Source organism: Rana temporaria, chromosome 2 (assembly GCF_905171775.1).
Source record: "Rana temporaria chromosome 2, aRanTem1.1, whole genome shotgun sequence".
In the NCBI taxonomy this organism is placed as follows: Eukaryota; Metazoa; Chordata; class Amphibia; order Anura; family Ranidae; genus Rana; species Rana temporaria.
The window spans coordinates 254215721-254339538 of NC_053490.1; the positions used below are offsets into that span (position 1 = coordinate 254215721).

Genomic DNA, 123818 nt, shown 5'->3' on the forward strand with positions numbered 1-123818 from the left:
TGTTTTTATTAAAAATAGAGAGTTTGCTAGTGAGTAGGCAGGGACATTTCAAAAACACATTTTCTAATTAACAAGGGAAACTAACCTCCTTGTGGGTAAATAATACTAAATAATAATGTTGTTGTGGTAACTTGACACACTCCAAAATAAATGAAAAGCAGTCTAAAATAATAACCAAAAAAGATCATCTCCATCAAGAGATTTAAAATACGATGACATTTTTTTAGAGGGAGATCTGGCTTCCAAAAAATCAATAATATTCATAAGATAACCATAAATAATAAAGAAACAAGCTTGTCATAACTATGTGAGAATATCAGCAGCAAAAGATTTGGATTAGTGTAGCATTAAAAAGAAGAAAAGAATGCGCTGCATTACACAATGCAATAATTTACAACATAACAAATGTGCTATATCTCCATTACGAACAGTAGTTTTACCAGAACCAGCGCTCCCGTCTCATAACTTGCTTCTGAGCATGCACTTTTTTTCACGTCGTTAAAGCGTACACACGACTAACGAATAACGCAAAAATTTTGAGCATGTTCTAAAGTTTTAATGGCAATTTTTCACATCACGAAAAATGCTCTGGAGTCCACACACGATCGTTTTTAATGACATTAAAAAAAAATAAAAAATTCACATTGTGAAAAACGGTCGTGTGTACATGGCATTAGGGTTCAGAAATTAAACAAATCCATCAGAGAGATAGAAGTGGCCAAATAAACAGTTTGGTACATTCTGAGAAAAGAAGAATATCCATTTTCATTGGATATCTGATGAAGCTGACTTTCATCAGTCTTGCCTACACACCATCGGTGAGCTCAGCAATATAAAAAGGCCACAAGGTACAAACCACTCATAAGCCTGAATAATAGAAAAGCCAGATTAGACTTTGCCAAAAAAACATCTAAAAAGCCAGACCAGTTCTGGAAAAGCATTTTTTGGACGGATGAAATAATCTGTACCAGAATGACGCTAAGAAAAAAGTGTGGAGAAGGCTTGGAACAGCTCATGATCCAAAGCGCACATCATCTGTAAAACATGGTGGAGGCAGTGTGATGGCATGGGCATGCATGACTTCCAGTTTAAAGCAGGGTTAGGCTATAAAAAAATATCCCAAGCTTTGAACATCTCAAGGAGCATTGTTCAATCCATCATCCAAAAATTGAAAGATTACGTCACAACTGCAAACCTACCAAGACATGGCTGCCCTACTAAACTGACAGGCTGCGCAAGGAGAGCATTAATTTAGAGAAGCAGCTAAGAGGCTCTTGGTAACTCTGGAGGAGCTGCAGAGATCCACAGGTGGGAGAATCTATTAGTCGTGCACTCCACAAATGTGGCCTTTATGGAAGAGTGGCAAGAAGAAAGCCATTGTTGAAAGAAAGCCATAAGAAGTCCAGTTTACAGATTGCGAGAAGCCATGTGGGGGATACAGCAAAAATGTGGAAGATGTGCTGGTCAGATGAGACCAAAATGTAACTTTTTGGCCTATAAAAAAAACTAATACTGCACATCACCCTGAACACACCATCCCCAACGTGGTGGCAGAATCATGTTTTGGGATTCTTTTCTTCAGCAGGGACAGGGAAGCTGGTCATAATTGATAAGAAGATGGATGGAGGGGAGCTGCGGTGGCTCAACGCGATTGGCACTGCGCTGACAAGCCATTCACCTCTGCAGCTAGAGGTTCGGATCCCGGTCTCGGCTACATGTGAATTGAGTTTGGTGGTCTCAGCCCAGCTCCCGGTGGGTGTGCTATGCGAGGTAAGCTTGCGCTTAGTACGCCCACCCCCCTCCCGCAAAAACCACCACACTTACACGCACTCGAAATTGGGTTAACATGCACGCACTTTGACCGATCAAAGCATCTCTCTAAAAAAAGAGAGGCGAAGGACTAACTGGGCGGGCTAGATCCTCTCACTCCCTTATAGGGAGTCCCTCTGCCCCGTTGGGCTTCAAAGCGGAGCAGGTAGGGTGGGCTGTGTGGGGAGGACCCCCTCACACCCACCATTGCCACCCGGGGCATGGAGAGGACCCCCTCACACACCCACCATTGCCACCCGGAGCATGGAGAAAGGTGGCAGATTGCCTCTGGGGGAGGCCTGCCTACTCCCAAATCCTGCAGTCCGGCTCCTCTCTCGAGTACACGCACAAAATACACTTTAAAAAAAAAAAAGAAGATGGATGGAGCCAAATACAGGACAATCTTAGAAAAAAAACTGTGATGCCCTGTACACACGATCGGATATCTGATGGAATCTAATCCGATGGATTTTTTCATTGGATATCCGATGAAGCTGACTCATCAGTCTTGCCTACACACCATCAGTCAAAAATCTGACCGTGTCCAACGCGGTGACGTAAAACACAACGTGTTGAGAAAAATAAGTTCAATGCTTCCGAGCATGCTTCGACTTGATTCTGAGCATGCATGGATTTTTCTCCGATGAACTTCCACACAGACGATCGTTTTTTTTCTATCGTTTTTTTATCCATAGGAAAATTTTAAAACATATTCTATTTTTTTCACCGATGGAAAACAAACCGATGGGGCCCACACACGATCGGTTTGTCCGATAAAAATGGTCCATCTGTCTGTTTTCATCAGACAAACCAACAGGGCTTGAGAGTCTGAAAAAGACTTGAGGCTGGGGTGGAGGTTCACTTTGGAGCAGAACAACGACCCTAAACATACAGCCAGAGCTACAATGGAATGTTTTAGATCAAAGCATATTCATGTGTTAGGATGGTTCAGTCAATGTCCAGACCTAAATCCAATTAAGATTCTGTGGCAAGACTTGAAAATTGCTGTTCACAGACGCTCTCCATCCAATCTGACAGAGGTTGAGCTATTTTGCAAAGTAGAATGGCCAACAATGTCACTCTAGATGTGCAAAGCTGGTAGAGACATATGCAAAAAGACTTGCAGCTGTAATTGCAGCGAATTGTGGTTCTACGAAGTATTGACTCAAAGGGGCTGAATACAAATACACACCACACTTTTCAGGTATTTATTTGTAAAAAAGTCTGAAAAACATTTATCATTTTCCTTTCACTTCACAGCTATGTGCCACTTTGTGTTGGTCTATCACATAAAATCCCAATAAAATACATTTACGTTTTGGTTGTAACGTGACAAAATATGAAAAATTTCAAGGGGTATGAATATTTTTTTTAAGGCACTGTAAATACCCCAATTGTAGCTAGTTTTATAAATGTCTCTATTATTCTGCATTAGACATGTGCACAGAAAAATTTTTGTTTTTTTTGTTCTGTTTCGTATCGTTCCGTAGGTTCGTTTCCGTTCGTTTTTCGTAAGACGCCCGTTTTCCTGTTCGTTCCTGTTCGTTTTTCGAACGACGATATATCATGCGGGATGGTTCGTTATTCTGTTTAATTCATGTTCGTTACTTGTTAGACAATAATTTTCGTGAATTTTCGTCAATGATTTGCATTCTGTGTTTTGGATTCCTTTTTCTGTTCGTGTTTTCGGTCGTGTGTTCGTGTGACATCTATGACAATTTGTTGTGGATGTCATGTGGGCATGCGACTGAAGATACGAACAGAAAAAGGATTTTCGTCATTTTGTACTTTCGTAAATATATCGCGGGATTCGCGGCACTTTCAACACGCGGCTCATCCATATTAACGATTGTTAAGCCCCATACACTTGGTCAGACTTTTTTAACAAAAAACATAAAAACGATCGTTTTCCGTTCGTTCTCAGAAAATGTGTTCGTTTTTAAACTCCATCAGAAAACCATTTTTTCGTTCAAAAGTCTGGCCAACTGATCTCCCTTCAGATGAAAATCCACAGAAAAGTTTATTTGGCTTTACTGTACTACTGCACAAAAGAGAAGCTGCTTCACTAACTACACTCACTGCCCATTCAAAAAAACGAAAATTGCATCTATAACAAAAGATTTGCATTCTGTATTTTGGGTCCTTTTTCTTTTGGTGTTTTCGGTCGTGTGTTCATGTGACATCTGTGGCAAAAGATTTGCATTATGTTGAATCCAAAATACAAACAGAAAAAAGGAATTCAAAATACAGGGTGCGGGTCTTTTGTTGTGGATGTCGTGTGAGCATACGACTGAGGGTGCGAACAGAGAAGGGATTCAAACAAGATACAGAGTGCAAATCTTTTGTTGTGGATGGTCGTGTGAGCATACGACTGAGGGTGCGAACAGAGAAGGGATTCAAACAAGATACAGAGTGCAAATCTTTTGTTGTGGATGTCGTGTGAACATACGGCTGAGGATACGAGCAGAGAGGGGATTCAAACAGGATACAGAATGCAAATCTTTTGTTATAGATGTAATTTTCATTCTTTTGCCGTTTTCGTTTTGTCGTATTTTCGTCAGATCGTTCGTTCGTATTTGCGGTTGTTAGTTATGCGGCTCATTCGTAATCCCGTCGTTTTCGTATTTTGGTGCTTTAATTTTTTCGGGTACGAAAATGAACATTCGTACGAATGGGAATGCACATATCTATTCTGCATTGTTTTATATTCCAGGCTTCACAATATTCCCTAAAACCACCTACATAGCATATATAATACTGTTAAATTTTTTCACAATTTTTTTTTTTTTTTTTTATATACTATCTTGAGGAATAAATAATTTTGAACGTTAATGATGGTGTTTTGTCACTTTATAAAAAGCACCAATATGCTTACTTTGTAACCCTTTTTTTAATCTAAGAATGCCTTATTAAGAAAAAAATATATCCCAAAATATATTTCAGTTTATATGCCAAACCATGTTGTGGTGGGCTTTAAATCTGAATTGCTAACTAGCAGCTGGTGCTTTGAGGAATGTAAAGCATGCATCAGTTGAATCACTCTATGGAATGTTATGAAAATAGTCCATGCTCAGACAAGCAACTGCAAAGAGATTTGTGAGAAAGACAAAAGTCATAATTATTTGAGCTTCGTTATCAAAACACTGTAAATTGAAAGAGGCCATGCCTTGAGCTGTATTTAACACTGTATGCATGTGAATGCTTGTGCTAATATATTCATGTGTACCAGCGTACAGTGCTAATGCAGCCTGTTGGCCACGGCCCGGTGACATTTAAATATCAAAAAAGTGTAATCAGCGGAGCCTGTGCCTTTGACACATTTGATGGTTTCGTGTTGGTCCTTAGTAGCCATCCGCTTCACAGCAATCAAGGATACTAAGTGGCAGGAGCTGTCTGCATCCTAGCAACCAAGGACACTAGGCGGCAATGGTCATTTGCATGCTAGCAGCTTAGGATGTTATATGGCAAAGGTAGCCTGCATCCCAGCAACCAGGGACACTAGGCGGCAATGGTCATTTGCATGCTAGCAGCTTAGGATGTTATATGGCAAAGGTAGCCTGCATCCCAGCAACCAGGGACACTAGGCGGCAATGGTCATTTGCATGCTAGCAGCTTAGGATGTTAGATGGCAAAGGTAGCCTGCATCCCAGCAACCAGGGACACTAGGCGGCAATGGTCATTTGCATGCTAGCAGCTTAGGATGCTAGATGGCAAAGGTAGCCTGCATCTCAGCAACCAGCAACACTAGGCGGCAGGGGCTGCCTGTTTCCTAGCAAACTATAATGCTAGCTGGCAATAGCAGCCTGCATCCAAGCAACCAAGAACGCTAGGTGTCAGGAGCTGACTGTGATCCAGTAACATAGGTCACTAGGTAGCAACGGTCACCTGTATTCTAACAACAAAGACTGCTGGGTGGCAGAAGCCACCTGCGTCCCAGCAGCCAATATGTTTTAATAACACTGCATACTTCTACACATATAAATATTACACTACCAGGAAGATCCTGCATTTTATGTTATAAAACTCAGCATGCCAATGAGTATCAGACCTTAAACAGACCTTGCACTACCTGCTGTTTATCTTTTCTGACATTACACATGTAAGATGTTATACTTGCCTTTCCTCTGGCTGGGTGATACCAAAATATTCCAACAGTCCTGGGGAATACTGAGTACTCGTTTTTTCTCTTACAGGTGTGTTCCTTTTTTCTGTAAACAGTGGACTTTGCTTTTTATGTGCAAGGTCCACTTTAAAGCGGAGTTCCAGTCATTGTTAAGAATTGCCTACATTGTAATGTACACGGCTAGTGAATTAACTGGTTCCCAACCGACTCATGCCGATATACGTCGACAGAATGGCACGGGTGCGCAAAACCACATACCAATGCGTTACTCGCCCCTGCCGTGCTCGCAGCGATCGGATTTGTTGCAGAACCAATCAGTCTTCAGGTCCAGGCCAATGCTTTCTGGCCTGGACATGCTGATCAGTTCTGACCAATGAAATGCTTCTCCTGCCTGTAAGTGTAAAAACAGCCAGTGGAAGTGATGTCGTCTCCCTTCTCCCCTCATAGAGCGAGGACATCTAACTGCAAGTTGCACCAACACTACACTAACACCAGTACACATTCACACGCATTTCACCCCAGTTAACCCCTTCACTCTGTCACCAATTGCAGTTTTCGGATTTTTCCTGATCACTGCATTGGTGTCACTTGTGACACTAATCAGTGTTGGGGCAGTTAGTAGAAGATCCCTGTAGGTCTAGGGCATGGGTCTTCAAACTACGGCCCTCCAGTTGTTCAGGAACTATAATTCCCATCATGCCTAGTCATGTCTGTGAATGTCAGTGTGTTACAATGCCTCATGGGATGTGTAGTTCCGCAACAGCTGGAGGGCCGTAGTTTGAGGATCCCTGGTCTAGGGTAACCCCTAAGCAAAGTTTTATTTACACCCAATTAACCCTTTCACCCCCTGTCACCAGTGTCACTAGTAGATCTATTTTCTGATCGCTGTATTAGTGTCCCGGGTGACACTGGTTAGTTATTTTTTTTATAGCGTCAGGGTACACACTGTATATTACCTAATAATAAATGTTTAACCCCCTGATCACCCAGTGGATGACATCAGTTAGGTTTTAGCATCAGTTAGGGTCTGCATCGCCCCAGGCAGCGTCAGATTAGTGCCAGTAGCGCTAACACCCACGCATGCATCATACACCTCCCTTAGTAGTATAGTGTCTGAACGGATTGATATCTGATTTGACCAGATCTATACTAGCATTCCCAAAAACGCAGCGTTAGCGGGATCAGTCCAGATACCTGCTCCTACCTGCGTTTAGCCCCTCTGCCCAGCCAAGCCCACCCAAGTGCAGTATCAATCGAGCACTGTCACTTAGAAAACACAACACACGTAACTTCAGCATTCGCAAAGTCAGGCCTCATCCTCACAGACTTGGGCTAGTGTACAGAGTGAAAACATGGCAGCTTCCATCCCTTTAAAGCTAGATTAACACACAAGACTAGAGTTTTTTGCCTCCTGCTTCTACTATCACTATTGATACATTTGTGTGTCCCTTTCTACCACCTTTCCCCTGTTTAATAGCTTCATGAGCAATGTCTACCTGTGATTTAATGCAAGCATTTATCTGGTCTAGTAAGCAGAGAGGAATCTTAAGACTAGCATAATGAGGTTTGCTCAAGGTTACTTATACAGTATCTACCAGGAGCTAGAGAACAGATTCTCCTCAGGCGTATGGGGTCATGGCTGTTTGCAGTATGTAAAGAATGCCAGAGAAAAACACTATCAGGTTATGATAAAAAGCAATCTTGTGGGAGCTAGACCAAAATGCTGTGTTCTAAATGTAACCTGCGAATAATACCTGTCATGAGACAAATACTTAGTTTGCCATTGTTGAACCCCTTCCAAAAAATGCAAATTTCTTGGCTAATTTATCTATTTTTAATAGCAATTTATTGGTTTTATGCTAGTGTAGCCATCTTTTGGGGGGTAATGAGAAATGGCCCTCCCCTAACAGGATATTGCACTAAATCTGTAGGTAAATAAAAAAATAAAATAAAAAAACGTAATCTTCACTAAAGGGAAGAGTGAGCTTTAATATACAGTTGGCAGTGCCTCCACCTAGGACTGAGGGGATTCTCTTTCTGGGAAATTAACCAGTAATCTATTCAGAGTAATTGGGAGCAGAGTAACTACTGCAATCAGCATATAACATTAACCATAAGCATATAGATGCATACCAGTATAGAAATAAAACAATCTTTTTATAAGAAAAGATTAATAATATTACATAAATCTGATGTACAAAAAGGTATAATCCGAAAAGGGCCCAATAGGAGTTCTGGTGGAATTGTGCACATATACCCGGGTACATATAGTTATTATTACAGATGCGTCCAGGTGAATGTTGCAGTTAAGCCCAGTAGCAGCACCCCCTTAGGATGATGTGGCCTCTGTTTTTGTGCCGGAGACCTGAAGATAAGATCAGAGGTTATGGGGGTATCCTCCAACTTTTGTCTGTTCAGCCTGGAATGGGACTTCTCACTGCCAGAAACTGTGGTATGGCACTGGAACTCAGAGTGAGCCTATCTACTCAGGACCTATTAGTGTATATTAGTCTTTTTTGAGATTTAGTAGCATGGACAGGACATGTGGCTGAGACTTTCACTCTCTCTCCACTTCCTCCTTCTGGGGCTTGCAAGCCAACAGCCTGGGGCAGGAAGTGCATAGTATATTTACAGGGTTTTGCAGGTTTAGACAGTAGAGGGCAGACGATCCCTACACTAGTTCTTTGTGAGTGACTCAATATGGCAAAGGATAACACTCTAGCATTTGCATAAAGTTGCCAGCAATAGTGACCCACATATTTCTCTAATGACATGTTTCCTTTAACGTAATCAGTGTTGTATAATTGCACTTCATCACATAGTAGCCAATATGACAAAGCATCTTTTATTGTAGGAAAACAAAAGAGTTTTACTGTCTTTTACTTTGGTACTGTGCACCGTTCTTAGAATTATACATCTCTTTTACACAATCTAACAAACGACTTCCAGCTACCTTAACATGACACTGCTGCCTGCTAAGCACAGTCTGACATTATTAGGCACTGACTTTTTCTGCCACTACCATCACAGTTTTTTAGTTTTTCATTTGCATTTAAAGACCTGATAGCTTCTTATTTCTGGCAGTTTCACCCCAGATCTTACCAAAGAAAAGTACACATACAGTGTTCACAAGCACGCTTGAGGATTGAATGATACCATTTTTCTTTATTTCACATTAACTCCCATCCTAGGTTATATTTAATGCAGTAACGTTTTTAATCAGCCTGCATTCCCTATTCTGTTTAGAAGCGTTTAAAAAAAATTCTGCCTCCAAGCTCCAATTAGAAACGCGAACCAGAATTTTTTTTTTCTGCCTCTAAACATTAAACTCAAAATATGCCTCCTAACGTCCTAATGAGCATGGACACATAGGATAACATTGAGTTGCTTACACAGGCAGAACACAAAACTCCTGTAGAAGCAACGTTTTTTAAGCTAACATGCATGGAGCCTACAGGTCATTTTCAAAGGTCAAAAATGCAGTTCCTGTTGTGTTGATGGCAGGGCAGCCATCACAAATTTTGGGGCCCCTTACACAGCTTTAGGCAGGGCCCCCCTGGAGCAGAGCCCCTCTCTCCTGCTGCCACGAGATAACCGGGGGAAGGGTTGTGGTAATGACAGGGGGGGGGGGGGTTCGTTGGTGCTGACGAACAAAACAAAGTCAAGTCTTCTCTCTCTCTTGCCGCGAGTTGCTAAAGGTAAACAAAAAAAATAAAATAAATTAATATAAAACGCCCCCCCCCTCCACCTTTAGCGAGTTGCTAAAGGTGGGGGGTCAGACAAAAAAAAAAAAAACGGGGGAGGGGGCGTCCGGGCCCCTGGGGATCATTGGGCTTCTTACAAGTGTAATGTCTGTACCCCCCTGATGGCGGCCCTGGTCAATGGCATTTCTGCCTTCTTTAAAACAGCACAAACAGAAAAAAATTCCAGTGTCTGGCTTTTGTATGAAGGATAGGGATTTTTTAGACTAAATTAAACTTTAACCAGATCCTTACTGTAAGTCAGTGCCCACAAAAATTCTCATATAGTAAACCAGAGATGTGTTCCTTATAGTGAACCTCCACATTTCAAATGAACCAAGAACTAAGACTCAAGTCTTCAGACTTTAGATGCACCAGATAGGGCCTCTTTATGCCTGACATGGGCTCATTATATTTATAGCATTAGTGCATACATCTTTCAAAGTCCAAGAACCGCCTGCATCCTGGAAGAACTGTAGCACATTTTCAACAGTATGGGCCCTTCACATGGATGTTCCCATAAATTCAAGCAAAAATTCAGACCTGATTCGCCCCTGAACAGGGACACGCCAGACCCCAGGCATTAACCCATGGGTGCATAAGTGTGAACCTAGCCTTACCATCTAGTCACAGGCTGGGGGAGCGACAAGATCTATTAAAGGGGTTGTAAAGGTAATTTTTTTTTTTCATAAATAGCTTCCTTTACCTTAGTGCAGTCCTCCTTCACTTACCTCATCTTTCGATTTTGCTTTAAAAATGTCCTTATTTCTTCTGAGAAATCCTCACTTCCTGTTCTTCTGTCTGTAACTCCACACAGTTATGCGAGGCTTTCTCCCTGGTGTGGAGTGTCGTGCTCACCCCCTCCCTTGGACTACAGGAGAGTCAGGACGCTCTCTACATTGCAGATAGAGAAAGGAGCTGTGTGTTAGTGGGCATCCTGCGATGACCTTCCCCCTCTCTCCTCCTTCAGTTCATACAATACACAAACTGTTAGCCAATTCCAAAACCTCCTTATCAGATCCTTGAGGGGACAGATGCAGACCCTGTCACGCCTATTAGCCTGAATCCACACTTTAGGCTAGAATCCCTAATAAAACCATCAAATTCACAAGTGTGAGCAACCTGGAAAACAAACGGGGATCTGCCAGACCATCTCATCATAAATTGCTTAGCTGAAGTCTGTAGAATACACATATCTGTCTCTTGGTAGAATCCATAATCCCAGCATATTTTATAACTTCTAAAATAATGACAGTAAAGCCAGAATAAGAACATATTTACCTACATAAGTAAATTAGTAACATTTTAAGTCCAAACATCCCCATATTGGACAATATGGAGAACCAACATGAGACACATTAACCCTGCGTTAAAGTAGACATCCAAAACCTGTCATATTTATATCCATTTTGAAGCTAATTTCGGACAATAAAATGCAGGTTAGCAGACTGTAACTTGTAGATAATCATAGATATTAATACTAAAACTGTACCTGGGATACAGTTATAAACACAGAAACATCCCAAGGCCACGCCTCAGCCACTTAGTTTGTTAGATGGTCTCTGTCAACACCCCCATTGATATCAAAGAGAAGTGGACTGCAACAACATTTGGTCAGCTCCCATATGCCATCAAACCAAGGAACACCTGTCAAATCATATGAGAGCCAATCAGGGCCGTTTGAAGGAATTTGGGGGCCCCAAGCAAAATGGACATGAGGCCCCCCCAGCACGCAAAGCCCCCCATGTTCTTTTTACGCCCCCGGGCCCCCTCCCTACCGGGTCCATACCGCGCGGCAGGAGATTTAGTTTCCTGTTCCCGGCCAGACTGAAAGGAAGTGAGCACTCAGTTTGCACTTCCTGTCAGTCCGGCCAGAACAGGAAACTGAATCTCCTGTACCGTGCGGTACCCGGCCAGAGTCCGGACTGACAGGAGGAAGGAAGAGGAGCTCGGCCACGCTACAGAGAAGGGGAAGTGACGACTCAATGCAGCAGTGCTGCAGGCTCTCTATAGAGCACTCATGTGGCTGCAGCATATAGGAAGCCCGGCAAGGGCCCTGCTTGGGGCCCCAAGCAATTGCTTGGTTTGCCTGCCTTGTAGCGACAGGCCTGGAGCCAATGTACCAGCTTGCTTGATTGATTGGACTCAGGACTTGAAGTCTTTTCATCTCTCACCTCTTTGTCTTGCTGTTGCTCATTATCTCTTTGTTTCTTTGTAATACCCCTTTTCTGTAAATATTTTATTTGCACCATTTTTTACCTTTTCAACATTAATCCATATTTTGAAATGTTAAAATTGTCTCTAATGCCATAATGCAAACTAAAAGAATCCCTGTCTCTTTGAAGAGCATTACACTAGTATAACTCTCTGGATATACAGTATCTCTCAAATATGAGTACACCCCTCACATTTTTGTAAATATTTTATTACATCTTTTCATGTGACAACGCTGAAGAAATGATACTTTGCTACAATATAAAGTAGTGCGTGTACAGCTTGTATAACAATGTTAATTTGCTGTCCCCTCGAAATAACAACACGCAGCCATTGATGTCTAAACCACTGGCTACAAAAGTGAGTACACCCCTGAAAATGTCCAAATTGGGCCTAAGTGTCAATATTTTGTGTGGCCACCATTATTTTCCAGCAGTGCCTTAACACTCTTGGGCATGGAGTTCACCAGAGCTTCACAGGTTGCCACTGGACCTTGCGTTCCTCCACTTTCCGTTTGAGCATGCCCCACAGACACAGGGTTTGGGTCTGGAGTGGAGACATGCTTTGCCAGTACATCACCTTTACCCTCAGTTTCTTTAGCAAGGTAGTGGTCGTCTTCGAGGTGTGTTTTGGATCATGTTAGAATACTGCCCTCTGACCCAGTCTCCGAAGGGAGGGGATCATGCTCTGCTTCAGTATGTCACAGTACATGTTGTCATTTATGGTTCCCTCAATAAACTGTAGCTTCCTAGTTCCGGCAGCACTCGTGCAGCCCCAGACCATGACACTTCCACCACCATGCATGCTTGATTGTAGGCAAGACACACTTGTCTTTGTACTCCTCACATAGATGCCGCGACACACGCTTGACACAATCTGAACCAAATAATTTTATCTTGGTCTCTTCAGGCCACAGTAATCCATGTTCTTAGTCTGCTTGTCTTCAGCAAACTGTTTGTGGGTTTTCTTGTGCATCATATTTAGAAGAGGCTTCCTTCTGGGATGACAGCCATGCAGACCAATTTTTTTTTTTAATTCCTTTATTTAACAAATTAAGTTACAAGTCACAGTCGAAAATAACAGAATATACAATATCTCAAACAGGTAACAGATAGATACACGGAGGTCAAGTCAGAATACAGCAAGCCCAGCATTGCACAAAATTTGCGGCCATAACAACCAATATGTTTGTGATAATAGTGCCCAGTGCATCTAGCTAGGATGTCCATCATGCATTAATAGAGAAGAGCATGGTGCATACACTTTATTGCATAAAGCAGTGAAATAAACTAAGACAAATGCATAGCAAGACCAGGTAACTTAGGTTGGAACTTTTGAATTACCGTATTTATCAGCGTTTAACACGCATAGAGGGAAGTCTCAGAAAAAAAAACTTTCCACAGCCCCCTACATGGTACACAGGGCCCCCCGCATTGTACACAGATCCCCGCATTGTACACAGATCCCCGCATTATACACAGACCCCCACATTATACACAGACCCCCGCATAGTACACTGACCTCTCATTATAAAGCCCTCCTCCTCCTCTGTACTCCCAGGAGACCCCCAGTCTGGATTGCCAGCATGCTCTGGAGTATAAAGGGCATCGCTGCCAGCCCCTTCTCATGCGCCGCTCCTCCTGTGGATCAGAGCTTCGGAATACCTCCATTGGCGCCGTGGACCCGGTCATGTGACTGCTCTCCTCTCTTTCATTGACGGTCACATGACCACCAATTAAAAGCTACACTCGAGGATGGGCCGGAGCGGGAGGAGAGCAGACAGAACGTGCAGCGTTGGTGGAGGGATTTGGGGGCTTAGATTTACTGATCGTGGCACGGGGCGAGCGGTGTGTAGGAGGGGCTGGCAATTGTGTTTTTTAGAGTTTGGAGTGTGCTGGCCGTGCTGTCCGAGGGCCAGAAGAGGCGGGGCAGCCGCCCTGATTCCCTCCCAATGGGTGGCACCCGGGGCGGACCACCTGATCCCCGCCCCCTGTTGGTAAAAAAAAAAAAACATGATATCGGTGTATAACATGCAGGCACGGTTTACCCTCTGTTTTCAGGGTAAAAAAAGTGCGTGTTATACACCGATAAATACGGTAACTTAGTGGGAGATAAAACCAGGCCTGGTAAACCCAGAGATGGGGCAACCTAAAACCCCAAAATCATGCAGACCAATTTGACGCAGTGTGTGGCGTATGATCTGAGCACTGACAGGCTGAGCCCTCACCCCTTCAACCTCTGCAGCAATGCTGGCAGCACTCATATGTCTATTTCCCAAAGACAACCTCTGGAAATGACGCTGAGCATGTGCACTCAACTTCTTTGGTCGACCATGGCGAGGCCTGCTCTGAGTAGAACCTGTCCTGTTAAACTGCTGTATGGCCTTGGCCACCGTGCTGCAGATCAATTTCAGGGTCTTGGAAATCTTCTTATAGCCTAGGCCATCTTTATGTAGAGCAACAATTCTTTTTTTCAGATCCTTGGAGAGTTTTTTTGCCATGAGGTGCCATGTTGAACTTCCAGTGACCAGTATGAGAGTGTGAGCGATAACACCAAATTTAACACACCTGCTCCCCATTCACACCTGAGACCTTGTAACACTAACTAGGGAAAATGGCTAAATGTACCCAATTTGGACATTTTCACTTAGGGGTGTACTTTCTCTTGTTGCCAGCGGTTTAGACATTAATGGATGTGTGTTGCATTATTTTGAGGGGACAGCAAGTTTACACTGTTATACAAGCTGTACACTCACTACTTTACATTGTTGCAAAGAGTCATTTCTTCAGTGTTGTCACATGAAAAGATATAATTGAATATTTACAAAAATGTGAGGGGTGTACTTACTTTTGTTAGATACCGTACCTGTCTGTGGTGATAACGTGTATACAGACATTTATTTCGATTCATAATTGTCATTGCTGATATTGTGAAGGGTTGTTAGCCCCAAAGCTATCTGGTGGCAGTTTGGGGTGTAAAAGGTTAATTGCATTTTTAACTACACCCAGTGACAATAGCGCTCATTCTGGTGGCACTTAGATTGTGGTCCTGCAAGCCAGGGACGTGCGGTGAGGTCAGTGGCTGGTGAGGCACTGGCTAGTATCAGAGCCAGATAGATACACACAGGTTATTAGAACGAGAACAATAATTCTAGCACTAGACCTCCTGTGTAACTCTACTGTAAACACGTAACCTGTAAAGAAAAATTAAAGCGTCGCCTTTGGAGATTTTTAGGTACTAATGTTTGGCGCCATTCCACAAATGTGCGTAATTTTAAAGCATGACATGTTAGGTATCTATTTATTCAGTGTAACATCTTTCACATTATACAAAAACTCAGGCTAACTTTAGTGTTTTTGTTTTTTGTTTTTTGTTTTTCATGAAACAAAAAAAATGCATTTGAAAAATTTCTGCGCAAATACTGTGTAACATAAAAAGTTGCAAAAACCACCTAGGGCAGGTGTGTCCAAACTTTTTTCAAAGAGGGCCAGATTTGATTAAGTGAACATGCGGGAGGGCCGACCATTTTGCCTGACATTTTTTGAACCATTAAAATTTGGTCTAAGTGTGTTTGTCCGAGCACTAATACACCACCCAACAAGAATTCTCCTGCCTTTGTGGCTGTGTGTGGTGAAGAGTTGAGCTTGGTCGTGTTATTTGTATCTATCTATATAGATATATATCTTTTGTGGCCCCAATGAATCCCCAAGCGCCGCTCAACACTAAGGATGAGCTCAGGAGTGTTATTTTATGTATACCTTATTTATCGGCATATAACACGCACTTTAAGAGGGAAGTTTCAGGGGGGAAAAAAACTATTTTAAATAAAGAACTGTGAAGCAAAATAAGGGTCAGTGCCCATCAATGCAGCCTCCCCATTGCCATGAATGCAGCCTCCCCATTGCCATGGATGCAGCCTCGCAATTGCCATGAATGCAGCCTGATCCATGCCCATTTGCAGCCTCGGAGGGGACAGGGAGGGAGCGGGACGAGCGCCAACAGATTACATGCAGGAGAATATCCTGTTTTCTCGGCGTCCTCTTTAATACCAAGTCCTGCCTTCTATGATAGAGAGAACAGTCATACAATGACAGCCCAGGAGACAGACTTTCCTAGTACAGATGCCGCTAAGTAAGCGCTCGTTATGCCCCCACCCTGTCCCCTCTGAGGTAGCGTCAATAAATACAGTATATATCTTTAGTAGCCCAGGGGCCGCAAAAGATATATATATCCAGAGCTTTTTTTCTCAGAAAATAGGTGCAGGAACTCAACCACAACCCCGTTCAGATTTCACAAACAGTAGAAGGGTCTTAAAGGGGCATTAAATACCAGGATTGCATTACATACAGAGTGCAGAGTTCAGGGGGTTACACACAGAGTGCAGAGCTGTCACTTGTAAACACAGAAATCAGACTTCTGTGTTTACAAGTGATTGTGGTGAGCAGGCACCAAAGGATCTGAGCCAAAGGTGGTGGAACTGAGTTCCCCCAAGTTCCCCCTGAAAAAAAGCCCTGTATATATCCAAATTACCAGGGGGGCCACATTTAACCGGAACAAGGGCCGCATTCGGCCCTCGGGTCGAACTTTGGACATTCCTGACCTAGGGTGTCTGCTAAAACAATATATATAAAGTTTGGGGGTTCTGAGTAATTTTCCAGTAAACAAATTATGATTATTACATGTAGGCGAGGATTGTCAGAATTGGCCTAGGTGGCAAGGGGTTAAGTAATATACAAATAATTATTAAATATTGTTTTTAAGGTAATTTTACTATATTTTCAAAAACTGTACTCAAGCAGGTGGCTTAATGGACAAATTATTGAAGTTTGACAGATGATATTGGTGACAGGACAGGCGACTTTCCAGTGGCCAATCAAACAACAATCAGCTCTGTAGGAGGGAGGAGTTTGCCTGAGAAAACAATTTTCTCTTCCCGTATTGTTGCTTCAGTTAAGACAGTGATTCGACTTGGAGGCGACTTCCATTGAAATCAATGGGTACAAGTCGCTTAGAAGTCGGATTGAAGTAATAGAGGAACCTTTTCTGAAGTCGGAGCGACTTCAGTAGTGTACATTAAGACGGCTCCATTCACTTCCATTCATTTTCTCAACAGCGCGACTTGGGGTGACTTCAAGTCGGATCCCAGGTTGCCCCTGTGTGAACCGGCTCTGATATACAACGTTTTAGCAGAATGCTGAAGTAAGACAATCTCTGAAGGTAAAAAAAAGCACACACAAATGTATACAGCAAGGGTCTCCAAACTTTCTAAACAAAGGGCTGGTTTACTGTCCTTCAGACTTCAGGGAGGCCGGACTGAGTGGAAATTTTCCTAGCGCCAGTGGCAGTAAACAGTATTATAATATTAGGGGGAGGAATAGCACCCCATCGTTGGTGTCAGTGGGAAAAATAGCACCCCATTTTTGGTATTTGTGGGAGGAATAGTGTCCCATTTTTTGTATCAGTAGAGGGAATAGTGTCCCATTATTGGTGTCAGTAGGAGAAATGGTACCCCATCATTTATATCAATAGGGGGAATAGTGCGCCATAATTAACATTAGTCGAAGGAATAGTGCCTCATTGTTGGTGTCAGTGGGAGAAATAGTACCCCATTGTTGGTGTCACCACCAGGAATTATGTCCCATCGTTTGTGTCAGTGGGAGGAATAGTGCTTCATTGTTCATGTCAGTAGGAGGAATAGTGCCACAATCATTGGTATCAGTGGGAGGAATAGTGCGCCATAATTGATATAAGTGGAAACAATAGTGCCCAATTATTGGTGCCAGTGATAAAAATAGTACCCCGTTGTTGGTATCACACCAGGTATTATGCCCTATTGTTGGTGTCAGTGGGAGGAATAATGCTCCAAGGGCCAGATAAATGTGAGCAAAGTGGTTTGGAGACCACTGGTATACAGCATTGATAATTAAACTAGGATAGTTAGTGGGATCAGACAGAGAAAGCTATAGACTGGGGTGGGGGAGTAACAGGCCCAAAGGGGGTCATATAACTGTTGGATAATGAGTAACAAAATCCATATCTAAATTCAGGCCCTTATCTTTTGCGTCAACTAGAGTTATCATTCTTAGTTCAAATGTTTTCCTTTCCTGAGTGGTTTTGAAATGCCCTTTAAAGTGGAGTTTCCATCCCCAAAATTATTTTTCATTATTGTGCACATTAGACCTAAAAAAGAACAAAAAAAAAATGTTTTACTCATCTGGAAATGCCTGTTGCTATGCAGTCCCACAAAATCTGCCTTTGGAATCGCCTAGGATTCTGTCATCATCTCCCTCTAATGCTCCTGGGAAATGTGTGTCATCATTTCCCAGGATGCAGTGCGCTACTCAATTATCACTCCCCATCCAAGACTTCCAGGAAGTAAGTACTTCACAATGCCCACAAGCAAAATGACAACGGTGTGGACATAGTTTTTAGACATGTGCATTCGTTTTCGTTAGAATGCATTTTCGTCCGAAAATCAGTTTTTTTCGTTATCGTTTTAACAAACGATAACGAAAGTGCAAGAAGTGAAAACCGAAAGATCCGACATAAAAAATGCTTTATTTTCGTTTTCGTTGCGGTAAAAATTCGATATTGAGAGATTCGACATTATAGGGAAAAGATTCGACACTATAGAGAAAAGATTCGACACTATAGAAATAATAGATTCGACATTACAGAGAATAGATTTCGATTTATGAAAAAATAGATTCGACATTATTACTAGTCATACAACATTCGAATTCTTGTAGGCGGAATATTCGAACAGAAATGTACGATTCGGCGTACATTTCGTCGAATATTTTTTTGACCATTAGACAGGAACAAACAAAGATTCGACGTTCCGGCGAATATTCTTTTGGCCATTCGGCAGAAACCAAGTATTATTGGATTTTCGGACGAAAGCTATTCCCCAACGAAAAACGAAATAAATCAAAACGATTTTCGGGAGTAACTAAATAAATGTATTTTCCAAACGAAAATGAAAAAACGAAACAAAATATTCCAGTCTGCACATGTCAATAGTTTTATAAACTATCTTTTTTGAATAACTATGCAGAGCGGCGGCGGATTGTAAAATAGTAAGTAACCGAATTTATATTATAAAAACGCAGGATGAAAGGACATTTAAAAAATGCATATTGTGGTTGGAACCCCGCTTTCAGAACTTAAACAGACCACACTGAAGACCTCAATGTCTTAGGTCCCTTTAACACATGCGTATTGGTTTGTTTCATCAGTTCACTCACTTTTTTCAAAGGAAAAAACTGATGACGTTTATATCAGTTTGTCATCCGTTTATCGTCCGTTTTTACATCAGATTTTTACATCCTCCATCTATAGTCCTTAAAGCGAAAAAACATTTTTAACATTAGATTGAGGCTCATTTTGTCTAGGGGAATCGGCTAGTTTTTTTTAAGACGAAGCAGTACTTACCGTTTTAGAGAGCGATCTTCTCCGCCGCTTCCGGGTATGGTCTTCGGCACTGGGCGTTCTTATTTGATTGACAGGCTTCCGATGGTCGCATACATCGCGTCACGAGTAGCCGAAAGAAGCCGAACGTTTGTGCGGCTCTATACGGCGCCTGCGCACCGACGTTCGGCTACTTTCGGAAAATCGTGACGCGATGTATGGGACCGTCGGAAGACTGTCAATCAAATAGGAACGCCCAGTCCCGCAGCCCATACCCGGAAGCGGCGGAGAAGATCGCTCTCTAAAACGGTAAGTACTACTTCGATTTGAAAAAAAACACCCGATTCCCCTTGACAAAACGAGCATCAATCTAATGTTAAAAATTTAATTTTCGGGTGAACCTCCACTTTAACCACTTGAGTCCCGGAGCCATTCTTTCATGCAAAAATTAACCATTTGTCAGATTACATCCATTTTACGTCTGATCTGCTTTTTTCTTCAATTTGTCAGTTTTTCATCCGTCAACAGAATTGATGGAAAACGGACAAACGGTCCGCATGTGTGAACCGGGCATAAGTTCTTAAAGGGGATTTCAAAACCACTCAGAAAAGGAAAACTTTTGAACATATGCCCCTTTCACACCAGTGGATTGATTGGGTCCGTCTGTCAGTTTTTCTGGCGGACCGTATCGGATCACCCATTGTTCTCTATGGGGCGGCGGATGTCAGCAGAAACTTGCTGGGGAATCCAATAAAATCCGCTGAAAATAGACGTATGGTCAGGGCCGATCCACCCTATAGGCTCACTATGCAAGCCACTTAGGGCCCTGCAAAGCTGCAGGGGGGCCCCCCAAATTACTTAGTAATTTTTGGCCCCTCACCCCGCTTTTCAACTCGCTGGCTGCATGGGAGAAGAGGTAAGAAGTCAACACCCCCGGCTTCTCACTTTAATGTAAGATGCATTGAACCCTTTCTCTCTTACTCTCTGTATTACACACGCCTGACCCCTGTACTCTGTATATTACACATGCCTGACCCCTTTACTCTATATATTACACACGCCTTACCCCTCCACTCTGTATATTACATACTCCTGACCCCTGTACTCTGTATATTACACACGCCTGACCCCCTGTACTCTGTATATTACACACGCCTGACCCCCTGTACTCTGTATATTACACACGCCTGACCCCCTGTACTCTGTATATTACACACGCCTGACCCCCTGTACTCTGTATATTACACACTCCTGACCCCTTTACTCCCTGACGCAGACAGAGAGGGATGAGGCAGAGAGAGAGGATAGTGTCATAGTGGACAAAGAGGGGTGCTGACAGAGAGAGGGAGTGGCTGTGAGATCCCTAGCCCTGTCTGTATCTAAAGATAGGTCCATCTGTGTCCGTGTATGGTGCCAAGTACCTTATTGATCCGGGAGGTGCTCTCCTCTGCTGCTTCTTCCAGCAGCTCCCTGGCAGATCGTCCTTATCCTCCAGGCCTCACTGACTGCTGCTGGGGCACAGAGGAGGCTGGAGGAGACTGTGTGCAGCGACATCAGATCGTGTCACTGGTCTGGCTGCTTTGAAATCTCCCGCCCACACCCCTTTCCAGGCACAGATTGGCGGCACAAGGGGTTGTGGGCGGGCACATGGGGAGGAGGTTAGTCCTGGTACGGATACAGCGGGCGCCGTGCGGGGGATGTGGACAGTGCTGCGAGCGGGTCAGTGGGCGGCAGAGGTAGGGGGCAATGAACGTGATCACGAGTTCAGATGCGGCACCTGCCTTCCCCACTAGCCGGGACAAGTCCCGGCAGGCTAAATAGCCGGGACTAGGTCCTATTTGACGGGACTGTCCCGTTAAAAACGGGACAGTTGGCAAGTATGACTGACCTCCATGCCTTCTAAACAATTTCTGTTCTGATTAAACTTATGTGTAAATACAAGACAAATAGAGGAGAAATAAGACAGCAATGATGAACAGTGGCCCTAATGGTGGTTTGATCAAGTTTATTTTTAAGGTCTTAGGAACATCTGTACCTTTGAAGCTGGCATTGCTCCCCCTTTCTTTGTGCTGAAATTATCCTAATGAAAAAATATGGCAAACATTTTCTTCACAAAAAAAGCAAAACAGATGACAGTCTCCCACTCCCTTCCTACCTCCTGTCCAGACTCCAGATCCTCCTCATGTGCCGAAAACAATGTCCCTTCACAGGCACGCTCAAGCGTTCTGCCCCGCCCACTCTGCTCCTGCGTGTGTCTGGACATGGCCGGACTCGCGGGGCCCAGGAGGCTTAAAGCGGTCCTCCACCCTAAAGTGGAGTCCCGCTGATCGGAACCCTCCCCCCCTCCGGTGTCACATTTGACACCTTTCAGGGGGGAGGGGGGTGCAGACACCTGTCTAAAGACAGGTATTTGCACCCACTTCCGGCCACACGATACGGGCGAAAGACGGGCATTCCGTCACATCCCGTCTGTCGCCCGTTGTGTGCTGGGAACACTCGGCTCCCAGCACACAGCGTGTGAGCCAATCGGCGGGCGCAGCGCGACTCGCGCATGCGCCGTAGGGAACCGGGCAGTGAAGCCGCAGCGCTTCACTTCCTGGTTCCCTGAGCGTGGATGGCGGGGGGAGCAGCAGAGTGACGAGCGATCGCTCGTGCTCTGCTGCGATCGGCGCTGGACTCCAGGACAGGTAAGTGTCCTAATATTAAAAGTCAGCAGCTGCAGTATTTGTAGCTGCTGACTTTTAATATTTTGTTCCCATGGCACATCCGCTTTAACAGTGAATTTACATTCCTCACCGGGCCCCACTCGGCTGCGGGCCCCATAGCGCCCGCGTGGGTCGCTATGGCGGTAGTTCCGCCACTGTCCTGACCCCTGTACTCTGTATCTTACACACTCATGACCCCTACTCTCTGTATTACACAATCTTGCCCCCCTACTCTCTGTATATTACACTCTTGCCCCCTGTGCATTACACACTTCTGACCCTTGTGCACTATGCATTTATTTAAGCCTTTCCTGCTGTCTGCACACTTTTGCCTCATCTGTAATCTGCCATGGCATAGCCTATTTATTTTCTCTGGGTCCCATACCCCCCACCCAGGAAACAAAATCTATGGCTCTCTGAATAGCATGACAATGTGTATCAATGCATGTCTCATGAGTTGCAGTAACCTGCACATACCATAACCTATAGATTGCCAATACTGATGACTATTTGTCATGATTTTGTTTTATTTAGCAATAACAGCTGAAAATGTCACCTGACTGATAACAAGATGGGAAATCACATGCCCAGTGTACCCTTCTAGCTTTAGATGGGTGTGAAAATCCATATAATGCTCTGGCACATACACTGTGTGCTGTGACCCTGAATAGAGCAGATGTGACTTGTACTCAGCCCACAATACATGGACCGGCTGCGATCACCATTCTGCATCCGCCGGTGTTATAACACCGGGCACCCCATCCAGTAGGCGTGGCCGGACGAGTGAGCCGAGATTGACAGGCGGTAGGCGTGGCCGTATCATTGCTGCGGCGGCGGTGGGCTGGATTAGAGGGTCCCTGACGTCAGGGTGGGCGGGCTGCGGTGTTGGCAGGCTGCTCCCGGACTTGGGCACCGGCCGGATCGTTAGCGGGCACGATGTTGCATGTATTGGCTGCCGGATGTCTCTTCTTCCCGGGGCTCTACCTACTGTGTAGCCGCTTTGCCCGCCTGGCCCTGCCTGCATGGTCGGAGGCGGACTGCTCGCTCATCAGCGCCAGGTAAGAGATTGCATCTGTCTCCTCCTCCCTGACAACATCTGGAGCTTGGACTGTACATACCACAGGGGGACAGGGATGGAGGGCACCCCATCACACTCCTCTCATACACACAACTTGTCTACTGAGTTATAGGCACAGCACCGACCTATCATTCAGGATCTGATACATCCTCCTCCTATCATCTACCCCCTAATATCTCCTGTATGTATAGATAACATTATATACTACTAGGATCTGATATATCATCTACCACCTAATATCCCCTGTATGTATAGATAGAACATTATATACTACTAGGATCTGATATATCCTCCTCCTATCATCTACCCCCTAATATCTCCTGTATGTATAGATAACATTATATACTACTAGGATCTGATATATCATCTACCACCTAATATCCCCTGTATGTATAGATAGAACATTATATACTACTAGGATCTGATATATCATCTACCACCTAATATCTCCTGTATGTATAGAGAACATTATATACTACTAGGATCTGATATATCATCTACCCCCTAATATCTCCTGTATGTATAGATAGAACATTATATACTACTAGGATCTGATATATCCTCCTCCTATCATCTACCCCCTAATATCTCCTGTATGTATAGAGAACATTATATACTACTAGGATCTGATATATCCTCCTCCTATCATATCTCCTGTATGTATAGAGACCGTTATATACTACAAGGATCTGATACATCACCTTCCCATAATATCTCCTGTATGTATAGATAGAACATTATATACTACTACGATCCGATACATCACCTTCCCATCATATCTCCTGTATGTATAGATAGAACATTTGATACTACTAGGATCTGATACATCACCTTCCCATAATATCTCCTGTATGTATAGATAGAACATTATATACTACTAGGATCCGATACATCACCTTCCCATCATATCTCCTGTATGTATAGATAGAACATTTGATACTACTAGGATCTGATACATCACCTTCCCATAATATCTCCTGTATGTATAGAGATCATTATATACTACTAGGATCTGATATATCATCTACCCCCTAATATCTCCTGTATGTATAGAGATCATTATATACTACTAGGATCTGATACATCACCTTCCCATAATATCTCCTGTATGTATAGATAGAACATTATATACTACTAGGATCCGATACATCACCTTCCCATAATATCTCCTGTATGTATAGAGATCATTATATACTACTAGGATCTGATACATCACCTTCCCATAATATCTCCTGTATGTATAGAGATCATTATATACTACTAGGATCTGATACATCACCTTCCCATAATATCTCCTGTATGTATAGAGATCATTATATACTACTAGGATCCGATACATCACCTTCCCATAATATCTCCTGTATGTATAGATAGAACGTTATATACTACTAGGATCTGATACATCACCTTCCCATAATATCTCCTGTATGTATAGAGATCATTATATACTACTAGGATCCGATACATCACCTTCCCATCATATCTCCTGTATGTATAGATAGAACATTATATACTACTACGATCCGATACATCACCTTCCCATAATATCTCCTGTATGTATAGAGATCATTATATACTACAAGGATCTGATACATCACCTTCCCATAATATCTCCTGTATGTATAGAGATCATTATATACTACTAGGATCTGATACATCACCTTCCCATAATATCTCCTGTATGTATAGAGATCATTATATACTACTAGGATCCGATACATCACCTTCCCATAATATCTCCTGTATGTATAGAGATCATTATATACTACTAGGATCCGATACATCACCTTCCCATCATATCTCCTGTATGTATAGATAGAACATTATATACTACTACGATCCGATACATCACCTTCCCATAATATCTCCTGTATGTATAGAGATCATTATATACTACAAGGATCTGATACATCACCTTCCCATAATATCTCCTGTATGTATAGAGATCATTATATACTACTAGGATCTGATACATCACCTTCCCATAATATCTCCTGTATGTATAGAGATCATTATATACTACTAGGATCTGATACATCACCTTCCCATAATATCTCCTGTATGTATAGAGATCATTATATACTACTAGGATCTCTCCTGTATGTATAGAGATCATTATATACTACTACGATCCGATACATCACCTTCCCATAATATCTCCTGTATGTATAGAGAACATTTCATACCTGCATGTTAGTGCGAGTTTGACAGCAATTTCAGAGACATCTCTGTGGGTTGCTGCACAGATGTCTATGGAAATCGCACCCAGAAGTCGCCAAAAGTTGTACAGAAACTACTTTTGGGAATCGGTGTGGCGCCACAAATGGGGCATCGCACCGATTCGGGTAGTGCCATTGCCATATGATTTGACATGTCTAATCGCATGGCAAATTGCTCCAATGTGAACCAGGGCTAAGTGTTATTCCCTATATATAACACTGATATCTATACACTGAGTGGCATTCAGTGTACCAGATATCAGTGTGCACTAGTAAATAGCACCTGACCTGCCACCTGGTAAATAGGCACACAGCACAGGGCAAGAAGGAAGGAACTTCAGGAAGTAACACTCAGCATGGCTCTTATAACAACACAGACACAGTAACGGCAGTGCTTTCATTATCACACTGACCTGCTGATGCACACAAGGCAGGTCAGTGTGGTTGCTGTTGGGAAAGTCCAAGTTGACTCAGTCCGCTTCGCTTTGTGTGCAGTACACTCTGCCTCCAGCTCCTTCACAGACGGTCCCCCGCGGCAGTGACTTATGGCCCCGACCCCTCCGCTGAATTCCCCAGGGGAAGAGGTGGCCAGAGCGCCTGTCACTGAACATAACGTATGGCTCACGGCTCTGATGATCCATCCATCCCAGCCAGCTCACACCTCCGAGCCTCTCATACAGCCACATCAACCAGGCAGGATTTAATAGTTCGATAGGACTGCTTCCTCGGGGGTACAGTTTTTTTATTCTGTGTATGATAAGCTGCGCTGCTGCGGGCACCTCCAGGGGCGGACTGAGCCGGCCCGGGCCCTCGGGCAGTGCCTGATTGCCCAAATGATCAGTCCGCCCCTGATATAGAACATTGTATAACTAGATTCCAATGGATCACCTTCCTATCATGCATCTCCTATATAGGAGGTACATGCTAAGAAGGAAGCTCTATCACATGCAGACAATATTATACAGGGGATGTAAGGGGTAGATGATAGAAAGGAGTTCTGTGGCATCCAGGCAGTGTTTAATTCCCTCTATACACACTACTTATGGAGTTCTATCAGATTAAGGTACTTAAGTGACCACTGTATACATACAGCACTACCAGCATCTGATACACTAAAAGCACCTTCCTATTCTCTACCCCTTACATCCTCTGTGTGTGTGTGTGTGTATATATATATATATATATATATATATATATATATATATATATATATATATATATATATATATATATATATATATATATATATATATATATATATATATATATATATATATATATATATATACTGAGGGGAAAAAAGTATTTGAACCCCTGCTGATTTTTTATATTTGTCCACTGACAACAAATGATCAGTCTATAGGTTTATTTTAACAGTGAGAATAACAACAAAGAAATCCAGAAAAATGCATTTCAAAAACCTTATAAATTGATTTGCATTTTAATGAGTGAAAGTAGTATTTGGCCCCTTCGCAAAACATGACTTAGTACTTGGTGGCAAAATCCTTGTTGGCAATCACAGAGGTCAGACTTTTATTTTAGTTGTTTGAAAAGGTTGAGTTTAACGTGTATCCTCACAGGGTGACACTGTGGATACAGCAATAACAGTTTGCCAGCGTCCCGATAATGTGTATGGACTATCTAAAGACTAAGAAAGATGGACTTTGAAGGCACACAGGTAGATAATGTAAAAAAATAAATACATTTTATTATAAGAAATTATTAAAATGGTTATACATATAAATATATGTACATTTTTAAATTTTCCAGACACAGGTTTCAATCACATTTCCAACAGTATACAAACATATTACTAGACCCAATAAAGATAATGGTACAGTTTCCAAAGATAATTGCCGGATAGAAATATGGATATGAAGTGGTTGAACCACGGTGTGAGTCCAAGTGCAAAAGAGGATTCGCTCTACATGTTACGCGTAAGAGCCGGTTCACACTGGGGCGACTCGTCAGGCGACTCAGCCGCCTTACAAGTCGCTTCCCATTCTATTCAATAGAACCGTTCTAATAGGACGACGCAAGATTTTGTCCCACTGCTCTTTGCAGATCCTCTCCAAGTAATTAAGATTTTGAGGCTGATGTTTGGTAACTCGAACCTTCAGCTCCTGCCACATATTTTCTATGAGATTATGGTCTGGGGAGTGGCTAGGACACTCCGGGACCTTAATTTGCTTCTGTTTGAGCCACTCCTTTGTTGCCTTGGCTGTCTGTGTTGGGTCTTTGTCATGCTGGAATACCCATCCACAACCCATTTTCAATGCTGGGGCTGAGGGAAGGAGGTTCTAACCCAAGATTTGACGGTACATGGCCCTGTCCATCGTCCCTTTGATGCGGTAAAGTTGTCATGTCCCCTTTCAGCAGAAAAACTCCTCCAAAGCATAATGTTTCTGCCTCCATGTTTGACAGTGGGGATGATGTTCTTGGGGTCATAGGCAGCTGTCCTCCTCCTCCAAACACAGCGAGTTGAATTGATGCCAAAGAGCTTGATTTTGGTCTCTTCTGACCACAAAACCTTCACCCAGTTCTCCTCTGAATCATTCAGATGTTCATTGGCGAACTTCAGACATTGATTATGTCTCTCACAGTGGACATGCACCTACGATAACAATTTCAGACCCCTCCATGATTTCCAAGTGGGAGAACTTGCAAAATAGCAGGGTGTTCAAATACTTATTTTCATCACTGTATATAGGGATACACTGTCACCTGATTACGGTTTATTTTTAAGGGAGACCTTTTGTATGAGAAATATAGAAGCAGCCATTGTTGAAAATTCGTGTTGCTTGGCTGATTACTGACCTGGAATTCTAATCAGGGTGTTTGTTTCATATCAGTGACCTCCCAGGAACACACAGTGACAAGCATTAACATAGAATGAACTCTCTACAACCAGCACATGGATTTCTCTCAGTACAGATTTCCTTTAAAGTTGAGGTTGCAAGCAAGAAGAGCAAAGTGTCCATCAGTGGTCTGCATGCTGCATTTTGAAGCATGGCTATGCATTTCTCTGTGGTCACAGGAGCCAGTTTGATAGTGTTTATAGAGCCCAACAATTGTTATTCTCATTTCATCATATTGTAGATCTGGAAATCTAATAACAGTCGGGTATCCCCCACACACATATGTCTCTGGTAGACAAGTCCAGATTGCTGTGTTGTGGAGAGACCATACAGAGCTCCTCACAGTTATGTCAATCTTGTACTCAAACATTGTTCCTGTGTGCTTACTGGTTTGTAAACATAGCGAGAGATGGCTAGAAATGCTGACTTTGGAAATGTTCCCATGCTACTACTACTTCTCTCCTCTGGACTGTCAGTGGGATCAAAGACATTTTGATGTCACAGTGTAACAATATTGAATGTAACAATATCGGGAGTAATTTCTCAATTTAACGATATCGGGAGTAATTTTTCAATGTAACAATATCAGGAGTCATTTTTCAATGTAACGCAGGCCTCGACAAAATCCGAGCCCCAGGTCGCAATTACAACAAGAAAATGTGACCTGGTGCCTGGGGAAGCTTAGGGCTGCAGAAGGCCGCAAAGCTGCGGCCTCAATTACCGCCGATAATTGAGGCCGCGGCTTTGCGGCCTTCACAGAAGGAAGCTGAGGCCTGCAGAAGGCCGCAAAGCCACGGACTCAATTACTGGCCGGTGCGGGCCAGCCGGTAATTGAGGCCGCAGCTTTGCGGCCTTCACAGAAGGAAGCTGAGGCCTGCAGATCTTGTGGTGGCCGTTGGCATTACAGGTTACATTACAAGTAGCAAAAAACAGCAGTTCTAATGTGTTTTTTCACTGCCATCTCCTTCCTTTTAATTAGAACCCCCAAACATTATATATATATATATATTTTTATTTTAACACCCTAGAGAATAAAATGGCGGTCGTTGCAATACTTTCTGTCACACCGTATTTGTCATTTTTCCATGTAATCATATCGGGAATCATTTCTCAATGTAACAATATCGGGAGTCATTTTTCAATGTAACGTTATTGGGAGTCATTTCTCAATGTAACAATATTGGGAGTCATTTCTCATTGTAACAATATCGGGAGTCATTTTTCCATGTAATCATATCGGGAGTCATTTTTCCATGTAATCATATCGGGAGTCATTTTTCAATGTAACAATATCGGGAGTCATTTTTCCATGTAATCATATCGGGAGTCATATTGGGAGTCATTTTTTTAATGTAACGATATCAGGAGTCATTTTTCAATGTAACGTTATTGGGAGTCATTTCTCAATGTAACAATATTGGGAGTCATTTCTCATTTTACCTTGCTGGGATCTCTGATTTATTATGTAGACTTTAATGTTCAGTTATGAATACAGGCTTATAATTATATACATTGAACACAGATTGGTGATGCAATTTACTATTTAATAATTTAAAGATGAACTCCAGGAATTTGCTTTTTTTCCATACTTATAGTTTGGCTTGATGTAAGTATGACTACCTGATATCCAGAGAGCTGGCTGGGGATGTTGGCAATGTCATTCAAACATACATATAATTTCTTATGTTTTCAGCATTTGATTTTGTAATAATTATAATTTCCATAATGAAAAATCCCATACACTGCGGGAAATTCATTTGCTGGAGAACATTTTTCCATCCGGCTCCTTCCATTTTTAGCATTACTGTGGTTGAAAACGAACTTCAGTTTGACCCCTCTAGCAACTATAAACTCGAACAATGTTCCTGAAACAAACAAACAAAAAAGTTTTTAGGAATCCCCCTGATGAATCACGACACCCTGTGATGTAACACGTAGGGGAGGGGCAGATTTGGTTGGCAAGATGTTTTCTTGTGTCCTGATTGGATAGATTGAAAGCAGCGCAGCCATTGGCTCTCACTGCTGTCAATCAAACCCAGGGGCTGGGCCAAGTCTGACTTTCTGTGTCTATGGACGCATAAGCCGGACTCCGGAGCGCACCTGCATGGGTACTCCTACATGGTTTCCCGATGTGGGGAGAAGCTACCAGCGCAGATGAGGGACCCCAGAATAGGAGGATCGGGGGCCATTCTGTGCAAAACAAGCTGCACAGTGGAGGCAACTATGACATATTTGTTATTTAAAAAACAAACAAACACAAGGGTTTAGTAACCCTTTAAAGTGGAGGTTCACCCAAAAACTTAATTTTTAACATTAGATCAAGGCTTATTTTGTCAAGGGGAATCAGGTGTTTTTTTTTTTAAATCGAAGCAGTACTTACCGTTTTCAAGAGCGATCTTCTACGCCGCTTCCGGGTATGGGCTGCGGGACTGGGCGTTCCTATTTGATTGACAGGCTTCCGACGGTCGCATCTATCGCGTCACGATTTTCCGAAAGTAGCCGAACGTCGGTGCGCAGGCGCCTTATAGAGCCGCGCCGACGTTCGGCTTCTTTCGGCTACTCGTGATGCGATGTATGCGACCGTCGGAAGCCTGTCGGAAGCCTGTCAATCAAATAGGAACGCCCAGTCCCGAAGACCATACCCGGAAGCGGCGGAGAAGATCTATCTCTAAAACGGTAAGTACAGCTTCGATTTTAAAAAAAAACACCCGATTCCCCTTGACAAAATGAGCCTCAATCTAATGTTAAAACATTTTTTTCGGGTGAACTCCCACTTTAAAGTGATTCTAAAATCCAGGCTGTTTTTACCTTAATGCATTCTTTAAATTAAGATAAAAAATACCCTACTAACTATTCCCCCCTCCCCCAAACTCTTAAGCCCTGTACACACAATCGGATATCTGATGGAATCTAATCCGATGGATTTTTTCATTGGATATCCGATGAAGCTGACTTTCATCAGTCTTGCCTACCCACCATCAGTCAAAAATCAGACCGTGTCCAACGCGGTGACGTAAAACACTACGAAGTGCTGAGAAAAATAAAGTTCAATGCTTCCATGCATGCGTCGACTTGATTCTGAGCATGTGTGGATTTTTCTCCGATGGACTTCCACACAGACGATCGTTTTTTTCTATCGTTTTTTTATCCATAGGAACATTTTAAAACATGTTTTTTTTTTTTTTCACCGATGGAAAACAAACCGATGGGGCCCACACACGATCGGTTTGTCTGATGAAAACGGTCCATCGTTCCGTTTTCATCAGACAAACCGATGGTGTGTACAGGGCTTTACTTGAGTTATTCATTGATCCTGCATTGTGTCTGGCTTCAGCTTTTCTGTCTCCTCCTTCTGGTCTCACAGGCTACAGTGTGAACAGCGGGAGCCATTGGAACAGGTTAAAAACGTGCATGCAGAAATGCATCCAGAACGGATCTGGAGTACGTTTTTGTGGTGTAAACCAGCCCTTAAAAGGCATTCTACTGCTTCTTAAACGGATAGTAGATATTCTCCCACTGGAATCTGGGTACCCCCTGTCACATGAGCAGTGCCAAGACACTGAAGAAGTGGTCTTTATAAAGGGACACAGAGTGATACGTTAATGGCTGCAATGCCCATACAGGCACCCTATTACATATGTTTTGGGGAATGTCCTGTGTTGCAACATGATACTTAAATCAAATCACAACTTACTGATGTCTCTCCTTCTAACAACCCTCCGGCTATCCTCTTAAACTTGACATGGCTATCATGGAAATCACTACAGATCCTTCAACTAAGCTCCGTTCACACGTGCGTGACTCCAAAGTCATGAGATTTTGAGTGTGACTTTCATGGAGCTTTTACTGCACTCGTGTGGCTAGAAAGTTGCATCAAAGCACTGAAGAAAACTTTTCAAAGTTGCTATGACTTCAAGTCGCATAGATTTAAATGAGTTCCCTTGAAATCAGTGGGCTTTTTGTCCAAAGTCGCATGACAAGTCATTCAAGTGTGAATGGAGCCTTAAATGCTGCCAGAAAGAGTATCCCCAGCACTTGAGACCACCGGCATTAAGCCAATGGTTTGCCAGTGGTGATTGATATATAGACTATGGAGAACTTTACCTCCTCTGCCATCATAAATAATCTGGAAGAACACATGGCCAGATGCTTCTATTGGCAACATTTCTGATATTACACTGAATATCTGCAATTCATACAAGAAAGTTTTTGTCTCAGAGGCTTGCCTTGGGTACTCTTCGTCTGGTCCCTTGACAGCAAACTCCCACTCCTTTTTTTTTTCCTTTACCTTGACTCTTCCGTCTTTGCCCTTACCTCCAGTGACTTATCGTCAACACTTGCTAGTACCTCATCCAAATGTTCGCTAGGTAACTGTTTGTTTATTAAGCAGACCTTCAATCTCCCCTTTGCTTGCTCTTATGCCGCGTACACACACTCAGAATTTCCGATGACAAATGTTCGGTGGGAGCTTGTTGTCGGAAATTCCGACCGTGTGTATGCTCCATTGGACATTTCTGTCGGAATTTTCGACAACAAAAATTTGAGAGCTGGTTCTCAAATTTTCCAAAATCAAAATCCGTTCTCTCAAATTCCGATCGTGTGTGGACAATTCCGACGCACAAAATTCCACGCTCTGAATCAAGTACGAGACTGAAGCGCTCGGTCTGGTAAAACTAGCGTTCGTAATATAGATAGCACATTCATCACGCTGTAACGGACTGAAAAGCACGAGGCTGAAAAGCACAAATCGTCTCTCGCCAAACTTCTACTAACCCGACTGGTATTGAATTTCCCTTTAAAAGTGCCACCGTACGTCTTGTACGTCACCGCGTTCTTGCCGTTTGGAATTTCCAACAACATTTGTGTATGCAAGACAAGTTTGAGCCAACATCCTGGTTTTGTTTTCGGGAATGTCTGATCTTCTGTACACGGCATAAGAGCTTACCCTGCCCCATATAAATAGGTTTCCACTAAGCTCTTTATCACACATAATGATGTGGAACCCTAGGGGTGGTAGTGGTCTTGGCAAATTATGTAACATGTAAGGTGTCTTCACTTGACATCTTTTCATATATTTGTATATCAGTGTATGTAAACAAAGTTATCTACATGGGTTCTGGCTGTTTAACCACTTGCTTACTGGGCACATATACCCCCCTCCTGCCCAGGTGAAATTTCAGCTTCCGGCACTGCGTCGCTTTAACTGACAATTGCGCGGTCGTGCGAGGTGGCTCCCAAACAAAATTGACGTCCTTTTTTCCCCACAAGTAGAGCTTTCTTTTGGTGGTATTTCATCACCTCTGCGGTTTTTATTTTTTGCGTTATAAACAAAAAAGAACGACAATTTTGAAAAAAAAATACAATATTTTTTACTTGTTTCTATAATAAATAGGCCAATTTGAAAAAAAATTCAGTCTAGGCCGATACGTATTCTTCTACATATTTTTGGTAAAAAAAAACAAAAAACGCAATAAGCGACTGGTTTGCGCAAAAGTTATAGGGCCAAATCCTCAGCCAGCGGCGCAAAATACGTTTTTAAAAACTTATGTCATTTAAGTTACGGCGCCCTAAGTTGGTGTCGTAAGTGCCGTATCCACAGCGCATTTGCACACAAAATTGCGCCTGCCGTAACCTAAATTCGGAGGCGTAAGGCGGGGTTATGGCAAGTGGGAAGGAAGTGGGCGTGCTTCATTGTAATGAGCCGTGACCCCATGCAAATGAAGGTCCGGCCGTACTGCGCATGCGCGCAGGAATCTGCTGCTCACTGCGCATGTGCAGAACTTTGCTTGGCGCAATCAGTGAGATAGGTAAAAGGCGAAGTGTACTTAGTTTGAGGATCGCCCTGTGCTTAACTAGCTCCATTCAAACACACTTCATTTGCAAAAGTATTTCCCTGTGTTCCCTTCCATGAGCAATTTGCTTCTGCTCTTAGTTTGTCAGTGTTTGTTGGTAAGTTGTGTGTGATAGAGAAGTGTTGGAGGAGTAGTAGATAGTAGTTGTTGTTTGTTTGTGATAAGTGTATTTTTTGTTTGATTGTTTCTGCTAATTTTTTTATTTTTTTTTCTGCTTGGATTTTGTGTTTGGTTTTTGTGTGTTTGTATTTGACTTTGTAGTAGCTGTCTGCTTGTGTGTGTATTTTTGTGTGTTTGTCCTGTTTGTTTTCTTGTTGCTGTGTGGTGTTTGTGATGGCTCCCAAACGCAGGAAGCTGAATTTTTCCCATGTTGAAAAGCAAATCCTTGCCAGGTATATCATCCAATATGGAAGATATTTACATGGGCCTGATAGCCGGAACACCTCCCCGGCCCAAAGGAAGAGGATATATGCAAAAATTACAGATCACATAAATGCGGCGGGGGGAGGGGAGACGAGGACCCCCGCTGGCATTAAGAAAAAATCAATGATCTGAGGAGCGTGGTCCGCAATAAGGTGGCCAAGCTCACTGCGCATAGGAGGGGCACTGGAGGAGGGGGACCATGCCCCATCCGGCTGACTGAGGAGGAATGGGCAGTGGCCCGGTGTTTCGAGCCAGAGCAGGTGGTGGGCCTGCCTGGTTATCAGTCTGATGTTCCTGTGAGGCCAGGTAAGGTTTTTGTTTTTCTATTTGGTGATTAGCATGTGTGGGTGGGGGAAGGGAACATGTGCCAAGTGTGTGGATCCTCAAACCTGTGATTGTTTGGTGTCTTCCACAGATGATCAGGAGATTGCTGGGCCATCAGGCCAGGCTGCTGCACCACCCCAAAGACAGGAGGCTGCTGAGGAGTCCCCAGGGGAGGGGAGTGGCCAAACCTCCCCTCATGAGGAGGCTGAGGGGGAGGAGGATGAGGGGGAGGAGGAAGAAGATCTCCAGATTGGCCGGGCAATCATTATTGCCACTGATCTCATGACATTTGACGATACCCTTGAGGCTAGCCTTGAGGCTCCCCCAGAGGCTACCCCAGAGGCTGGCACCAGTCAGGCCACCATCAGGGGTAGCCCCTCCCACTCCTCCCACAACATGCCGCAACCCACAAGGGTCACTCTATCCCCTCCTACCTGGCCACAAGCCTCAGGGGCAGGCAGGATGGCGACCCAGGAGACCAGGGGGGGGTCTGAGCATCTGCCGGCCAGTCTGCTGAGGGACAATGCCCAGCAGACCCGCAGTCTGGGTGACATCAAAAAAACTATGGCCAAGATGGAGCACAGCCTGGATGTAATGAGGGAGTCACTCAGTGATGTGGCCACCAATTCATTGGGTGTCATCACCTGTTTGTGGTCCCTGCATACCGCCACAACAGGCGTGGGCCAGGAGGTGACTGCCCTCACCCGGGCTGTGCAGGACAACACCCGGTCTGTGCAGGACAACACCTGGGCTGGCCAGGCCAATACGGCTGCCATCACTGTCTGCCTGAACAGGATAGCAGTGGCCTTGGAGGGCAGGCCAGCCGGAGGTCAGACACCAGGGGAGGCTCCTCCCTCCCCTGCTCCCCCCCCATGAAGATACTCCCTCCCCTGCTCCCCCCCCATGAAGATACTCCCTCCCCTGCTCCCCCCCAATGAAGATACTCCCTCCCCTGCTCCCCCCCCCGTTAAGATCCTCCAGGTGCCCGTGCCCCTGCCCGTGCCCCTGCCCGTGGGCAGCCCAGACGGAGCACTCGCCGCCGGACTTAAATACCAGGGGTACTTTTTTTTTTTTGTTTTTTGGTTTTATAATTTTGTTTATTATACTGTACTTATGATTTGGTTTATGTGTGTGAATGATGTGTGAATGTGGGGGGGTGGCATTCCTGACAAAATAAGGGTGTCACCCTCAGTTTTGGTGGAGAAGGGATCCCCAGGACCAGGGAGAAGTGATCCTAGGTTCCTGAATGGTGTATGAATGCACAGTGACATAATTGGAGCCGTGGCGTGGCGTTACTGCTCCCAAGTACCAAAGGGGGGGGTACTTGGATCTAATCCAATTCGATGTGCATGTGATGTGTCTGTGCTAGGGACCACAGTGGTGTGCATTCATGCATTCTCATTGTGACATAAATCATGTGCGTTTCCAGAGACAAAAACATTCTCAATGTGTCATTATTCATGTGCGTTTACTGTGCAAAGCAACATTCTCATTGTCACATAATTCATGTGCGTTTGCAGTGAAAACAAATAATATCATTGTGACATAATTCATGTGCGTTTGCAGTGAAAACAAATATCATTGTGACATGATTTATGGCCATTTACTGTGAAAAGATGCCTTCTGCGAGGCGTCTCCTGGCTACTGTGCCCTCAGTAGACTGGGTAGAGTGGGCTAGGGGGGGATTGCCTGGGTGGGGGGTCAGGTCAGCACGTAAGTTAATCTCCAGTCCCCTTCTCATTGCAAAGTTGTGAAGAATGCAACAAGCCCCTATTATTTGGCACACAAAGTCTGGGGAATACAACAGTGTACCCCCAGTCTTGTCCAGGCATCTGAAGCGGGACTTCAGCAGCCCAAATGTGCGCTCCACTACTGCCCGGGTGCGAATATGAGCCTCGTTGTAGCGTTGCTCTCCTGGGGTTTGGGGGTTCCTGAAGGGGGTCATCATGTGAGGTCCCAGGGCATATCCAGAGTCACCTGGAAGGGAAAAGACAGGAGGATATTAGTCATGCATGTGCCCCTTGTGATGTCTGCATCATGGGGGGGGGACAGTCATACCTGACACCCATGTCACTCACCAACCAGCCAGCTGTCTCCATACACGTTCTGCTCCAATTCACGTGATATGTTGGTCTGCCTGAAGATGTAGCTGTCATGGCACGAACCCGGAAATTTGGCATAGACATGCCAGATGAGGCCATGGGCATCTACGATTACCTGCACATTTATGGAATGCCAGTTTTTGCGATTCCTGAACAGGTGCTCTGTATCATGGGGGGGCTGTAGTGCCACATGGGTACAGTCAATTGTCCGTGGGAATCGGGCAATCTGATAAAAGTCGGCCATGCTCTTCATTCGCTGGTCCTCCTGGGTGGGCTTTTCAAATTGACTGCCCATGCGTCTCAGTATTGCAGGGACAACCTGGTGCACACACCTGCTCATCGAGGACTGTACCATCCCAGCCAGACCTCCACATGTTCTTTGAAAAGACCCAGTGGCCAGAAAATGCAGGGTGGCCATAACTTTAATGTGAGCTGGCAGGGCATGGGATCGTTGGGTTGGGGTGTTCAGATCATCCTGCAGGATCCTGGTTAATTCCAGGATGGCTTCCTGGTTAAATCTGAAGTTGCCAAAGACCTCAGACGCAGTCATGCCAAAGAGATCTTGGCGTGGGCGGTATACCCTCTCCTGTGCCCTCCTCCTCCTCCTCTGTGCCCTCCTCCTTCTCTGCGCCTGTAAAGTTGCGAGTGCCGTTATAATCATGAATGGCCCGGGCATTTTGGCAGTCACAATGAAGTCCAGCAAAGAAGTGTTGGCAGCTCTTCCTCAATGGTGTTGCTTCAGCAGACCTTTACAGGGCTGGTGTAAAATTAGGGCTGCTTTTATAAAGTCTAATTTTGCTCCAGAAAACTAACAGGTGCGTACAGGGCGTTATCTACGGCGCACAGGGCGTAATCTACGGCGCACACACTTAATTTTGAGGATCGCCCTATCTCCCTCATTTGCATCTTTGCCTATCAAATAAAGCGGCGTGACTAGCGTAATTTGCGTCAGAGGATGCGCCGGAGTAATTATTTTAGGTAGGACGGAAAAACCGGATTTTTCGTTTTGAGGATCGGGCGCAAAGATACGCGCGGAGTAAAATTAGAAATCTCGAGTTAAGTCGGCGCATCTGCTTTGTGGATTTGGACCATAGTGCCTACAAAATAGGGGACAGAATAATTTTTTTTTATTATTTTTTTTTTACTAGTAATGACGGTGATCTGCGATTTTTATTGGGACTGCGACATTATGGCGGACACATCGGACACTTTTGACACCATTCACATTTATACTGCGATCAGTGCTATAAATATGCACTAATTACTGTATAAATGTGACTGGCATTGAAGGGGTTAACACTAGGGGGTGAGGAAGGGGTTAAATGTATTCCCTATATAGTGTTCTAACTGTGGGGGAAGGGGGGTGACTGGGGGAGGTGACCGATCTGTGTCCCTATGTACAAGAGACACAGATCGGTCTCCTCTCTCCCTGACAGGACGCTGTCATTGTGAGAGCAGGCAATGAGAAATGATCTCATATGTTTACATATGAGATCATCTCTCATTGGCCGCACAGATCGCCTACCAAACGGCCACTCCGATTGGCCGTTCACGGCGATCTGTGATTGGCTGTGTCCAAGGGACACGGCCAGCACAGAAGTTCCCCGCTGCGCGCTCGAGAGCGCGCGCGGGGAACGAGGAAAGGGGCGGCCGTAAAAAGACGGCGTCCCAGAGCCACCCTGCGGCCGTATATAGTCGTACGGGCGTCGGGAAGTGGTTAAGGTCATTTTATTATCTGTACGTTTTGGTGGAACCCTTTAAAAAGGGATTAAAAAAGGATAACAGCTGCAAATCTGATCAGAGACATACACCAACCTACATTCTGCATACAGTATATGGCAAATACAGAGAGGGATGATGAACAAAATATATTAGGGCTGAGAATTAGGGCAGATGTTATCATAGTAGAGACTCAACACAGATAATAGGCACATCATGCATAGGCTTGAAAAAATCACTTTATAAATGGATAGAAAACTGTCGAAAAGACCAAATTCTGAGAATAGTGGTTAATAATTTATACTCTGAATGGTCTAGGGTTGTTGTAGATGTACCCCAAGGTTCAGTGTTGGGAACCTTACTTTTTAATATATTTATAAATGTACTATTTCAGACTTTGCAGATGACACCAAGCTATGCAGTGGAATAACGTCCTTACAGGATGTCTCCAATTTACAAGCCGACCTCAATGCTCTGTTTAATTGGGCAACTAAGTGGCAAATGAGGTTTAATGTTGATAAATGTAAAGTTACACAGGACCCCCTCCTCGCCCCCCAGTCCCACTGACTTGGATGCGGCAATCTCCCATTCTAAGCCCTGGTATAGCCGCGTCAGGAGCCCGGAGCTTAGAAATCCCCTTGACATCCACATGTCTTCTTCATAGCTGACAGGATGGACTATGCAGCTGCTGATTGGCTAATTAGAATGCTCCCAAACATCCCTCATAACGAGGTACGTTTTGGACATTCAGCTCAGGGGATTTCTAAGCCCCGGACTCCTGACGAGGATATACCGGGGCTCAGAAGAAGGAGATTGCCACAGTCCAGGTCAGCGGGATCGGGGGGTGGCGCCATTGGCTCCCGCTGCTGTCAATCAAAGTCAGTTAGTCAATGAGGAAAGAAAGGGGGCGGGCCATGGCTCCATGTCTGAATGGACACATGGAGCTGTGTCTTGGCTCAGGTGCAACCATAACAAGCTGCTTGCTGTGGGGGCACTCGAATGGAGGGTGGGGCCAGGAGCACAGAAGAGGGACCCAAGAAAACAAAAAAATTTACTTTACAATAGCTTTAAGACGATGTGCAGCGGAGTGCATCACGTTGAACAAACATCTTCAAAGTGTGACTTTAAGAATTTTTATTGGAATTACCCATTGCATCACTGGTGGAGTGGATTGCGCTTTACTTTGGACTATTTGAGTGACACTTTTGATTTGTGTGGAACATTCACTTCATGTTATCGTCATGGCGCTGCCTCATTTCATTATACTTTGGCATCAGATGTGATTGGTTTTAATACTAGTGACTAGTAATTTGCCTTCTGTCTGGCTTTTTGGGGCAAACCTTCCAGAGCTCAGAGAAAGCAAAACATCTATGAATATATTGTACATTGACAAAGATGAGATATATACTATGAAAAATACTCTGTAAAAAAGTAATACACTTAAAAAGTATGGTGCGAAAACAAACAAACCCACAGATACAGCGAAAGAAATGGCTTTGTTGTGTTGCCTTCTATTGTCCATGATTATTGTACTTCCTTTCCCACAGTTGATGACCCTGAGGGCAGGAAAAAGGAGGAAAAGGATGGTTATTTTAATGTGTCTTTGAAATCACTCTGAGACCTGTCACCTCCTACACTACTTGAAGAATTTGGTTGCTTATTATTAAAACTCAAAAGTGGTTTATTGACACTACATGTGCACCTATAGTGTAATATCAAGAAACCTTTTTCTTTTGCTATGGCTGTGATTAATTTGGGTGTCATGGAGAGCTCAAGCAGAGATGAAATTTGCCTAAAGTGGAGGGGGGTGCAACAAAGGTTTATATAATGAATATAAGTGGGTTTTGGGGCGGCCTTTCAAGAGATAGTATCACATTGCCCTGAATAAAACAGGCTTTGTTGCAGATTGGCTCACAGGGTATAATGAACACCCAAACAACAATCACTCAGTTCTCATCTTGGTGTAGGCTCCAGCCTCTAGTGAGAGGGATAAAGTACATACTCAAGAAGGTATCTGAAAGAAAATATATGTGTTTATCATAACGGTTAACAATAATTCTCTTTTTTCTTTCAAGCATTTTTTTTTATTTTACATCGGACAAAGAAGAAAGAGTGAACAAAATACAATACAGCATAGTAGTACCAAAAAGAGAAAAAAAAATGGGAATCCCACCTAGTAAAAAAATATAGTATACTCACCCTATATATAAGGGGAGGGTGTAATCAGGGGTGGACGGACAACTTATGGGGCCCCCCGGCAATAGAAGATTATGGGGCCCCCAGGGCTTACAGATAGCCACCATGCCAGGAGGCTGTGCAGAGGCAGGGCAGCTAAAATCTCAGGATTTTCACATCAACAGCATGTCGGTTTCTGACCATATCAGGGACAGATGTAAAAAAAACACAGATTTTTACATACTGTCACTGGTTTTATTGAGCCTGGCAACCCTAATGGGTCCCCCTAGTGGCATGGGGCCCTCGGGCAGTGCCCAAGAGCCCCAATGATTAGTCCGCCCCTGGGTGTAATCGATATATATTATAGATCAAGATCAAAACAACAAACATAAATACTCCACACTCCCAACTGAGTCAACTACAAATTTAATTTGTAGTTAACTCAGTTGGAAATATAGAGTGTTTTTGTTGGTTTTGTTTTTGCTCTACAACACTACAGTTATATTCTTAGATTCTTGCGGCATAACATCATCTTTCACATTAAAACAAAAAAAAAAAATGGGCTAACTTTACAGTTTTTTTTAATTCATTGGAGTGTATTTTTTCCCAAAAAAATGCATTTGAAAGACCACTGGGCAAACACAGTGTGACATAAAATATTGCAGCAATTGCCATTTTATTCCCTAGGATCTCTGATAAAATATATATAATGTTTGGGGGTTCCAAGTAATTTTCTAACAAAAAATATTGATTTTAACTTAAGAAACAAGAGTCAGAAAAAGATTTAGGCCCAGGATTCAGATAGAATTGTCTATCTATTGGCGGGCGTAACGTATCGCAGATACGTTACGCCGCCGTAAATTAGAGCGCAAGTTCCGTATTCAGAAAGGACTTGTGCTCTTAGTTATGTATGTTGTCCGGCGTAAGGCCGCCTAATTCCAATCGGGATGATGTGGGCGTGTTTTATTTAAATGAATGGTGACTCTGCGTATTTGACGTATTTTACGAATGGCGCATGCGCCGTTCGTGAAAAAATCCCAGTGCGCATGCTCGAAATTACGCCGCAAATCGTCATTGCTTTAGACGTGAACGTAACTTATGTACAGCCCTATTCGCGAATGATTTATGCAAACGACGTAACATTTTCAAAACTCCACGCGGGAACGACGTCCATACTTAACATTGGCTACGCCTCATATAACAGGGGTAACTTTACGCCGTAAAAAGCCTAGCGTAAACGACGTAAAAAATGCACCGGCCGGACATACGTTTCTGAATCGGCGTATCTACCTAATTAGCATATTCATCGCGTAACTATACAGAAGCGCCACCTAGCAGCCAGCGTAAATATGCAGCCTAAGATACGACGGTGTAAGACACTTACGACGGTCGGATCTTAGGGAAATCTAGGCGTAACTGATTCTCTGAATCAGTCGCATAGTTACGACCACGCACACTCAGAGATACGACGGCGTATCCGGAGATACGCTGTCGTATCTCCTTTCTGAATCCGGGCCTTAGACTTTAAGTAGTTAAACTTCCTGCATTTACACACAGAGGTTTGATCTAAGAAGGAAGCATTAGTTACAATGTTTCATTTTGTTAAAAACTTGGCAGACTGCCTGCATTTTTTCTTTACATACACAGAAGTTTATCCCTTTGATCTAAGAAGGAAGCGTTAGTTACAATGTTTCTTGTTAAAAACTTGGCAGACTGCCCGGATATATTCTTTTGACAGCTGAGTGAGCAGATAAGTCTCTCCACCTGTTATATGAAAGAATTGCCAGACTCTGCATTGGAGATCGTCAGGGGGGTTGAATCGAGATCACAATTTTTTAACGATTAATTGTGCAGCTCTAGCAGTAAGGCCTCATACACACGACCGAGAAACTCGTCGTAAAAGAAACATCGTTTTCCTAGATGAGGTTCTTGTCAGGCTTGTCGAGAATCTTGTCAAGCTTTCTTTGCGTACACACTGTCAAGACTAAATCTCGTCGTTCTCAAACGCGGTGAAGTACAACATGTACGACGGCACTTTAAAGGGGAAGTTTGATTCCACTTGCGCCACCCTTGGGGCTGCTTTTACTAATCTCATGTCTGCGTGTTAAGTAAAAGTTTGGTGAGAGACGATTCACGCTTTTCAGTCTGTTACAGCGTGAAGAATGTGCTATCTCCATTACAAACGCTACTTTCACCGAAGGTGCGCTCCCGTCTCATACTTTATTCTGAGCATGCGCGGGTTTCTAAGCATACACACAAACGTGTTTCTCGTCGTAAACCAGCCCGACGAGAAACACGATGAGGAAATTGAGACTCCCGACGAGAAAAAAGTTAACTTTTCAACTTTTTCATTCTTTTTCTCGTCGAGATCCACAACAGTTTTCTCGACGAAAAACATACACAAGACCATTTTCCTCTGCAATAAAGCTCTGCCACCAAGTTTCTTGATGGATTTTGTCGAGGAAAACGGTTGTGTGTACGACTACTTCATAATTCTCAGGTAGATTAGGAAAAAAGGACCTCATACATGCCGTGAGTGTGAACCCTTTGTATTACTTCTGCTATCCCAGGAGATTTTGGTTCTTTCCAGTGCCTTAGGCCCAGATTCACAAAAGAGATACGACGGCGTATCTCCTGATACGCCGTTGTATCTCTGTTTTAGGGTCTTCCTAACTAGAATCAGTTACGCATAGTTGGCCCTAAGATCCGACAGGTGTAATTGAATTACACTGTCGGATCTTAGGATGCAATACCTCGGCCGCCGCTGGGGGGAGTTCGCATCGTAAACCAGCGTCGGGTATGCAAATTAGTAGTTACGGCGATCCACAACGGTTTTTCGCGTTCGCTACGTCGCTGCTAGTCTAGTTTCCCGTCGCAAAGTTAGTCGTCGTTTTTGCTGCCCTAACTTTACACAGCCCACGTATGTGCTGTATAAAGTATTGCCGTCGTTCCCGCGCCGAAATTTGAAAATGTTTTGTTCTTGCGTAAGACATCCGGGAATACGAAAGTACGCTACGCACGTGGCCGTTCGAAAAAATGACGTCACTTCGCGCAAAGCACGGCGGGAATTTCAAAACGGAGCATGCGCAGTAGGTCCAGCGCGGGAGCGCGCCTAATTTAAATGGCACACGCCCCTTTGAATTACGCGGGCTTACGCCGGAGGCCGCCAGCGTAAGTTTTCATGCAAGTGCTTTGAGAATCAGGCACTTGCGATGAAAACTTGCGGCGGTGTAACGTATCTACGATACATTACGCCGCCGCGATTCTATGTGAATCTGGGCCTTAGTATATAGTTAGACGTGCTGCCAATAGTACATGAGAAATTATAGTTCTGTGGGATATCGGAATAGATCCTAATTCTAGGGATAGAATCGCCATTTCTGAAGATCCAGGTTCAGAACTGTGATTTTGATTATAATGTTTGCTACTTGGGTCCAAAGTAAGTGTAATCTTGGACAAGTTTACAAGATATTAATTAGAGTACCTAGTGATCCGCAGCTCCTCCAACACTCTGGGGAAGCGGAACGTGCCTAAATGATTTATTTAGTTATTTGGAACTGTTCATAACTCCCTCTACCTTGACTAAGACCCCTGTTTCAGTTGAAGAAAACAGCCCCAAAGCATGATGCTGCCACCACCATGCTTCGCTGTGGGTATGGTGTTCTTTTGGTGATGTGCAGTGTTGTTTTTGCGCCAAACATATCTTTTTAAATTATGGCTGAAAAGTTCAACCTTGGTTTCATCAGACTATAACACATTTTTTTTCCGACATGCTTTTGGGAAACTTCAGATGTGTTTTTGGATGTTTTTCTTCATAAGAAAAGGCTTCCTTCCGTCTTGCCACTCTACCCCATAGCTCAGACATATGAAGAATAAGCTCTAATGAGCAGGGCCCTCTGATCCTTCCTGTATTGAATTGTATTGTAACTGTACTGTCTTCCCTGATGTTGTAAAAAACGCTGCGCAAACTGTTGCCACTATATAAATCCTGTATTATAATAATAATAATAATAATAATAATACGGAAGATTGTTGTCACATGTACAACACAGCCAGTACTTGCCAGATATTCCTGAAGCTCCTTTAATGTTGCTGTAGGCCTCTTGGCAGCCTCCCTGACCAGTTTTCTTCTCGTCTTTTCATCAATTTTGGAGGGATGTTCAGTTCTTGGTAATATCCCTGTTGTGCCATATTTTCTCCACTTGATGATGACTGTCTTCACTGTGATCCATGTTATATCTAATGTCTTGGAAATTCTTTTGTACCCTTCTCCTGACTAATACCTTTTAACAATGAGATCCCTCTGATGCTTTGGAAGATCTCTGTAGACCATGGCTTTTGCTGTAGGATGTAACTAAGAAAATATCAGGAAAGACCTACTAGAACAGCTATACTTTATTTGGGGTTAGTCAGAGGCACTTTAATGATGGCAGGTGTGTACTGACTCTTATTTAGCATGAGTTTGAATGTGCTTAATTCTGAACACAGCTACACCCCAGTTATAAGAGGGTGTGCACACTTATGCAAGGACATAATTTTTTTAATTTTTTTACCCCCTCCCCCCGAAAGTTTCAATTTGAGTTGTACAGTTTAGAGGTCACATTAAAAGGTGGAAAAAGTTCTGAAATGATTTATCTTTGTCTCATTTTTTTACATCACAGAAACCTGACATTTTATATCCAATGTATTTCCATAAGTCTGAGAATAGAGTAAGACCCTTTTCACACTGAGGTGGTTCTCTGGCATTTTAGCGCTAGAAATAGCACCTGTAAAGCACCTGAAAACTGCCTCCCATTTGTTTCAGTGTGACTTTTCACATTGGGGCGGTGCAATTGTGGGACGTTAGGAAAAGTCCTGCAAGGAGCATCTTTGGGGTGGTTTGGGAGCGCTGTATATAGTGCTCCTAAAACACCTTGCCTATTGAAATGATTGGACAGTGCTTCCAAACCACCTGAAAAGCGATTCAGAAGTGCCACGACACAGACGCTTTTAACACCTTCTTTGGCCGCTAGCGGGGGTTAAAAGCACCCCGCTAGCGGCTGAAAAGCGCTGCTTAAACAGCGCTAAAGTGCCACTAAATTGCTAACGGACGGGTGGCCCCAGTGTGAAAGTGAATAGTAGGAAGGGCAAAACTAGACACCCCAGCTTCCAGATTTCTCCATTATTTTCTCCTGGATATATAAACATTTTTTCTTTGAACCTCTGGTGTTAACAAACATGTCATAAATGTCAAAAATATTTTTATTTGAATAAAAAAAAAATACTAATAAGTTAGTATGTGAACTGCCGGATTGTTGTGCAGAATCTTTTGCTTGCTGTAGAATTGTGGCAGCTATAAAGTTGCACCAGTGATTCTGAGCTAGGTCTGAATCCCCCCTAATACATTGTATACGTGAGAACCATAGGGTTGATTTACTAAAGGAAAATAGTCTGTGCACTGCAATTGCAGTTTCTCCAGATCTGAAAGGAACATGCAAGGAAAATAAAAAACTGCATTTTTGCTGGCACAGCATTGGATAATAGAAACCAGCAGAGCTTCCTCTCATTTCAGATCTTCCCTCCAGATCTGGAGCAACTGCACTTCTAGTGTACAGTATATTTGCCTTTAGTAAATCAACCCCAATGACTTTATCGTGGGCTTTTAGTAGTGCAGTCTGTGTAGGTGAAACTTATCAACCTTTCTAATGTTAAAAGCACTGAAGTGTCAATAAAGGGGAAATAGGGATAGTACAGGCTGATTACACAGGCTGGTGTAAATGGAGCGTGCAGAAAAAGTCTGTGAGCAGCAATTTTGTTTCACGGACAATGTTTACACATGCAGGTAGAAGGACTCCACGTCTTAGACAAATTAACTTCTTCCTATGTAGTGTTGTGTAACTGAAATGGCATAACACAATCCGGAACCCTTTTACCAGGCTATGACATGTGGGCCTTGAGAGGTACAGTACTAGGCCTGTAATTGAACTGCACCAAATGCTGTTGGGAATATGAACCAGGGTCAAGAAATGCATTTAAAGTAAAGCTGTTTGGGCCAGATTCAGGTACAATCCTGGCGGCGTAACGTATTGCATTTACGTTACACCGCCGCAAGTTTTATGGGCAAGTGCTTGATTCACAAAGCACTTGCTTGTAAACTTGCGGCGGCGTAGCATAAATCCCTAATTCAAATGGGGCGTGGATCATTTAAATTAGGCGCGTTCCCGCGCCGAACGTACTGCGCATGCTCCGTTTTGAAATTTCCCGCCGTGCTTTGCGCGAAATGACGTCGCACCGACGTGATTTTTTTGAACGTCGACGTGAGTTACGTCCTTTCCTATTCACGGACGACTTACGCAAAAAAATTTTTTTTTAAATTCGACGCGGGAACGACGGCCATACTTTAACATGGCAAGTCTAAAGATAGACCAAGAAATAGCAGCTTTAACTATACGCCGGGAAAAGCCGACGTAAGAGAATGCGACGGCCGCGCGTACCTTCGTGAATCGCCGTAGCGGGCGTCAAAGCATTACATCTACGATCCGAAGGCATACAAAGCCGTACGCCTGTCGGATCGAAGCCAAAAGCCGTCGTATCTTGGTTTGAGGATTCAAACTAAAGATACGACGCGGCAAATTTGAAAATACGCCAGAGTATCAGTAGATACTCCGGCATATTTCTTCTGTGAATCTGGCCCTTTGTGTCTAAGTTCAGGAGGTTTCTTTTCACTTCCTGTCTCAGTGACCAGAGCGAGAGAATGAAATGAAAAATTATTTGACTGAAATTGTAATTGCAATTTGATGAGAGGGGAACAAGGGAAGGTACATTACGATTAAAGTGGTTGTAAACCCACGAAAAAAAACAAAACAAAAAAAACCTGCAAGACAAAGGCATAATGATCTTGAATGCATAGCATACGAGCTCATTATGAAATACTTACCTTAAATCGAAGAAGGGTGGATTTGATTTAAATCAAGTCAATTTAAATCACGATTGAAATCACTAGTAAAATAGCTTGATTTAAATCAACTCCAAAGCATAATTTTTAAAGAGCAACTGTCATCTCTATCCCGCAGCGGTGGCTCCTTTTCTGACCCGCTGTTGACTCACCGACAGTCCCATTCACTTTAATTGGACGGCTGGTGATGCGGCAGTGTCGCAACAAGGTGAGGGACGTTAGAATCTTTAAAATTTGCAAACAAAATGAAGGTTTCCTATTTAGAATAATAAGCTGTCAGGTTAGTAAAACAGCGATATCAGAACCGATTCAATCATACAGTTTGTAGTGTACATAGATTTGCAAAACAATGGCATAAAGGAATACTCCTGATTTTAAAACAACTAGCCGATTCCCTTAGACAAAATAAGCATCAATCTAAGGGTAAAAATGTTAGTTCCGGGTGAACCTCCACTTTAAAGGGTCACTAAAGGAATTTTTTTTTTAGCTAAATAGCTTCCTTTACCTTACTGCAGTCCTGGTTTCATGTCCTCATTGTTCGTTTTTGCTTTCATGTTTCTGTAATTCTGCTCTGTTCTGGACACTTCCTGGTTGTCTGTTTCCTGTTGACCACAGTACTGGGAAATTCTAGTTTAATTTTCCAAACCAATACTGCTCTATGGGTCTGTCCAGCACAGAGGCATCAAATAACATGCAAAAACTAAGCTAGATGCGAAAACAAAACTGAAACTAGGAGGTACATTATATGATTGATTTTTATCTATTTTTAATCGTTTTTAAAAGGAATCGGTTAACTATTATGTCTCTATACCCTGTAAACAGTCATTTCAGCAAATAGAAAACCATCTTTATATAGATTTTTACCCCAAAAGCATTTTATTAAAGTACATTTATATCCTAAATCGAAGCCCCTGCATCGGTCCTGGCACGCCGCTGTGTCCGCGACATGGCTCCTGGTGTTATTTCCGGGTATCGTGCTCTCTGGCGCTGTGATTGGTCGGAGCCGCGATGAAGTCACTCCTACGCATGTGCGCAAGAGCCACGGTAACGGCACAGCAGCTGAAGAAAAGGCACGAGCAAGCCGTTTCTTCAGTTCACATGCTGATACTGTGCAAGGTAAGCCTTATAGGTGTGTAAGGGTTTACAACCACTTTAAGCATTTAAGCAGATGTCCCCTGAAAAAAATAATATTAAAAGCCAGCAGCTACAAATACTGCAGCTGCTGACTTTTAATATTAGGACACTTACCTGTCCTAGAGTCCAGTGGCGTCCGCAGCAGAGGACGAGCGATCACTCGTCACTCTGCTGCCCCCACCTCCATCCTCAGTGAGGGAACCAGGAAGTGAAGCGCTCCGGCTTCACTGCCCAGTTCCCTACGGCGCATGCGCGAGTCGCGCTGCGCCGTGCTGACTGGTTCCCGCTGTGTTCTGGGAGCTGTGTGTTTCCCAGAACACAACGGGGGGGGACGGAACGGAACGGATCTGACGTCCTGCCCGCAGTCTACCCGCAGACTGTGTGTCCGGAAGTGGGTGCAAATACCTGTCTTTAGACAGGTATCTGTACCCCCCTCCCCCCTGAAAGGTGTCAAATGTGACATGGGAGGGGGGGAGGGTTCCGATGAGCGGGAGTGGAGGTGGAGGGTGGAGCTCCGCTTTAAGCTCTTTTATGCTCACCTAACTCTGCCATTTGATTCCCTTGCTGACAAAGCATTTAGGAGGGACTACTGGTGGTTCAGCACTGCAGCCTATGCCTATGTTGGACCAGTGACCTCTTTATGACTACATCACGCTTTCCAGTTATCTGTGGCCTAATAGGACTCTGCCACTGGACAACCAGTAAGAAGTGTCTGTCAGGCCCCGTACACACGACAGAGTTTCTCGGCAGAATTCACAGAGAAACTCGGTCAAAACCCGGATTCTGCCGAGAAACTCTGTCGTCTGTACAGTTTTGGCTCGATGGAGCCGCCGAGGAGCTCGACGAGAAAATAGAGAACATGTTCTCTATTTTCTCGTTGTTCTATGGGAGAAGGCGGGCCGCCGAGCTCCTCGGCGGCTTCATCCCAGAACTCGACGAGGAACTCGACGTGCTTGGCACGTCGAGTTCCTCGGCCGTGTGTACGGGGCCTCAGAGGACACTGTGATTGGTTAGAAGAGAGGGGAAAAGGGTGCGGGACTTCAGCTTGGACCGATTGGTGCTACTTCAAGCAGGACTTGCTTGATCATGGATGGGTTTAAAGAATCAGAATAATTATTACTTTCAGCTTAGGTATTGAGGTTAATTTGTAGCCCAGATAACTGTTTCATTTACCGCATTCCTTTGTGTTTCTCCACAAAGTTCCTTGCTTAAGCACATTTTTAATTTTTAATTAAAGAAAAAGATTGCTGGTAAAAAAATGTCACTTTATGATATAGGTATTTCATTAGTGCAGACACCTAGATCAAACGGTACCTAGAGACAAATCCTCAGTTATATGCAGTATGCAAATCACTCCTTATTATCATTACTAGGTTTTCTTCTGCTTTACCGTTTTATAAAATATATTTTATAAGTGTTGTAAAGAGAGTACTTACAGAACTCCCTGGCCTGTGAAAACCCTAGGTGGAATACTGCTGGGATTCTTCTGTGTGAAATGTAATTACACGTATTTCGTAGAACACAATGGATTCAGAGCGCCTGAATTTTATCTTTTTTTTTCACGTGATAGGTTACTGTTATGCCTTGATAACAAATACAAATAGGGTCAGTCATTTTAAGGTCAATTTCTACCTAAACAAACATCACTGGAACACTTTGTTGTAGCAAAATGACTTTCTGAATGACTGCCTTGGGTGCAGACCATCTCACATTACTCATTTATATTCATTGTGGTGTGAAGATTTATCAGTAGATTGACAAGTTAGATACATTGTATAGACTCAAGCTGTGCTATAGCTAAGGTCATAACCGTTAAGGGGCCCATAGTCCTTAAAGCGGTTCTCCACCCTAAAGTGGAGTCCCGCTGATCGGAACCCGCCCCCCCTCCGGTGTCACATTTGACACCTTTCAGGGGGGAGGGGGGTGCAGATACCTGTCTAAAGACAGGTATCTGCACCCACTTCCGGCCCGGCATTCTCGGGCAAAAGACGGGCATTCCGTCATATCCCGTCGCCCCCCCCGTTGTGTGCTGGGAACACTCGGCTCCCAGCACACAGCGGGAGCCAATCGGCGGGCGCGGCGCGACTCGCGCATGCGCCGTAGGGAACCGGGCAGTGAAGCCGCAGCGCTTCACTTCCTGGTTCCCTCAGCGTGGATGGCGGGGGAGCAGCAGAGAGACGAGCGATCGTTCGTCCTCTGCTGCGATCGGCGCTGGACTCCAGGACAGGTAAGTGTCCTAATATTAAAAGTCAGCAGCTGCAGTATTTGTAGCTGCTGGCTTTTAATATTGTTTTCCCATGGCACATCCGCTTTAATAGTGGCCAGCTCTGAGCCTGATTCAGGAATGACCAAGGCCGGCCATACACGGTTCGAATGTAGTCAAGAACCAGCTGAGATTCAAACCGTTAATGGGCAGGCTTAATGTACCAAGTTGACTGATCTATCAACTTGGGTACAAACAGCCTGCCGGATTTGCTTGCGATGTTTGCAATTTGCTACTATAGCGTATAGCGATAATCACTGTAAACACCCTCCCCCCCCCCCCGCTGGGAGAAGACAATGGCACGACAGGACGGATTCCAGCATCAACTGTGTCGGTGTCGATGGGGGGAATCAAGCAAATTTGCTCCATGTATGCCTGGTTGCACCACAAGTGATTTGGACAGGAATCTCACCGCACTCCTGTTCAAAGAACATGGAATTCTGCAGCAGTGCGGTTTGAGACATTCATTTTGTATGGCTCAAAACGCACCGCATCTGCACCAAAATCATACATGACCCTTTTTTTTGCCGCACCAGAATTGGATCGCATGGGTATGAACACCCATGCAAACTGATTTTTAAAATCGCTCTGCAGTTTGCGAACTGATTTTTGGGTGTTGTTAACTTAACATACACACCCGCAGCGGTTCGCATGAACGGGGTGCAATTTTGATGCATCGCGGAAAACGCACAGAAATCATTGCAAATTCGGCACCGCACCAATGTGAACCAAGCCTGAGAAGAATCCTCCACAGACTTATTGGTTCCACCCAATGGCTTTGGTCATTACAAAAAAGATGGCTGACTGCTCCCTAAAGTGGTTGTAAATCCCTGACATGAAATATGAACAAAGCATATGCTTCCATAGTGTGTACTTGTCTCAGTTCAAAGCACTGAGTGTGATTTCTGTCTGCAGTGTTCCTCTGCTATCTGCATGAGTCATTTCTGACAGGCTGTGCTGCCTAGTCTAAAGCCTCGTACACACGATCGGATATCTGATGGAATCTAATGCGATGTATTTTTTCGTCGGATATCCGATAAAGCTGACTTTCATCAGTCTTGCCTACACACCATCAGTCAAAATCTGACCGTGTCAAAACGCAGTGACGTAAAACACTACGACGTGCTGAGAAAAATGAAGTTCAATGCTTCCGAGCATGCGTCGACTTGATTCTGAGCATGCGTGGATTTTTGACTGATGGACTTCCACACAGACGATCGTTTTTTTCTATCGTTTTTTTTATCCATAGGAAAAATTTAAAACATGTTCTATTTTTTTTCACCGATGGAAAACAAACCGATGGGACCCACACACGATCGGTTTGTCCGATGAAAACAGTCCATAGGTCTGTTTTCATCGGACAAACCGATCGTGTGTACAGGGCTTAAAAAATGGAGGTGGACAGGGAAGGGAGCTCCAGCACACAGCCAGTCTGTGCAAGCTCCCCTATGAAATTGTGTATGGGTGTGTGTGTCCCTTCCTGCCACTTAGGTCTCAGAATACACTCAGCTCTCCTCTCTGAGCAGTGCATTATGTGACAACAGAGCCCCGCCCCTGCCGCTTGAAGCTCAGGAAAGCTGTGTAAATTCTGCACTTTAATTGGATTCAGAGGAGAGAGGGCTTCAGATAAAATTGGTAAAGCCTATGTAGGAAGATTTATTTAATCTATGTGTATCACTTCAGGCTAGTTACTTCTGTGGGTATATTGTAAGGGTTTACAACCACTTTAAAAAAAATGACACTTTTGCAGCCAAATTGGGTTTCCATTTCATAGCATAACCTAAAAAAATATAAAAAATGCTGGTTACCCTTTTAAAGTGGTCCTAAAGGGTAGCAAGCAGCTACCCCCCAGCCCCTCCCCTTATATTTTCCTGAAACCAATGTCGATCCAGCGATGTGCACAAGAGCAGAAGCTCTCCTATCTCTCTCTCTCTCTCTCTCTCCTCATTGGACAGAGAGGCAGCAGTGGGAGCCATTGGTTTCTGTTGCTGTCAGTCACAGCCAGTGAGGAGGGAGTTGGGAGCAGGGATGAGCCATGCTCTGTGTTTCAGTAGATGCACAGATCTGGCTCAGGAGCAAGCCTGCACAAAGGCCCTCATAGTAAGCAGCTTGTTATGGGGGCACTTGGCAGGCAGGAGGAGCCAGGAGCGCTGGCGGGAGACCCGAAAAGAGGGGGATTGTGGCTGCTCTGTGCAAAATCATTGCACAGTGCAGGTAAGTATAACATGTTTGTTATTTTGATCCCTTCCCGACCAGCCGCCACAGTTATACTGCGGCCGGTTGGCTCCCCTGGGCAAGCAGTCGTAGCTGTATGTCAGCTCTTTAAGATGCTGTAGCAGGCACCCGCATGCCCGCAGCATGTCTCTGGACCCGAAGCACGTGCCCGGCGGACACCCACAATTGCTCCTGACAGAGCGAGAAGCGGGATCTGTGTCTGCCGGGGGAGAGGAGACAGATCCTGTGTTCATAGTAAGTAGGATCAACGATTCCTATTTAACATGGGTTTGAATGTGATTGCTTAATTCTGAACACAGCTACAACCCCAGTTATAAGAGGGTGTGCACACTTATGCAACCACATAGTTTTATTTTTACTTCCCCTCCCTAAAACATTTTAGTTTGTATTTTAATTGAGTTGTACAGTTTATAGGTCACATTAAAGGTGGAAAAAGTTCTGAAATTATTAATCTTTGTCGTTTTTTTTATATCACAGAAACCTGAAATTTAGACTTTTTATATCCACTGTATATGTAAGCATCTCTCTTTGTTCTGCTTTTTCTGAATAGATAAATAATAAGATATTATTGGTTGAAGTGGGTTAGTACATTTTACTCATCTTCACTGCTCTTATACAACCTCAAGCTATTATTTTTTTCTTGTTTGATATGGTAATGACTGTGATACTTATGCGTATTATTCAGAATTCCATAACTAATTTCTTGGTGTAAAATGATGTAGATTATCCCTTTGTAATGTAAACAGGACTTTAATAGTTATGTCATACAAGAGCTTTCCTTCAGTTAATTCAGTTTGGCTAAGTGGTCAGGGAAGACTATCTTCCCCATAAACAATTTGACATATGTGATGGGGGGGTCAAAGCACTGCCCATGAAGTTTTACACTGACATGGTGGAAAGTAAATGCAGTGTCCAGTGTAGATTTTTACGAAGTGCTTATCTAATCTGCACACAACTGATTCAGGTTTGTGGGCCATCATCAGTGCATAGAATACAATGGCTTCTATGGAGTAGGGCAGGGGTGATTATCGGACCCTGGTTGGTAAATCTGTTGCGTAGTATTGCTGTGTAGGAAACAAACAAAAATACATTTCCACTACTTAAAGCGGATCTCCACCCTAAAGTGAAGTCGCGCTGATCGGCACCCTCCCCCCCTCCGGTGTCACATTTGACACCTTTCAGGGGGGAGGGGTGTGCAGATACCTGTCTAAAGACAGATATTTGCACCCACTTCCGGCCACACGTCACGGGCAAAAGACGTTTTTTTTCTGACATCCCGTCCGTCCCCCATTGTGTGCTGGGAACACTCGGCTCCCAGCACACAGCGGGAGCCAATCGGCGGGCGCAGCGCGACTCGCGCATGCGCCGTAGGGAACCGGGCAGTGAAGCCGGAGCGCTTCACTTCCTGGTTCCCTCACCGAGGATGGAGGGGGGGAGCAGCAGGGTGACGAGCGATCGCTCGTCCTCTGCTGCGGACGCCGCTGGACTCCAGGACAGGTAAGTGTCCTAATATTAAAAGTCAGCAGCTGCAGTATTTGTAGCTGCTGGCTTTTAATATTTTTTTTTGAGCGGACATCCGCTTTAGCTACTTAAAATCAAGGAATTGTGTTGCTTGACTTACCATGCAAAATGTAAAAATGACATGTATGGGTTTCCTCAAGGTCCAGTTCTCTACAACAGTCTCAATTTTTTTTAGTTTAGATGGCTTACACTTAAGGTGGTCATAGATATGAGAAGGCCAACTAATGTCTAAGGAACCATTTTGCCACAAGAGCACTTGTTTAAATCAGTCCAGCATGCATGGTTACAATATTTACTGTGTAGGTACTCCTGACGCAATTTACTTATGGAAGTGGTCAACCAAGAGACAGCTACCTACGTTTTTCAATTCAACTGGAATCGACTGAATAGTGCAATGATACTATCATGTGTTGGGTACCTTAAAGGAGTTGTAAAGTATAAAATGTTTTCACCCTAATGCAATCTATGCATTAAGGTGAAAAAACATCTGATGCTGTCGCCACCCCCTCCCCCCCACGAGCCCCCGTTATACTTACCTGACCCCTTTGAAAGTCCCGCGCTCGGTCCCGAGATCCACTTCGCCGCTCAGCCTGGCCGCTGATTGGCTAGAGCGGATGGATTGAGAGCAGCGCAGCCATTGGCTGGCGCTGCTGTCAATCACATCCAGTGACGCTATGGCCGCTCGCTGTATCACGGGAGCGTGCCCGCAATTACTCACCACCATGCAAGCTCTCTCGCATGACTGTGGTCAGTACTTGCGGGGAGGACCAGAGACAGCCGCAGAGGGACCCCAGAAGATGTGTATCGGGGCCACTCTGTGCAAAACGAACTGCACAGTGGAGGTAAGTATGACATGTTTGTTATTTGAAAGGAAAAAAAAATTCCTTTAATAACCCTGAAACTGAATGAAAGTAAAAATGTAGTCCTTTATTTCACTAACTTTTGTCCTTTCTTTACATTTCAGAATAGTTTCCTCGGTCCAAGGGATTCTTGCTGCTGTCTCTGGCATCATTGTTATTACATCCTGCAAAGATGTGAAATTTGGCAGGTAATTGAGTAAACTATGGTAATATTAATTGATACTTAATATAATGAAATTAGTCTTTAGGAATAACATAAATACAGGTCCATTTAAAAAAAAAATAGAATATCATCAAAAAATCTATTTATAAGTTGAGTAATTCAATTCAAAACAGGAAACTCATGTATTATATATATTCATTACACACAAAGTGATATATTTCAGGCATTTCTTTCTTTTAATTTTGATGATTCTAGCTTACAGCTAGAGAAAACCCAAAATTCTGTATCTCAGAAAATTTGAATATTGTGCTCAATATTGTAGACTCATGGGGCCAGATTCACAGAAGAGATACGATGGAGTATCTCAGATACACCATCGTATCTCTGATTTTTACTAGTCCTATCTATGCACCTGATTCATAGAATCAGATACGCATAGATAGGGCTGAGATCCGACAGTGTCACACTGTGTTACACTGTCGGATCTTTTTTTTGATTTAAAAATGGCGCCGATTTACACTGAATAATATGTAAATCAGCGAGATACGCGAAATTCACTAACGTACGCGGACCCGACGCTGTGTTCTTACGTCGTTTCCGTAGCGCGGTACCCGTCGTATACTTACCCCTGCTAAAAGCAGGGGTAAGTATTGTTAAGTATGGCCGTCGTTCCCGCGTCGATTTTGAAATTTCCTACGTCGTTTGCGTACCCTGATTCACGAACACGCGCGTCGCAAGTCCCGCTCACGTCGCAACCACTGACGTCCTATTGACGTCAGTGGGAGCAATGCACGCCGGGAAATTCCCCGGACGACGCATGCGTATTTAAATCGGCGCGGGAACGCGCCTGATTTAAATATGACACTCCCCTAGCCGCAGAATTTGAATTCCGCTGGGGGAGTTAGGATCCGCCGTCGCAAGTTTGGAGGTAATGTGTAGTGTGTTGTGAATTTGACACTTTCCTCACAAACTTGCGAGGGCGGATCTTAAAACACATAGGTTACACGGATCTAAAGATCCGCTAACCTTTGTGAATCTGGCCCATGGTGTCACACTCAAATCAGCTAATTTACTTAAAACACCCGTAAAGGTTTCCTGAGCCTTTAAATGGTCCCTCAGTCTGGTTCAGTAGGTTACTGTCATGGGGAAGACAGTCCATAAGGAGGGTAAGTCACAAAGGGTCATTGCTAAAGAATGTGACTGTTCACAGAGGGCTGTATCCAAGCATATTAATGGAAAGTTGAGTGGAAGAAAAAAGTGTGGCACAAGCAACAGGGATAACCACAGCCTTGAGAGGATTGTGAAGCAAAAGCCATGAAAGAATTTGGGGGAGATTCTCAAGGAGTGGACTACGGCTGGTGTCAGTGCTTCAAGAGCACAACACACCATGTATCCAGGACATGGACTACAACTGCCACATTCCTTGTGTAATGTCACTCCTTGAACCAGAGACGTCAGAAGTGTCTTACCTGGGCCAAGGAGAAAAATGCATGGACTGTTGCACAGCGGTCCAAAGTCCTCTTTTCAGGTAAAAGTAAATTGTGCATTTCATTTAAAAATCAAGGTCCCAGAGTCTGGAAAAAGAGTGGCGAGGCACAGAATCCAAGTTGTATGAGGTCCAGTGTGAAGTTTCCACAGTCAGTAATGATTTGGGGAGCCATGTCATCTGCTGGTGATGGTCCACTGTTTTAACAAGTTCAGGGTCAGCACAGCCCTTTACCAGGAAATTCTAGTGGGCTTCATACTTCACTCTGCTGTCCAGCTTTATGAAGATGCTGATTTAATTTTCCAGTAAGACTTGGCACCTGCCCGCACTGTCAAAAGTACCAATACCTAGTTTAATGATCATGGTTTCACTGTGCTTGATTGGCCGGCAAACTCGCCTGACCTAAACCCCATAGAGAATCTGTGGGGTATTGCCAAGAGGAAGATGAGAGACACCAGACCCAACAATGCAGATGAGCTGAAGGCCGCTATCAAAGCAACCTGGGCTTCCATAACACTTCAGCAGTGCCACAGGCTGATCGCCTCCATGCCACGCCGCATTGATGCAGTAATTCATGCAAAAGGAGCCCCGACCAAGTATTGAGTGCATACTGTACTGTACATGGACATACTTTTTAGTAAGCCAACATTTTTGTATTAAAAATCCTTTTGTAATTATGTCTTATGTAATGTCTTATGTAATATTCAAATTTTCTGAGATACTGAATTTTGGGTTTACACTAGCTGTAAGCCATAATCATCAAAAGTAAAATAAAGAAATGCTTGATGTATTTCACCCTGTGTGTAACTAATCTATACAATATATGTTTCACTTTTTAAATTGAATTACTGAAATTAATGAACTTTTTGATATTCAAATTTTTTGAGATGTACTTGTAATTACTGATGATTGATGGAGCCTGGCCTCAGAAATCCATTGCATGTCATGACTCTGCCACCTGATAGGGGATTGCACCCTACTCCGATCTCTCAAGAACAAAGCATAGGATAAATGATACAGTGTGATTAAACCCACTGGGTTGAAAACATTTTTAGAAATTAAAGAGAGTGAGATCGGGAGACTTTTTTAGTTTATGACCCTTCGACAGAAGCTGGCCTGAATCTAAAGGGAATTGAATAAGAAAGTTGTATAATGTATTGCCAGCTTAACATTCGTTTGTTGCAAAAAAAAAATTATGCCGTATGTATGTGATTCTTTGTATGTCCATGTGAGTGCAAATCATCGTTCACATACTGCATTGTAACAAAATGAATACAATAGCAGATGCTAATCAGCATCATGCATTCTTGTGTTACATGTTGTTGTTGTTGTTTTGTAGGTCCCACTTAAATTATATTGGCGGTATTCATTCTGGAAATTGGATCAGCATAAAAAGATATGCATTTCAAGATTACATTCCATTGAAATGATTCTTAACCACTTAAGGACCGGACCAATATGCTGCTAAATGACCCAAGGGGTTTTTACAATTCGGCACTGCGTCGCTTTCACAGACAATTGCGCGGTCGTGCGACGTGGCTCCCAAACAAAATTGGCGTCCTTTTTTCCCCACAAATAGAGCTTTCTTTTGGTGGTATTTGATCACCTCTGCGGTTTTTATTTTTTGCGCTATAAACAAAAATAGAGCGACAATTTTGAAAAAAATGCAATATTTTTTACTTTGCTATAATAAATATCCCCCAAAAACATATATAAAAAAATTTCCTCAGTTTAGGCCGATACGTATTCTTCTTCTACCTATTTTTGGTAAAAAAAATCGCAATAGGCGTTTATCGATTGGTTTGCGCAAAATTTATAGCGTTTACAAAATAGGGGATAGTTTTATTTATTTATTTATTTTTTACTACTAATGGCGGCGATCAGCGATTTTTTTCGTGACTGCGACATTATGGCGGACACTTCGGACAATTTTGACACATTTTTGGGACCATTTTCACAGCAAAAAATGCATTTAAATTGCATTGTTTATTGTGAAAATGACAGTTGCAGTTTGGGAGTTAACCACAGGGGGCGCTGTAGGAGTTAGGGTTCACCTAGTGTGTGTTTACAACTGTAGGGGGGTGTGGCTGTAGGTCTGACGTTATCGATCGAGTCTCCCTATAAAAAGGATCACTCGATCGATGCAGCCGCCACAGTGAAGCACGGGGAAGCCGTGTTTACATACGGCTCTCCCCGTTCTTCAGCTCCGGGGAGCGATCGCGACGGGGCGGCTATAAACGAATAGCCGCGCCGTCGTCCCGGATCGCTCCCCGCAGGAATCCAAACCGCCAAATGTAGCGGGGGGGGGGGGGGGGGGTCCCGATCGGACCCTCGACCCACGTCTAGGGAGGGACGTACAGGTACACCAATGTGCCTGTACGTGCCATTCTGCCGACGTATATGTACATGCGGCGGTCGGGAAGTGGTTAAGGTATTGACATAGTTTACATCAGCTTGATCTTGCTTATAAATCATGTCAACAAGTATGTAATTACTGACATGTATGTTATGTCAAACATCAGCATGGCGATTCTAAAATACATTTTCAGGTGTTGTTTGCACGTTAATTATACTTTCAGTATACACCAGAGTAAATGACAGCAAAGTAGTGACATCACAAGGGATTTCTGTATATATAAAGGGTGGAGACCATAATGTCCCTGGTGCCAGTATGTAGGGCACAGTCATGTATTACTTTATTACTGGATTATATAGCGCTGCCAATTTTCAGAGAGAGAGAGAGACATATATACAGTGGAGAAAACAATTATTTGATCCCCTGCAGATTTTGTAAGTTGGCCCACTTACAAAGAAATGAAGGGTCTATAATTTTAATCATAGGTGTATTTTATATGATAACGACAGAATAACAATCAAAAACCCAGGAAAAAAACATGATACAAATGGTATACATTGAATTGCAGTTCAGTGAGTAAAATAAGTGTTTGATCCCCAAGCAAAACATGACATAGTACTGGGTGGAGAAACCCTTGTTAGCAAGCACAGAGGTAAGACGCTTCTTGTAGTTGGTAACCAGGTTTGCACACATCTTGGGGGGGATTTTGATCCACTCTTCTTTACAGATCTTCTCTAAATCCTTAAGGTCTCTTGGCAACTCAAAGTTTCAGCTCCCCCCATACATTTTCTATAGGTTTAAGGTCTGGAGACTGGCTAGGCCACTCCTTTACCCTAATTTACTTCTTCTTGAGCCTTTCCTTTGTTGCCTTGGTGGCATGTTTTGGGTCATTTTCATGCTGGAAGACCCATCCATGAGCCATCTTCAGTGTTCCGGCTGAGGAAAGAAGATTCTCATCCAAGATTTTACAATACATGTCCCCGTCCATTGGCCCCTCAATGAGCCAAGTCGGCCTGTACCTTTAGCAGAGAAACGGCCCCAAAGCATAATGTTTCTACCTCCGTGCTTGACCTTAGGGATGGTGTTCTTAGGGTCAGTGTAAGCATTTTCCTTCTTGCACACATGGCGAGTCCCCCCTCCTCCAGAAGGCACATGTACAGTCATGCCAATAAACATCTAAAAGAATCAGAGAAGGATTGGGAGAAAGCGTTGTGGTTAGATGAGACCAAAATTTAGTTTTTAGGCATTAACTCGACTCGCAATGCTTGGAGGAAGAAAAATGTACGCCAAGATGGCAGCTTCCTTAGCTAAAAATTATAGTAGGGCTTAGTCCCGCTTTAAGCTGGCAATAGATGGATCGAAATATGAACAGTTCAGCAGGGACCAGCCAAATTTTGATCCATGTGCTGGCATCCCCGTTGAACATGAGTTGATTGTTAGATCGACCTGCTGTCAGAATACAAAGGCGTTGATTTACTAAAGGCAAATAGACTGTGCACTTTGAAAGTACAGTTGCACTCCCTTTCCCCATTGCTTACTGAATGTGGTGAAGCTTCACTTTGTAAAGAATTCCCAATCAGGTGCAAGGAAAAAAAAACATATTTGCTTGCACATGATTGGATGATGGAAATCAGGAGAGCGTCACCACATACACTAAGCTCTGGGGAAAACGAGTGCAACTGCCCTTGCTTAGTGGGCAGTCTATTTGTCGTTAGTAAATCAACCCAATGTCTCAGCATGGTAGATTCCATCATTCACCTTTTGTTTGTATGGATAGAGAAATCTGTTCATCTTTTTTTTTTCATTCATCTCGCTTGTTAAATTAAAAAAAAAACTTCTATGTCCAGCTTCAGAGTGCCATGACAGGTTCACAGGAGTGCGCAGAGAATTCCCTAAGTGTCTGCTTCCTATACTAAAGCATTTTGTGTAAAGCTTTCTTTTATTGTGACTGTTGATGGTAGAATATGGATATACTAACATTACATATTTCTCATTAGGCATTGGCTGGCTACATCTTATATATGGTTCATAATCCCTTACATGATATATGATACCTACACAATGTATCTTCGTCACTGGTACAAATGTCAAGACAAAGGCACATCAAATGGGAAAGATCACTTTTCTGCTGCAATAAACAGCTTACTACGGAAAGATTTCCTCATGCTGGTTCATCACACAGCTATCTTGACCATCCTCATTCCTATAGGACTGGTAAAATATTTTCTTATTCATATATTGCGTTATACTATACTTATACTTCTGGCCATACAAAGACAGATGTTGTTTAGATGTGCTTAAAGCTGAAGTTTATGGATTTGTAGTTTTCAAATAGTTACATTGGTCCAGCTTGGACCAATGTAACTAGATACAATATATGCCATAACTGTGGGTTCCCTGTGGAAGTTGGAAATCACTGTAGTAGGCACTGCTGTAACAGCGATTGCCGCTAGATTCTGGGTCCCGTGCCGAGCGGCTGCCTTGCTGCACAGTGAACACAGGAGGGTTCTTTTTCCGCACCGGTGTCATTCAGAGAACATTTCTCAATGCAGAAGTGGTGGTGGAGGTGGGGAGCTGGCCTGGTTGGACGAGGTGGAAGGGCGGGGCGGTTACATCATGATCTCCACTTCATCCAATCACGGAACACTTTGCATTCATTGAGAAAATGCAAGGTGTTCTTTGAATGGTGCCACTGCTGAGTGGGGGGACTCCTATGTACAATAAGCAGCAGGATAGCCGATCAGTATGGAACCTAGTGGCAATCACTGTAGTAGTAGAAGTAGTGCCTACTACAATGTTTTCCAGCTTCCACAGGGAGCTCACAGGTATGGCACATACTGTACATACTTCAATTGGTCCAATTAAGACCAAAAAAATTGCCATTCCTAAACTTCAGTTTTAAATAAATTATGTAGGTGAGATCAGAGAACTGCTTATTATTCATAAACGTAGTTAATCTGATTAATTAATCTAACTGTGTGTGTGTGTGGTCATATTAAAGGATCATCTTTACAAAAAAAAAAATAATAATAATAATAAATACACATTTTTTGCAGGTAACAAAATGTGCATTTATAATTTTTGGGGTTAGGAGCCTGTAAAACATTGCACCCATTGATCAGCAGACCGCGGGTATAATGCAAGGCTCCTGCAGACTGTCTGTGCAGCTGTCTGCCCATACCTCTGATGCAGTTACAGAATGACAGGAAACTTAATGAACTTATCAGCACCCTGGTAGTTCATTGGTGGATGATGGAAGTTGTAGTTCATTGACTCACAGGGATCTGTGAATCAATGACACAACTGTGTGTGCAGAGCTCCGCACGGCCGCACTTTTTTTGATTACTGACAGTGGTTGCGGAGAGACGATCCCTGGCCTGCTGTCACAAGGAGGAGGGGGGAGAGGGGACAGATGCTGAACATGTTACACCCATATCTACGGTGTAACATGTTCAGAAAGGGGAACTTAACCTTTAAAGGGGTTGTAAAGGTTCGTTTTTATTTTTATTTTCTAAATAGGTTACTTTAAGCTAGTGCATTGTTGGTTCACTTACCTTTTCCTTCAATTTCCCTTCTAAATGTTTTTGTTCTTTGTTTTCTTTGTCTGAATTTCTCACTTCCTGTTCCTCCTCAGTAAGCTGTTCTGAATGACTTTCCACCGCTCGGATGATGGTGGAAAGCTTACTGAGGAGAAACAGGAAGTGAGAAATTCAGACAAAGAAAACAAAGAACAAAAACATTTAGAAGGGAAATCGAAGGAAAAGGTAAGTGAACCAACAATGCAACCAATTTAGAAAATAAAAGACGTACCTTTACAACCTCTTTAAGGCCTTTACTTTTTCCTGAGGTCATATTGTGATCACATGATCTTACAATTTAACTTCTTGTTTCAAATCAGTTAAAGTAAATACATTGCTATAGCTGCCAGTTTGCCATCGAAAAACTTGTTTGCACACCGTATTTTATGGGTTGTCCTAAGTAACTCTGTCTTTCCTGTATGCCACATATCTGAAAATCAAATCCCATAGGACACAAATAGGGATTCTGGGATTTCGAGTATCCTGCCATGTTTGCATACTTCAGTTTTGTTTTTTCTTTGTTCAAGGACAATGAAGATAATGGTTCAACATTAGAGCTGAGCACCACACCTCTCATAAAAGATTAGCACTAGCAGGTAGTAAGGAGGTAGCCTGCAATAAAAGAAAATTAATAAAGGGAATCTGTAATGGTTTGGGGTCAGTAAATGCTCTATTCTGCAATCTATTATAGCTTGCCAGTCCTTAGACGAGGTGGCTGCATTAGTTCTATTTTTCAAACTTATTTTTTCCTTATGTTTTCCTTTGTTAACACATGTCCTGCCCTAGGATGAAAATACTCACTTGCCCTTCTGGATTAGGACAAAAACACACATATATATATATATATATATATATATATATATATATATATATATATATATATATATATATATATATATCAAACACATAGACCCAAATAGAAGTCCAATTGATAAAACAGCGTTAATATTGGATGATGACTCCACATAGGTAAATAAAATAAGTAAAAATACAGTCCAAAAGTGGTTTATCAGGAGCACATTTCTAAAGTGGTAAGTGCTTCTAGGGTTGGATCAGTAGTGCACCCTACACCAACTCCCAATCTTCACCACACAAGTGAGACACACTCCCCCTCTGGGGTTTACACTCACCAGAATAACAAATAAACTGAGCATTGAATACAAATTCCTCTTAGACAGACCTCCATCATCACCTCAGAATCAGCAAGGGTTAATTTCCATTCATGGTACATATAAAACACAAAGGCACTGTAATGACGTGTAATCCTGCTTTAATAAATAAAACCCTGTGTACCAACAACCCCGCTTCCGATATACGTACAATTCATATACTTGTAAAGAGCATAAAGAAAAAGAGTAATCACCGCTTTCCTCCGAACACAGGGGCTGTGCTTGTGCTGAATGCACAGTGCTGAAGAGACCTTTCCTTGATATATATATATATATATATAACAATAGGAGAATAGGAGGGATATATATATATATATATATATATATATATATATATATATGACTTGAGAAACCCCCCACCCCTCCTATTGTCTAAACAGTGGTAGTCAACTTTAAAATTATAGAGGTACTCTAAATGTGGCCGCTGACATAGCAATGCACATTCAAGCTTCGAAACGCAAGATCTCAGTGCTACATTTTTTTGCAATGGTATCACCAGGAGTTGCTGTCAGCGAGTGCAATAATAACCCACAGCATTGGTGTCAGTTGATACAATGATAACGTCCTCCTATTGCTATCAGTGAGTACAGTAATAACCCTCAACATTGGTGTCAGTGGTCGCAATGGCAGTTATATTAACTCCTCCCCCCATTGGGGTCAGTAAATACAATAAGAACTCTTAACATTGGTGTCAGCGGACTCATTAATAACCCCCTATTATTGTTGTAAGTGGACATAACAATAACCCTCAACATTGGTGTCAGTGGGATCAATAATAACCCTAAACATTAAAGTCAGTGGTGCAATAATAACTCCCCAACATTGGTGTCAGTGAGTGCAATGATAACCCCAACAATGATGTTGGTGGACACAATAATAAGCCCTAACATTGGTGACAGTGGACACAATAATAAGCCCCAGTATTGCTGTCAAGGAGTGCAATAATAACCCTCAACATTGGTGTCAGTGGATGCAATATCAAACCCTGCAGCAATAATAACCCTTAAAATGAATGGCAGTGGATGTAATAAAAAAAAACACCATTGGTGTCAGAGGATGCAGCAATATCCACCAGCACTGAGGTAAGCGAGTGCAATAATAGCCCCCAACAGTGATGTCAGTAGATGCAATGATAACCCCCCAAATTTGAGTCATTTGCCACAATAAAAATCATAAAATCCCCCAGCACTGGTGACAGTATTGTACAGCCTGCATGTTGGGCACCAGGGGTCTATAACAGATTTGTGTGGCTCTGTGGTCCTTAGAGAAAAATGTAATTGAAAATTGTCAACAGCTCAAGCTAGCCCAAACTATTTGCATTACTAAACAATGCAGCTGGTGTGTGTGCTGTAATATACTGTAGTAGTATCAGTTCCATGCAATAAGTGGTGCTGTGTTCTGGCAGCAGTATAAGTGACTTTCCATCTGCTACTGGAATTAAAGTTGGTGTCACGGTCTGGAGTCATGCTCAGAGGCCAGTAGCTATAGCAGTAGAGCAGCACCCACGACAAGCGGGGCAGGTATACAAGCAGGTCACCCTGGCTGATGACATGGGTTTACCTGAGGTGCGGAGCCTAAATACTAACCAGTGTTCACCAGAGCTCCTGATGGTGGAAATGGGTTTTGCTGCGTGTTGGTACCAGCTCACGGGCCTCAGGATCACCTCACCAGGAGGTGAGCAACCTGGGGACTAGTAGCAGATAAGAAGGTAGGGATCAAGCAGAAGCATAGTCAATAAACAAGACGGTAACGAATGGTTGCAGGTAGAGATTGAGCAGAAGTGTAGTATAGGAGCAAGTCAAAGGTCGGTAACGAATGGCAGCGAACATACAGATGGCAGCAGGAGAGACAAGAGCGAGACATTGGCTAGAGAGAGCAAAATAATCTGACACATAGGAAGTGCAGAGACATGGCTTAAATCAGGAGGTTAATGGGAGGAGCAAAGAGTTCAAGGTTCAAGACAAACAAAATTCAAGGCAGGATCATTCAGAGAATTGTCCAGGGAACTGTCCAGCAATCCAGGCAGCTCAGCAAGCAAAATCATTGCCAGACACAGAAAAGGTCCTAGGTTTGAGTCCAGGACCCAACAGTCAGGTTGAGTGCTTCTTTATAATTTTGAATAAATACAAGGCTCTCTTCTGATTGGCTGAGGTGGAAATCATGCAGTCAGCCACTTGCCTCTCTTCCTCATCCAACTAAAGGAAGCCTTAGGTTCAATAATAAAAATACAAGGCTTCTCTTGATTGGCAGAGTTGAGTGTACAGAGATTGTACAGTCGGGTTGCAGTGCTATCATTTACCCTTGGGAGCACACCAGGGTTTCGATTTCATTCTAGATCAGCATATTTAGCGTCTCAGGTTTGGGAAATTAGAGCACACATAAACATAAAAAAAGGTATGTGAAGAATACATTCATTCCTGCTTTTTACTGGTCATGTTCTTTTATCATTAAAATATGTGACAGGCACTTTTTTAAGTGGATTCAGTGTCCTGACACACACAATAGCTGAAATGTTGGATTTGGGTGTCATTATCAGTCAATTATCTTTAACAATCATCCTAACTCATTATAAGTCTAATTACTTATTATATTTTACAGTTTTTAAGGAGAGACATTGGAGATTTCTTTGTAGGCTGCCTCTTTGTGGCAGAAATGAGTACTCCATTTGTATCACTTGGAAAAGTTTTAATACAGGTATGATTCTTTTTTTGTTACATAATTATAGCTATTATCATTTTTAAATGTGTAGAGTTTAGCTGATGTAAACATTTTTACATATTTTTTTTTTTTTGTATGCAAATGCAGAATGGAATTTTCATGTTATTGTTGGCACTCTCTGATCCTTATGATACTTGATTTGAAAACATACCAATTCCAATGTAATAATTGTTACTGGAAAAAAAACGCTATTCCCTTATTTAAAAAGGAACTAAACTCTGGAAAATACTCACATCCACTTTCTAGCGACCACTGTTATCTTCCCATGCTACTACCAGATGTTGGGTTTTCAGTCAGCTGGTGGGGAATGACGTAGGCCCACGCATGCACATGGGAGTCAGTCATTCTGACACAACCCACACATGTGCACAGGGCCACTGATAGAAATCATGGGGCCCCGTACAGCCTACCTAACGGGGCCCCCTTCAGCTCCACCCCTGGTCCCGCCTTTAGCTCCACCCCTGGCCCCGCCTTGAAACTGTCTCTGCAGCACGTTACGGATTGGCGGCATTGGTAGGCACCTGGAGCAGAGAACCGGGGGGGGGGTTCTGCCGTCTGAAATTGAAATTGAGAAGCGGGAGGGGGGGGGCTGCCACGAATTGAGAAGCGGAGGGGGGCCCTTTACAAATTATTAATAAAAATTTAAAAATAAAAAAATATATAAAATAAATAAATAAACATTTATAAAAAAAAAAAAGGGGGGGGGTTGCCATTCAGGGCCCTGGGGACCTCTGGGCCCTTTAATTTAAAAAAAAAAAATATTTATAAAAAAAAAAAAAAAAGGGGGGGTTTGCCACATGGAGACCTCATGAGCCCTTTAATAATATATATATATATATATGAAATAAAAAAATATATAAAAATGTATTAATTTTTTTTATAAAAAAAAGGGGTGTTTTCATCCCGGGCCCCTGGGGATCCCCGTACCCCTAAGAAAAAAAAATTGTCCCTTTAATAAAAAATAAAAAAATATATATATTAGAAAAAATATATTTTTTTTTATAAAAAATAAATAAAAAAAGGGGGGTTGCCATCCGGGGGCCATGGGGGCCTTCGGACCCCTGGGGACCCCCGGACCTCTAAAAAAATAAATAAATAAAAAAAAATGGCCCTTTAATAAAAATTAAAATAAAAATATATTAAAAAAATATATATATTTTTTATAAAAAATAAATAAAAAAAAGGGGAGTTGTCATCTGTGGGCCTCCGGGCGCCTGGGGACCTCCGGACCCCTAAAAAAAAAGGGGGCCCCTGCTGGCCCGGGGCCCCCTACAACAGGGCCAGTTGTACTGGCTTATCAGCGGCCCTGCATGTGCAGCTCAGTGCACATTCAATAGAAGACTGCGAGCAGACAAGTAAGTTTCTCTTATTGCAGAAAAGACATAACATGTCTCTTCACAAATATAGAGCTACCTATCTGCTTGTATTTTTTTTTACAATAATTCAAAAGTAAATGTCGCACTAATCCACACACTCTAGGCCTTATCTCCTTAGTACAGGCTCCCATTTAATTTTCTAAATTATACCCAAAACACATTACGAGGCGATATCAAAAAGTTTTGAGACTAGTTTTGTAACACTCCAAGAGGTGGCAGCACAAGGCTGCAAGCATGACCAGAGGGAGCACCAACTTTCATAAGTCAAATGTGCCAAAAGACATCGCCCTGTGTACATTGGGAGCTGTACAACTGGTGCTATTCTGACCATGTGCGTTGCCATGTCTGCTATTTCATCATAGACAGCAAGTTAGAACAAAGAGCAAATGTGAAATTCTGCGTGAAACTGAGACATGATTCGGAAAGGTTGTGGCGATGCTGCAATTAGTCGTTCGAGGTGTTTTGAGTGGCACGTTGAAGGTTTGAGCTTCCTGATCTCTCCTCTTCCAGTGAAATGTTTCCGTTCCTGAAGTGCGCATGCCACTCAAAACACCTTGAACAACTCATTGCAGCATTGCCGCAAACTTGCCGAATCATGTCGAATGTCTCTGTGGCAGATTTTACGCAGAATTTCACGTTTTCTCTTTGTTCTAACTTGCTGTCCATGATTAAATAGCAGACGTGGTAACGCATGTGGCCAGAATAGCTCCAGTTGCACAGCTCCCGATGTACACAGGATGATGTCTTTTGGCACACTGACTTATGAAGATCGGTGCTCCCAGTGACTGTGTTACAAAACTAGTCTCAAAACTTTTGATGGGCAGGGGAAAATAGTAAATACTGTATCTACCAGGGGAGAATTCATATGAAGTCCTTTTCTGCTGGTATCGGCTAAAATCTCTAAATATATACTGCAGTACTCTTCATTGTGCTAACAAACTTGTGGATAGGAAGGCACAATGTTGCACTTGGTGTTCATGTCCAACTGTAATGCCCTGTACACACGATCGGTTCGTCTGATGAAAACAGACCGATGAAAAAATAGAACTTGTTTTAAATTTTTCTTATGGTTAAAAAAACGATCGTCTGCGGGGAAATCCATCGGTCAAAAATCCACGCATGCTCAGAATCAAGTCGACGCATGCTCGAAAGCATTGAACTTCATTTTTCTCAGCACGTCGTAGTGTTTTACAGTAGGTGAACCCGATATTGTGTCAATCTCGCTCTCTTTCTCGGCGAGATTGAGCACCTACGAGCCCCATCGCGGGAGCCAGCGCCGAGCGCCCCCCCCCCTCCTGAGCCGTACCAGGCTGCATGCCCTCAACATTGGGGGGTTGGGTGCTCTGGGGCAGGGGGGCGCACTGCGGCCCCCCCACCTCAGAGCACCCTGTCCCCATGTTGATGAGGACAGGGCCCCTTCCCGACAACCCTGGCCGTTGGTTGTCGGGGTATGCGGACGGGAGGCTTATCGGAATCTGGGAGCCCATTTAATAAGGGGGCCCCCAGATACCGGCCCCCCACCCTAAGTGAATGGATATGGGGTACATCGTACCCCTACCCATTCACCTGTAGGAAAAATGTAAAAGTTAATAAACACACCACACAAGGGTTTTTAAAATAATTTATTTTTCTGCTCCGGAGGCCCCCCCTGTCTTCTTTATTAGCTCTGTTTACCAGGGGGGGGCTTCTTCTTTGACGTCTTCGGGTGGGTGGGGGCCGCCGTCTTGTTCTCTTCCACCGCCGGGGGGGGTCGCTTTTAAAAAAGCCCCCACCCCCCAGCGGGTTTCCTCCGGCGTCTTCGGCGGGGGGGCTTCTTCTTCCGCTATCCCGACGGGTCTTCTCCGCTATCCGGGGGGCCTTCTCAACTCTCCGGGGGTCTCCTTCTATGTTCGCCGCTCTCCGCTGTGAGTTCTTCTTCCGTGCTGTGACGTCATGTTCTTCACTTCTCTTCTTCTCCCGATGTTGACACGTCGCCTCTCCTCGCTGCAATGACGGGTGCGCGGGTGCATCGGACCTATATAGGCCTCACAATCCCATCATGCTCTGTACCTACCCATGTGATACCTACCCACGTGGAAAAAAGTTATTTTTGTTTTTATCGCAAAAAAAAACCCCCAAAAAACAGTAATGATTAAATACCATCAAAATAAAGCTCTATTTGTGTGATTTTTTTTTATAAAAATTGAATTTGAATACAGTGTTGTCTGAATACAGTGTTGAATAGCAAACAATGCCCTAGTCATGAAGCAGGTAAAACCTTCTGGAAGTCAAGTGGTCAAAATAGAAACTAAAAGGCAAACTACGTATGTCTAGTAAAAATACAAAGACAAGCGTTTTTCAATATAGATAGGTACCAATATACTGTCAGGCCCCGTACACACGTAAAACACATCGTTTTGCTCGTCAAGTTCCTTGTGAAGCCGCCGAGGATCTCCGATCGAGTTTCTGGCTGAATTCTGCCGAGAAACTTGGTCGTGTGTACGGGGCCTTAGGCAATATGCATAATTTTACAGAAAAAGATTTGTCAATACTTTAAAGTCCATAACATATAGCATGACGAAAACAGTCCCAATTCAATGAAAAAAGCGTGTGTGGTAACCTTTTTATGAGCAGCCTACAAGCCTCATGGGGTTTTCCCTGTGGCCATTTTTCCTCTCAGTTCTTCTCCATTAGGATGCCAATATCTCCCATCTTCAAGGTCTCTCTAATACAAACTGTCATTCATTCAAAGAGCAAATAAGAGACCCAGAGATAGATCATAGTGTAATATATTTATTATAAAAATGATGCAAAGTTTAAAAATGCTACTCACATTATGTGGGTACCTGAATGGCAACAACACATCTAGCTGTCCCTGGAGCCGACGTGTGTTCCAAAGTCCTGATGTGATGCAATAAGCAATCCAGACATGGCTTGGTGGGTCAGCCTCTATGCTTTTTGTGCACTGCGCGTCTTCTTCTCATTACTTATTTTTGTTCTTTGCATATTGTCTCCTCCTTTCCCTTCACTTCTTCCTGCATTTTTTTCTTACCCTTAATGATACAATTGTTCTAGAAAGTAATGCTGACAAATACTCTATCCACCGATGTTAGATTTAATCTTCAACCGTTGTTCTATCTTCAATATTATTATTTTTTTTAATCCTTATGTAAGAATGTACAGCTTAATAGTATATACAGTATATATATATATATATATATATATATATATATATATATAACATCTGCTTTTGGAAAAACCACAATGCCGTCACTGTTGGTGGCGTAATAAAAAATGTGTAATGGTCTTGGGATATATATCATGTTGTGATATTTTTTCTACATGTACTTTGGAAATCTTTAATAAAAACAAGATCTAGTCATATTGACCCAAGGGAGAGTTATATTGTTTTATTGGCTCAGAGCTGATCCCCAATCAAATAGCTAAGTACACAATTGAAGTGTATACTTGGCAGCTCTTTTAGCTGGCAAAACGATTGTAATTTGTGTTTGGCTAGTCCTGAGTTGTACAGTATACAGCTCAGCCAAATTGATGTCTTTACTTTCCTCAGTGCAGGCTGGCCATAGCTGAATTCTGATGAAGAACATACCTTTGAAACGCATCAGCCAGCAGGGACCCTGGGAAGGTCCTCCTTAAACTAGAGGCTTTGGCAAAGCTGAGACAATGTGCTTGTACTACCTACGTTTTGGAGTAGTTATATTTACTCTACGATAAATTTGTTGTTGGATAATGCACTAGGCCAGTGCGCTGTCTGTTTCTATCTATTATCCTGATGATTCTCAGGTTTTGTTACAGGATATAAATCCCGAAATCTGTCATTTTTACTTCATACACAGAATATAGCTATGTTACAGTATTCCATGATTTATCCTAAGGGACTCTGTCACTAGATTTAAAATGAAAAAACAAAAAAACACTCCTTGTATAGGAAAAATGAATACCTGTCTTGCTGCTGGCAACCTCAGTATTAACTATCTTGGAGAACTTAGCCTGCTGAAGAATCTTTTGCATCCATCACACTTTCCGGTGCCTAATCCCCTCAATGTGCACTCTTATTACCAACTGGTTTCTACATGACTACAGAACAGTTTCCTAAAGTGTTACTAAACCCAGGACCCTGCATTTATTATATCTGGTCTCCCACAGTACACAGAACATGGAAATGCAATTATATAAACTGATAAAGCTTGTGACTTCTATAAGTGTCCGGCCAAGCACTGCTTAATGCTTGTATGCGTTTTCATTCTTCTCTGACTGTCCTATGAGACTGCATGACCCCTGACTTTCTGTCAGGACAGTGCTGATTGGTCCTGTGTTGATCCCATGCACCCCCTGGATTGGGGACAGTAAAAGAAGGGGAGGATCAGAGAAGACAGGATTAAACAGCCTCATTACACAATGCATGGGATTAACCCCTTAGGTTCCAAAGAGTATAACAAACATGCTTTAATGCATATACAGACAGATTTTTTTCTGTTCTGGGCATAGTAACACTTTAAGACAATGTAGCTATTCAATAAAACTAAGATGGCGAAGCACGCAGGGGGTATTAACCCTTTTTTTTTTACAGAGAGGGCTTTTTTATTTTTAATATATTGACAGATTCACTTTGTTATGTGGTTTCTTTTTTTACTTTAGAACTGGTACATAATGTAATGTATTGAAAGACACTAATTTATTTTCCTTTTTTTTTTTTACAGTTGAATTTGCAGAACTCCTTCTTGCATAAAGTAAATGGCGCATTTGTGCTCTTAACGTTTTTCATCTGCCGCATCCTGCTCTTTCCTTTTATGTACAATGCCTACGGAAAGCAGTATGGGATTCCACTGTATAAAGTACCTTTCAACATTCCCCTGCACTGCAACATTATAAATGCCTCCATTATGGCTCCACAGATATACTGGTTTTGGCTCATTTGCAGAAAAGCCTTAAGACTTTATACCAGTCCTAGCTCCAGCAAAGACAGATAACAGTCACCTGTATGACCAAGTCATGGCACATAGCAGTCTTTTTTTTTTTTTGGCAATGCGGTCCCTTGTAAGGGATAGAGACTGACGGTACTGCAACTAACTGTCATACTAGCCCTGTGAGGCCTTGCAGACTACTTGATATGTGTAGAAACAATTATGGAAATTTGTTACAAACTTATACGTTAATGTAAAACACTATTTTGTCAGATCTAAAAAAAAAAAATTTGTAAGTCACAATTTCTACATCAGTATTGCACTATATTTTTTATAGCTAATTTGTCAAGTGTTTGAGGTGTAGCTTTCGGAATTACAATTGCATACAGTAACTGATTATTAAGTAAATTAAAGATTTATTTTATTAGTAGATTGCATCATTTGAACCGATATTAGCAAGTAAGTTATGTTAATTACCATCTTTAGCCTCGGAAGATTTTACTCCCTTCCTGAGCAGAGCACATTTAACAATTTGGCACTGCGTCGCTTTAACTGACAATTACGTGGTCACACAAGCAAAACATTTTCCACAAATAGAGCTTTCTTTTGGTGGTATTTTATCACCTCTGCGGTTTTTATTTTTTGCGCTATAAACAAAAAAAGAGCGACAATTTTGAAAAAAAAAAACTATTTTTTACTATAATAAATAACCCAATTTTTTTTTTTAAAAACACATTTCTTCATCAGTTTAGGCCAAGATATGAAAAAAGGGGGGAACAATGGGGACTAAAGGAAAATGGGACTTTAAATGAAACAAAACTTTAGGGCAGAACGAATCAGTAGGTAAGGTAGATTACCTGTTTATTAATGGCGTATAAGGATATATTGCACAAAAGATGAATAAAATACATATAATGTTTTATGTATTAGGCCAAGATATATTCTTCTACATATTTTTGCTAAAATAATATAGCAAAAAGCATATATTGTTTGATTTGCGCAAAAGTCATAGCGTCTACAAACTATGGGAAAGATTTATGTTTTTTTTTATTTTTTTTACTAGTAATGGCGGTGATCTGCGATTTTTAGCGGTACTGCGACATTGCGGTGGACAGATTGGACACATTTTTTGGGACCATTGACATTTATACTGCGATCAGTCCTTTAAAAATGCACTGTTTACTGTGTAAATGTCACTGGTAGGGAAGGGGTTAACTCTGTTCCCTAGTTAGTGTTTCTAACTGTATGGGGTTAGAACTAACTTGGGGAGGAGACACACACACACACATCCCCGTGCTGGCTCTCGTGGCCAGGTTCGCAGGTGGCCGGTGGCAATCGCACATCGGGCTCTTAAAGGGGACAACGTACCCATATGGGGGTTTCGCCAAGCCATTCTGCCGATGTATATCAGCGTGAGCCAGTCGGCAAGTGGTTAACATAACATTTCATACTTAGTATATACTGTATAATTCCTGTTATCCTGAAAGTAATAAGGCTGGGAGACCATTCAAAGAGAAGTATTGGCTTGTAAAAAAAAAAATTATACTCACCTAGATAAATGCAGCATCAATCCAAAGCTGCATTCCCCCCCCCCCCCCCCGAGGGCTCTAAGACAGAACCAAGCTAACACCCTTGATTGTTTGGGTCTCAGCCTTCAGTGACTGTCAGTCACTGGCTCTCTGTTCTGCCTCTCCAGTGCTCACTGTAGCACTGGGCTGTGGAGGGGGGCGGGAGCGGGTGTCTCAATCTCCCAGCGGCTCGCTGAGAAGTTTAGCAAGCTGCCAGTCAAGGCATTTGGGTGGATCTCAGATGTAAAGCATTTTCCTGCTCAGTGGCGTCAGCCAACAACGTGCTAACAAGACTGAAAGCGGGTCACAGTTGTGAAGAACGGAAAATAGCTGTGGCTATACTTCTCCTTTAACAATTCTTTCACTGTAGCAAGAAGATTGTGATACAGAAGAATGTATTTGTGTATACCTCGAATAAACTATATTAAAACAGTGGACAGTATATAGACAGATCTTACTGTATCCTCTGTCACTCAGTATTCTTTTTCTGATTAGTTAAAGTGGTTGTAAAATCATAGGGCCAGATCCTCAAAAGGGATACGCCGGCGTATCTACTGATACGCCGGCGTATCTACTGATACGCCGTCGTATCCCTGTTTCTATCTTTGGAACTGATCCACAGAATCAGTTTCCAAGAGATAGACAGAAGATCCGGCAGGTGTAATAGTTTTACACTGCCGGATCTTAAGATGCAGTACCGCGACCGCCGCTGGGGGCATTCATCGTCGAAATTACGCGGCGGGTATGCTAATGAGGAGTTACGTCGATCCCCAAAGCTTTTTCGCGTTCGCTACGTCGCCGCTACGTTAGTTTCCCGTCGCTTAGTTACACTTTTGTAAACCAGCCCTAATTTTACACAGCAGGCGTACTGCTGTGTAAAGTATGGCCGTCTTTCCCGCGTCGAATTTTTAAATTTTACATCGATTGCGTAAGCCGTACGGGAATACGGAACTACGCTATGCGCCGATCAAAAAATGACGTCACGTCGCGCAAAGCACGTCGGGAAAATTGCGTCACAAGCATGCGCAGTACGTCCGGCGCGGGAGCGCGCCTAATTTAAATGGGACTCGCCCCATTAGATTAGGAACGCCTTGCGCCGGACGGATTTGAGTTACACCGCCGCAAATTTCCAGGTAAGTGTGTTGTGGATCGATACCTAACTTAGGAAATTTGCGGCAGTGTAACTTAAATCAGTTAAATTACGTTGCCCCCCCCCCCCCTGTTTTTTAACAAGATACAAAGTACTGTGTGTCCATTTTTCTAAAATCTGAATTCTAAGTACCTTTTCTCACAGCACCTCTGTGTTGTCACGTGTCCTCCTCCACTCCCCTTCCCCGATCTAAGGAATGCAGAGGGAGGGACTGAGATACTCCTCCGATGTCAGCCATCCAGCAGAGGGAGTGACTGCACATCAGTGCTGTGTAAGAAGGTATTTAGGATTCAAATAAATAAAAAAGAACGGACGCACTGTACTTTGTATACTGATAAAACAGAGGGGATGCAATTTATTTTAAATGTTACTTTCAAGCCACAGGCAATAGCAGCAGGACGGAAGGGGCAGGGAGGAGATAATCTCTCACACACAGACTTGGAACAGACAGGCAGGGAGGGAGGGGAGAGGGGGAGACTCACAGCAGAGAACGTGATGATGGAGGTACGAAAACTGACCATGGTATCATGGATCAGCAGCCATGGTTGCCGTGGTTAGGACAGAGGAGAACACAGGAATAGGCAGGATCAACTAGGTATTTTAGATCAAAGAATAGGACAACTTACACTACACTGCACACTGGGACAACTTACACTGCAAAAACACAATGATATAGCTCATGCCTTAAAGGAACAGAAGCTTTTTTATTTTAGGGTTACAGCCACTTTAATTGCTAAACCAACTATCTTATAACTATTTTACTTGTGGTTATTGCACAGTTAGCAGTCTAGAAGAAGGAGTATGGGACAGGAAAAAATAAAGATTCTTAACGGACCATAAAGAAAGAAAAATATATATACAGTTGCATGCAACACACAGGACCTACAGTGAAGTAAAAAACTAAGTAAACCCCATGACATATTTTAATCCTTCAACATATGTGAACAGTCAAACGTTAGATTTTGATTCAAATATTGCCTACAGACAAAGATGATATACATCAATAAGAACAAAATAGAAGGTTGCTTTTTTTGTAATTTCTTTAATCAAAATATGTAATGGTGTACTGCAGAAAAAAAAAGTCCAAAATTGGTATTGTCCCCTTTAACAGAAATTCTTGCAGGCATCTTGCATGACTACCTACCAGTCTTTGGCATCGAGCCAGTAACATTTTTAATCACGTCTTAATGCAGAATTCTTTGAGTTGCAAGATGTTTGCGGGTTTCCTTGCATGAGCTGCCTATTTAAACACCCCCTATACAATTTAAATAGGAATCAAATCATGGGTTTGACTAGGCAGTCCATAATCGATTTTTTCCTTTTGAGCCATTCCTTGGTGGATTTGCTTGTGTGATTTGGATCATTGTTATGTTGAAAGGCTCTGAAAGTCTTGAAAGATATTGGTTCAGCTTTAACCTACCGTATTTTCTGGCGTATAAGAAGACCTTTTACACTTGAATTACACAGCCAAAAACCGGGGGTCGTCTTATACACCGGGTGAAGTAGCGCTGCCCGATGGATATCAGGCCACCGGGTGCTCTGTAAAGCTGTATCTATTAAGTATATGCGCCACTCAGCCAATCCATTTTCATCAGGCCACTTTATTATGATGCAGAATACACAGATCACATACCCTTCATAACATTTCAAGGCATGGACTCCACTAAACCTCTGAAGGCATGCTGCGGTATCTGGCACAGAGCCATCAGTAGCAGATTCTTTAAGTCCTGTAAGTTGTAAGGTGGGGCCTCCATGTATCTGACTTGTTTTTTCAGTTTATCCCACAGATGCCCGATTGGATTGATATCTGGATAACACCATAAAAAATCTCCTTGTTGCGCTCTTCAAACTATTCTTGAATTCATCAGACCAGACAACCTTCTTCCTTTGCTCCTGTGGTCTAGTTCTAGAGTTCACATGCCAATTGTAGGTGTTTTTGGCTGTGGACACAGGTCAGCATGAGCACCCTGACCAGTCTGTGGCTAAACTGCCTGATATGCAACAAACTGTATTGCACTGTGGGTTCTGACACTTTCCTATATGAACCAGAATTTTTCAGCAATTTGAGCTGCAATATGCCTCCAACTGCCTCAGTGAGTCTTGACCACCCATGACCCTGTCATAGATTCACCTGCTTTCCTTCCTTGGGCCACTTTTGGTAGGTCCTGACCTTTGCCGACCTGAAACATCTCTCAAGAGCTGCAGTTTTGGAAATGCTCTGGTCCGGTCCTTTTGCCATTACAGTTTGGTCCTTGTCAAAGCCATTCAAACCCTTATGCTTGCTTGCCCATTATTTTTATTTTGCTTTAAACACATAAGCTTCACGGACAAAATGTTTATCTGCTGCCTAATATATCACATTCACATGCCATTGCAACAATCAATGTTATTTAGTTCATTTGTTTGTGGTCATAATGTTATGGCTGATTGGTGTATACCTTTGACTTGATAACTGTGAGCTGTTCAGGCCCTGATGCAGTAATACAACCCCAAATCATAACATTTCCACCACCATGCTTCACAGTTGTTACAATGTACTTCTTCTGATGTACTCCTTGGCTTGTGGCAAACAAGTCTACAGTTACTGTGACCAAGTAGCTCTAATTTTGATTAATCAGTTCTCAGTAAATTGTTCCAAAAGTCTAATATTTCTCTAATGTTCTTTTAGGACAGCAAAGGCTTTTTTTTTCCCAACACACCTTTCTTGCAGATTGAAGTGGTGCGGTCTATGTCTGATTGTAGGTGTATGCACTTTGACCCCAACAGTTGAAAGGTCTACCTGTACATGCTGCAATGCAATTTTGGGGTTCTTAAAGACTTCCATTAGCATCATATTGTCAGCCAGTCCTGATCAAACCAGCAGTTGTTTGAAAGCTATGTCACTTGCAGATTATTTCCATAAAGGGCCTGGTATGGATTGGGGGGCACACTGTTTTTTTTTGTTTACATTCTGCATTTCCTTTAGTGAATTGACTGTGGTATTTTTAGCAAGCGTTTTTGCTTTTTGAGGTAAATACTGCATAAAAGGATAGTGAATTGACATTTTCAGCATCGCATGCGGTATTTGGGAAAAATGTGTCAGATCACCTTAATAACGAATGCGGTCCACTTAATGAATGGAGCCCAGTATGCTGAAAAAATTAACAATTACCATGGAGTGTACTTACTTTTTCACTAGACAGTATATTGCAGTGGGTCACTTGAATATAAGTCTATACCTTCTCTTTCTAAGGTTAAAAAAGGCCCAAATACTAAAAGAGCAGTGTTTACTAATGATAGTATGATGCATGTGTATTTCCTTCGAAAGCTTTTATCTCTGAAAGTTCTATAGAAGTTATTTCCCCCTAATTTTACAAGCTATACTTACTGGAGTTTTTGTTCATGGTATGATAAAATATTGTAGCTTGTGACTAACGACAAGTTTGTCAGTGGAAGTTGCTCTCCAGTCAACAACGATCTGCAAAAAAGCTGTTAGATGTAGTTACATTATGATGATGTTTATGTCGTCATCTCATCACATTCTTAATCTTGAAGAGAATACAATAAAACCTTGGTTTGAGAGTAAACTTGGTTTGAGAGTGTTTTGCAAGACAAGCAACATTTTTAAATACATTTTGATTTGATATACAAGCGATGTCTTGATATAAGAGTAGTATCATGTCACAACTGAGTATAAAATAGAAGAGAGGAGCCTCTAAGTGTAGCATTATGGTTACATTTATTGAAGGTACAACATTTAGAAACATATTGCTACACTTAGAGGCGCCTCTCTTCTCTTTTATACTCTGTAGCTCCATCTGGATTTTGCTTCCAATCCCCTTGTGGAGGCTGCCATTTGTGGATGGACCTGTTTATAGATACACAACCTATCACATTGCTATAATCTTTTTATATGGACTATAAACTGAAGAACCTATGAGTAAATGGTTGTGAAATGAATCACCTGATTTTCCATTATTTCTTATGGGGAAATTTGCTTTGATATACAAGTGCTTTGGATTACAAGCATGTTTCCGGAACGAATTATGGTTGCAATCCAAGGTTTTACTGTATTAAAATTTTTCTTTTTAATCTAGACCACCAAAACTGACAGCGACCTGTCACAGCAGGTCTAGATTTTCCTTGTTTACAGTAGTCGCTTTTTCTTTCTAGTCTCACAGCTCTGGTCATCGAGGAGATTTTGGAAGTCATGTTAAATCTCCAGGAAAGAAAGAAGTTTAGATTTTCACCCAAAAAAAAAAAAACATTTACTGTGATAGGTGATCAGACCCCAGACTGGCTTTGCCCTCTGATGTCCATAGAAGCACCCATATGGTATTAGTCTTAGTGGGAGAACATACAAAGACACTTTAAATACATTTTTATACACAGTGGCATATACATATGAATATCATGATACAAAATAATGATAAATATATCCAAAGCAATATCATTGTTTAGAAATTAAAGTGGTTCTAAAGTCTAAAGGAAGAAAGTTTTTTTTACCTTATTGCATTCTCTGCAATAAGGTAAAAAACCTTATGCATGCAGCTCCTACCACCCCCCCCCCCTTTAAATACTTTCTTAGTCTTGATCCAAGGATGTGCACAATAGCAGAGGCTCCCTCATCATTGGTTCAGACAGCAGCGGGAGCCATTGGCCCCTGCTGCTGTGAATCAAAGCCAGTGAGGATTGAGCGGGGACAAACCATGCTCCTTGTTTCAATGGACACACAGTTTGGGGCTCTGGAACAAGAATGCACAAGTGCCCCCATAACAGGCAGCTTGCTATGGGGGTACTTAGCGGGGGGGGGGGGGGGGCAGGGGTGCTGGTGGGGGACCCGAAAAGAGACTCAGGGCTGCTTTGTGCAAAACCATCACACAAAGCAGGTAAGTATGACATGTTTTTTTATTTTAAGAAAAAAAAAATCAAGCATTTACAATCACTTTAACATGGCTATTGGCAACAATATTGGAGATAGCCCCTTTAACAACACTAATTTATTTTCCTGTCAATTGGAAATTACAAATCTAAAACTTTGTCATTTTGTTTTTTGGAGGAAAATTTTTAAATGTTAGACCAGGTTTTTTCAATTGGGGTTCCACTGCTGGAGGTGGCAGAGTGGGTCAGGGAGGAGCTGTAATGTGCTTGGGAGGAAAGGAGTAGTAGGGCTGGTGTAGACAAAGTTCTGAGCACATTCATTCTAAAGCCTGAAAATATGTCCACAGGGCTGACTGTGCATGGAAACCGGAACAGTGGCTTTTCCAGAAGGTAGATCTGCCAGGGCTTATGACATTAGCAGTTTATACATGCAATGTGTTTTCCCTGTTCCCCAGGGGACATGTTTATTTTCCATTCATGACCTGGTCTTCAGAGTTCAAATAACTGGAGACAAGTTCCTGGTATTGGATATCAGCATTGACATCACTGGTGTGTTTGACCTAGGAGTGTGAAGCAGAGGGCTTCTAGCTGTGGAGCTGGTCGTTGATCTGTGAGATGCATTATACACATTATACACTATATTGTCAAAAGTATTGGGACACTTGCCTTTACACGCAAATGAACTTTATTGGCATCCCAGTTTTAAGCCCCTTTCACACCTACGTATCTCATAAGGATCCATTTTTAAACATCCACTTGCTCAGCGGGGATCACTCCGTTGATCCCCGCTGAGCCTGCAGATGACAGGTCTCACTCTGCACACTGTGCAGAGATGGACCAGTCAGATTTTCGCTCTCCTCTATGGGGGATCAGATGAAAACTAACCGTCTGTTCGTTTTCATCCGATCCGGTCCACCAGACGGATGCAAAATAGGGTTTGCATCCGTCACATTTTAGCGGAGAGGATCGGATCGGGGCTGATCAGGTGTCAGTGGACATGTCACCACTGACATCTGACGCTCCATAGAGATACACAGAGCGCCCGTTCAGATCCGCCTAAATAAACTGACAGGCGGATCTCAACGGTCTGCAGGTGTGAAAGGGGCCTTAATCCGTTATCCCCCCTCCACCAAATCATTTGGTCGATTATGGCGTGGTTTGTTTTTCAGGGGTTGGGCTTGGCCCCTTGGTTCCAGTGAAGGCATGTTATTATACCAAGAAATTTTGGACAATTTCATGCTCCCAAGTTTGGGGGTGTGCCTTTCCTGTTCCAAAATGGCTGGGCACCAGTGCACAAATAAGGTTCATAAATACATGGATGAGTGAGTTTGGGGTGGAGGAACTTGACTGGCCTGCACAGAGTCCCGACCACAACCCGATAGGACACCTTTGGGATGAATTAGAGCGGAGACTGCAAGCCAGGTCTTCTCGTCCAACATTAGTGCCTGACCTCACAAATGCACTTCTGGAAGAATAGCCAAACAATCCCATAGACACACTCCTGAACATTATGAAAAGCCTTCTGAGAAGAGTTGAAGCTGTTATAGCTGCAAAGGGAGGGCCAACTCAATATTGAACTATATGGACTAAGACTGGGATGCCATTAAAGTTCATGTGCGGGAATAGGCAGGTGTCCCAATAATTTTGACAATATAGTGTATGTCCTCTGTACCTTCCAAACATAATGGTAATTTATCGAAGGGAGGTTACTGTACAGCAAGTGACCAGTATTATTCCCATCATTGTTTTTGATATAACTGTAATAACTGTCATCACAATAGGAAAAATAGGCAGTGTCTAAAATATTATTTAATGCCTATATTCCTATAGTTCTGATATAATTGGGAGTGCAGTGAACACCAATGCAGTTGTATATTTTGCCACTAAACACAAATGCAACCTGTTTTTTACACTTACAAAGATTTTTGCAGCAAAAAAACAAAACATACCCAACATTCTCATTAAAAAATAAAAATGTTACTATTTATTGTTTTATCTATTATATTCACATCTTACAGATTGTGTTAACATACTATGACTTGTAGATTTTAAAATGATTTCAGGGAATCCCCAAGACCTGGTCATTTTTTTTAAGGGTTCCTCCATGGTTAAAAAAATAAAAGTTGATAAGAGACTGTTAGACAATATAATTTTTATGTAATCAGAGAACTATAACACATGAGTGTGTAAAGCTTCCTCCTGTGCCATTGCACTCTTTGATGAAGGTAGTGCTACATTGGACATAAATCTGCTTGTATTTTAAACAGTGCAGTGAGGGGTACATTGGTATGCCATTCATAATAAATGAAATGCAGCTCACCAACAGGTTACAGCGTTACTGTGCCCGGTGGTAACGTGCGCAGTATTGCAGAGCACTGATGTGAATGGGCCTGAGAGGAGCCAGATTGGTGCAGGTGTTCTGCCGAAAACTCCAACTCACCAAAATCTCCAGCCACATCACTTTTGGTGACTCTCCAGCAGCAATAATTGGAGATTTCCACGAGTTGGCCGTTTGGACAGAACACCGGCAGCTTATACACTACGGTACATGACGAGTTGGCTGTTTGGACAGAACACCAGCAGCGTATACACTACGGTACCTGACGAGTTGGCCGTTTGGACAGAACAGCGGCAGCGTATATACACCACAGTACATGATGAGTTGGCAGTTTGGACAGAACACCAGCAGCGTATACACTACGGTTCAGGACGAGATGGCTGTTTGGACAGAACACAGGGCAAGGAGGAAAAAAGTTGTCGCTGCCTTGGAGGCGGCCATGATGTTGGTTACTAGTGGGCAGACTAGCAATGTCCACTCATTATATTGTGTACCTTAGTGTATACAGCCAACTAGTGGAAATCTACAATTATTGCTGCTGGAGAGTCACCGGAAGTGGCCTGGTTGGATATTTTGGCGAGCTGGAGTTCTGTCACAATTAAAGTTGTTGTAAAGGCTCAGTTTTTTTTTTAAATAACAAACATGTCATACAGTGGTGAAATCCTCTGGAATTTTTTTCCCTTAGCATCATTTAATTCAGTCAGTCACTGTGAGGTTATAAAGCCTGTTATAGGGCTAGTAACTAAGAAATATTTACGTGTGTATTTGATATTATGGATGGATACATTTCTTAATAATGTACATATATGTGCAGTGTGATGCTTAGGATATATACACATTGATTGTAGATTTTATAATTAATATACCTTCAGTAAAGTCGTGGTGGACATTACATTTGTGTGTATGTTTGTGAAGCTCCATCTTTGTGTGCAATTCCTAATAAAATGGTCTTTCCTAATTGTGAGCGTCATTCTCATGCAACTATACATGCATTTATTAGGTTATGCCTAAGAGGTATACAGAAGGTCCCTGCATGTCTCTTATCATCCTACATCTCTTACGTACAGGAAGACTTGCCAGGCAGAGCCACCAATCCTTCCCCAGTGCCTCACACACAGCTCCTGCCACCCTGCACTACGTGCATGCAGGGTGCCAAGTTGTTAAGCCCAAGGGACCTGTATGTGGATTCCCAGCAGGCAGAAGCCTGTGCAAGGGTTAGTAGAAAAAAAAGCCCTCTTTCTTTATGTGTCCTGTGCTGCCTGTTGTCTATGGAGACCCCCCAAGATGGGTTCTGTCCTCTGCATCTTGGGCCACCTTTTTGCCTGTTGGACCTAAAACTGCAGCCCATTCTCCCCAGATTTTGGTCTCTCGCAGCACCAAACTATTCCCCCTTCTAGGACTCTGAAAGCCCCTCATGCTGCTGATCATCCTGTATGAATCACCTTTCACCAAGCCTACTACTCAGTACTGCCAGACATTTGTATTGTGAGTCCTTGTACCTTTGTGTTGTATTCTTTGCTATACCACAGTTCAAAGCCCTGCTTAATATTCTTGCTGTGCCCCGGAATGCTTTCCCTACGACTCTGTACTTATCCTCTGCTGTGCCGTATTGCTGCCTGTGACACTACTAATTAGCCTTGCTGTGCCTGGATTGCTTCATTATGAATGAGCTGCCAATACACTACAACAGATTTAAAAAAACACACACGTCCACCAGAATGCTGCACATAGAGTTGGTGTATTGTGGGAAAGCTTGGTAATGTGCATTTTACTGCACGTTGCTACAATGAACAAGTGTGAATAAGCTCTTTGCGGTGATAATCACAGTAAATGAACAATGTATCTTGCACATTGACAGCACTTCAATGTGGAAAATATACATACAGTTGCAAGAAAAAGTATGTGAACCCTTTTGGAATGATATGGATTTCTGCACAAAATGTGATCTGATCTTCATCTAAGTCACAATAGACAATCACAGTCTGCTTAAACTAATAACACACAGAGAATTAAGTGTTACCATGTTTTTATTGAACACACCATGTAAACATTCACAGTGCAGGTGGAAAAAGTATGTGAACACTTGGATTTAATAACTAGTTGAACATCTTTTGGCAACAATAACTTCAACCAAACGTTTCCTGTAGTTGCAGATCAGACATGCACAACGTTCAGGAGTAATTCTTGACCTGTCCTCTTTACACAACGGTTTCAGTTCAGCAATATTGTTGGGATGTCTGGTGTGAATTGCTTTCTTGAGGTCATGCCACAGCATCTCAATCGGGTTGAGGTCAGGACTCTGACTGTGCCACTCCAGAAGGAGTATTTTCTTCTGTTTAAACCATTCTGTTGTTGATTTACTTCTATGCTTTGGGTCGTTGTCCTGTTGCAACACCCATCTTTTGTTGAGCTTCAGCTGGTGGACAGATGGCCTTAAGTTCTCCTGCAAAATGTCTTGATAAACTTGGGAATTAATTTTTTCATTCAATGATAGCAATCCGTCCAGGCCCTGACGCAGACCCAAACCATGATGCCCCCACCACCATACTTCACAGTTGGGATGAGGTTTTGATGTTGGTGTGCTGTGCCTCTTTTTCTTCACACATAGTGTGTGTTTCTTCCAAACAACTCAACCTTGGTTTCATCTGTCCACAGAATATTTTGCCAGTACTGCTGTGGAACATCTAGGTGCTCTTGTGCAAACTGTAAATGTGCAGCAATGTTTTTTTTGGACAGCGGTGACTTCCTCGGTGGTATCCTCCCATGAAATCCATTCTTGTTTTACGTATCGTAGGTTTGCCAACAGGGATGTTAGCATATGCCAGAGACTTTTGTAAGTCTTTAGCTGACACTCTAGGATTCTTCCTCACCTCATTGAGCAGTCTGCACTGTGCTTTTGCAGTCATCTTTACAGGACGGCCACTTCTAGGGAGAGTAGCAGCAGTGCTGAACTTTCTCCATTTATAGACAATTTGTCTTACCTGTGGACTGATGAACAGCAAGGCTTTTGGGAGATACTTTTATAACCCTTTTCAGCTTTATGCAAGTCAACAATTCTTAAGCGTAGGTATTCTGAGAGCCCTTTTGCGCGAGGCATCATTCACATCAGGCAATGCTTCTTATGAAAAGCAAACCCAGAACTGGTGTGTGTTTTTTTTATAGGGCAGGGCAGCTGTAACCAACACCTCACTCCAATTAGCTCTTGGAGATGTCATTAGTCTAGGGCAGGGATCCTCAAACTACGGCCCTCCAGCTGTTGTAGAACTACACATCCCATGAGGCATTGTAACACACTGACATTCACAGACATGACTAAGCATGATGGGAATTGTAGTTCCTGAACAACTGGAGGGCCAAAGTTTAAAGACCCTTGGTCTAGGGGTTTACATACTTTTTCCACCTGCACTATGAATGTTTACATGGTGTGTTTAATAAAAACATGGTAACATTTAATTATTTGTGTGTTATTAGTTTAAGCAGACTGTGATTGTCTATTGTTGTGACTTAGATGAAGATCAGATCACATTTTAACAACAAAAAACTTGTACTAACAGTATTCCTGTTACTTTTCCTCTTTCGAGGCTGTCCAAGTTGGATCCGACGTTGTGGCTTTGGTATTTTGAGGGGACAACACATTTACATGGTTATACAAGCTGTACACTCACTATAGCAAAGTGTCATTCCTTCAGCGTTGTCACATAAAAAGCTATAATAAAATATTTATACAAATGTGAGGGGTGTACTCAATTTTGTGAGATACTGTATGTATATATTTATTCACATCACTTTTGGTATTTGGGTGATATATAGGTGCAGCTCTTTGTTAACTCATTACACTAAAGCGCAGAAACATTTGTTTAAAAAATAAAATATATCCCCCCCCCCCCCTCAATAATCTCCCATATAGCTTGATAACATATATACTTAAAAGTGTTTCTAAAAATATATACATACACTTAATGCATTCTCTGCATTAGACCCCTTTCACATGTGCGGACCGTATGTCCGCATTTTCATCCATCCGTTGCGGATGAAAACGGGACATGAATTGGTCCCTATGTGATTGCGAGTGTCAGTGGATGACCATCCGCTGACACCCGTAATCACCCGCCTCCACAAAGCTCCGATTTTGCGGACGGAAGAAAATCCTAGTTTTCTGGCGGATCGGATTGGGTGAACACGGACATACGGTCCGTGTTCATCCGATCCCCACATAGGGGAGAGCAGAGGAAAGACAGGGCGATCCCTGCACAGTGTGCGGGAACCGCCCTGTCAGCCGACGGCTCAGCGGGGATTTTACGGAGAATCCCCGCTGAGCAAAGCGGACACACGGAGGCGGATCATTACTGATCCGCCCCGTGTGAAAGGGTCCTTAAGGTAAAAAAACTTCTGCATGCAGCACCCCTTACACTTACCTGAGCCTGATCTTGATACATCTCAAGGGGGGGAGGCACTGGTCATATAGCCTTCCAAGAATGCATCCTTGAGGCCCTGCATCCATCACCATTGCCTCACTCAACCAGAAAGCGTAAAACCATAATTGTAAGTAAAAGTAAAAAATATTTAATGAATTTAAAAGGATTTTATTACATCATGCCGAGCTGTCTGCTGATGTGATATTTAGTGAAAAGGCAAAAAGGTCCACTTTAATTTAAATACTGCAAATAAAATGACTGTTGTAATTTTGAATAACAACATTCACAGGTATCAATATTTTATTTAGTCAAACAAGTTGAAATAAACAGTGCATGGTATTCATAACAAAGTCATTCAAAGTAAAAAAAAAAAAAAAAAAAGCCTGGCGAATCAAATAATTAGCCAGTAGAAACTTAATCGTAAGAAGCCCAACAAGCTAAATTAAGTAATATGTTAAAAATAAAGAGTCATTCAAAAAAATAAAGAGTCATTCAAAAGACAGAAATATGGGTTTAACCTATGCTTAACTTCTTAATTCTAGCTGACAGGCTGTTTGTGGCTGAAAACACTTAAGCAAAGCATAAGGCTCCTTTCACACTAGGCGACGGAGTCCGTCTGCTCCCACCAGCTCAGCAAGAGATCTGTCCGCAGATCTCCGCTGAGCCAACGGATGACAAGCTCCTCTCTGCTCACTGAGTGGGGAGGGGCTTGTGCAGCGCCGCTGTCTCCAATGGAGCGATCTAATGAAAACGGATAGCGTGTCCGCTTTCATCAGATCTTACCCGATCCGATATGGATGGATGGGGACGTATCCCTATACGTCTGTTTTTAGCAGATCAGATTGGATCGGCTGTCAGCGGACATGTCTCCGCTGACATCCAACGCTCCATAGAGATGCATGGAGCGGCCGTTCAGGTCCGCCGTCAAAACTGACAGGCGGACCTGAACGGTCCGTCCGTGTGAAAGGAGCCCAAGTCAGAGCTTCTAACCGGCATACTTGTTCCATGTCAGTGACTGAAAATGTACTGAAGCCTTTGGATCATAATGAGAAACAGGGAACTATTATTTTCATAAGGAAGGTCGGCAATGGCATAATTCCCCATACAGGTATCTTTAAAAGGTAAAACCTTTCTGTAATTAGAACAAATGATTGTATTGCTCTTGTGTGACTGACATATTTATTGAACTGGATGTTATAATGTAGTATTTAAATCAGACATTGGTTTGATTGCGTGCTTTGCTTGCATTAGGAGTATAAACCATGTCATAAGTTTTATTGTGTAATGTGCATATGCTAAATGAGGTAAAGCAAATGTTATGCCTTATCATTTTCCATGGCTGGTTTAAATTGGTCTGTGTAATCGTTCTCAGCTTGTACACTTACAGATCTTTTTCAATCACCTGCTGTTTAAAGTTTGTTAATTTTCTGCATCAGAGTGGCCCGATGGTGCTCATTACTCAAGCCCTCAGTGATGGACTTTAAGAAATGCCTATCATTTGCTTTTCTGAGCAAGCTGTTTTTAGAAGTATCACTAGCTCTTAGGGTCTCATACAAGGTAAGAATTTCAAGGGACAAAAAGAAAAGAGGTTCACATGTGTTTTCCAACATCATTGCTATAATATGGAGGACATGGCAGAATACTTGACTATAAATGAACAAAACCTCCTGAACAAATTCTGCTTCGTTCTGTTCCTTCTGCAACTGAAGACTACAGTCCAACAACTGCTTTTTAACCCCATCCAATATATCTGAGACACAGCCACTGTAAAGCCTTGCAATATGCTTTTGGCCATCAAGGGTAAGCCAATTAGAACAGCTAGAGCTGCAGAGGAGCTGGAAAACTCGTAAGAGGAGGACAGAGTACTGCAGATGGTAGGCAAATGGACGGAGGTTAAGAAGAGGCATGTACTGCACATATTCAAGAGTATATGGCACATGGAGAAGTTGTTTTTCAAGGAGCGTCCTCACAACTTGACTGAGAAGCTTGCATTCAGTTGAACTGCACCAAGGAAGGACTTGAACCATGGCCACCAAGAACCCCTTGCTAAAAAAATTGACCTCCTCTGGGTCCTCTATGTTGACACACAAAAGGGACAGCATTTGGTCTTTCATGTCTTTTGATATACAACAGCATTCCATCCAAGCCAAAAGACCTGTTCCCAGCCCATACTCTGGAAGGTGAAGTGGCGTCCACTCGTCCTCTGAAAGTTTGCAAACCTCAAACAAAGAAGCCGGGACTTCATACTTAAAGTGCTTTCCAAATATTGGCTTCAGTCTCAACCGTACAACCCAATCTAAGTGCTCCATTTTTCTGTGTAGCCAGAAGAGTGACTTATTCCAAGTTTCTGTACTATTATCAGCCTCTGGCAAGATAAAAATATATATCTGAGTAAGAATTTCAATGATTAACTCTTTGGATTCCAATGTAAGGCAATATGGTTGATCAGAATGCTGCCAGCACCTACTATAGCTATTGAGGAGTTTACATAGAGACATCATAAGTGGAAATGGTGAGCAGGAGAGAACCCAGTGCTTGCCAGAGGGATCTATTGGATTCTCTACACCAAGTGCCTTTTGAAGAATATGCAAACAGGAATTCAAATGAACACATTCATCAAGTAGGTATGGAAGAACAAATGTCCTTACCACGTCTGATGGCTGCAGTAGAGATGCTGCGTTATTCTCTGCATTTTCAGAAGATCCCATTAAATAAGTCAGCAAGTATAAAAATTGACTTTCTTCCTTATCTGAGGAAAGTTTACCCCAGCAGGTTTCCATCAAGCACTGGCAGATTAATGAGTCTGTGTTATTAGAATTCCTAAAACCTAAGGCAGGAAGTGAAATCAGTATCTTTGATAAAAAGACATGAGCACCAAGGTTGGTCACAGCAATGTGGCATGCTTTGCTGACCACTTGTTCAGGGTGCAACAGAGCCAGTCTGGCCACTCTAGCAACTGGGTTGTCATTTGTTACTTTCCGGGAGATCTGATTGAATGTCATGTTGAGCTCTTCCTGAAAGTGATCTGTAAATGCCATCATACAATGAGACAGCCCTTTTTTTCCCCATCTACATAACACTCTTAGAAGCACATTATTCATCTTTTCTAAAGGGAGATCACAGTACAGATCTAAAACAATACTGGCACACTTTTCAATTTGCTTGATATTTTGATTGCTTTGCTCTGATGTAGCTTTATCCACCGTTTCCAGCAATTTAAAAATCAGGTCTGCATCCCGAAACAGTTCCTTGTTCTTATCAAGGCAATTGAACCAGTAATTAGTAAATGCCCAGGCAACTTCTGAAGCAAAGAAATCGCAAACTTCTTCATAGCGGTCCATCTTATCCTTAATTATGTTCATGGCAACGGCTGCCATTGCATCAGTGTCATTTCTTGTGTACTTTATTAGACCCATTGCAGTCTTCTCCTGTAGGCTGGCGATATACTTTGCCATTTCTAAACCATTCTCCCTTTGCTCTGGACATTCCAATGCAAACAGAATTTTCTGCAAGGATGCTAGGCTGCTGTTCATTCTGTAACACTCGTACCCAATATCTTCATTGTTATTAATATAATTTTGCAGTTCTTCTCCCCACTGAAGAAGCAGATCTTGGAGTAAATTTAAACTAAAGTGCTGAGCCTCTTTTGATAATCTGAATTTGGAAGCTATGTTTCCACTCTGAACAACTCTCTCTGCTTCCCTTATAGTTTTTGGGAGGTAGCTTTGGGGATGGAGGTTTTTGGTTCCAGTATTACAAAAACATAGGACAGCAACCAGTTTCTCCAAGTACTGCCTTACGGGAAGATGCCCGGACTCTTTTTCTAGGAATGCAGAGGAGCATAACATGTCTGCCAAGTTAGCAATTGTGCAGCACTTCACCTTGGCATTAGCAATGTATGGCCTAATTTTATTAAGTCTATCCGTAATTTCTGTAAGAATATTATCTGGAGGTAAAACCTGCTCAGGGTCAGGTTTAAATCTTTTTGAGCTTGGCAAAAGTTCATCATTTGTTTTAGACAAGTACTGACATGCAACAGCTGAAAATATCCCAACAGTCTCATCCTGTCTGTGCTTATAACCTTTCATTAGTTCCCACCACACATCCAGAAAGAAAGTCACATCCTCTATAGATGGTTCATCACAAAGATGGTCTAGCAACAAGGCTACTTCATTCACCCAAAACTCTGCTGGCAGTGCCAAGAGCAGCTCTGCAAATATATCTGCTGCCTTCGTAGCTTTCAGCAGTTCATACAGAAATGTATTATTTATTTTTGGCATCATGTTTCCCACTGGAAAAAAAACATCCTCTTTCCACTTCCTCTCGATGTCCAGTTCAGCATCCTGGGACAGCTGTGACCGGCAAGAAATTATTTTGGCCCAAAATATAGCGATGGCTCTTTTCCTCCATCCGTGGCTTTGTGACCAGGTACCTGAGCTGATCTCCTTTAGAACATCAGTTATTGGCTTTTCAATGAGAGGCCAGTCAGACTTCTTAAATTCCAGTAAGGATTTGTTTACGGCAAGTTTCTCTGCTAGAAACAGTGCTCCTTGGAGAACAACTGTTTGTTCACATACATTCCAATATCCTGTATAATAAAAATAAAAAAACACATAGGGATTTACTTACCACAGATAATGTTTATATTGTTTCTATAATTCTATACTTAATAGACCATGAATAAATATGGAAGAACCTGTCTAACTGCATGTTACATAATCAGAGCGGATCTCAAAACATCTGCTAGTCTCTATGAAAGAACACAAAATATTAATGAATAGATATGGTTACTTTATGGGAGTTAGTGGGAGTAGCTACAAGGACAGAAGGAACACCTGAAGGGGGAAACAGAAGTACTGAGAAGAGAACATCATAAAAACCCAAGTAAGATCAGGTTACGTAAAACTGAAATGAAAGTTCCCTGATATAGAAGAGCTATTATACTCCCATTTCTGGCAGTCTGCATGTCTTACCATAGCTCTATTCTAACGCCACAGCCTCTTTCAGATTTCTTCACTTCCTGTAATGATGCAGGGGTTAGAGAATGGAAAGCAACTAAAAGGTTTGCTTTAACCACTTACCGACCACTACCAGTAGATTTACTGCTAGCTGGTGGCTCCCCCAGGCACCGCAATGTACCATAATCACAGGGCAACAGTCATGAATGGAATCCATGACATCATTGTTTACTACTGTGTGTCATCTGTGATTGGTCATCAGTGATTATATGGTACCTGGGCCAATTACAGCACCCTGTACCACGTGATAGCTGTGGGCCAATCACAGCAACACAATAGTAAACAATGAGTCATGATTGAAAGCTGTTCAAACAATTCCCATTACTGTGATCATCGCTGCAACAAGCAAATCACCAAGAAAAAAAAATCCCTGATCACCAGAAAATTGTGAGAGAAAAACATTACAAATTCAAAAACTTGCCCTGCCTCTTACTAGATACCTTGCACGGTCTATTTTTCCAAAAAGGTGTCATTTGGGGGATATTTGCACTGCCAACATTTAAGGGCCTCCAGAAATGAGATAGGCAGTCAATACATCAGGATTGATCAACACACACATACACACATATACATATATACACATATACACATATATACACACACACACACACACACACACACACACACCATAGTCTTTCACACAGACTAAGGTCCCTTTCACACTGGGGCGGGAGGTGCGGTGACGGTAAAGCGCCGCTATTCGGCCACTAGCAGTGCGGTTTTAACCCCCCCTAGCAGCCAAAAAAGGGTTAATACTGCCGGCAATGCGCCTCTGCAGAGGTGCATTGCCGGCGATAAAGCCGCAGTTTCCCATTGATTTCAATGGGAAGGAGCGGTAAACACACCGCTCCTCTCACCGCTCCAAAGATGCTGCTAGCAGGACTTTTAGAGCGGTCCTGCTTGTGCACCACCGCTCCAGTGTGAAAGCCCTCGGGCTTTCACACTGAAGAAACAGCATCCGGTTTGCAGGCGCCATTTTAAGCGCAATAGCGCTTGCAAACCACCCCAGTGTGAAAAGGTCCTAAATAATATACACTGATCTGGGTTATTTTTTACCAGATAAATGAAGCAGACTATATTTTGGCCTAAATATATGAAGAATGATTATTTGTTTGAAAATTTTCAAACAGAAATGTGTTTATGTTTTTATTATTTTTAAAATGTTCTGCATTTTTTCATGTATATAGAAGCAAAAAAAAAAAGAAGAAGTGAACTATGGTCCATTGTGCTACCATCATCTCTGCACTATTATGGGACATGATGATCCACCTAGAACATAAAACATGATACTTACTCTTTTAGTCAGAGTCTTCACCCGTAACACGTAGTGACCCCAACCACCAAGGCATGCGGTGTGCCTTGGCCTAGCTGGACGGTACGCCTAAAAGAGGGCATACCCTGAGTATGAGGAATGAATGATGCATATCACCTGAAAAAGGGGGCCGGGAGGGTGGGAACCAGGAAGACGAGCTGGCGAGGGACATGCCAGAGGAGGGAGGATATATACTACCCCAGACTCCTCCTCCTCCGGCCAGCCTTCTAACTTGTAGTCAGAGTCTTCACCCGTAACACGTAGTGACCCCAACCACCAAGGCCTGTGGTGTGCCTTGGCCTAGCTGGACGGCACGCCTAAAAGAGGGCAAAAGACACGAGATGGGTAAATGACAGCTTTATTGAAACAGGTGACATTAAGCCAATATGGTGGCAAATGCTCTACGAACCTCAATGTGAGGTTCGGGAATGTATCTGCTATAGCAGGAGAATCTCCAGCGCCCCATGTGTTTGATAATATACGAAGGGACCCCCTGCTTAGAAGCTGCAGACGCCGCCCAGATTCTGAAAGAATGTCCAGAGAAGCGCTTTGGATCCAGATGCAGCTTGGCAAGAAGAATCCTGACATAACTGACAAATTGCTTCGAAGGGATAGGATGCGCAGGGAAGGGGAGTAAGGAACTATCCAAGAGTGTGGTTGCGAACAACCTGCAAAGAGAGTCGAGCACCTCGACCGGGCACCAACCGTTGTGCGTCTGGTAGTATTTCACTACAAACCCCTGGCCTGGTCTTGTTGTTGGGGAGCTGCAACTCATAATGCTCCGGGAATCTGGAAAGACTCCCTCTGAGCAGCACAGGAGCATGACAGATAGCTTTGGACACCTCCCTGGGTCGAAGGGAACCCAAAGAAACTGAGGTGGATAGTCGCCTTGAGGACCAAACAGACCTGCACCAAAGGGGGAAGTGGACAGAATATCTGGAAAATCTCGGAAAATCTGCCCGGTGATAGGTTGACGAGACAACGGAGATGACCCCTGGGTTCTCTGAATACCCCTTAGCACGGCTTTCAGAGGGTGAGCTGCAAAAACGGATGGACTATCAGGCGCCTGTAGGGACCGAAAATGCTGAATACCTGACAAATATGACTTGATAGCACTATTAAGATGAACATGGCCCTGCATGGGTGTACAGTGTTGTACGCCCAGTATGATAAAGCCCTAAAAGTACTTTTACTCTGCTCTAGACCAAAATGAGCAGTTAAAGTACAACGAAGTGCAAAATTGGGATTAGAACACGTGTCAGTTTTTACTGCTGTCTGTGCCCCCATTAGGAAGATTCACCTTCTCCATTTGTTCTGTTTACCGTTACCATCAAAAGTGAAAGTATGAGAAAAGCCCACATTTTCGGTTGTCCCCAGCACAGTAACAGAGTGAAAAATCTTCTAATGTTAAAGTTATGATGAGAACAATGGATTCCCTCACTTTGGAAGAATGATTTCCTCTCACTCCCTGTTTCAGCTAAGGGAAATCTCCCCAATGGGAGATGGCAAAAAAAAAAAAAAAAAAAAAAAACAACAGGGGTTATAAACCCTCACTTCCTTCAACCAAAATGAAATAAAAAAAGTTTTGCCTTTAGCTACTTTAAAGCATAATTCCACTTTTGTTGGGAAAAAAAGCATTCCTCTTTGGGTAATCTGTGTACATTGCAAGGATTATAACAAACTTGCTGCAGATTCCTACCTTTTATTATTCTGAAGAAATCCCTGTTTTTTCCTCTGTGCCAAGTGGGTCTAATGGGAGTGGATTCATAATTATCAATCAGCTGTGCAGCTGCAGAGCACTGATGAAGAATATCTCACCAAAAATTACATTTTTGTTGCAGGGGATGCCTGAAATCTGACTTGTATCTTAGGCAGACATCTGGGAAAATCAGTGAGCCAATCACAAAAGCAGGAAATTATGTTTCTGGGGTGTGTCCAGTACACACTCTGCGTACAGAACAACTCCAGGTTAGCCATATTTCATTTAGAGAAAACTACAGAGCTGCAGATTGAAAAGGAAAGGTCATTTTTAATAACATTTAACTACAATATCACTTGTGTCGCAATTGTTTACACTATATTTTTTATTCGCAACATTTTTTCCCTCGCAAAAGTGGAGTTACCCTTTAACTCTAGCAGTGCAGGTCCAGCCCCACTACAATGAAGAATTTTCAGATTTCCCAAGGTTGGGCTGTAATGTATTTTCAAGGTACCGTAATTTACCCGATATCAGCCTCTTGTTATCACCCGTACAGCAGCAGTCTGATAGAGGGAAGACACTGCTTGGGGCCAATTAGGTGTGCTGCAATCCCATGTTCTGACAAGAAACTTAATGGGATGAGGAGAGAGCAGAGAAATTACATAATCAGTCTGTTGTTGCACCTGAATTTTCCTATCGACCTACAGGCAGGGCGGTAACCATACTATATTCCTTAACCACTTCAGCCCCAAGCCTTGTTTTGAGATTTGGTGTTTACAAGTTAAAAAAAAAAAAAATTTGGTGCTAGAAAAAAAAAAAAAAGGAGCGACAATTTTGAAAACAAAAAAAAAAAAAAAATTACCTTTTGCTATAATAAATATCTAATTTTTTTTCTTTTTAAAGTAAATTTTTTTCCTCAATTTAGGCCGATATGTATTCTTCTACATATTTTTGGTAATAAAAAAAAAAAAAAAAAAAAAAAATCACAATAAGCGTTTATGGATTGGTTTACACAAAGGTTATAAAACATCTACAAAAGAGGGGATAGATTTATGAAATGTTTAATATTTTTTTTTTACTAGTAATGGCGAAGATCTGCGATTTTTATCGGGACTGCGACATTATGGCAGACAGATCGGACACTTCTGACACATTTTTGGGACCATTCACAACAATACAGCGAATAGTGCTATAAAAATGCACCGATTACTGTGTAAATGTCACTAGCAGGGAAGGGGTTAACACTAGGGGGCGATCAAGGGGTTAACTGTGTTTCCTATGTGTGTTCTAACTGTGGGGGATGGGACTGACTATAGGAGAGGAGAGATTGTGGTTCTCATCTTGTAGGAACTCACAATCTCTCTCTCCTCACAGAACTGGAATGTGTTTGTGTGTGTATATATATATATATATATATATATATACACACACACACACACACACACACATATATACACACACACACATATACACACACACACACACACACACACCCCTGTTCTCCCTCTCGTGCCCGAGACTGCTGGCCATGAGCATTCGGCACCCCCGCAGTGCAGCGGGCGCCTGCTATCCCGCTCAAAGGAGCCGGCGTACAGCTACGACGGCTCGCGGGATCGTGCCGACCAACCGCAGTATAATGACATGATACAAAAATTTAACAAAGATGGAACTGCAACCATGTCACAGAGACATCCACAGAAGTCAACACCTCGACTGGAGCTTTTCTCATGAGAAGTGTTGAAGAAATTTGCAATACAAGTTCACTGCAGTTAGCTAAAGTAGAAAAGCCAAACTGGGGTGATTGTAGACAACACCCATGCATGCCATTATTCTGCAGTGTATGTCGTATTGTGTCATGGGAAACAAAGGAAGACTCTCCTAAATCCAGTGCACAAAAAAGTCTGCCTAGAATTTGCCAGAGCCCATGCTGAAAATGAAGAAGACTACTGGGATTTTGAGGTCTTCAAAACTGTATGGTGTCGCAAAGATGAAAGGTACAAAGAAAAATGCATGGTGCCTACAGTGAAACTTGGTGGTGGCAATGCCCTTCTGTGGGGCTGCATGAGTGCTGCTGGTGTCAGGGAGCTGCATTTCATTGATGGTAGCATGAAGTCACGGATGTACTGCTCTATATTGAAAGAGAAGATGCTACTATTACTTTGTGCCCTCCAACATGACAATGATCCAAAACACACATCTAAGGTCACTGTTGCATTTCTGATGAAGAACAGGGTGAAAGTGGTTCAATGGGCAAGTATGTCTCCTGATCAGAACCCAATTGAACAGCTACGGGGAGTTCTGAAGGCACAACTCTCCGTCCAGCATCCAGGCTCTAAAGGAGGTTGTTCTTGAAGAATGGAAAAAGATAGATGTTGCAATATGTTGCCAACTTGTTCATTCCATGCCTAGAAGACTTGGTGCTGTCCTTACAAATCATGGAGATAATACAATATACTAAATGTGGTAGTTTTTGTTGTGTGGTGTATTCTTTTTGCATCAACTAGTTCGAGTAAAACTGAAGATTTTGTAATTGAAGTTATATCATTACCCTTACTTTCATGTAATGAGCTAAAACAAATGTTCTATAAAACTCAGTTTTGTCCAAATTTTGGAAATTGTTCTTGTGCTCCATGAGCTATTGTTTAAAAAAAATCCTACTTTTCAAAGGGGGTGTACTTATTTATGCCGAGCACTGCATATAGTATATTTAAATGGCACATTTAGCTAGTTTTCTTGAATTCAGCTTTACGACAACCAAACATGTTACAATCTGATTAACCTCTTGACCATCGCCCCATGTCAAAAAGACGTCCTCTTTTTAAAGATGGATATCTCGGTAACGGCAGCAGCTGCTGCTACAACCGAGATATCCATCTCTTCAGTGGGCGGTCCTGTACACGATAACGGCGGTCTCCACCGATAACGGCGAGATCGCCGTTATCGGTGGCGGGAGAGGGCCCCCTCCCACCGCTCTCCCGTGCCCTCCGCCGCTTACCAGAGCTGTCGGTAGCGGCGGAGGCGATCGGGTCCGTTCGGCAGCTGACTGGGGATGCAAGTGAGGGAAAAATCTCCTTCACCCGTCCCCATAGCTCTGCTGGGCGGAAGTGAAACATATTTTTTTTGTCATTTGAAAAAATGAGTTTCAATTTTTTTTTTTCTTTTTTTGCATTTTAGTCTAAAAATGAGATGTGAGGTCTTTTTGACCGCAGATCTCATATTTAAGAGGACCTGTCATGCTTTTTTCTATTACAAGGGATGTTTACATTCCTTGTAATAGGAATAAAAGTGATCAATTTTTTTTTTTTTATTTCAGTGTAAAAAAATTATAAACTAAATAAAAATAAATAAGAAAACAAACAAAAATGTTTTTTAAATCGCCCTGTCCCGACGAGCTCGCGCACAGAAGCGAACGCATACACGAGTAGCGCCTGCATATGAAAACTGTGTTCAAACCACACAAGTGATGTATCACCACGATCGTTAGAGCGAGAGCAATAATTCTAGCCCTAGACCTCCTCTGTAACTCAAAAAATGCAACCTGTAGAATTTTTTTAAACGTCGCCTATCAAGATTTTACGATCATTTTACTCGGCGTAACATTATCTTTCACAATATATAAAATAATTGGGCAAAATTTATTGTTGTCTTATTTTTTAATTCAAAAAAGTGATTTTTTTCACAAAAAAGTGCGCTTGTAAGACTGCTGCACAAATATGGTGTGACAAAAAGTATTGCAATGACTGCCATTTTATTCTCTAGGGTGTTAGAAAAAAATATATATATAATGTTTGGGGGTTTTAAGTAATTTTCTAGCAAAAAAAACTGTTTTAGTCTTGTAAACACAGAATCTGAAAAACAAGCCCAGTGGTAAAGAGGTTAAAGATAAAAAAATAAAATAAAAAATAAATAAAAAGACACGTCCGACTGTCTACAAAAGAGATTGATTGTTCAGATAGGCCATTGCATTACATAATTTTGATAATTCTAAAGAAGAATGTACATTGAATTGACAGGCAACACACATTGAATTGTCTTGTCAGCTTTAAACTACAAGTAAGAAATAAGGAAAAAAAAAAGAAAAAAAAAAAACTTACCGAAATCCATAGTTTGGTGACTTTTCTCTAAAGCATCATTTAAGTGTTAACCTAGCAAAAATGACATTACATATTAATTTAATACCACTAGAACTGTTTTTAGATACACAAACATAGGCTCCAAGTGCATGATCTCCTTTAACAAGTTTTTTTTTTTTTTAATTAAGAGCACAATTATAAAAACTCACTGTGGAGATTTAACACTGGGGTTGATTTACCAAGTCCCCCGGTCACACCGATGCGACTTGTCATGTAATCTGACAGTTTAAAATCACGACAAGTCACATCTTATTTGTGCCTATGGGACCGTTCAAATAGGTGCAACTCCAACTTCATGTGCATGATAAATCGCACAAATGTCGACAAGCCACGCATGACATAGCACTGACGGAGTGCATTAGGTGTGACCTGGGGCTAAAACTGGAGCAGCTGTACATGGCAGCCAATCAGCTTCTAACTTCAGCTGGTTTAAATAAGCTGACAAAACCTGGAAGCGGATTGGTTTCAATGCAGATCTGCACCAGATTTTACACTCTCCAGTTTTAGTAAATCAACCTCTATGTGTATTGCTGCCAACACAAATTCCCATGTACACCAATGATCGACAAATATACCTAAACAGTGCCGCACAATACTTCCTTTCCAGCAAATCAATATGCAATATGATACTTCAAAATAATAAGTGATCTCGGCATATTTCATATAGAATCAACATAATACTTAAAAAAAAAAAAATATATGTTTGCCATAAATTATTTTCCAGTACCCCATTTAACAGTTTGAGAAATTTATGATATGTTACCAATCTTCTCCACATGCAAATGTGTCCTTCAAGCCGTCATATACAGTGCAAGCCCGTCACTAAGAAAGAGCATAAGATTGTTGGTGACGGGATTGCACTGTATATGACGGCTTAAAGGACACGTTTGCATGTGGAGATCATACACCGGGTGGATTCAGGTAATAAAATGAATCGCTTTGGGTCTAAGTAGGAGGGTCCACCCTTGAAATGCATTGGCCACCCTGCAATACTGTCTGGTCCTCTGGCATCTCCGGTTCTAAGTACAGACCTAAGAGAAAGTGTTCGCTTGTGCTGTTGCCTTGATATGCTTGTATACCACGTGTTTTATGGGAGTATAACCATTGCTGTTTTTGCCCTTATTTAAATTATTTTTGGCAATGCACAAGGTCGTGTGCCCTGCCTTCTTATACGTTACAGTTCAAAGGACACATATTGTTCTGAGGAGGGCAGCAAGGCCATTAACATTCCATACAAAAAAGGGTTGACTGCACCGCACATCCCTAGACCCAGCACTCAAGTGCAGGATAATTGTTTTGCCATTTTTGGATCTAAGTAATGGTGCAACGGATCACCATTGATCCGTGATCCGAACGGGTCACCCCCCCTTCGGATTGGCACACTATGTGATCCGCGGATTGCCGCCATAGCATTAGGAAAGGCCGCGGCTTCGGCCTAGCTTCAGAGCCGCGGCCATCTTGGTACACCCGGCAGCGGCCCTCCTCTCTGTTTACACCCACAGAGGAGGAGGAGAAGCCCGCACTCGAGAGACACCGCTGTCTGAGGTCTGTAAGGGGCACTGGTGAGGGGTCTGCACTGAGGGGTTACTGTCTGTACTACTGGGGGGGTGTCTGCACTGAGGGGGGGTTACTGTCTTTACTACTGGAGGGGTGCCTGCACTGAGGGGGGGTGTACTACTGGGGCGTCTGTAACTGAGGGGGGTCTGCACTAGAGGTCGACCGATATATCGGCAGGCCGATATATCGGCCGATATTTGGCCGTTTTGGAGAAATCGGCATCGGCCGATTTTTTTCCAAATTAGGCCGATTTTTTTTTATTTTTTTTTTACGGCTCCGGAGCTAGGCCGAGGCCGCGGCCTTTCCTGATGCTGTGACCGCGGCGGCAATCCGCGGATTCCCGCCGCGGTCACAGCATCAGGAAAGGCCGCGGCTTCGGCCTAGCTCCGGAGCCGCGGCCATCTTGGTACACCCTGCGCCCTGCGCGGCAGCCAACCAGCGGGCCTGTAACAGCCTATCGGCGGCGGCCGACATCCTCCACTCTGGGGAAAAAAAACGTCCCCTGAAATGCTGCGCGCCCTGCCTCTGCCTACAAATCCCAGAATGCAGCGCGGGCCGGAGTCCAGAGTGGAGGGTGTTGGCAGCGGCCGCCGCCGATAGGCTGTTACAGGCCCGCTCTGCCTTCTGGGGATTGTAGGCAGAGGCGGGGCAGCACGTCGGGGCCAGGGACATTAAAAAACTTTCTTGTGCTGGGACTGGGAGATGGAATGGAGCCTGGAGCGCTCCGCTGGTGGCAGTGAATGACATTGGGCTGTACTGGTGGGCACTGATGACTTGGTAATGCACTGATGACTTGGTAATGCACTGATGACTTGGTAATGCACTGGTGGGCACTGATGAGGAGATGCACTGGTGGGCACTGATGAGGTGATGCACTGGTGGGCACTGATGAGGTGATGCACTGGTGGGCACTGATGAGGTGATGCACTGGTGGGCACTGATGTGATGCACTGGTGGGCACTGATGTGATGCACTGGTGCATTGGTGGGCACTGATGAGGTGGCACTGGTGGGCACTGATAGACACCAATGAGGTGGCCCTGATGGACACTGATAGGCTGCACTGATGTGGCACTGACAGGCTGCACTCCACCCTAAACAATTATCTCCTCTCCACCCTAGGTTTTTGGAGATGAGGGGAAAAAAAAAAATAAAAAAAAAAAATATCGGCCTAAAATATCGGCCTAAAATATCGGCAACACATATCGGCCATCGGCCGCCCCAATTTCCAAATATCGGCATCGGCCAGAGAAAAACCCATATCGGTCTACCTCTAGTCTGCACTGAGGGAGGGGGGTCTATAGTTGGTGGGGGGGTGACACCAACCCTAGCGACGCCACTGCAGTGGGGGAGATGTGGATATTACAGTGTGGGGGGGAGATGTGGATATTACAGTGGGGTGGGGGGGGGGGGGGGGAGATGTGGATATTACAGTGGGGGGGGGGAGATGTGGATATTACAGTGGGGGGGATTTTTTTTTTTGCCGACCTGAAAAATTATCTGATCCGAGGAACGATCCGAACCGTGAGTTTTTTGATCCGTTGCACCCCTAGATTTAAGTGATAGAAGATTGGTGACAGAAGTGCTGCCAATCAGTGCCACATATCAGTGCAGTCTCATGAGCACACATCAGTGAAGGAGAAAAATTACTTATTTAGGTAAGAGCCACCCGAGTGTAGTATTAGAGCACAATTTAATGGCAAAGTAAGCTATAACACTCACAGGATTAAAATCAAAATCCACGCGTTGTGTAGATGGCAGGGAGTCCGCTGTTGGTCCTGTGGCCACCAGGAAGTCGGGCCCCTGCCATCTACACAACGCGTGGATGTCTGTCCTGAACGCCAGGAGAGATACCATATATAGACAAGCCTGTTTTTAATCTTAATCCTTTTTGCTTACTTTGCCATTAAATTGTGCTCTAATACTACAGTAAGGTGGCTCCTGCCTAAATAAGTAATTTTTCTCCTTTACTGATGTGTGCTCATAAGACTGCACTGATATGTAGCTCTGACAGGCAACATTGATGGGCACCGATTGGCAGCACTTCTGTCACCAATCTTCTATTACTTAAATCCAAAAATCACAAAACAATTCTCTTGCGCTTGGGTGCTGAGTCTAGGGATGTGTGGTACAGTCAACCCTTTTCTGTATGGAATGTCAATGGCGCTTCCTGTGTTCCCCCTTCTTCTCACCCACCTCCTGTTGCCAGGGCTCGCTCCTCTGTGACAGAAGGTGGGGATCATCTCCCCACACCTGCGGTCACAATTTTAAACCAGTAAGGCTGTATGGGGCTCCATTCACACAGCCCTCATGCATTCACAGTTTACTATGAATTAATTAGACTACAAGTACCATCAGTCAGTCTAGCTGATGTCTTGTAGTTCTCAATTAAAGTCGTTGTAAACCTCAGACATGAAATATGAACAAAGCATATCCCCTATAGTGTGTACTTGTCTTAACCCACAGCACTAATGCCGCGTACACACGACCGTTTTTTCGGGTTGTAAAAAAGTAAGTTTTTTTAAATGCCATTAAAAACGATCGTGTGTGGGCTCCAGAGCATTTTTCACGATGTAAAAAATGGGCATTAAAAATTTAGAACATGCTCTAATTTTTCACTATGTTTTTAACGTCGTAAAAAATGGTCGTGTGAGGGCTTTAACGATGTGAAAAAAACGTGCATTCTCAGAAGTTATGAGACGGGAACGCTCGTTCTGGTAAAACTAGCGTTCATAATGGAGTAAGCACATTCATCACGCTGTAACAGACTGAAAAGCGCAAATCGTCTTTTACTAACACGAAATCCGCAAAAGCAGCCCCAAGGGTGGCGCCATCCGAATGGAACTTCCCCTTTATAGTGCCGTCGTACGTGTTGTACGTCACCGCGCTTTGCTAGAGCATTTTTTTTTCACGATCGTGTGTAGGCAAGGCCGTTTTAACGATCTGGTTGAAAAAACAATTGTTTTTTCTAGACCAGGGATATGCAATTAGCGGACCTCCAGCTGTTGCAGAACTACAAGTCCCATGAGGCATAGCAAGACTCTGACCGCCACAAGCATGACACCCAGAGACAGAGGCATGATGGGACTTGTAGTTTTGCAACAGCTGGAGGTCCGCTAATTGCATATCCCTGCTCTAGACCATTAAAAATGTCATTTGTTACAACCCGAAAAACGGTCGTGTGTACGCGGCATAAGTGTCATTTCTGTCTGCTGCTTCGTTCTGCTATCAGCAGGAATCACCTTGACACCAAGAGAAAAAAAAAAGGTGACAGGGGAGGTATCTCTAGCTGATTGACAGGTGACTACAGGAGAGTCAGGACGCTCTCTACATTGCAGATAGAGAAATGAGCTGTGTGTTAGTGGGTGTCCTGACCTTCCCGTAGTCCAAGGGAGGGGGCGAGCACGACACTCCACACCAGGGAGAAAGCCTTGCATTACTGTGTGTAGTTAGACAGAAGAACAGGAAGTGAGGATTTCTCAGAAGAAATAAGGACATTTAAAAGCAAAATGGAAGGATGAGGTAAGTGAAGGAGGACTGCACTAAGGTAAAGGAAGCTATTTAGGGAAAAAAAAATTGTACCTTTACAACCCCTTTAAGGAAGTTAATTTATCTTCCTGCCATTTAGTAACCGTCTGCCCTTATTGGAGGTATAGGCAGACAGCATACTGAGTGTTTGAAGGATTCATGTATCTGCAATCTGCTGATCCTAGGTGCAATGCTTTAAAAGAGAAGGACACACTTTTGTTTTGCATATTTATACTTACCTAGGTGGATGCAGCATCTTTTCCCCACTAACTCTACCACGCCGCCCGCAGCGCGCTCGCGACCCGGCCCGAAGCTCCGTGACCACGCCCGCGGGACCCGATCGCCGCCGGTGTCCCGCGATCGGTCTCAGGAGCTGAAGAACGGGGAGAGGCGTGTGTAAACACACCTTCCCCGTTCTTCATTGTGGCAATGTCAGTGATCATCTTTCCCTATATCAGGGAACAGACGATCACTGACGTCACACGTCCAGCCCCGCCCCCCTACAGTTAGAAACACATGAGGTCTTAACCCCTTCAGCGCCCCCTGCAATTGTCATTTTCACAGTAATCAGTGCATTTTTATAGCACTTTTCGCTGTGAAAATGACAACGGTCCCAAAAATGTGTCAAAATTGTCTGATGTGTCCGCCATAATGTCGCAGTCACGAAAAAAATAAAAAAATAAACTCTGATCGCCGCCATTAGTAGTAAAAAAAAATAATTATTAATAGAAAATCGGTAGAAGAATACGTATCGGCCTAAACTGAGGAAAGAAAATGTTTTTTTTTAGATCTTTTTTGGGGATAATTATTATAGCAAAAAGTAAAAAAATATTGCATTTTTTTTTAAATTGTCGCACTATTTTTGTTTATAGCGCAAAGGAGCCAGGAGGCTGTTACTGCAGACAGCCAATCATAAGTGGGGGGGGGGCATTCCCCCGACCTGCACATACACACCCCTTGTATATGTGCTGCAGGGAATGCCTTCACCCACCTATGATTGGCTGTCCGCTTTGACAGCCTCCTGGCGGGATAGCTCAGGTGGGTTCAGACTTGTGTATGGAATGATAATGTTTACACTGCCCTCCATGTGACCATGAAGTGACAGGTGTGCTTTAATACGGAGTGTACCACTGCAAGTAAAATGGGACCCTGCTTCTACAGTGCACTTCATTCTGCTTTCTATCCTGGGGTCACTTATATAACTCTACCTTTCACTATACACACACATTGTTAATCAATATCACAGGACATAGAAGCTACACAAGGTGCTACTTACAGGTGTCAGACTGTCCCCGGCAGGTAGGTACAGCTGGAAATAGGTCTATAGACACATGTGACAATCCTCAGGTATTATTCAGAGGAGACATATCACTCTGACAGAGAACGGAGCACACATACACACTCGTCTAACGGCGAGGAGAAAGCAGTGAGAAGCAATTCTGTATGAAATGTGCACTTCACACAACTCTACCCTTCTATAGGGGACATTTTCTTGAAGCCCACGCTATTCCCGAGCTCTGTAATCCACTCAAAAATGGCCGATGAAACGGAGACCTAAAGACAGAAATGAAAGTTAGTGATGTCATCTGGAGGCGCCTCAATACTTAGGAGTTGGTGATTGGTGGATTGGAAGGGTGGGTGTGTCTTTAGTCTCTCGTACTCTCTGAAAGTTAGTGATGTCATCTGGAGGCGCCTCAATACTTAGGAGCTGGTGATTGGTGGATTGGAAGGGTGGGTGTGTCTTTAGTCTCTCGTACGATGTGTACACAGAGAAAAGTTAGAAACCCCAGGATAGTGATAAGTGGATAGGGAAGAAGGGAGGGTGGGCGTGTCTTCAGTTTTTGTATTGTATATACACACACACAGAAAAGTATAAACACATACGTCCCCAACCTTTTGAGATGGGAATGAGGGACACCTATTAGAAAAAGTAGTTAGGCATAGGACACACCCCCTTAACCACTATACAGGGAACTTCCCCCCTTCCTGCCCAAGCCAATTTTCAGCGCTGTCGCTATTTAAATGACAATTGCGCGGTCATGCTACACTGTATCCAAACAGAATTTTTATAATTTTATTCACACAAATAGAGCTTTCTTTTGGTGGTCATTGATCACCTCTGTGGTTTTTATTTTTTCCAAACAAATAAAGAAAGACTGAAATTTTTGAAAAAAAAATGTTTTCTTTGTTTCTGTTATAAAATTGTGTAAATAAGTATGTTTTCTCCTTCACTGATGAGGCTGCACTGACGGGCACTGATAAGTGCAGATGAGGTGGCACTGATATACGACACTGATGGGCATGGTTGGGCACTGATAGGTGGCACCAATGGGCATCACTGATTAGGGGGCACTGCATTCAGATTGCCCTTTAGAGCTTACTGGCAAGTGGTGAGGAAGCAATGTGCTGTCTCTTCACCGCCTGTTTTAACCCCATTTTTGCAGACAAACATGCTGCAGCTGTGTGCAGTGCACTCAGTTGTGGGATGTTTGGGTTGCTTCCCTGATTGCCTAAATGTGTAGAATTCAGAGTGCTTGCCTACTGCAGCTTAACGAAAAAAATACGTATGTGTAGCGCTAAAATTAATAAATGAATATCAAAATACCAAAAAATGTGTATAGTAAAAATTAAAACACATATAACATTAATAAATGTTAGACACAAATTGTGAAACATGTGAGATTCCTCTGTAGCGAGGGGTGACAACAGTGCCAACTGGCACGTGAACTGATGCACCTAAGGTGGTATCAAACATAAAAACAAAGTCCAACAAAAACTCCTAAGTGTGATGATCCGAGGTATGTAGCAAAGTTCATCAACATCCACAAGTCATTCAAGTGAAAAGGTGAATAAATAGAAAAAGCGTGACTCCTTTAACGTGACAATCCCATCACCGGAAAAAGTGCAGGCTTACCGGAACTTGTTGACCACTGGTGGCATATGCCAAAAGAGGTCAGTCAAGGCTTTATATGACGATTGTCAAACAGCAATCCTTGGCAGGAAGCGTAGGTCCAACTGGTGGGTAGGTCCTTATATGGAATAGGTCCCCAGGAGTAAGCCGGAAGCTATACTGATGTTGGTATCCCAAAACCAATTGGCTCAGTGTGTTAGTGGTGCATAGAGAAAAATAAAGAGAAGTGGCCACATAGCGTAACTCCGTATAAAAGAAAAAATACGTGTTTATTCACAGCTAACAAACTTACATTTGGCTGGAAGTAAAAGAGCTCTTGCATGTAAATGGGGCGACAGTGGAGTCCTCCCGACGCGTTTCGTGGTCAAAAGCACATCGTCTGGGGTGTCACTTTGTTTTTATGTTTGATACCACCTTAGGTGCATCAGTTCACGTGCCAGTTGGCACTGTTGTCACCCCTCGCTACAGAGGAATCTCACATGTTTCACAATTTGTGTCTAACATTTATTAATGATATATGTGTTTTAATTTTTACTATACACATTTTTTGGTATTTTGATATTCATTTATTAATTTTAGCGTTACACATACGTATTTTTTTGGTTGTTTTGCTTTTTCGAATAAGCCGTGTCAGCAGCTACCATTTACGCACACCTGGCAGCGCAGGGTATCCACTCTCTTACTGCAGCTTAACGGGAGGGCAGTTGGCGGGCAGCAAAAACGTGGCTCAACCACACATTTTACCATCCCTCTAAATGAAGTTTTATACATACCCAAGTCCTTTTTTGATCCAGTGCTGTGCCTGTCTGCAGCTACGCTGGGCTCTCTCTCCTCACAGGACACAGAGTCAGCAGTGGGAGCCATTGGCTGCTGCTGCTGTCGATCAAGTCCTGTGGGAGGGAGAATGGATGGCGCTGAGCAGCACTGTGTGTGTCTTTGGAGACACACAGCCTGTCTTGGAAGTAAAGTAAAGTGTAGCACCCTCTAGTGTGCTACTAGTGTTAGAGCAAAAACATAATTTGGCTCGAGGTTAAAGGGGTTGTAAAGGACCAGGCCCCTTTTTGCGATTTGGCACTGCATCGTTTTAACCACTTAAGCCCCGGACCAAAATGCTGCCTAAAGACCCAAGGGGTTTTTACAGTTCGGGACAGACAATTGCGCGGTCGTGCGACGTGGCTCCCAAACAAAATTGGCGTCTTTTTTTCCCCACAAATAGAGCTTTCTTTTGGTGGTATTTGATCACCTCTGCGGTTTTTATTTTTTGCGCTATAAACAAAAATAGAGCGACAATTTTGAAAAAAATGCTATATTTTTTACTTTTTGCTGTAATATCCCCCAAAAATATATAAGAAAACGTTTTTTTCCCTCAGTTTAGGCCGATACGTATTCTTCTACATATTTTTGGTAAAAAAAAATCGCAATAAGCGTTTATCGATTGGTTTGCGCAAAATTTATAGCGTTTACAAAATAGGGCATAGTTTTATTGCATTTTTATTAATATTTTTTTTTTCTACTAATGGCGGTGATCAGCATTTTTTTTTCGTGACTGCAACATTATGGCGGACACATCGGACAATTTTGACACATTTTTGGGACCATTGAAATTGGAGCTTCGGCTGGGTAGTGAGCGCGCCGCCAGCGGCGCACTCGCGGCTCCATGGCTGGGCTTAAGGAATCACGTACGGGTACGTGGATGTGCCCAGCCGTGCCATTCTGCCGACGTATATCGGCGTGAAGTGGTCCTTAAGTGGTTAATGTGTCTAACATGCTTTTTTCCTATAATTGTCAGCTCCATCTAGTGCTCATAATGTGGTAGTTTCCTAAAAAAAATGGATGGAGATGGAGCTTCTGATCATAAGAAATAAACATTAGACGTTTGAGACATTTGCAGTATTTTGATTTATTTTTTCAAATAAATAATGACTTGTTATATCAGAGACTTTTATTATGGGCCATCCCTGCAGTTTTTTTGTGTTGACAGTTCTAAGGAAGGCCATGATCAAAGTTTTACTCTTTTATTGCCTGACTTCCCATTAAAGCCTATCTCTAGCCAATTTTTTTTATTTTTATTTAGTTTTGGATAGAGTGGACAAATATTTGTTATTGTCACTAGGGTTGCCACCTTTTCTTCAAGTCAAACCCGAAAATTTTAGAGGCCTGGGGCACCTTTCGGTGCCCTCAAGGATAGTAGTAATGTGGTGCGCATATCGTGCCACAGAAAACAGTGGGTGTGGCCAAATTGATCTTGCTGACATCATCGCCCTGTCCCCCATCGATGCCCAACCTGCCCCCAGACAACCGACACAACTCCCGGACAGCAACAGATTTGTGGGTGACTCTCTTGGTTACTTGTGCAAGCACAGCTAGGTCTGAGCAATGTGTCCGGGTTTCACTCTGCCTTAAACCCGGACACATGATTCAAAACCCAGACTGTATGGGGTGAATCCTGGACAGGCAGCAACCCTAATTGTCACACTGATTCTCCTTCCGGCCGATCAGGAAGCGGGTCATGAGACCCATCACCCGATTAGACGAAAGGAGATCTGATCAGATTGGCCGCCAGGAGGAGGAGAAAGGAGAGACTGGGGAACCGAGAGGGGAGGAGAGAGGGCAGAGGGAGGAACTATCTTTTTTTTTTTCTCTTCTTCTTCTTCTTAGCATATCTGTTTATTATTTCACTGTCCTAAGATTAAACCGGTATCGCCAGGTTTCTTTCTTTCTTTGGGGGAGGGGGGTAAACAGGATGAGGTCTAGGTAGATAGCAACGTAACAAAGATATAGCATAAGAATAGATTAAAACAAAATAAAGTTTAATGTGATAAAGGAGGAATTAGGGACAGGAGAATGTAAACATTTTTTTGTTTTTGTTTTGGTAAAGAGTGATTAAGGTAAATGCAAAATAAAAAGTGTTTAAGAGAAAAATAAGTAGAACTGTCAAAAAACAAAATATACCATTTTCTAAAAAATAAATAAAAAAACTCTGAGATTAAAAGTCAGAATTCTGAGTTTAATAAATCTAGTAGTCTTTATTCTAAACCTGGGATTTTTTTTTTAGAATCCTGCACTTTAGCTGCTGGGAAATGATTTTCAACTATTGGTATATGTGCTGCTGTAACTTACTGTCTATGATATTATAAAGGTTTTAAGGGGTCTATATAGAAACAATTTGCTTTACGAATGTCACACAAACAATAGTGGGGTTCATTTACTAAAACTGGAGAGTGTAAAATCTGGTGCAGCTGTGCATGGGAACCAATCAGTTTCTTGGTGTTATTGTCAAAGTTTTAAAGTTGTTGTTTTAAATTTGGATAGTAAAACATTTTTTTTTCTGCCAGTAAATATCTTATACGACCCACTTCCTGTTTCTTGTCTGGTAAAAAGCCTAGGCTTATGACATCATACACAGCTCTCTCTCTTTCACTCTTGTGAGAGACTGCCAGGAAGGGAGGGGAGATGAGTCATAAGAGGGCCAATGAGAGCTGCAAAGACCTTTGTGTGTGTGTGTGTGTGTAAATCCAGGAAGTGAACAGGCAGCAGCTTCAGCTGCCCACAGTTAAAGTGGTTGAAAACCCTTTACAACCACTTTAAACTACAGGCAAGCCAATACTAAGGCTTACTTGTAGCTGCACTGGATATCTCCTAAACCTGCACGGTTTAGGAGATATCCCTGTATTTGCATGTGCCGACGTCATGCGGCACATGCGCACTTAAAGGGGTTGTAAAGGTACATTTTTTTTTCCTAAATAGCTTCCTTTACCTTAGTGCAGTCCTCCTTCACTTACCTCATCCTTCCATTTTGCTTTTAAATGTCCTTATTTCTTCTGAGAAATCCTCACTTCCTGTTCTTCTGTCTAACTCCACACAGTAATGTGAGGCTTTCTCCCTGGTGTGGAGTGTCATGCTCGCCCCCTCCCTTGGACTACAGGAGAGTCAGGAGGCTCTCTACGTTGCAGATAGAGAAAGGAGCTGTGTGTTAGTGGGTGTCCTGACACTCCTGTAGTCCTAGGGAGGGGTGAGCACGACATTCCACACCAGGGACAAAGCCTTGCATTACGGTGTGTAGTTACAGACAGAAGAACAGGAAGTGAGGATTTCTCAGTAGAAATAAGGAAAATTAAAACAAAATTGAAGGATGAGGTAAGTGAAGGAGGACTGCACTAAGGTAAAGGAAGCTATTTAGGGGAAAAAAATTGTACCTTTACAACCCCTTTAAGCCAACTGAAGCAATGGCACGGATATGCCGTTCCCGGCAACTTCTGCGCTCATATGAGGGAGTGATGTCATCGCGGCTTGGGCCAATCACAGCGCCGGAAGCTGCGATACCCGGAAATAACGAGGACGGCTGCTGGGGAGACGAGGACGGCTGCTGGGGCTTCGTTCTCGGGTAAGTAATTCATTGTACTTGCATTTACATTTTACTCCACTGCCAGCCGGTATACTGTTGGGGGTGAAGCAGGCGAGCAGAGAGATGACATCATGTCCCACTGCCCGCCCCGCATCACAACTGTTCTCTCTTACACGGAACTCACTGTGCTTAGTGACAATTTGCATATAGGAGGCAGGAGACAGTGGCATGTGCAATCTGCATCTGGTGACATGTGGCAAGTAACTGTGGCAATCTGCATCTGGCAAGTGACTGTGGCAATCTGCATCCGGTGGCATGTGACTGTGGCATGTGGCAATCTGCATCTGGCAAGTGACTGTGGCAATCTGCATCCGGTGGCATGTGACTGTGGCATGTGGCAATCTGCATCTGGTGGCATGTGACTGTGGCATGTGGCAATCTGCATCCGGTGGCATGTGACTGTGGCATGTGGCAATCTGCATCTGGAGGCATGTGACAATCTGGTGACAGGCACTTTGGCAAGCTGCATCTGGTGGCAGATTCTGCATTATGATGAGTTTAACAATTAAATTTTATGTTACAATATAATAATAAAATTAATGTGCTTTAATCATCCTGACACCATATTAAAGTGGAAGTTTACCCGGAAATAAAAAATTTTAACCTTAGATTCATGCTCATTTTGTCTAGGGGAATCGGCTAGTTGTTTTAAAATCGAAGCTGTACTTACCGTTTTAGAGAGCGATCTTCTCCGCCGCTTCCGGGTATGGTCTTCGGGACTGGGCGTTCCTATTTTGATTGACAGTCTTCCCACAGGCTTCCGACGGTTGCATCCATCGCGTCACGATTTTCCGAAAGTAGCCGAACGTCGGTGCGCAGGCGCAGTATAGAGCCGCACCGATGTTCGGCTTCTTTCGGCTACTCGTGACGCGATGGATGCGACCGTCGGAAGCGTGTCGGAAGATTGTCAATCAAAATAGGAACGCCCAGTCCCGAAGACCATACCCGGAAGCGGCGGAGAAGATCGCTCTCTACAACGGTAAGTACAGCTTTGATTTTAAAACAACTAGCCGATTCCCCTAGACAAAATGAGCCTCAATCTAAGGGTAAAACATTTTTTATGGGTGAACTCCCGCTTTAACAATGGTGTTGTGATGATTGAAGTGCTAACAACAGCCATTTCCTGACAAATTGGCAGCGAAAAAACGCATCGTCACTACCACACACTAACAACATGCGTTCAAGAGCATACACAAAACACAAGGAAAAAATGTATGACAGTGGAAGGGGAAAGATGTAAACCCAGCCTAAGGCCCCGTACACACGAGAGGATCCATCCGCTGGAATTGATCTGCGGATCAGTTCCAGCGGATAGATCCGCTGGTGTGTACAACCCAGCGGATCTGTTTCCGCGGATTTTTATCCCCTGGGATGGATTTCAAGCCGATAAAAATTTGAAGACATGCTTTCAAATCTATCCTCTTGAATCCATCCCAACGGATTGATCCGCTGGTCTGTACAGACTCACCGGATCAATCTGTCCGAATGGATCCCCCACATGCGTCGTAATGATTCGACGCATGCGTGGAATTCATTATATGACCGCGGCGCGACACGTCATCGCGATGGGATTTCGGCGCGGATTTCGATCCTATGGTGAGTACACTCCATCGGATCCAAATCCGCGGAAATCCTCGAGAGGATTTATCCGCGGAAATGGTCCGTTGGACCGTATCCGCGGATAAATCCTCTTGTGTGTACTAGGCCTAAGAGTCTTCTGCGAGACAGAGCAGCATTATATGGTTCATTCAGCCAATGGCATCCTGGTGTCGGCTGAATTCAAGAGCATTCGAGTTGCCAGCCCTTTTTGATTCAAATACAAGGGATCTGTTACACTTATGGCAGAAACATGTTACAAGGGCCCAGTGGCAGCTGCAACCACTGTGACCTCTGTTTCTACTCCATTGTCTGTTTTATATCAACAACACAGATCATCAATCTGCAAAATCTAGCAATAAAAGAGGGACTATAATGCCGCGTACATGCGATCGGAGTATCCGATGGATTTTTTCATCGGAATTCCGTTCAAGCTGTCTTCAATACACACTGTCAGACTAAATTCCGACCGCCCAAAACGCGGTGACGTAAAACACTACGATGAGCCCAGAAAAATGAAGTTCAATGCTTCCGAGCATGCGTTGACTTGATTCTGCGCATGCGTGGATTTTTTTCAAACGGAATTCCACACAGACGATCGGAATTTCCCATCGGATTTTTTTCCATCGGAATAATTTAAAACATGTTCTATTTTTTTACTCCGATGGAAAAAAGTCTGATGGTACCCACACACGATCGGAAATGTTGGGTAGAGAGGGTTAGGCCCCTTGCTGATATCTGCACTGCCACCCAGGACCATGAAGGAATTTCGCTTTTATGTATGGCACAGTTCCTGGCAAAGGAACTAATGGGAATATTATTTGTATTTATTCCTGTAGCCAATAGTAGGGAATGTAAATCAAAAACCAGTGCTGCGCTACTAGTGAATATCTAAATAATCCTAATATTACAGTGATAAAAAAGGTAAATTGTATAGAGTGACTGACATTCCAAATGGAGTGAACACGCTTGTTTAGTGCTAGAAGTGACTGGGTTATTATTTGCTATAGTTTTATATATTTTTTGCACATGAGGTTTTTTTTGGGGGTTGCGCTGATTGAGTGTTGTAGTAATAGTAGGGAATGATTCATCCGCTCTGCTATGTGCTCTGCTGCCACCCAATGGACAAATCTGAAACTTCTTTTAGTAGAGCTTTAACCACTTGAACTTCAGAAGATTTTCTCTCCCCCTTCAAGACCAGGCCATTTTTTGCGATATAGCACTGCCCTACTTTAACTGACAATTGCGCGGTCATGCAAAGCTGTACATAAATAAAATGTATGTAATTTCTTTCCCTACAGATAGAGCTTTCTTTGGGTGGTATTTGATCACCACAGCATTTGTATTTTTTCGCTATGAACAAAAAAAACCTGACAATTAAAAAAAAAAAAAAAACCTGACCCTACACATGAAAAATATTACAGTTGGTTAATACCATCATATGCCAGGAATGGATTGGTGCAAATTTGTAAAGTTACAGAAAAGTCTTTAATCTTTCCATTTGCGTATCCCCTGTAAGGCGCACACAACTCTGGCGATATACAGGCAGTAGCTACGGCTAATTTATATAATTAAGCGGGATTAATGGTCTCTTTTTCTGGGTCTCCGGGGGATGATAAAAAGCCGTAATGATTTCTATAATAATCTCACACTCACCGTGAGTCCTGCGTGGCATCTCATGTTCATAGAATATAGAAAGCTTGCTGCATTTGTCCACCGCGATATCGCAGTCCAGCTATGAGTTGCCGACAGTGCCGGCCCAAGACATTGTGCTGCCTGGTACCAAGAAAAAATTACGCCTACCAAAATGCCCCCACATCCATTATTTTATATCATGATAACTAAAGTGGACCTATCATGGCTCTATACATGTATATAGGAGTATAAAGAGGACCTGTTATGGTTGTTTACATGTATAGGAGTATAAAAAGGACCTGTTATGGATCTATTCATGCAATTAGCCCCACAGTGGAGTGGAGAGCGGAGCTGGTGGAATGGGATGGTGGGCGGGCGGCAATTTGGTGCCCCCCTGAAAGTGCTGCCTGGTACAATGGTACCACCCTGGTTGCCGATTGCTGCCATTACTAGTAATTAGGGATGTCCCGATACCGATACTAGTATCGGTACCGTTTCCCGAGCATTTCCCTGAGTTCCCTGAGCTACTGGGGATCAGGAATACATTTTGTTCCAAATGGAGCAAATTGGACCACACGTAATGAGTTTTTCTTTTGATCAGCTGCAGGTTTAGAATTTTTGGGGGTTGAACTTTAAGAACAAGTCTATTTTTCAACCTATCTATGTAACTATGGTGCCACCGGAGGCCTTTCTCATCTACAAAAAACTCAGTAAATATAGAAAATGAGAGCAGCACACAAGATGGATTATACACGGCAGGACATTTTCTGTCCTCCATGTTGTTTTTAATGGGTATCCTACTTGGAGGGGTGGCAATAATATTATTATACAGGATTTGCAGTATATAGCACCAACAGTATGTTCAGTGCTTTACAAGAAAGTTAAATACAATTCAAAACAAAAGTTTTTGGAAGGCCATGCTCGTGAAAGCTTACAATCTAAATGAGAAGGACAAGTGATACTAGAACCCCTTTCACACTACAGTGCCGCTAAAACAGCGCTAAAGCGTCGGTCGTTTTTGCCGTGCCTTAGACCCCTTTCACACTGAGGCAGTTTTCAGGCGTTTAGCGCCAGAAATAGCCTTTATAAAGCGCCTGAAAACTGCCTTCCATTCTTTGCAGTGTGTGTGTTTTCACACTGGGGTGGCGCACTTGCGGAACGATATAAAAACTCCTGTAAGTAGCATCTTAAATGTCATGTCATAAGGGGGAGCAAGAGAGATGTCCCACTGACATTTACATGGCTGCAGAGAACTAAATTTGACCTTGTTGATAAAATCGTACACCTCTGAAAAGTATAAATTGAGAGCACCTTTGATCAAACCTTTTGCAGGCACTGTACTAAAAACTGCTTATATAACTTTAAGGCTACTTTCACATTGATGCGCTAAAAATAGCGCCTGTAAAGGGCCTCTCTTGTCATTCCAGTGCAAAAATCCAAGTGCTTTTACGCTGGAGTGTTGCACTCGTGGGACGTAATTTTTTTTTTCTGCAAGCAGCATTTTGAGTGGCTTTAGAAGCGGTGCATACTCTGCTTCTAAAGCGCCCCTGCCCATTGAAATCAACGAACAGCGGCGATACATGGGCACTATTAACTTCCTAATCGCACCTTAAACGTTGGTAAAGCGCATCTAAAAATATCGGCGCTTTACCGCCAATGCCCCACCACTTCCGTGTAAAAGTACCCTGAATAAAAAATTACAGAATCAACATTTTTACAATAAACTTTGCTGCTTTTTATTATGAAACACTGGGGTTCATTTACTAAAAGGCAAACAGAATGTGCGGTTGCATTCTGCAAGGGCAGTTCCAGAGCTTAGTAAATGAGCAGAAGCTCTGCAGACTTCCATCATCCAATCATGTGCAAGCAAGACTGCATTTTTCTTTTTCCTTGCACATGATTGGGTTTTCTGTGCAAAGGGAAGCTTCACCTCATTTGCTAAGCTCTGGAGCAACTGTATTTGCAGAGTGCAACGGCAATTTGCAAAGTGCACAGACGATTTGCCTTTAGTAAATCAACCCCATTGTGTTGCTAGCTAAATTCCAATTCTCATAAAAGTTGTTTTTAGTTAAGTAATGGGTAGTCCCTTCTGCTTCTACACAAGAAGACCTGTTGCTATACAAACAGAAAACGGTGCCTTACTAAACAAATATTGACTGGGATTTTATGTTGTGCCAGCAGTCTTAAATCATAATTCCTTAAGCAAGGGTAGTACCAATTACAATACCACTCTGACCTGCAATCCTTTCTCCTTCACTGCAGATTAGTCAACAAAGACATGTCATAATAAGGTCAAACGCTCTTATTTTTCTGCAACAAAAAATATACTAGGGTTCTCATCATCTGGGGATGAAATGGATACTATGGAGGAAGTTTCAGAAGTTCCTATAAAGAAATTTAAAAATGGGCATAAATTTATTTGATTTGTGATCGATCACAGTGTTGCCAACCGTCCGTATTTTTACAGACAGTTCGTAAAAATGGGCACTTTTTTCCCCCCGTTCGTAAATGTTCGTAGTTGCGGGAATGTGCCAGTAAAAATAGCCGAGATTGGTTCGGCTTGGAACTGCGCATGGAGATTGGAGGCAGGGGGTGATGGTGGCTGCGGTGGCACCGCAGAGGGGGATGGAGGCAGGGGATGTTAGTGGCAGGGGGTGATTGGAGGCAGGGGGTGTTGGTGGCACCGCAGAGGGGGATGGAGGCAGGGGGTGTTAGTGGCAGGGGGTGATTGGAGGCAGGGGGTGTTGGTGGCACCGCAGAGGGGGATGGAGGCAGGGGGTGTTAGTGGCAGGGGGTGTTGGTGGCACCGCAGAGGGGGATGGAGGCAGGGGGTGTTAGTGGCAGGGGGTGATTGGAGGCAGGGGGTGTTGGTGGCACCGCAGAGGGGGATGGAGGCAGGGGGTGTTAGTGGCAGGGGGTGTTGGTGGCACCGCAGAGGGGGATGGAGGCAGGGGGTGTTAGTGGCAGGGGGTGATTGGAGGCAGGGGGTGTTGGTGGCACCGCAGAGGGGGATGTTGGCACCGCAGAGGGTGGGGGATGGAGACATGGGTTGTTGGTGGCACCGCAGAGGGGGATAAAGGCAGAGGGTGATTGAGGCAGGGGAAGATTGTGGCACCGCAGAGCGGGGTGAAGGCAGGGGGTGTTGGTGGCAGAGGGGGTTGGAGGCAGAGGGTAAATAATTTGCCGAAAATAATTTATATCGAAAATAAGAAAAATATATATTTTTACCTTAAATCACATTGCTATTTGCCTAGCGTACTTGTTTGTAGCCTAAATACTGAAATTTGCACCTAAAAATTTAATTTAGTAACTTTTGTGAAATGCCAGTAAAAACGTGGCTGCGCCAGTAAATTTCGGGTGTCGTACCAGTAAATTTCAACCTGGTAGGTTGGCAACACTGAAAGAGTGATCACAAACAAGCATTTCATCATTGATTAAGGCCCCTAATCACACTTGAGGGTTTTTGCACCAAAATCAACACTTGACAACACTCAGCAACAGGAATCCCATTCTTTTCTGGTACAATCGTTTTTATTGAAATTTTTGGAGAAATGAGAAAAAACGGAAATCCCATTCTTTTCAATGCAGGCTATTCACGTCTACTTCCATTAACTGTGACAAGCATTTTTACACCTGAACAATTGTTCTCATTTGCAGTCATCCTCCTCTCCTTCCACCCAGGAGCTTGCATGCATGTGCACAAACACGTGCATAAAACATACAGAAACTACGGTCTTAAGCCTTGTACACACGATACGATTGTTGGCAGGGGATTGTCTGTTGACAGACTCTTGTCCTAAAATCTTACCATTATCAACATGCTAGTAAATTTTCGGCGGACAGTGGTTTGTCGTCCGATTTTCTGATGGTCAGTAAACAAATCCGTCACACAAAAGTCAAAAGTACAAACACGCATGCTCGTAATTAATGCTCACCAAACACAAAATTAGCAGAAGGGGCCTAAAGGGTGGCGCTCAAGAGCTGAAATTCCTTGTAGTACATCATTACGTTCGTGTTTGTGGTGTGACAATTGTGTACCATTACCATTAGTATTAAGATCCTGGGACACGCCCACAAAAATCTGACGTTCGGGTCACCAACAATGGTACCGTGTGTTACGAGGCTTTAGAGGGATATCCCTCTCAACTTGGGAAAATTTCCACTAACTTCTTGTTTTGTCTCTGGGACAGGAATTGAAGGGAAATTTCCCCAATAGTACAAAGAAAGCAAAATAAATGAATGAATAAAATAAAACTGCAAGGGGTTTTACCCATTAATACTCTATATATATATATATAAAAAAAAAAGAAGTGTTGGGTATACATACATTTTAAACGTTCAGATCATGACAGTCCTTTGGTCAGCTTAAGTGTGCACTGATCCAAATCATTTGGTGGAGGGGGAATTTTGGTTTCGGGTTGTTTTTCAGGGGTTGGGTTTGGCCCTTTAATTCCAGTGAAGGGAACTCTTAAGGTGTCAGTATACCAAGACATTTTGGACAATTTCATGCTCCCAACTTTGTGGGAACAGTTTGACTGCAGAAAAGTGCACAAAGCAAGGTCCATAAAGACATGGATGAGCGAGTTTGGGGTGGAGGAACCTGACTGGCCTGAACAGAGTCCTGACGTCAACCCTGATATAACACCTTTGGCATAAATTAGAGCTGGGACTGCGAACCAAGCCTTCTCGTCCAACATCAGTGCCTGACATCACAAATGCGCTTCTGGAAGAATGGTTAAACATTCCCATAGACACACTCCTAAACCTTGTGGACAGCCTTCCCAGAGTTCAAGCAGTTATAGCTGCAAAGGGTAGGATGCATATAAAGTTCCTGTGAGTGTTAAGTCCCATACACACAGTCAGACTTTTTGCCAACAAACTTCAAAATAAGCAAGTTTTCCAAAAAAAATCCATGTGTACGCCCCAGCCGACAATCTTTTTTGGTTTTCAACGGACAAAAGTTCGCTCTGCAAACGGACAAACTTTTCGGCAACAAAAGTCTGATGGTGCAAAGTCCCATCGTGTGTACAGAAATGCATCTGACTTTGGTTCTGGGCATGTGTTTTTTCACTTCGGACAAATGTTAAAATCAACCAACAATAGCAGAAGTTGACCAAAGGGTGACAGTAAAGAGCAGAAAAACATGTGATGTTGGGAAAGTTTTAGGAATGTTTGCAGAAAAGTCCAAGAGTGTGTATGCTATGGGTGTGCACAGCCAACTCCCTTTGGACAAAAATCCACGGAAAAGTTTGTTTGAAGTCCGATCGTGTGTATGAGGCTTAAAAGCAGGTGCTCCAAAACTTTTGGTAATATTCTCTCACATATATGATATAAAAAGTCCACACACCCCTGTTAAAATGTCAGGTTTCTGTGATGTAAAAAACTGAGACAAAGATAAATAAATTTCAGAACTTTTTCCACCTTTAATGTCACCTATAAACTGTACAACTCAGTTGAACAACACACTGAAATTGTTTAGGTGGAGGGAAGTAAAAATAAAATAATATGGTTACATACGTGTGCACACCCTTACACTAATACTTTGTTGAAGCACCTTTTGATATTATTACAGCACTCAGTCTTTTGGGGTATGAGTTTATCAGCATGGCACATCTTGACAATACTTGCCCACTCTTCTTTGCAAAAACACTCCAAATCTGTCAGATTGTGAGGGTATCTCCTGTGCACATCCCTCTTCAGATCACCCCGCAGATTTTCAATCAGATTCAGGTCTGGACTCTGGCTGGGCCCTTTCAAAAACAAATCTTCTGGCAAAGCCTTTGTCGATTTGGATGTACAGTACAGACCAAAAGTTTGGACACACCTTCTCATTCAAAGAGTTTTCTTTATTTTCATGACTATGAAAATTGTAGATTCACACTGAAGGCATCAAAACTATGAATTAACACATGTGGAATTAGACATAACAAAAAAGTGTGAAACAACTGAAAATATATTTCATATTCTAGGTTCTTCAAAGTAGCCACCTTTTGCAGCAGACACATCTCTAGGACTGTTAAGAGGAGACTGTGTGAATCAGGCCTTCATGGTAGAATATCTGCTAGGAAACCACTGCTAAAGAAAGGCAACAAGCAGAAGAGACTTGTTTGGGCTAAAGAACACAAGGAATGGACATTAGACCAGTGGAAATCTGTGCTTTGGTCTGATGAGTCCAAACTTGAGATCTTTGGTTCCAACCCCTGTGTCTTTGTGCGACGCAGAAAAGGTGAACGGATGGACTCTACATGCCTGGTTCCCACCGTGAAGCATGGAGGAGGAGGTGTGATGGTGTGGGGGTGCTTTGCTGGTGACACTGTTGGGGATTTATTCAAAATTGAAGGCATACTGAACCAGCATGGCTACCACAGCATATTGCAGCGGCATTCTTTTCCATCCGGTTTGCGTTTAGTTGGACCATCATTTATTTTTCAACAGGACAATGACCCCAAACACACCTCCAGGCTGTGTAAGGGCTATTTGACCAAGAAGGAGAGTGATGGGGTGCTGCGCCAGGTGACTATCTCTTGAAGCTCATCAAGAGAATGCCAAGAGTGTGCCAAGCAGTAATCAAAGCAAAAGGTGGCTACTTTGAAGAACCTAGAATATGAAATATATTTTCAGTTGTTTCACACTTTTTTGTTATGTATAATTCCACATGTGTTAATTCATAGTTTTGATGCCTTCAGTGTGAATCTACAATTTTCATAGTCATGAAAATAAAGAAAACTCTTTGAATGAGAAGGTGTGTCCAAACTTTTGGTCTGTACGGTATGCTTCGGGTTGTTGTCATGCTGAAAGATGAAGTTCCTCTTCATGTTCAGCTTTCTAGCAGAAGCCTGAAGGTTTTGTACCAATATTGACTGATATTTGGAACTGTTCATAATTTCTTCTACCTTGACTAAAGCCCCTGTCCCAGCTGGAGAAAAACAGCCCAAAGCATGATGCTGCCACCACCATGCTTCACTGCGGGTATGGTGTTCTTTTGGTGATGTTCAGTGTTGTTTTTGAGCCAATCATATCTTTTGGAATTATGGCCAAAAAGTCCAACTTTGGTTTCATCAGACCATAACACATTTCCCACATGCTTTTGGGAGACTTCAGATGTGTTTTTGAAAAATTTAGCCGGGCCAAGATTTTTTTCTTGGTAAGAAAAGGCTTCTGTCTTGTCAATCTACCCCATACATACAGGACATTGTTGTCACATGTACGATGAAGCCAGTACTTGCCAGATATTCATGCAGCTCCTTTGAGGTTGCTGTAGGCCTTTTGGCAGCCTCCCTGACCAGTTTTATTTTCTTAAATTTTGGAGGGACGTCCAGTTCTTGGTAATGTCACTGTTGTGCCATATTTTCTCCACTTAATGACGGTCTTCACTGTGTTCCATTGTACATCTAAATGCCTTGGAAATTATTTTGTACCCTTCTGAGAGATACCTTTTAACAATCATATCCCTCTGATGCTTTTGAAACTCTGTGGACCATGGCTTTTTCTGTAGGATGCAACTAAGAAAATGTCAGGAAAGACCTACTAGAACAGCTGAACTTTATTTGGGGTTAAAAAGACGCACTTCAAAAATGATGTCAGGTGTGTACTGACTCCTATTTAACATGAGTGTGAATGCAATTGCTTAATTCTGGACACAGCTATATCCCCAGTTATAAGGGGTGGGTGTGCACACGTATGCAACCACATTTTTTTTTTATTCCAACCCCCTGCCAAATGATTTCAGTTTGCTTTTCAACTGAATTGTACAGTTTATAGCTCACATTAAAGCTCACGTAAATAACCCCCCATTGTATATTATATCTCCTCCACACTTAAGTTGTGAAGATACAGTTTCATCAAAAAAGCACTACAAATACTGTAAGAGCAGGGGTTCACACTTGTGTGCGTTGGTTTGGCTGCAACACACTTGTATGTGAAGTATACCCAAGGGTTTAGGTGAGCTCCCACTGACTTCTATTAGACTTTGCATTTTCAGAAAGAACATCAAAGATGCAGCATGCAGAACTCTGATGAGCTTTCATGAAAATGCAGGGTATAATAGAAGTCAATAGGAGCACACCTAAACCCTTGGGTAAACTGCACATACAATTGCGCTGCGGCCAAACAGCAGTGCACTGGTGTGAACCTACTCGAAGGCAGTATCGTTTCCCAATGTATATCCTATCTGTCAACTAGCAGTCAGATCGGATCGATAGGGAGAGAAAGAATAAGGGACCTGTGTAGTACACAAATCAACTTCA

At 42.9% G+C, this 123818-nt stretch overlaps 2 protein-coding genes across 2 annotated transcripts; one reads left to right on the forward strand and one right to left on the reverse strand.

Moving 5' to 3' along the window:
• Positions 1-22845: 22845 nt before the first annotated feature.
• On the forward strand, positions 22846-73875 carry TLCD3A (TLC domain containing 3A). Its single transcript, XM_040336779.1, has 5 exons — positions 22846-23059; positions 55803-55886; positions 61701-61917; positions 67049-67144; positions 73245-73875. Exons 1-5 carry the CDS (start codon positions 22938-22940, stop codon positions 73512-73514), a joined length of 789 nt encoding a protein of 262 aa, XP_040192713.1. The 5' UTR covers positions 22846-22937; the 3' UTR covers positions 73515-73875.
• Positions 73876-88671: 14796 nt separating this feature from the next.
• On the reverse strand, positions 88672-106562 carry GEMIN4 (gem nuclear organelle associated protein 4). The gene is made up of 3 exons (XM_040336780.1): positions 106302-106562; positions 99903-99953; positions 88672-92367 (listed from the first exon to the last, which is right to left on the reverse strand). Exons 2-3 carry the CDS (start codon positions 99910-99912, stop codon positions 89189-89191), a joined length of 3189 nt encoding a protein of 1062 aa, XP_040192714.1. The 5' UTR covers positions 99913-99953; positions 106302-106562; the 3' UTR covers positions 88672-89188.
• Between the last annotated feature and the right edge of the window lie 17256 nt (positions 106563-123818).

Bases quoted from the DNA above. Each gene is read 5' to 3' on its own strand.
- TLCD3A (XM_040336779.1), top strand. From the start codon at position 22,938: ATGTTGCATGTATTGGCTGCCGGATGTCTCTTCTTCCCGGGGCTCTAC. The intron at 23,060-55,802 runs GTAAGAGATTGC...TTTACATTTCAG, and splicing joins TGCTCGCTCATCAGCGCCAG to AATAGTTTCCTCGGTCCAAG. The intron at 61,918-67,048 runs GTAAAATATTTT...TATATTTTACAG, and splicing joins TCCTCATTCCTATAGGACTG to TTTTTAAGGAGAGACATTGG.